This window comes from Sciurus vulgaris, assembly GCF_902686455.1.
Source record: "Sciurus vulgaris genome assembly, chromosome: 6".
NCBI lineage: Eukaryota > Metazoa > Chordata > Mammalia > Rodentia > Sciuridae > Sciurus > Sciurus vulgaris.
Genome location: NC_136466.1, coordinates 25,882,008 through 26,026,186, shown reverse-complemented (window position 1 = coordinate 26,026,186; position 144,179 = coordinate 25,882,008).

Sequence of the window (144,179 nt, the reverse complement as noted above, 5' to 3'; positions counted from 1 at the left end):
AGGCAGGTTATACTCAGCACTCCGACCCCATAGACATGACTTCCTGTTGCTCCAATCTTACTGTGAAAAGACGGGTGCAGAGAGATCTCTGCTGTTCAGGACTCATAGGACTCATTTTATACCTGTTGAGACAATCGTGCAATCTCACAAAATTCTGGACCCCTCCTAGGTAAGGCAGCCAAAGGACTGAGCGGAAGGCCACTCTATGACACAAGCCTGTGGCTTGCGTTTTTCCAAGAACATGTAGACCTTTCTCCTCCAGGTATCTGTGTCCACACTTAGCCTCCTCTATCTTTAAAAATGCAGTATTAAAGCCAGGAACATGTTCCCAGTCATTGGTTCTTGATTCAGCCTCAAAGTATAAACCCCTCTTCCAAGGACATCTGAAGCTAATTTCCACCTCCTCCTATGCTTTACCCCTCAAGTTAAATATCTCCATGGGTATCAATAAGTCATTGTGTGACATGGTTTTCCTTGTTTCTCAAGGTCATGTCTGGGTGTGTATAAACTGCAGTGCTGATATACTAGTTGTAAGACAGCACTAGAGCTATAGCTATTCCCATAGTTTTGGTTCCTCCTCTGCATTCCAGGGATGCCCCAGCTTGTCACTGAACCCTAGAAGTGTAGCCTCCAACACTCCAATATCACTGACTCTCTGATTTTCCAAATGAGGAGAGCAGCTCACATTTAATGAACACAGTTTTAAGCATCTTGTCTTACCATAACATTTAATCTTCACAAGAATCCTGTGCCATAAAAAGATAGTGATTGTCTTCATATTATAAATGAGGAAACTGAGACCCAAAGAAAATGAGTAACTCAACCAAGGTTCAAAATTATAAAGTGCAGAGTCACACTTCGACTCTAAATTTGTGTGACTCCAGAGGCTGACCATCTAACGTGAGGCTAGACAGAGGTTTTCAGAGGTTATCCAATGTCAGAGGCCATGCATGGTCTGTCCTGTTCTGTTCTATTCATTCATTAGGAGTTGAAGACTTTGAGGAAAGTTTCTGTCCTTAAATGGGAAGAGGTTAGGAAGTGGCATAGGGAATCATGGCTGCAGAGTACCTCTGTCATTGTCACCCTCAATGGCCAGAGCTCATACTGGACAGAGTGCAAAGGGAGCCTTGTATCTGCACATGGCCTGGATGTTTTGTTTTGGGAGTGGTAACTTATGGACAGTGAAGATGTGAAGACCTGACTCCACTCTGCTTAGTCACAGGTCCTCCCTGAGGTCACTGATGAAGTCGATCCTGGCAAGAACAGGTCACAAAAGTCTTGGAAATGAGAGCTGGAGAAGGACTGCATGATAGCCAAGAGTGGGGACTATGGTGTCCTGAATTCAGATCCCTGCAGGCAGATGACAGAGTGCAGTTAATCAGTCCCTCTAGGCTTCTGCTATGCATGTACAGCACAGGAACAACCATACCTACCAAGGAGGGTCAACTAAATGACCACGTGACATCCTTGGCACAATGCCTGGCATGCTCTAGACCTCAGATCTATTGACCAATTATTAGGACAAAGGAAGAGTTAAGAGTTCTGGTGCTCAAAAAGCTATTTTATTTTGAGTTAGAAAGACAAATGTTTCCCAAACTTTTCAAAATTTTGCTTTTTCTTAGTGGGCTCCCATAAAAAAAATAAAAATAAACTACCTATCTTTTGTTTTGTCCAAGTCCTTGTTTCACAAATAAGGAACTGAGTCCCAAGAAAGAGCAGGATGCGTCCAATGTGACAGAACAAGGTGGGTGGCAGCGAGTCTGGAATTCCTACATCCTTTCCTGACATTTATTTCTAAGACCCAAGATCCTGGAAGGGAAGTAGGAGGAGAAGGGGAGTGAATCTGTCACCATGCAACAGTTGCCACCACGTGACAGTTGAGGCAGTTTGGGCTGGTGACACAGGCTGCTCCCGTGAATGACCAAGGACTGTCCACAGAGGTCAACACTTACGTGGATAGCAGGTTCAGAGGGCTGAAACTGTCCTCTTTCCTCTTCCTCTTTTCTCTGAAACTTAGACAGGCATCAAGGGAAAGTAACATCAAGCCCCCAAAAGGGTGAAAATATTCTTGCTTAAAATCAAAACCTAAAATGAGTGATTTTGTGGGTGCATTCATGACTAAAATTCAGACTTCCTACATATCCAATCAAGGGACTTGCCACCCTGGATGGCTGTTCTCATTTTTATTGCTGCATCCACACTTAGTGACTGTCACCCCTCAATGGCCAGACTCACACAGGACAGAGTGCTGGAGGGAGCCAATGTGGACAGGGCACTGCAGGGATGGCTCTTCTCTATTCCACGATGTCGGGGATCTCAGAGGGAAGACAGGAGGTTGAAATCTTCTAAGTGACTCCTTGACCTGTCTATTTGCTCCCTGACCTGCCTGTGGCCTCTCCCTGTGACTTGGCCTTCCCCACCTGCAGCTCCCAGGTAGCCAAGGACATTCAAGTTCCATGCACACGTGTTCCCAGGAGTAAGTCAGTCTTTTTGTGACTCACTCTCAGATGAGTGGCATCACCTGACACATGGCATCTCTTTCACCATACTTTATTGGTCAAAGCACTCACATGCTCACCTGGGTTCAAAGGGAGGGGACATAGAGTCCACATCTCAACAGGAAGAATGTCAAAGAATTTGTCATTTTTAAAAATGACATGACTGCCTCTTGTTTAGCTCACCAGATTAAAAATGCCCTTAAACTTCATAAGATGAGGGCCAAAGGTTACACCTCCCTCAACCCTAAGCACGAACCAGGAGCCCTCTACTTACTAACGCTTGTATGCAAGTCCTTGTCAACAGGGTTGGCAGGGTTCTGATCAGGGTGGTCGCTTAGTTCTGTGACATTTCTTATTCCTCTTTATTTTCCCCCAATCTCCTCATCTACTCCATTGTTAAGACCTGTGATCTCTACTTTGAAGACTATTTAGAGTCACCACCGTCTCATCTCCAGTGATGACGGTCGTGCCAGAGCACATCCCTCCTCTCCAAAAATACCCTTCATTGACATCTGCTTTTCTTCAAGTAAAATCTACATTTGAACTTGCAGGATGGCTAGTCTGCAGTCCCTGGCTCGGCCTACTCTCAGAAATCACTGGCCTCACTCTGTCCTTCTCCACTGAACTCCAGCCTCACCAACCTTTCTCCTGCTCCAATGTAGGAAGCATCTCCCATCTCCAGGTCTTTGCAGGAGCATCTCCTCCTGGAACAGTCTTCCCGTGGTCATTTGCACACCTGCTCATCCTCAGGGATCAGCTTGGCATCTCCTCAGAGGGCCTCCCTGAAACCCTCCCTCCAGACACTGTTGTTCCTTTCATGCCAGTCATACAATCGGTAATGACTGCGATTATTTTGTCTTTGTGTTGGTTTTCTCATGAATACTGAGACCTCATTTCTCTTGTTTACTAATCTGCCCTCTGCACCTAAAATCCTCTCTGGCCCAGAGCCTGTCCTCTATAAGTATCTGTAAAATGAATGAACCAGATGCAATGCTGCATAGCTTCTAGGAGCAGAAGAAATTGAGTTCATGACTTTTTTTACCCTTAAAAAGCAAATTACTGCAGTGTGCTGTACTTGTTGGTGATTTGCTGGTCGACACAGACTGCACTTTATAAAATAGAATAGAAAGAATAATACTGTTTTGATAGGGCCCTCAGAGATCATTTAATTTCTCATTTTGTAAGTGAGAAAACTGGAACCCAGAGAGGCCATGGGATTTTATCCAAGATCATATCCATTCCTTCATAACACGATATTTCTTAATGTTTAATTTCTTTAATTAAACAAGAAATTGTCCACTAAAAAAATTAAAATTATATAAAATATGTCTCCTAAAGATTGGAGCTCTTCTGTTTCCACTCTCTTCTCCAAGAGAGACCACTGTTCCTTTCTGTCCCCCTTGTGTGCACTTATGAACACATATGTGCAACATTTGCACATCCCTAAGCTTCACCATAACACTTCACTAGCCTGGAAATTTGTTTAGACTTAGAAATAAAAGACTTTTTAGAATAACCCTGATCAAAGAAGAAGGATTCCATTCTGTGCTACCCAGGGATAGAGAGAAGACACATCTCTACTTGACTAGTCGAAAGACCTCTGGGGAACTGACCAGCCAGGATCCACAGGGGACACGTGAATTTTGTGCACTTCAACCACTCAACCTACTGACCTGGGTGCAAAGTGAAATTCTAACCCTTCCTGATAAGCAAGTGCTGACTTATTTATAGACAATGATTAGAACAGCTAAATAACCTCCTGTGCCTTTCACTGCGGCCAGTGGAAAATAGAAAAAGGAAAATTTTCATAAGGAAAGTAGTGAAGAAGGATAAAAAGGGAGAAAGAAGAGTTTAACATTGAGTGGCAGGACCAGAGTCAGACAGTTTAGGTTCAAATCTTGGGGCCTCACCAGCCTTCATTTCCTCATCTGTAGAGTGGGGATAACAGGGCTATTAATGGCATGGGACCCAATACATACACACTAGCCAAGCTTAGAAGTTTGAACAAATATATAAATAAATAAATATTTTTGTGATGTTGAGGATTGAATTCAGGGGTGCTCTTCCAATGTACTATAGCTCTAGTTCCTCCACTCAATTTTTTTGAGACATGTCTTGTTAAGTTGTTCAGGCTGACTTCAGACTTTTGATCTTCTCTCTCAGCTTCATGCAGGTGTGCGCTGCTACACTCAGCTAGTAGTTATCTTTAAATAGATGTTATGACTGTGTTTCTCTCTCTCTCTCTCTCTCTCTCCCTCTCTCTCTCTCTCTCTCTCTCTCTCTCTCTCTCTCTCTCTCTCTCTCCCTCCCTCTCTCTCTCTCTCTCTCCACACACACCAATCATATGGGCGACATTTTATCTAGTCATGAGTCATAATGGTACAAGGTGCTGAGACCAGGAAGTGGTAAAACAGAACTTGCATTCTTGTTCTCCATAGCAAAAAGAGTGTGGAGAAACCCTACAACCAGCCTCTCTGAGTCCAAGATGGCCCATTATGGATAATAATTCTTGTCCTATCTCCAAGGACCAAGCAGGGTGTGGGATGGTATGGTGTGCTAATATCAACACAGAGCAGGTTTTGCTGAACATGGACTATGTGAGAGAATGACTAATAAAAGGATGAATGGAAAGGCATGGGGTATGGAAAGAATGGTTCAGGCTCAGTCATGAATTAACCAAATGACCTTGTAAGTCACTCTCTCATACCCTAAGTTTTCTCATCTATTATTGGAAGATGCTGAATCTCATGAATTCTAAGTCACACATTTTTTACTTTTAGCATCTCTGATAGGGATTGCAGGTAAGGTAAATTCAATCCAGGTCAACATGTCCATTAGGCACAAAGAACCTAAGGCCTACAATAATATTCAGAGTCACAAAGGTTCTTAAAATATTATCTTTTAAAATAATAAGGAAAAAAATATTTAGGTCAAATAAAATGTTTTAACTTAATATTGACATATTTGTCTGTATACCAGTCAATACTGTCATAAAGTATAATTTTTAGTATTTCCTAATGAAGAAGTCATAATACCACCCTGGCTTAGCACTTCTAGTCCAAGGCTATGTCCCTAGAGACCCCTGTGACAACCTTGAACTCCACAGCACATGACCTCAGAACCACTACACTTTTCTAAGGTGGTTATATTACAGAAGGAATGGGCTTGTTTTGAATTTCCTCAATGAAAAGAGCACAAAGAAACTAGTCAAGATACTGTAGAGAAACTCCTCGCATCCCCTTCCATTGCCAAAGATTCATGGTTCTCAATAGTCGTTGAATTTTTTCTAACTTCCAAACACAGATATGTGTTTTTTCTAACTACATGAAAAGAGATGAAAAAAGAGATGAGAGGAAGCCCAAAAAATATTGAAGTATTCTGAGAAAACTCCCCTGAGCCTTACTTATAATTAAGGGCAATTGAATTATGAAGCCCTTCTACCTATGAAATTCTGGGATCCAAACAAAAAATAGAGAAAAGAAATGAACTATATTAAAATGTCAAAATACATGTTTACATTTAATAAGTTTATTACACTTAAGAAATCAATAAAAATGTTATGCTACTTTCTTAATTTTTAGATTTTTTTAAACAAACAATAGACTGCAAGTTGTTTATCAAAATCCATGTTCTCTTTTTCCTAGGCATACACCTAAACTACATGTCCCAGCATACCTTGCATGTAGCCAAGATATGGCCATGTGACTGAATTCAGCCAATAAATGATTGCCCCATAATTTTTTTTTACCCCCATGTACAAACCCTGCCCATTAAAAACAAAAACAAAAACATGCACAGTACTTATTGCTTTTTTTTTCAAGGTACTGTTTCACTTTGTTACTGGCATTGAACTCATGTGTTCAAGTGATCCTCTTGGCTCAGTCTCCTGAGTAGCTGGGACTAAAGACATGAGCCAGCATGCCCTGCAGCTCTTTTTCTCATACAGTTAATGACTGGATAACCACAAGGAACCACCACCTCACAACATCCTCAACCATCAAAACTTCTCTTGACAGTTACATGAACCAGAAATCAACTTATATTTTGTTGAACCACTATGTGTTTGGATTTACTTGTAACTATGAACTGCTCTAATTATGCAACAATAGACACATCATTGAGTCAGAAGATCAGCAAAGACACATCAGAGTTGAACCATACTATTGAAACTGGAGTTCTCCACTCCTGCAGGCAGGTGGGGTCTGCCCAGACTGCAGACCCCTGCTGCCAAGAAGTGTGGTGCAGCTAATAGCAGGCTGTGCCCTCCAGTTGGCAGCAGATCCAGCAACTCATCGCCAACTTCTTTCTGGGTTCTTCTCTGGCAAATCTGTAGAATGAAACCCATGGAAAATGGAAGGCACAAGTGAAAAGAGTTAAGTTTTATTCAATAAAGAAAACTTCATAGGGATGCGGGGGACCAATAGTAGTTACCCTGAGTATGCTAATCTAGGGGTTTATAAAGCACTTGGGTCAGTACTATCCATCCAAACTCATGCTAATCAGGGTTTGAAAGGGTACCAACACTATTGGTCCAAAATTATGCTAATTAAGGTTTGGAAAAATACTAATGCTATTGATTACCTCTTGAGTCTGCTCAGGTCAACCCCACTTCCATTTTCTCAATGTTCATCTCAATCCCAGCTTCCCAGAAAGTCAAGGTCAGCGTGGGTTCAGAGCTGCAGTGCTGCGTGGAGATTCAGTGCTGCAGCGCTGAACTTGCCTGGGTTGGGTTGCCCTAGGATGATGAGACAGTGTGCCCTGGCTTCCCTTGGTGCTGACCTGTGGCACCTCAGACCTGCACTGGCTTGGTGGGCTCCACCACTGGATATACAGCAGCAGGTAGTCCATGATGTGGCTGGGCCCAGATGAGCTCTAGCCCACCCAGGTCACAGTTCAACCACCACTTCTTTAATTCTCAGCTCTGCTGCTGCTTCTCAGCAGGGACCAGTGGGCTGGCTACATGATTTGGCAGCCAGGGAACCATGTCACTATAAAGTAAATGGACCTAAAAAATATTTACATATCAATCCATCCAACTGCAACAGAATATGCAATCTTCACATCAGCACATGGAATATTCTCCAGGATAGACCAAAAATCAAGTCTCAATAAATTTTGAAGAATTGAAATTATATATCTTTTTAGGCACAGTGAATAAAACTAGAAATCAACAAGAAATAGTCAAAATATATAAATACATGGAAATTGAACAACATGCCATCAAACAACCAATGAGTGATTGAAGAAATGAAAAGACAAATAAAAATTGAAACACATAAAAATAAAAACAACATATCAAAATCTGTGAGCTACTGCAAAAGCATTATTAAGAGGGAAATTAAGCCAGGCACAGTGGCCCATGCCTGTAATCCCAGTGGCTTGGGAGGATAAAGCAGGAGGATTGCAAACTAAAAGCCATCTCAGCAATTTAGCAAGAAAGACCCTGAGCAACTTAGAGAGACATTGACTCAAAACATAAAAAGGAATGGGAATGTGGCTCAGTGGTTAAGCACCCCTGGGTTCAATCCCTGTACCAGAAAAAAGAAAAATAGGGAAATTATTAATAATAAATGCATACACCAAAAAATAAAAAGGCTTCTATAAACATCCTAATGGTGTACTTCATGTACTTAAGAAAAAGCAATAACATGCCTTGCTCAAAATTAGTATTAAGAAAGAATTAAAATCAAAGCAGAAATAAATAAAACAAAAAATAAATACAAAGATCAATGAAACAAAGCATTCATTTTAAAAAATACAGAATAACAAACATTTAGCAAGGCTAGCAAGAAAAAAAATAAAAGAGAGCAGATCCAAATAAATAAATTAGAGATAAAAAAAAAATGAGTCTTTACAACTGATACCACAGACATGCAAAGGATCATAAGAATGACTATAAACAATTATATGACAAACAATTGGAAAATCAGGGGGCCGAACAGATTCCTGAACATATACACCTATTCCTTCAAGATATAGTACAAAATCTGAACAGATCAATAATGAGTAATGAGACTGAAGCAGTAATTAAGTCTCCTATACAAAGCAAATCCAGAATCCAATGGCCTTATAGCTGAATTCTATAAAAACATTTAAGGAAGAGTGAATTCCAATTCTTCTCAAACTATTCCAAAAATACGTAAAGGAAGGATCTGTCAAACTCTTTTAATGAGGCCAGTATGCCCTTGCACCAAAAATCAACAACTCAATGAAAAAGAAACCTACAAATCAAAGCCCTAATTAGAATAGATGCAAAAACTCTAAATAAAATGTTAGCAAACCAAATTTAAGAGCATAGAAAAAGATCATACACCATAATCAGTAGGACTCATAGCAGGGATCAAGTATCTTTTTCATTCACAAGTCAATAAATGTGATACATCACATCAACAGAATGGAGAACAAAACTCGTATGATCTCAAAAGATTCCAAAAAATAGCAATGATACTACTTAATGTCCTTTCAAGATAAAAATTTCAACAAATAAGGCATTGAAAGAACATATCCTAAAATACTAAAGGCTGTGTATGAAAAATCTTCAGCCAGTATCATACCGAATGCAGAAAAGAAAAAATCATTTTTCCTAAGATCTGGAACAAGACAAGGATGTCACTTTCTCCACTTTTATGCTTATTATAGTATTGGGAGTCTTAGAAAGAGCAATTAGGCAAGATAAAGAAATAAAGGGAATCCTAGCTGAAAAGAAAGAAAGAAAATTATCATGAATACCACTGATAGGATTTTATACATAAAAAAACTAAACACTCCATCAAAAATTGTTAGAACTGATGAAATGAATTCAATAAAGTTTCAAGAAACAAAATTAGCACATAAAAATAATAGCATTTGTATACACTGATAACTTTCAGAAAAAGAAATCAAAAATGCAATCCAATTCACAATAAATTTAACCAAGTAGATGAAAGATCTCTATAATGAATATTATAAAATACTGATGAACAAAATTATAGAGGACACAAGAAAATGGAAAGATATTCTGTGTTCATTGGATCATAAGAATTAATATTATTAAAATGACCATACTAGGCAAAGCAATCTACGGATTTAGTGCAATTTCATCAAAATGCCAGTGACTATTTTCAGAGAAATAGAGAAAAGGTACTCTAAAAATCGCATAGAACAAAAAGATCCAGAAATAGCCAAAGCAAGAGAGAACAAGAGGGGAAAAATCCCAGAGCATCAGATCACCTGTCTTTAAAGCATACTACAAAACCTATAGTAACTGACACACAGACCAATGAAATGGAATAGAGAACGTGAAAATAAATTCACGTACATACAACCACCTGATTTTTAACAAAGGCACCAAGAACATGCACTGGAAAAAGGAGAGTCTCTTCAATAAACGGTGCTGGCAAAATTGAATGTACATGTATGGAGGAGTAACTAGATCCCTATCTCTCACTATACAGAAAATAAAATCAAAATGAACAAAAAAACCTAAGTATAGAGCCAAAACTGGAAATACTACAAGAAAACACAGGGGAAACACTTGGAGACATTGGTGTAGGCAAAGATTTTTTTTTGGATAGAAACTAAAAGCATAGGCAACAAAGGCAAAAACAGACAAATGGGATTTTATCAAGCTAAAAGCCTGATAAAGAGTTAGGAGACAACCTACAGAATGGGAGGAAATAACCATTCATCCAATGAGAAATTAATATTGAGAATATATACAGAACTCAACTCAAAAAAATTCACACCAAAATATAACAATATTAATAATAATGCAGTTTTTTAATTAATTTTTTAATTTGTTCTAATTAGTTGTACATGACATAGAATGCATTTATACATTTTGTTAAATCATACATAAATGAAGTGTAATTTCTCATTTTTCTGATTATACATATTGTAGGATCACATGGGTCATGCAGTCATATATGTACATGAGGTACTGATGTCTATTTCACTCTACTATCCTTCCTAACCCCATACCCCTTTCCAGTTTTTAAATGGGCTAAATACCTAAATAGACATTCTCAAAGAAGGCATACGAGTGGCCAATAAGTAGAAGCCATTATACTTATTATCACTAGACCATCAGGGAACTGTAAATCAAAACCACCATATCATCTCACCTCATTAAGAATGCCACCTTCAAAAAGACAAAAAATAACAAATTTTGGCAATGACGTAATAAAGAGGAACTCATATACACGTTGGTGGGAACTAAGTTACTACTGCCATTATGAGAAATGGTATGGAGAGTATCAAAAACTAAAAATAGAACTACAGATGATCCAGCAATCCCACTGGAATAGGAGAAGGAAATGAAATCCTTGTATCAAAGAGCGACCTGCACTCCCATGTTTATTGCAGCAGAAATGTGGCATATATACTTAATGGATTGTTATTTGACTGTAAAAAAGAATGAAGTGCTGTCATTCGCAGCAAAATGGACAGAGCTGGAAGTCATCACATTAAATGAAATAAGCCAGACACAGAAAGACAAATACCGCATTTTCACTCATTTGTGCAAACTAAAAGCTCCAGCACAAAGGAGAACTGAGCAGAATAGTAATCTCTAGAGGCTGGAGAGGGCAGGAGAAGGGGGCATAGAAAGAAACAGCGGTAAGAGGCTCCAAAACAGAGTAAGATAGGAGGAACTGGTCCTGATGGTCTATGGCACAGTAAGGTAACCACCGATTATCCATGATATATTTCAAAGTAACTAAAAACTGAAAGTCCCCAACACTTAGGAATAATTAATTTTGAGGAGATGGAAGTATTTATTACTCTAATTGATCATTACACATTGTATGCATTTATCCACACTACTACTCCATAAAAATGACAAATATTAAGTCTCCAGTAAACATAGACAGAATATGTGTGTATTTGCAAGACAAATGCATTAAATAATGACCCAACTATCCACCAAAGTGAAACTTCTTGCATAAGATAAATAGAACTTCAACTTTGACATGATCACTACAATTTTTTTCCTACCTTCTCTTTGATACTTCCAAAGAGCTTCTTATCTGTGTTTTATGAAACTGCTTCTAAAGAAATAAAAAAACACAGTGAACCCCATCTAGGCCATGATTAATGTTTCCCTTGTCTGATTCCCAACACCACTGTATCACCCTTATGGAATATTTCCATGTTAGTGTATCATCTAGTTATTTTGTGCCTACTTATCTTCCATGAATGCTGATCTGCAGATATCAATCATTGTCTGTCTATTCCCACTCTGGACAAAGAGAATCCGTCCTGCCCAAAGTCTGATACCAAAGAAGCTCAGCCCAACCCATGCTATCAGCAACCCCCTGTAGCATCTCATCAAGAGAGGGATTGGACAAACTTTGTCTGTGTCTCAGGAACAGGGAAAGGGAAAGTGAAAAGAAAGAGGGAATTGGCCAGGTATGCGGTGCACACCTTTATTCTCAGAGACTCAGGAGGCTGAGACAGGAGGAACTCAAGTACAAGACCAGCCTCAGTAATTTGCCTTGAGCAAATTAACAAGACCCTGTGTCAAATGAAATAAAAAGGACTGATGATTTAACTAGTGGCAAAACCCCTCTGGGTTCAATTCCCAGTACAAAATAAACAAATAAATAAGGAAGGAGACAATTGTGAGCAGAACAAGATGGTGAAAGGAAGCATCGGAGCTGAATTAGGGCAGTGACACATCCAAACCAGGTCTCAGCAGAATTTATCAGGAAATTGCAAGAGCACAGAGGTGAGGAAGGATGGCCCTTGGGGAGACAAAGAAAGAAGCAGATGCACATGATGATGCAAAGACTCAATCAGAGTAAAAGTGAGCACACAAGTTGGTTTAGGAAGCCCAGTCTTAGACCCTGAACTATTCTCACTGTAAACTACATCCCTGTTCCTTCTCCCAGTACAAACCGTTTTAGCACAGAGGTAATTTGAGAGATTTTGTCAGATTAACTCGATGGCTCATCCCTGTTTGCTGGCAGTTTCTAGCAAACTGCCCAGCCCATGTAGTGCTACTAATGATTTTCAAATGAAAAGTCTTCCTTGGATATGAATTGACTTGTTTACTTACATTGTTTACTTACTTGTTTACTTCATTCACTTGTTTACTTACCCATCAATAAATAGTTGAATTTGTTGAGCGCCTAATGCGTACCAATTGGGATATAGTTATAAGCAGATAGCCAAGACCTATGCCTCTATGGAATATGCATTCTGGTAAGTATTAGCAAATTAATAGGTAAGTCAACAAACAAGCAAAAAATGTAGCAGCTTTTCTGAAAGAAATGCTCAGGATCACTTGAGACTTGGTGAAGGGAAATGAAGAGGATTTCTAGTTGGGTGGTCAGGGGAACCCCTGTTGTAGGAATGTTGTAGGAACAGGGAGCTCACTGATGAGAAGGAACAGAGTTACCTGTGTTGGAGGGAAAGGACAGCAGATGTTCTGAGGCTAGAGCTGGTTGGAGGGACTGAGGAACAGAACAGAGGTCTAAAGAATTCTAAGTAAGACAGAAGAAGGTCAGAGAATAAGTACTGGTAGAGAGAGTACCTTAGAACAGTATGGAGGCGTAAGAAAGGAATAAGGTAAAGTGGGAGAGAACTAGCAGGAAATCCATTGAGCAGTCTCCTCATTGGCTATTTCTACCTCCTGTGCACACAGCAGAGTCAATTTACTGGTGTTCACAATAGTGTAGCCAGAGGCCATTCTTAAGGGTCTGTGTATAGGCCACACCAGACTTTAAGTAGCTTTGAGCATCAACCTTACACCAGAACCAACTATTGATAAGCATAGAATTATATACCAGGTGCAGGGGAAGGAAGTAGAGAGGTATCCCTTCTCCTCTGCAGTTCACAATCAAGATAGGTAATAGAGACATAAATGAACTTCTCAGTGATGACACAGCAGAGCCCTTCTTATATCAGCAATAGAGAGTAATATACTTTAAAAATAAGGGGAAAGATACTGGGGGGCTGAGAAAGGAATCTTGGCAGAGGTGACCCCTGAACTGATACTTGAAGCTGTCATGGAATGATATGGTGAAGGAGGGTGATTCACATGACCTGCAGAGGGAAAAGCCTCCGTATAAATACAGACACTGTGCATCAGGGTCTAGTGAGAAGCAGTGATATTTGGGATCAAAGAAATGGCAGGAAGGGCCCAGAAATGGACTGTGCGTGGAGAGACAAGATCAGGGGCCTATGAGTGTCTGCCTCAATTTCCACTTTCTTCCATTTGGCAGCAGCAAACATTTGAGAAGGCACAGCACCATGAATAGGTCAGGGCTTTGAATCTCTGTTCCTTCTCTTTGCATCTGTTGCAAGTGGGAAAACTTTCATCTGAGTCACTGTTTCCTTGTCTATAAAATGGACAAAAATAACAAACTGCAAGGCATTTGACAATGAGATGAGGTAACAAATAACAATGCCTCGTATACAGTAAGTGCTCAATAAATACTGTTATGAAGATGTCTGAGGAGAAAAGTACTAATGATCAGTTTTGGAAGTTACTAGTTAAAGCTGTAAGGAGGTTGATCTGGAGGAAAGAAAGAAATAAACAGCAGGAAGATCATGTTATAAGGGAAGGTACTCCTAAGTGCCATTTAGTTTTAATACTCTCGTTTTACAGTTAAGAAAGTAAAATTCAAGAGGTGGGGTGATTTGGTAGAACCCAGGTGCTCGAGTCTCAGTTCAGAGCTCTTGTCTCACATACCGACTCCCTGACCTTTTCTACACCCATTAGTCAGCTAACGACCTGGGTCCAACAAAATGAAATTTATAATGCAAACTGTTTTCATTGACTTGAGACTTGGAATTAAGCGAAACTAGAACAGAATGTCATTTTATTGACTCAAATTAGGATGGCTAGCCATTACATGCCATCTTTGCCACTGTCAAGGCAACATTTTGAACCTCAAATCCCGTGATTCATTCATATCTGCATCTGAGTCTTCCAGGGGACAGGGATGAGAACAGCCCCTGGACCTGTGACAGCTCATCCCTGTTTGATGCTAATTGCATGTGATGCTTGAATTAAGAAGACATCATTAAAGTACATTAAGTTTATTATGCCAGCAGCAGCAGGCAGGGAGAGGTTACAGCTTAATGCAGAATGCATAATTAGATAAGACCTAATCCATTAGATTCTTATTTGTTAAGGAAATGTGTCTCATCTGTAAGTGTCACCACAAGTAGTGGCTGGGAATGCTCCCGGATGAGGGCATCTCCACCACCCATGCCGTCCTCGTGGTACATCTGATACTCTGGTACTCGGTGCTACCCACTTCTCCAAGAGAGCCATCAATGAGGGCAGCCTTCAGGGCAGAGGGCCCAGTTTCCATCTGCCCCTTGGTAATATGACAGGAATCCTAGACTCTGTTTCCACCTGAATCACTTCCTTAGCTGTGTGATATTTGGGCAAGTTCTTTAACTACTACATGCCTTGGTTTCCTCATCTATAAAATAAGGTTAATTATTTAATCACTGTAACTATCTCATAGAGTTGATGTGAGCATTTAAATGAGAAAATCTATGCAAAATGCTTATAACCACCCGGAATGCACTGTGTACCCAGTAAGGCAATTGAGTCTGCTGTCATCGTCAGCATTGTCCCTGCCCTCACCACCACTGTGAGAGGAAATCGTTTCTCCTTTTGGAGCCTCTCCCCCATCTTTTATAGAATAAAATGACCATGCCTAGTCATCTCAAGGGTATGTCTTCTTTGTTTTGTTTGTTCTGTTTTTGCTGGGAAGGTCTCCACTTTTGGTCATCTCAATAGGGTCTTTGACATGTTAAGAACAAAGGTGCATCTTAGGCTTGGGGATCATGGATTCCTTTGAGACAGTGACTGAAGACTGTGAGCCCCCATCCCAGGAAAAATGCACATGTATACACTTGCAAACACACAAACACACACACATACACATACAGCTGAACATTCAGTTTTAAGAAGATCATGGAATCTGCCTGAAATCTGCTTATTGTCCCCACGGGTGACTATGAACCCCAGGGTAAAAAGCTGTGCTGTAAAGTTCCCTGTTGAGCTGCCTACCTCTGTGAGCTTCAGGCCTCCATCTCCTGTCTGTGAGATGGGTCTAATGCAGATGGCATAGCACAACAATGAAGGCCCTGCAGTCAGACTGGACTCAAACCCCAGCTCTTCCTCCTGTGAGCTGTGTACACACAGGCAATGTACTTGAACATCTCTGTCTCAGTTTCTTCTGATTGTTGGAAAGATTAGATGAGATTGCAAATGACAAAGAGAGCACAGCACATAGTAAATTCTTGAGAAATTTTTCCATTTCATTACTACTCTTTCTAAAAACCTTGGAAGATCTATAATCCAACTTCCTCATGTTAGAGATGGTAAACATGAGACGCAAAGAAACCTTCAGAGGACAAAAGTTCAGCACCAGCTACAATGAAAAGACCTTCAATAAATTACAAAAAAAAAAAAAAAAAAAACAAAAAAAAACTCCCTCTGTATATGTGGAAATTCAAACAGAGAGAGAGAGAATTGGACCTTCAGCAGGATGCCAGAGCCCAGGGCAAACTGACAGTAGCTCTTGCCAATGCCAGTCAGATTGCTCAGAAAATGTAAAGGAAGTCACTGAAGAACATTGCCTGGGAGCACGGTCTATGTCGAGGTCACAGCTGAGCAGGACCTTCCACAGGGATGGGTTGACTGCTTGGGTTTGTTCACAGCTGTCTCCCTAACCGGCATCCTCTCCTCACACCTTCCATAGCAACCTATCCCTATCCCAAAAGACCAGGCAGGAAAAGTGTGCTTTCCATGTTAAAGCCCATTGGATAAAGGATCTGAACCACCTCAAAGAACTATTACAAAAGTCAAAGCATGGGATGCTTTTTGTAAAATGCCTCTCTAAGAGCCAGCGATGAGGAGGATTGGCAAGGACCCCTGGAGTTTCCTGATGAATGAACCCACATTGGGACCTTCTGAGGTTCTGCAAGAGGCAACGAAAGCAGCCAGGTCAGCACGGACGAAGTGAGCCTGGGTGTGATGCCTCAGGTAAATGTTGCAGGGTTTCTAGCATGAACTTGGGGCCAGAAAGACTGAGTTCAAACTCAAGTCCTTCTACATGTGCAAACTCTACAACCATTTTAAGTCTCAAATGGCTCATGTATGAAGTGGGGGGTAATGGTAAAACCTACTTCCAAGATGGATCATGCTCTTAAAAGCACAGGATTTGGCACAAACTACTACATAAATAATTGCTGTGTTTATTAAAAGAAGTCAGATCCCATTGTTTTAGGCAGCTTCCCATCTTCAAGTTCCCAGAATTCATTCTCAGAGTGCCAGAAGATTACATTCTGATGACCAGAGATTCTCTTCTTAAGGAAACTAGAATCCAAAGCCTTAAGCTTCTGTCCACTTGTTCTGGCTCCCACAAGTACTACAGATTTTTTTCTCTTTGGAGGCACTTTCTCTTCCTGGCTTTCAGGGATGTTTCTCACTTGTCTCGGTTATATAAAACATCCCAATTCTTATTATGCAGTGTCTAAGAATCATTGTTACCAACAGGTACATTTGCAGGGAGAATCGAGTAGTTCTTGCTAAAGGAGGTCTCTGAAGAATATGCTTAAAAGAAGTTCTGATAGACAAATGAAATGTTTCTTTACTGTAGGATCTCCCAGGGGGCCTTTATAAGGTTTATGTGTAGGATATACGCAGGAGAATGGTGTTTCCCGATTGACTGATACCTCCTATTCTCTTTGAGACTCTTCCTCTATCTTCCTATTACGTTGAAGGTCCTGTGTATCTACATACTCTCTCTCTGGGTGATCACAACAATCCCATGACTTTAAATACCACTGTCAGATGGCAACCCTCAAAGTTCTACCTCCAGCACTGGAGCTGTAGCTTCCCAATTTGATTTTGAAACAACGAGACCACTTTGATGTCTTATTTATAGCCATCTCACATCTTACCATTCCTAAAACAGGACTTCCAGCCTCACCTTCCATTACAATTCAGTTTTTCCCTAGTCTTTCCCAATCCCAGTAAATGGTACCTACCATCTAACGGATTTTTAAGAAACAACCTGAAAGCCATTCCCTTTTTTCTTTAATACCTACCTCTAGGATTTGGAATGCAAAAAAAAAAAAAAAAAAAATGCAGAATTTTTTGTCTCCAAAGCAGATCTCAGTATGTCACTCCTCTGTGTCATCACTGCCACCATCTAATGCACACCATCATCCCCTCCCCAAACCACTATGATAGCCTCTCATGGGCCTTCCAGATCCCTACTACTCTCGCTCCCTTCCAATCCATTCTTTACGCAGCACTGGAGTGATGAACCAAGAATAAAAGCCCAATCTTTGTTTAAAACCTGCACAACCTTCCCAGTATTCTCAAGATGGGGGTCCAAGCACTTTATTATTCCTTATGAGGTCCTTGATGAGCTGTGTCCTGCTCACCTGTCCAATGCCCTTATCAATGTTTGGTGGGATCTCTTATCAAATCCCACCAAAACACTAAGTTTCATGCATGTTTAAATCATCCATCCTTTGTGATAAACCCAGTTCAAATGGATTGGGTTCCCACAGCTTTTAGCATTTTTTATAGTCAGAGTTCTTTTTATACCAGGTTATAGTTCCTGGGGTATTTTTTCTTCTTTACCAAACCACATAGGTTTGCAGGACCAGAACCATATTGTTTTCATATTTGTATTCTCATTGTCTTGAACAATACATGGAGTGGATGTTCCTTAGGTGCTATAAAGAAAAGAAAGAAGAGAGGGAAGTAAAACTCTCCAGGTAGGAGAGAGAACGAAGCAAAGTTTAGGGATACAGTCGAGAGCACCATGAGAGTGAAGCTAATGTTCACACTCTGAGGGATGAGATGGTGTTATCTATATAGAAAAAGGCCAGAATCAGAGATCCACGGATACCAAGCCCTAGGAGCAATAACACCATTGTACATAGACCAAAGCATGTTTAACAAGATGAGATTAAAGGAAGGTTTGGCTAGGCTTCCAAAAACAGATTTGTGTTCTTACTCTTCTCTTAATTAGCTGGGTGACCATGACGTCAATTTTCTCACTTGTAAACAGACTTTAGATTAAGGTTCTTTATTTTTTTCTTTTTTATTGTTCTTTTTAGACATACATGGCAGTAGAGTGTAGTTTGACATATTATACACACGTGCCATATACTTATTCTAATTAGGATTCCATTTTTGTGGTTTGCACATGATGTGAAGTTTCGCTGGTGATGTTTCACATATGAATATAGGAAAGTTATGTCTGATTCCTCATTCATGCCTCATTTCACTTAGCATGAAAAGTTTCCAGATCCATCCATTTACTGGCAAAAGTCATAAAGTCATCATTTTATGACTGAGAAATATTCCAATATGTATATACACCACATTTTCTTTATCCATTATCTGTTGAGGGCACCTAGGTTGGTTCCATAGCGTTGGCAATTGAGAAATATTGATGTGAATTGAGAAATATTGATGTGGCTGCAACACTGTAGTATGCTGATTTTAAGTCCTTTGGGTATATTCCAAAGAATGGGATAGCTGGGTCAAATGGCGGTTCTATTACTAGTTTTCTGAAGAATGTACATACTGCTTTCTTCTCTTAAATGTTCCTTTACCAACTTACATTCTAGGTCAGAGGGGCCTATTTGCCAACCATTTTTCATACCTCTGACTTAGTTTATGCTTTTCTTCTTACATATCCTTGGTTTGGCTTCCTGGTAAACCTTCTGCATTTGTCATGACCTGGTTAACTATCTTTTCTCAGAAACCATCTTCTCATTTATCACTAAACCTGAGGGAATCCATCCTATACTTTATACTATTGAAGCCAGAAGTTGGGGGACAGGCATTAGTGTAGAAATAGGGAACGGGTCAGATCAAGGAAATGGAGTCATGAAAGCCATCTGCCCTCTGGAAGTTGGAGACTGCCATGGGACAATGGAATGTCAAGGACCTGCAGAACCCATTGATAACCAAATTTACCTGCCCTTGTCAAGACTACAGGCAGGAAGATGCTGATTAATTGCCCCCTGGCTCTTACCTGCCTGTAATCACTTTGGCCACCCCTGCCCCATCTGCTTTTCACTTTTTACATCTCACCTGCAAAACCAGGCCTAATTCCATAGGCAGGAAAGGAAAGAGATAAGGGGGGAGAGAATGGGAGAATAAAACCATAAAAAGGACAGGATTTGCTCAACCCATGGATTCCGGCCTGTGGTCCCCTTCTTCCCACCCGGGAGAAGTCTGCTTTTACTTTTCTTTAATAAAGCTGCATTTCCACTCTACATTTGCCTCGGCGTGCTTCTCCGGCGTTATACTTCAACACCTGAGGAAGCAGGACTCGTCACCGGTGAAGAGCGGTATCAAAATCACACAAATGTTCGCATGCCTTCATTAGCACTTGCCACACCTGGACTCTTTTATAATGTCATTGTCTCCATGATACTTTGTACATATAAAAATAATGGCCAGGAACTTCTGAATTCTAATAAAAACAGAGGAACTTGTGTGAGACTAAACCACACCCCCCTCCAAATGATCACAATTATAAACTCTAAGGAAATATTTTTAAACAACTGCAAACAAAAGCAATGAGAAGAGGAAGGAGACTGAAACCTTGAAAGATGTCACCCTGCTCGGTGGAAAGCCACAATTATTTGCACGTCACCCTGAGGGCATTTGCTAGTCTTTGTGGTAAGCTGCTTGGCAGACAAAGTACAAGCCAGAAATTTCCAGGCTTATGGGCCTGAGGGGTTGGAAGAGAGAGTTATGTAAAATAACAGCTAAAAAGCTGACAGACATACAAGAAACTGCCACCTCTTTCAAGAGAAAAAAGGGTTAGAAATTCAAATTCCACAAAGTTGTAGGGCTTGGCAAAGATCTCAGAATTATCATTGAAATGCTAGAAGACCTATGCCTTAGAAGAAAACCATCCAAAGACTATGGTTCCCTTCTAAGACAAAGAGTGAATCCAAATAGATCAACCAAACAGAGCACTAATGAAGTCCTGAAAAGGCCAATGTGCTCCATCGTAATTTAAACTTCCATTAGCCAAATTCTCTTCAGAAAAAAATAACACAATACAGAGTCTCAAAAAACATATTATCCCAAATATGTAAGATACAATAAGAAAACTATTAGACCAAAGAGAGAATATGACATTTGGCCAAGAAAAAAAAAAAAAATCAGTCAATAGAAAGAGTCCACAAATGACCCCTGGAGTGATCAGGGTTCTACAGAGAAACAGAACCAATAGGAGATAGATGTAAAGATTTATTAGAGGGTATTGACTCACGTGATTATGAAGACTGGCAAGTCCCCAAAATCTACAGGGTGAGTCAGCAGGCTGAGACTCAGGAAACCTAAGGATGTCATTCCTGTCTGAGCCCAAGGGAGAGCCAATAGTGTAGTTGAACCTGAGGGGCAGCAGAGTCAGAAGAGCCAATGTAAAAGTGTAAGACCCCCAAAAAGGAGACCCTAACTCTGTCCACAGATCGATGACAACCCCAATCAACGTCAAGAGGTGTCACTTGATGCAAACTGCAAGAAGCTTTTATTCCAGCGCACTGGGACCCAACTCGTGACTCATGCAGGAGTTGAGGAGTTGAGTCCCAAGCAGAAAATCTTACAAGTTTATGAGGGCAGAAACCACACATCGGGAGGGGTCGCACACGGAAGGGGAAAAGGGGAACAAAGCCGCCAGGAAATTTCAAAGGGTGTCTGGGTTTGCTGATAACATACATGTTTCACAATGTTTTACAACAGGGCGTAGATTCTGGTCAACAGTTTCTGGTAATCTTATATCCTGGAACAGCTTTAAGGGCTTTGTTCCCATCACTGGGAGGGAGACCTTAGAGAGTTGAGATAAAACAGACAGCTTAAAAAAATGTCCATTCTTCCAAAATTTGAGTGCAAGAGAAGAAAAGGCTGATGTTCCAGCTTGAAGTCCATCAAACAGGGAGCATTCTCTCTTGCTCAGGGAAGGATCAGCCTTACTGTTCTACTCAGGCCTCAACTGATTGGATAAGGCCCAAACACAACAGGGAGGTCAATCTGCTATACTCAGTATGCCTATTTGCATATTACTCTCATCCAAAACACCCTAACAGAAACATCCAGAAAATATTTAACGATACACTGAGTACTCCATGCCCAGTCGAGATGATACATAAAATTAACTATCACAGACCCAGAAAAATGAATATAGCATATAAAGAGAGATGTTTTTTAAAAATTGTGATAAAGTTTTTTTATAGGACATTATCAATTAAGGAGTGAATAGTTGAAGAATTTCCAAGAGATATATAAGTAAATTCTAAACAAAGTAAAGAAAAAAATATTTACAACGGTAAAACATAATATCAGAAACAGAGGATTTAGAGTGAGGTTCCACAGTAGAACAGTGGCCTAGTATGTGTTAAGGACCTCCTTTCAGGCCCAACACCACAGAAAAGGAGGAGGAGGAGGAGGAGGAAGAAGGAGGAGAAATTTATTTGCATGAGCCTAATGGCAGATTAGTCAATAAAATAGAAGGCTCAATAAATTTGAAATAGGGCAATAGAAATCATCCAAACTGAAGCATAGAGAGAAAATGCACTGAAAGAAAACATGATACTATTTGATTATCTGTGAAACACTATCAAATGGTGTAATGAGAACCTAAGAGGAGACTAGAGAAAATGAAGCAGAAAAAAAATCTGATAGTAGTTGAAATTTTCCCAAAATTAATTTAAATAAATTCCACATACCCAGGAGGCAGCAAAACCCAATGAAGAAAAGAGAAATAATCTTGAAGAAAGCTAGACAAAATGTACAAAAAACACCCATAAGGAAATAATAATAAAAATGAAAGCTGACTTCTCATAGAAATATGGAGACTGGAACACATTGGAAAGACACCACTGAAGTATTAGGGGAAAAAACACTTTCAGCTCAGAATTTATATAACACAAAACAAAATCTTTCAAAAATGAAAGCAAAAGACCCAACATTTTTTGATAAATAACTGAGACAATATAAAGTCATCAATTTGGACTTAAAGAAATGCAAAGAGAAGTTATTCACACTAAAAGCTCACCTGATATCAGATGGAAATACCTAGCTACAGAAAATGACAAAGAGGAATAGAAGCTGTAAATATATAAGCAACTTTAAAAGATTATTTTTATTTCTTTCCTGAAACATTTTTAAAACCTTTGACTTTTTTAAAACATGAATAATGACAATATATTATGGAGTTTATAACATGCATATGAGTAAAATATATGACAGAACAAAAGATGGAAGTGAATGTAAATAAATGTATACTTTTGTCAAGTTCTTATACTGACTACAAAGTGGTGTATCAATTTAAACTGCACCATGATACATTTTTAAAAGATGTAATCCCTTTATCAAACACTAAAAATATAATACAGATCTAAACCTTTAAAAAACAGAGGAGATAGATCATACTAGCATAATTAAATACTCAATACGAAGAAAATGGGCAAAGAAAAACATTGAACAAGACAAATAAAAAAATAATGTCACAGCAGATTAAAGTGTATCAATGTCAATAGTTATACCAAATATAATTGAACACTCCAATTAAATTGCAGAAATTGTCATACTTCATAAAGAAAGATCATTTTATACTCATTTTAAATATAAGACATAGGGTAGAAATAAAAGGAGGAAAAATGATCTTAAATGTGTATTCACCTAATAACAAACTTCCAATGTCTGTGAAACAAAAATTGAAAGCAATAAAAGGAATTAGGCAATTTCCCAATCATAGTACAAGGTATTACCTCCCACTCTCAGGAACTGATAGAGCAAGTAGACCAAAACATCAGTGAAGATATGGTATATTTGAACAACACAGGCAACCAATTTAGACTGATTATATTTAAAGCATTGCACCCAGCAACTGTGAACACACATTTTTCTCAAGTGCACACAAAACAATCACCAAGATAGAACACGTTCTGGGCCATAAAGCAAGTGCAAATAAATTTTAGAGGATAAAAATTATACAAAGTATGTTCTCTAACTACAATAGAATTAACTTAGAAATCATTATAAAATACCTAGAAAACTCCTCCTAAATTATTCATGGACTGAAGAAGAAAAAACAAAAATAATTTTAAAGTATAGCAAAAGTAATTGAAATCACAGCATATCAAAGTCTGTGGAATGTATGTAAAGATGAATTTGTGATTTTTTTAATGCTGATGTTAGAAAAGAAGAAATGTCTAAAATCAACAACAAAAGGTTCCAACTTACAGAGTTGTAGATGGGGGGAGGGGGACAGCAAAATAAATTCAAAGTAGATGGAATGCAATAACATATAAGAATAGAAATCAACATAATTTGTTAAAAGACAGAATAGAGAACTAACAGAGAAGCCAAAAGCTGATTTTTCTGAAAAACAAAACTGACAAACATCTAGCTAGAATAATTAAGCAAAAGACAGAACACAAAGGATCTCTAACCGGTCTTATCACCACAGACCCTATAGACATTAAAGGGATAAGAGGAGACTCTTATGGATAATGTTTTGTCAATAAACTTGACAACTTGATGAAATGATAAATTCCTTCAAATGTGTAATTTATCAAAACGAATGCAAGAAGGAAAAAATAGCTCTCCATTTATTCAAGCAGTTAAATTATTGATTAAATACCATTCCCCAAAGAAAAGTCAGACCCAGATAGATTAGTAAATTCAATCAAATGCACCAGGAAGAAATAATATTAATTTTACAAAAAACCCTTTAATAAAATAAAGAAGATCATCCTTTCCAGCTAATTTTATAAGGCCACAGTAACTTTGACACCAAAACCTGACAACACTGCAAAGAGAAAATGACAGATGATACCCTCCATGAATACAGAAAAAATCCTCAACAAAATAGCAACAAACTGACTCCATAAACATATATGTAAAGGGTAACATAATATGGCCAAGAGAATTTCCGAACAATACAAAGTTGGTTCATCATCCAAAAATTAATTCAATATAATTCCCACACTAAAAACTAAAAGAGGAACCATTTATCATCTGAATCAGGCAGAAAAGCATTTGACAAAAATTAAGACCCATTAAGAATAAAACTCCCCAGAAACTAGAAAGAGAATTGAGGTCACCTTGAAAACAACACACACACACACACACACACACACACACACACACACACACACTACATTTAGTACATTTAATAATAATAAATACTACATTTAATATCATGGTGAAATGGTAAAATACTGGTACTTTCAACTACTTAGTGATACTTTGTAGTACTCTATGAGCAAATATTGAGTAGTCAGCCCTCTCAATCTGTGGGTTCTGCATCCTAGGATTCAAGCAACATCAGATCACAGATATTCAGAAAAAAAAAAAATAATGTATCTGTAACCAACATGTACAGAATTATTTTTTCTTGTCATTAATCCCTGCATGATGCAGTATAACAACACTTCACATAGCATTTACATCGTATTGGGTATTATAAGTCATATAGAGATTATTTAAAGTATACAAGAGAATATGCATAGGTTATATGAAGTACTGTGTCATTTTATGTGAGCGTCATTGGTACTGGTCCTAGAACCAATCCTCCACAGACACCCAAGATGACAGTACTTCAACCTAAGACTGAGAATAAGGAATGGATGTTTGTTCTTGGCCAAACCTATACAAGACTTTACTAATGTTCCTAGTCAGGGAAATAGGAAGAAAAAAGTAAAGAAATAAAAGGCATAAAAATTGGGTGATAAAAAGTAAGCTGTCTTTACTCACAATTTGATTACCTAAAGACTCTCAAAGAATCTAAAAAATCCTAATTGAACTAGTCGGTAAATCTAGTAATGTCACAGAATACAAAGATGATATGCAAAAATTCAACTGTTTTTATATATTACATCAAAACCAAATGATAAAAGTAAATACCATTTACAATACTGTCAAAGCCTGTACTGCATAGGAATAAATTTGATAGAAAGACACTGCACACTGAAAACTATAAAATATTGCTGGATAAAATAGAGACCTAAGTTAAACTATGTTCATAGTTTGGAAGGCAATACTGTTAAAATGTCTATTTTCCCCAAAAAAATAAAAAGGACTGGTGATGTGGCTCAGTGATTAATTGCCACTGAGTTTAATCTCCTGTAACAAAAAATATATATATATTAAATGAAATCTGAATCAAAATCCCAAAGGCTTTTTAAAAAGAAATCGACAAGATGATTCTAAAATTTTGAATGGAAGTATGAAGAATCTAGATCAGCTACAATGATCTGAAAAACATTAAAATGTTGTAAGATTTACACTCTCTGACTTGAAGGAAGGCTTATTTACCAAAGCTAAAGGAATCAAGATAATAGTAAAGGGGTAAGGGTTTTTAGAAACAGTTTTGGCAACATACAGATTCAATGCAAACCCCATCGAAATACCAATGACATTCTTCACAGAACTAGAAAAAAAAACAGTCCTAAAATTTATTTGGAAGAATAAAAGATCCAGAATAACCAAAGCAATTGAAAGACAAAAAAAAAAAAAAAAAAAAAAAAAAAAAGAAGAAGAAGAAAGAAAGAAAGAAATGTTGGAGGTATCACAATTCCTGACTTTAAAATATATGACAGAGCTCTAGAAACAAAAACTGTATGGCACTGACATACAAACAGACACATAGAATAGAAGACTCAGAAATAAACCCACACAGATATGGTCATCTGATCCTTGACAAAGTTGCCAAAGACAGAATGTTTAACAAATGATGCTGGGACAACTGGTTGTCCAGAGGTAGAAGAATGAAAATAGACCTTTATCTCTGACCCTGCACCAAAAAACAACTCAAAATAGATGAAAGACCTCAGTATTAGATCAGAAACTAGGGAAACTATGCAACTCTTAGAAGAAAATGTGGAGTCAACACTCTAGCTTTTAGGCACAGGCAAGAACGTTCTCAATAGGACCCCTAAAGCTCAGGAAATTATGCCAAGAGTTAATAAATGGGATAGTATCAAATTAAAACACTTTTGCATAACAAAGGAAATAATTAGAAATGTGAAGTCAGAACCCAAAGAGCAGGAGAAAATCTTTGCTAGCTACTCTTCTGAGAGAGGATTAATATCTAGAATATATAAAGAGCTCAAAAAAAAAGCACACCAAACAATCAAATAACCCAATTAACAAATGGGCAAATGAGTTAAACAGACACTCTTAAAGACACAGTACAAATGGTTAACAAATACATGAAAAAAAAATGTTCAACATCATTAGCAATTAGGGAAATTTAAATCAAAACTACACTGAGATTTCATCTTACGCCAGTCCGAATGGCAATCATTCCAGTAGCTTGGGAGCCTGAGGCAGGAGGATCAGGAGTTCAAAGCCAACCTCAGCAACTTAGCAAGACCCTAAGCAACTTAGCAAGACCTTATCTCAAAAAATAAATTTTTTTAAGGGCTAAAGATGTGACTTTGTGGTTAAGCAACACTGGGTTCAATTCACAATACCAAAAAAATATAAAAAATAAAAATAAAAAGGACTGGCAATGTGGCTCAGTGATTAATTGCCACTGGGTTTAATCTCCTGTAACAAAAAAAAAAAAAAATAGAAAGAAGGTAGGGTCCAGGAAAACACTTAAACATATGAGACCAGCTGATTTTTTTTTTAAAGGCTAAGATAATTCCATGTGTAGAAAATAGTCTTTTCAACAAATAGTGAAAACTGGATATCCATATTTTTAAAAATGAATCTTTACTCTCTTTTTCACATCATATTTCAAAGTTAACTCACCATAAAGACATAAACTAACACTATACAGTTTCTAGAAAAGAGAATGTTTTCACGAGTTGGAGGTAGGTAAACACAAATAGCATGATTAAAAAGAAATGATGACCTGAATTTATCAACTTGTGCAATTTATCACATAAATACTCAGTAAGCAAACCAAAAGATGCTTAACATCATTAGTCATCAGAGAAATGTAAATTATATCCCTAGCAAAGTTCCATTTCATACTCATTAGATAAGCTAAGAAGAAAAACGTCTGATAATACCAAGTGTTGAAAAGAATAGAAAAATAAAACTCATATATATTGCTGGGGGGAATGTCAAATGATACAACTACTTTAGAAAATAGCTTTTTTTTGTATATAGCTACTTTTAATATACCTACTCTGTGACCCAGAAATTCAATTCTATAATAAGCAGCCTTTAAACTGACCCCCTATAATCTCTATTTCCTGTTATTTATAGTCTTTTATAATCCCCTGCTTGGATTTTAACAATATAGTCTTTCATAATTACCTGCTTAGAAGACATCATTTATTCTCCAATTATTTTAGTCTCTAGTTTTAGATAAGGGTTAATATGTCCCATAAAACACTAGAAATAAGTAAGTTGTCAATTTAACTGAGATCAATTCTTGAGTAACTTACTTCTAACAATAACTACAGAAGCATTGAGGGGAGGATTCCTCCAAGATTAGATTACAAAGGATGTCACTTTCTGTCTTGCTAATAGGTTCTCTATTGCCTTCTCAGCTTGAGTGTTTTGATAAATCAGGTTGACATTTTGGAGAGGGCCATATGGCAAGGAACGGAGCATGGCATTCAGCCAACAGCCAGCTAGGAACCAAGGCCTGCAGTTCAACAGCCTGAGAGCTAAATCCTGCCAATAGCCATGTGGAATTAGAAGAAGATCTTCCCCAGTTGAACCCTCAGATGAAACCCAGCCTTACCTGACACCTTGATTGCAGCTTTGCAAAAGACATGAAAGAAGGGGACCAGATGAGTAGTACCCAGATTTCTAATCCACAGAAACTGTGAAATAATAAATGTCTGTTTTTTTAAGTCACTAATTTTGTGGTAGTTTTCAACTAATATAAACTCATGGGTACTTCCTAAGAAAAATGAAAACATAAGTCCACAAAGGCGATTTACACAATAATTCCTACAGCACCATTATCCATAATCACCGAAAATTGAAATGTTAATCAAAAGGTAAATGGATAAACAAATTATATTCGTGTAATACAATGCTACTCCACTATGATAATAGTAATAGTAAGTTTGTTACTTAAAGTGGTTTGGTTGCTGAAAGGATGCTCAAAATTTAATTGTTACTCAGGGAACAACTTTGATATAGACAAAGGATACAGAAATGCAACAACAGACTTTTTTATTCTTTCATGACTATGTTAGGTTGCCCAGAACATGTGTCATCTTCACCTCTCACACCATCACTGACACACATGCAAAGAACTGTGGAATCAGAGAACCAAAGGTCTGCTTCTGGAGGAAGAATCTTATGTGAATTGGTCAGATAGGCAACATATAGCTACCTGTCCAACCTCTACTGTAAATGGACCCCCAATTCCAAAACCAAGTGCAAACCACAATTTAATTATCATTCCTGGTAAACAAGACTGGCAAGGCCCTGCATCCTGCTTCATAACCACTCACCTACACCTACTTGGAAAACAACATTTATCTCCAATTATTATATCATCTAGCTTTTGATAAGGGTTAATATATCCCAGACAACACTAGAAATAAGGAAGTGATCAATTCAGCTTAGATTAATCCGTGCCATGTACAAGAAATTCAAAGAAACAGGCTACTGATGTATATACAAGGATAGGTCTCAAAACCATTATGTGGGCAAAGAAGCCAGATGTAAGAGTGCATACTGTATGGTTCAATTCACAGGAAATTCTAGAGTAGGCAAAACTAAATCATGGTGATAGAAAACAGGAAGTAGTTCTGTCTTTTGGAGAACCAGAAGTGTTGTGAGGAATGGGGAAGGAATTGAAGAGAAGAGCATACCAGGGAACATTCTGAGATTACAAAAAAGTTCTTTATCCTGATGGTGTATATATATTCATTTTTCATACATATATGTGGAGCTCTCTCTTCTGTCTTCTTCCATAGTGACCACAGAGTCCATTCGTCTGTGGCCCTGAGTGACTGTGTCAAACAGTTTGCCACTGACCCATGTTTGATGAGCAGCAATAAATTACATATTCGGTCCATGATATTTTGTAATTGTAACTTCATCATAACATAGTTTCTCCTACCTAACATACTCTTTTTCTCTGAATTCCCCAGGCACCCCATATACTTTCCTGAAGCAATAGTTTCTCCATGGAGACATATTGAATAAAAATAATCTAGAGAAAAGAATTGTCAACTTGGGACAGGGAAAATGGAAGAATCTAATGGAAAAGCTTTAAAATCTTCATCAAGTCCATCATGTTTTCCAAGTAAAATGGAAGGTTATACAGTATAAATGAATAAAAGACCAGACCAGTGGTATTCTGTTGTGGCTGAGTTCAAGCCCCAGCATCTCTATTTAGTACCAATGTGTCCCAGAAAAATTAGGTAACCTTCCTGTTGACTCAGTTTCCTTGTCTATAAATAGGGATAATTATTAGATAAGAAAATGTATAAAGTACTTTCTTTAACAATGCTTGGCACATAGCAGGTGTATTATGTCAACTTTCACTGAGGACTGAATTGTATACCCCCAATATTGTATGTTGCGTCTCTAACCCCCAACATGGCTGTCTGTGGAAATAGGACCCTCAAGGAGGTAATTAAGGTTAAATGAAGTCAGAAGATTAAGCCCCTATTCTGATAGAACTGGTGTCCTTACAGGAAATAGTAAGAGATACAAGGCACAAGTTTTCTCTCTCTCTCTCTCTCTCTCTCTCTCTCTCTCTCTCTCTCTCTCTCTCTCTCTCTCTCCCCCCCCCCCCCCCGACTTTGTCCTGAACACCGAGGAAAGATCTACAGAAGACATAGAAAGAAGGTGCCATCTGCACATTGAAGAGAGAGGTCTCACTAGAAACCAGCCCTGCTCACATCTTATTCTTAGACTTTCTGCCTCAAAACTGCCAGAAAACAAATTTATGTTTTTCAAGCCATTCACTCTGTAGTATTCTGTTATGGCAGCCCAGAATATTTATGCAGTTTCTGATAGCATCATTGACTAGCCTCAATACATGTTTTTAGCTAGAAAACAAATGTGCCTACTATGTATCTGACACACTGTAGGGCACTGGGGCTTAAAGAATGAGGGAGGCAAAGTCACCACCCTCAGGGAGGTTACATTCTATTAAGAGATCCAAAGCTGCATAAATAATTAGCATATAACATCAGGTAGTGATAAAAGCTATAAAGAAAACCAAGGCAGCAGGAGGTGACAGGGAGTGAGAGGAACTGATTTCATACTGAAGGGTTAGTTCAGGCACTACAGTGAATGATAAGGAGACCTGTGAACGGAGACTTGAATGAAGCCAAGGAGACGGTTCTGAGAGTTTATGGGACTGGAGGACAGCCAGGCAGAAGAAGAGCCCGAGCAAAGGTTCTGGCTTGTCCCATCCAAGGAATGGCAAAGAGGACAATGTGGCTGAAGCTGAGGGAGCAAAAGGGATGAGGGAGGAAACTTATAAGAAAGTGATAGCAGGAAATCCAATCTCATGAGCCTCGCAGGCTTCAGGAAGAACTCTGGCTTTCCTTCTGGAAGATGGAGAACTGTTAGAGGATCTCACAAACAGTATAACTTGATTTGATTTATATTTCAAACAGTCACTCTTGATTGCTGGGCTGCTGATTAGAGAATGGATTGAGAGCTGGGATTCAAGGAAAGGTCAAAACTGCAAGACGAGTTTGCAGCTGATAGTGACAGTCGGTGCCAGAGAGAATGGTGGGCTGGCTGAGGGCAGTCCAGGTGAGATGGTGAGAAGAGGTCAGGTTCTAGCTACATCCCCCAAGAGGATGGGCTGCTAGATTGAATGTAGAATATAAGGTTTAAAAAAGGAGACAGGAATGACATCGGGGATGTGAATGAAGCAGAAAGGGCTCATGTAAAGACACAAGGAAATCTGTGTTTTGTTCCTTTGCCCTGCTTCTAACCTGCCTGTGAACCCACACCCCTCTCTGTGTTGTATGATAAATCTTTAAGGTGGGATTAACCACACCTGCCAGGTCTTTAAGAACCATGTGAAGCCCAACTCAAACTCAAAGGGCTTTGAAAAAGAAGCAGCACAAATCACCAAAAGGTTATCCTTTATTCATCCCCAAACACAGAACCTCCATGAACTGTGGTTGATGCCTCACCGCTCACCTGGTCTCCTCCCAGGGATGCAGTGATTCTGTAAGTCATAAATAATATGGCACAGAAACCATTACTATCTCTGGCAGTGGACAGCATGTGGCACACCGTGAGTGATGACAGCCAGGACATGAGGTTCAGGTGGCTAGGCACAGCATGGCACTCACGTTCCTATCATAGGCACCCCTGAAAATGGTCAAGGGGTGGGCTTAGGGGCTTTCTGAGGACATCACCTCCTCCTCAGAAAGGGGCTCCTTGTCAAGGGGCTGCAGCACAACATGTTGAGTTCCCTCATTGTTCTGTACTCCTGAACTTCAGAGCAAGGAGGCTTGGTCCTCATGGGGAAAATTTAGTTTCAAGTAAAGCAGAAACAGTCTTCCATATCCCCCATCCCTGCTTTGTGTCTCTGCATACACCTCTCACCATTGGACATGAAGTCTTTTCTGTTAATTGTCTATCATCTTCACCTGTAAAACACAAGCTACTTTCAGGCGTGAACTTCTGCCTGCTCTGCCAACTGCTCCATCCTAAATGCCCAGAAGAGGGCCTGACACACAGCAGAGCACAGGGAATCTTTGTTGGATTCCCTGAGGGATAGCCTTTTTGAAAAGTCCTCCCATTTTGGGAGAGCACATTAAAGAGTTTCTTTCTTTTATTTAAAAAAAAAAAAGAAATGTGTTTAGATAGTCAAAGAATTCTAGCATATAAATTCAGGAAAATTACAGAAATCTTGAAATACACTCCATGTATCAATCCCCTCAATTAAAAATCCAAAGGAGAGATTCAAGATGGTGGATTAGAGTTACTCCATGGCTCGAGATTCAAGCAGCAGGAATACTGCTCCTCAGTGAGTTGGGCACAAAAGGGATTTCACTAAATTCAATATTGGACAATCAGAGCATCATAGAGTCTCAAAAATTTGGGTACATTTAACAAAGGAAGAGCACACTGGAGGCAAGCTTGTTATGGTTGTAGTGCTGGTTCACCACAGAGGGAGGGAGAACACAGAGAGAAACACAATAGGTAACTTTGGTACAGAAAAACCTGAGATCAGAAAAGCAGCATGAACTTGGACAATCTAGAGGCAGCATTGTGAGTTGGTGTTTGAAAGGTGCTCTCTTTCCTAACTGGCCCCAGAGAGCTGAGGCGGAGCCATCTTGAGGCGGCCATACTGCTACAGCAGGTATGGAGCCGGGATCTAAGCCAACACTGCTACACTGTCCTGGCAAGTGCCTATCACGGGGCCAAGGGTGTACCTAGCAGAATGTGAGTGAAACAGGCACAGAAAAGACTGTGCCCAGGAGGATTCAAGTTGGAAAAATGAAGGGGAGCCCAACTCACTTTCCCTTTGAGTCTGGTGACTCATGTGACCAGTTGAAGTGAGTCTGAAAATCTGAAAAGGCTGAGGTGAATACACTCAAGGACTGACCCTGGGAAGCCTGTGTTCATGGGCAGCAAAGTGTGTGGAGAACTGGTTCCCCTACCCCATGAGTAGAATTCTTGAGAGGCTCCTGAGATCCAGATTAGATTACTGACAGAGATGGGCAATAGCTGGGCCCTAGGGTGGGCATTGATCTAACCTCTCTAGAGCAGATGCCATCCAGCTAAGCTCCCAACCAGCCTCATCTCAGGACACTTTGGGAAACTTCTTTGCGGCAACTTTCCTACTGCCACTGTTAGGGTGACTGCAATCTTGTGTTGAATGCAACAAAACCTAAGGACACCCAAATATCCGGAATGATCTCACCTCCTGATCCTTAACTTGAACATGTCTGCAAAGGCTCTCTTTTGTGTTTATGTTGTCCCAAGAAAGATAACATTTACGAGTTATAGGAATTAGAACATGGACACACCTTTGTGGGTCATTTTTCAGCCTACCATGCTTACATTCAGAGATGTTCACCCAGAATCACTGTCCTAGTCAATTACACTATCCCTGCGGTTACCTGGGTCAGACACATCCTTTTTAATTATTCTCCTTGCATGTAATTTCAGGATGTTACTGAAATACTAGTATTATTATTGTTTTGGAAAGGCAGGGAGTAAGAGAAGTGAATGAAGAGAGGCCCCTCCCTTCCTGTTGTCAGAGGAATAAATCCTCAATGCTGGTTGGGCTGGATTATTAGAAGTCAAATCTACTGAGTCAAGAGGGCAGACAAAGTGGGTAAATTACAGTTAAAATAAAGTTAGTAAACAGAACATGGCAAAAGAGGCAGACACCATTGCCTCCTAGTTCAAGGTAAGAGGCTCAAGTACTCATTGGGTCAAACCAGAAATAGGACGATAACAAAAGCCTTTAGACCTAACTTCTTAGAGAATTCCAGTGACTTTGAATGGTGTGCCCAGTTTTGCATTATCAATCTCTCTTTGCATAAAGGGACCCTAATCTCAGGCCAGTCTTCCCTGGTAGACACCTGGGAAGGCCAATAAGGAACATCTTCCCTTCCTCACCCAGGCCCAGCTCAGTGCCTTCTGGCAGGAAGGCACCAAACTGCCCAACACTTGCCTCTCAGGAAAGAATGCAGGTAGAAGCCCCAGAGAAGATGCCTAACAATCTGCCTTGACACCACTATTATGTCCCTGCTAAGTGAGAACCATGAAAAGGAAATTGCAAATGAAACAAGAAAATCTTCAAAGCCAAAAGATGCCCCAGATTTGTGGATCTAGCATTAAATGCACTATATTTGCCAAGCAGGCTCCTATAATTGACTAAGAAATCACACAGCTGGGGCTTTTGCTCAGCTCAAGGAGATGGAAATGACTTGTAGACTTCACTAACAGAGGTTTCTCATGTCTCTCCCCAGAGTAACCTGAATATTTGCTGCCACACAGAGCATATTACCGCCCCAATTTGTTCTCTTTCCATTCCTCAAGAGACAGGCACCACTGGAAAATATTCCTCTCTTACAGATGCCATCTGTGTCCTCCTACTGGCCTCCTGCAAAGACTGCATGCCACGTTCTCACTTCGGCTGTGCTCCTTCCCCAGCAGTCCTCAGTGCCCACAGCCAAGAACCCCCACATTACTTTATCCCTGGGTAACTGAAATAATCTTCTCATGACTCTCCCTCACCACCCCCCACTCCACAAGCCTACAGCTTGTGTGTCCATTTTATCATGTCACATCCCTGCAAAGGACTCCCCCAGGCCAGCCACCACAGATCTGTGGGTCGTGGACAGCAGCTGTTAGGTTGAGCACTTACCTGAAAAATACCTTGGCTATTAAAAATGGCAAACTACATTACTTTTATATATTACACCAAATTCAAAAGTCTATTTATTATAAAGTCACTGTCATCAACTCTTCCTAAGTATCCTTTCTCAAATTAGGGAAAATGGGTGCTATTTTAGCCAGCAAAGTAGTAATTGTTTTTGTTTTGTTGGTTCGTTTGGAACTGGGGATTGAACCTAGCGGCACTTAACGACTGAGTCACATCCCCAGCCCTTTCTTTTATTTTGAGACAGGGCCTTGCTAAGTTACTGAGGCTGGTTTCAAATCTGTGATCCTCCTGCCTCAGCCTCCTAAGCCACTGGAATTACAGTTGTGCACCACTGTGCCTGGTAATTGAAGTGGTAATTTCTTATGATTGGATGGCCTATTACCTGTAGTCTCCATTTTGTGATAATTATGGATTATTGAAATAGTATACATTGATTTTACAGTGGTCTTCATTTTTTTGGAGTTTTACAAATATTAAGGTCACATATCTTTACTTATTCACTAATATTGATTCATAATATAGTAATATTATATATTAAGCTGTAATAACAGCTTGAAGGAATTTCACCTAAATAGGAAGTTTGGGATAGTAAGTATGGGAAATAAGGGCAATCAAGACAACTTAAATAAAAGTTCATTTTCTCACTGAATGGTCAGGAGTTCATGCCATCCACACAAAGCTGCCAGTGACAGAAAATCCACTCTGGCTTCAAATCAAGAGTCACAAGAGCAGGCGTAGACATAGCTGAGCTGCTTCCTATGTCAGCAACTCTACACAGCAAGCTCAATACAGGTTGTGTGCTTTTTTCCATAACAAATCTTCCAAACACAGAGCAGGCAGCTAATTTTTCATAAGGAAAACCTCAGAGAAAAATGAGAGGAGAGTGAGCAGTTTATCTCCGTCTCCATTTCACAGAGATAACAATACTGGAAGAAACATCCGTAGTATCAGCAACACTATTATTACATCCAAAGCAAAGCAATAACAGAAGTAAAATCTGCAATAACATATGCATACAAATGATGTGCTAAAACTGGCCAGTTCTATAGCTTTCATTATTTAACAACATAATTTATTTATGCCTATTCTTTCATAGAACATTCTTGCTTTTAGAATGTTTAGAATGGACATCTAAGGGGAAAAAAAAAACAGGACTTATTTTCTAAAATGAAATGCAATTGTGGAAAGATTAAATTAGTCCATTTATATATTTTCCTTATAAATGGTCTGTTTTAAGAAAATTAAGTGATTCATTTTCTTGCTAGCAGCCTGTTAAATTATTTTGTGAATACCAGAACAAAAAAAAATATGGCACCAATTGCTTAATTCCCCTAAAAATGTGTTTTGTGTACATTGGCAGATGATTCGGGAGATATATATATATTTTTTTTTTCCTTTTAACTAACCAAAAAACCAGTAGAGAACCATTAGTTGGTTTTTACTGCATAACACATCTCAGTCACTCTTCCAGTTTTAACATCCACATTCACCAATAGTTCCATGTCCCCAGACAGGCCTTGTTCCACACCTCTCTGGCTTTGTACCCGTTTCTCCTGAACCTGGTAAGCTCTTCCTGCTCCCCTTCATACCTAGCTCAGGTCCTCCCTCCTTCATGAAGCTGCCCCTGGAGCCCGGCAGTTCTCACACTCGGGTGTACCACAAGAAGAGGTTGGAGGAGAATGCAGTTAAAATGCTGAGGCATTTCACTGAGATTCTGCTCCAGTAGGTCTTGAAGCCCAAGAATCTTCATCTTGCAACCCCACTGAGTCTGAACAGGCACAGGTGGTCCAAAAACTCTTTTAAGAATCACAGCACAGGAAGCACATGATTATAGTCCCAGCTACTAGGAGGCCAAGGCAGAATTGCTAGAGTCTGGGAATTTAAGGTGAGTCTGAACATCAGTGAGACCTGTATTGAAAAAGAAAAAGCAACTGATCTGGAGACTTAGCATTAGCATACTACAGTGACGCAGTCACATCAGTATTTATAGCAGCGCAATTTATAATAGCTAAGCTATGGAACCAACCTAGGTGCCCTTCAACAGATGAATGGATAAAGAAAATGTGGTCCATATACACAATGGAATATTAATCACCATAAAGAGGAATTAAATTATAGCATTTTCCAATAAATGGATGGAGCCGGAGACCATCATGCTAAGTGAAATAAGCCAATCTCAAAAAAAACAAAGGCCGAATGTTCTAATTACGCATATGCTAATACATAATGCCAAGGTAAGGGCGGGACAGAAGTCCTTTGGATTAGACAAAGGAGAATGAAGGGAAGGGAGGGAGAATAGGAATTGGAAAGATAGTAGAATGAATCGAATGTTACTTTCCTATGTGCACATGTGATTACATGACCAATGTAATTCTACAGCATGTACACCCAGAAGAATGGGAAGTTCATATACTCCATATATGTATAATGTGTCAAAATACACTCTACTGTCATGTATATATAATAAGCACAAATAAAAAATAAAATGAAATAACCATCAATAAGTAAATAAATGAAAATAAAAAGAAAGTTACTGCAGTCACCTGACTGTAGTGATCTTGCTCTCTGATTAACATGTGCAAACATTCCTCAATGAAGCTTCTTTAAATCCAGTCCTGTTTTGCAACCCCTCTAGACTTCTCCCTTTGTGTCCACCAGCAGGTCCGACATCCACAATGAATGGAAGAGGATGCAGGTGGGTACTCCGTGTGCTGCTGATGTACCAAGTTTGATAGAGAACTTCAGGGTCTGAACTGCCCTCTCCCAACACATGGCATCCTCCCTCCCTCCCTCATGGTCTGGTTCATTCCCTACTGCAGATCATCACAGCAAGGCTGCTGGTAATGTAGAAAAGAGACGGACTGCCCTGCTGGGGAAGGCTGGGCGTAGATTTAATGATGATGGCACTCTGGTGGCTGAAGGATAATGTCTAGCTGATTTCCCTAAAGGTGGAACACACACACACACACACACACACACACACACACACACACACAGTACTACATTTTCCAAAAAAGGTGATTTAGATTAAACATATCAAATGCATACCCAACTAGAATGTTCATTGGCCTGAGCGGGATATGGAGGCCTAATCTCTCTGGAGAATCAGACACTATTAGAGCTGCAAGGAAACAGGCAGACTATCCATGCTCACAAACACAGTCCTCTTGCTGCAGGGGAAACTCTGGGTCTCTTGCCTTCTAAACTAGCTTTTCCCCAGGTGCCCTGGATCCATGCCTATCTGATTTCTGGGACGTTGGCCAGCAATAAGACCCTTGTTTATGCTTCAAAACTTGAGTGGCTTTTCTTATAACACTAAAAATACAGTCTCTTTTCTGCTAGACATGAGCCAGGAGCCTTCTTCCAGCTCCCAAAAGCAAGGAGAGGGACAGCCTGCTCATGAAGGGAGTCTGGGGAAGTTGAGACAGCAAACACTGCACTTTCTAGTTAAAATGAACCAATGAACTCTCCTTTGAAAAAGCACAAATTCACTGCTCAAATATCAGGGGAAAGGTACAAAGATAAAAAAAAAATTAGACTACATTTTTTCAAGTAATTTTTAAGCGGGTGTGTGTGTTACAAAAATAATATTCTATAAAAAGCCTCACAAAGCATGATCATTTCAAATTTTGGCAATCATGAATATTTTCTCATTGATATACGTCCTCTACGAATTGATTAATAAACTCATAACCTTCCAGTAGTCGATGGCCATCATTTAATCCTGCATTGTTGACTTTAACCTTGTTTCATGTTTTTCACTATTCTAAAGTACTTTTTGTTTGTTCATGGACAGCATCTCTGAATGTTTCCTTAGATCAAATTCCTAAAGGCAACACTGCAGGGTTAAAGAAAGTGCCTTTTTTAAATTTTTTTTTTTTTATTTTTACAGACTGCATTTTGATTCATTGTACACAAATGGGGTGCATCTTTTCATTTCTATGGTTGTGCATGATGTAAATTCATACCATTCACATAATCATACATGCACACAGGATAATGATTTATGTTTGTCTCATTCCACCATCTTTCACCATCCCCCTCATTTCCCTCTACATGATCTAAAGTTCCTCCATTCTTCTCTCAAAAGGCTATTGGTGTACCCTTCTCTGTTTCCTCTCAGCGTCCCATAGGCTACACTTTTTCCGTAACACTTGTTTTGAAAGGCCAATGTGTTGCAATATGATTGGTAAATTAGGGTATAATTGAAACACAATACAGAGCTCACATTTTCTTATGCATCATTTCAGCAAGAAACACTAGGTGAATGGGAAAACTGGCGCCTGGTTCAATGGAGCCCCCTGGGAGTACATGAAGCGTACACATGAACTCACCTCAAAAATCCACATGAGCTGTAACACTTTGGGTGCCTTCTGCTGAAAGCAAAACTCGAAATCTGTTGCAAGATAAAATGACATATTCGCTGAAGTTTTATGTCCTTTTTAACCATATAACATGTACAGAACTGCTACCATTTTTGTAAGATTATTATCTCTTTAGTATGTCACTGTTGGATTTTCAAACGTTGTACCCTAACTCCATTTTTTTCCCTTAACACTGTGAATTTTGTCACATGATTTTGTGTGGCAATGATTTTCAAGAAGACCTATGTCACCATGATAGCAGAATTCGCTGTGCCTGGAACTTAGTATTTGATACGACCTTGATCCATAATTGTCCCATCACTTCTTTCTTTTCCTTATCATATCAGAAAATCTTAACACATACTCCACTACCCAGCTAGAAACCCAGGAAGCACTCTTCTGTGTCATGATCGGCAGTAGAAACAACCAGTTCTTGTCACTATGTGCTCGCAGTGACAGAGTGCAGAGTGTTATTCTCCTTGATTTGTCATCAAATTGATTCTATTACCGAAAGATTCCTTGGCTTCTTTTCATGTTTTCTATTCCCGCTTCCTCCATTCTGGCAGACTTTCACCCTCACTGCACAGACGATTGGAATACCCACCACCAGGCACCAAATTCTCTTTGCTCTGATGCTTCCATTATGCTACTTCCTCTGCATGAGAAGTTCCTTTTGCATATATATATATATATATGTGTGTGTGTATATATATATATACACACACACGATCAATATTTGCTGAGTCCTGAAGCAGAAACTCAAAAGGAAGCACCTCTGAAATTTTTTCTTCAGGCAGCTGGCTGCTGCTTCTCTTGGTCCTCACAGCACCGTTTTCCTCAAAATTACTTATGTAAAATATATTTCAAATGCATAGTCAGCTTTTATTTATATGGCCAATTATTTAATTGGTTCTTCTTAATCATGCAAGCAGTACACATGACTCCCCAGCTTTCAATAAGGGCTGAGATTTTGAGGAAACCTTCGTCTCACCACTTGGACTGCACCTCCTCCCTCCCTCCCTCCCACTCCATGTGACCATTATCCTGAATTTTACCAACAGCCTTCCCTTGCTTTCCCTTTATTGTTTTATTGCATCTGTATGCATTCCCTAAAATTATTCATTTTTATTTTAACTGTATTTAGTATCATAAAAAGTATCATGCTGCATGTGATTTTATCTTGAGTATCCCTTATCCAGAATGATTGAAACCAGAAGTGTTTCACGTGGTGGAGTTCAGGAATATTTGTGTAGACTTTACCATTGAACATCCCTAATGCAAAAATCTAAATACAAAATGCTCCAAAATCTTGAGTATTATTTACCTCATGTTGTATTTTAAGGGTTGTCCACACTGTTTATGTCACGATAATTCATTTATTTTGTCTATTACATACGCCCAGCATTAATGGGTCATTCACATCTTTCGTTCCTTTGATTAACTGTATGATTCAGACCTGCTATTCCTTTTCTGATACTTTTGCCTCCTTATCAATAATCAAGAGAGAGGGAGATTGAAATATCCCATGATAATGGTGTATTTATCAATTTCTCTTTAAAGTTGGACCAATGTTGCATCAAATTATTTGAGACAATTGCATTATACTTAAATTTTTATACCTTTTGGTGAATTGGCACTTTCATAATTAGGTAGTGACTTTCTCTGATAAATCTTTGTTTTGTGTTATTTGCAAACTATTATATAACAAAAATCTGTTATTATTTGAAGTCTAACATGAATATAACTCACCAGCATTTTTTGCTAGTCTGTATGTGTTTTTAATTTTAACACATATTAATTGTACATTCTAAGGAGATTCAGAATATTTACAAATGTGCATATAGGGAGTGTGCATAGGACAAATCCAATTTCCCATTTTCTGCCCTTCCCGCCTCCCCCATATACACACCTTTCCCAATCTCTAGAAATCACCATTTCATTTTCAGGTAGGCATTTTTTAGCTTCCACATAAGAAAAAGAACATACAGTACTGTCTTCCTGTGCCTGGCTTAGTTCATTTAAAGTAATGTTCTCCAGTTCCATTCATTTTGCTGCAAATATTTATTCCCATTCTTTGTGACTGTCTAATACCACATTTTTCTTTATTCACTCATCTGTTGATGCACATCTAGGATGATTCAATGTTTTTGCTATTGTGAATACAGCCAAAATAAATGGGAGTGCAAATTTCTCTTTGGTATGCTGAGTTAATTTCACTTGGATATATACCCAGATGTGGGATAGCTAAGTTATATGGGAGATCTATTTTTACTTTTTTGAGGAACCTCTAGACTGTTGTCCATAGTAGCATAGCTGATAGCTGTGCTGACACATATTCCTGCCAAGGATGTGTAAGTTTCCTTTGCTCCATCATTTGTTACTTTTGGGATTTTGATACTAGCCATTCTAACTGGGTTAAGATGGCATTTCACAGTGGTATTGATTTGCCTCCCCTGATACTAACGCTATTGAGCATTTTTTTATGTTTGTTGGCATTCTATATTTTTTCTTTTAAACTATCTATTCAGATCATTTGATCTTTTGTTAATTGGATTGTTTATTTTTGAGTGTGTATATGTAAGTTTTTGAGTCCCCTATATACTCTGGATTTTAATTAATGAGTACTTGGCAAATATTTCCTCCATTCTGCAGGGTAACCATTTACTCCATTGTATCCTTTGTGGGGCAGAAGCTTTTACTTTTTCTTTTTATTGTAAACAAATGGGATACATGTTGTCTCTCTGTTTGTACATGGCGTAAAGGCATACCATTTGTGTAATCATAAATTTACATAGGGCAATGTTGTTTGATTCGTTCTGTTATTTTTCCCTTCCCCCCACCTCTCCCACCCCTCTTTTCCCTCTATACAGTCCTTCCTTCCTCCATTCTTTCCCCCTTCCCTAACCCTAACTCTAACCCTAACACTAAACTCTCCCGCCCCCCATTATGTGTCCTCATCCGCTTATTAGCGATATCATTCGTCCTTTGGTTTTTTGAGATTGGCTTATCTCACTTAGCATGATAGTCTCCAATTTCATCCATTTGCCTGCAAATGCCATAATTTTATCATTCTTTATGGCTGAGTAATATTCCATTGTATATATATATACCACAGTTTCTTTATCCATTCATCGATTGAAGGACATCTAGTTTGGTTCCACAATCTGACTATTGTGAATTGAGCAGCTATGAACATTGATGTGCCTGTATCTCTGTAGTATGCTGATTTTAAGTCCTTTGGGTATAGGCCAAGGAGTGGGATAGCTGGCTCAAATGGTGGGTCCATTCCAAGTTTTCTAAGGAATCTCCATACTGCTTTCCAGAGTGGCTGCACTAATTTGCAGCCCCACCAGCAATGTATGAGTGTACCTTTCTCCCCACATCCTCGCCAACACCGGTTGTTGCTTGTATTCTTGATAATTGCCATTTTAATTGGGGTGAGATGGAATCTTAGGGTGGTTTTGATTTGCATTTCTCTTATTACTACAGATGTTGAACATTTTTCCATATGTTTGTTGATTGCTTGTAGATCTTCTTCTGTGAAGTGTCTATTCATTTCCTTAGCCCATTTGTCGATTGGATTATGTGCATTCTTGGTGTAGAGTTTTTTGAGTTCTTTATATATTCTGGAGATTAGTGCTCTATCAGAAGTATGATTGGCAAAGATTTTCTCCCACTCTGTAGGCTCTTTCTTCACATTGCTGATAGTTTCCTTTGCTGAGAGAAAGCTTTTTAGTTTGAATCTATCCCAGTTATTGATTCTTGCTTTTATTTCTTGTGCTATGGGAGTCCTGTTGAGGAAGTAGAGTTGAAGATCTGGTATTGCAATACCCCCTGTTTCACTCTTCCTGCTAAGGATTGCTTTAGCTATTCTGGGTTTCTTATTCTTCCAGATGAATTTCATAATTGCTTGCTCTATTTCTGTAAGGTACATCATTGGGATTTTAATTGGAATTGCATTGAATCTGTATAGCACTTTAGGTAGTATGGCCATTTTGACAATATTAATTCTTCCTATCCAAGAACATGGGAGATCTTTCCATCTTCTAAGGTGTTCTTTAATTTCTTTCTTTAGTGTTGTATAGTTCTCATTGTAGAGGTCTTTCACCTCTTTTGTGAGGTTGATTCCCAAGTATTTTATTTTTTTCGAGGCTATTGTGAATGGGGTAGTTTTCCTAATTTCTCTTTCTGAAGATTCATCACTTTTGTATAAAAATGCATTGGATTTATGTGCATTGATCTTATATCCCGCTACTTTACTGAATTCACTTATGAGTTCTAAAAGTTTTCTGGTGGAATTTCCTCATTCCTCTAAGTATATAATCATATCATCAGCAAATAGGGATAGTTTGAGTTCTTCTTTTCCTATTCGTATCCCTTTAATTTCTTTGCTCTGTCTAATTGCTCTGGCTAGAGTTTCAAGGACAATATTGAATAGAAGTGGTGAAAGAGGGCATCCCTGCCTTGTTCCAATTTTTAAGGGGAATGCTTTCAGTTTTTCACCATTTAGAATGATATTAGCCATGGGCTTAGCATAAGTGGCCTTTACAATGTTAAGGAATGTTCCCACTATCCCTATTTTTTCTAGTGTTTTGAGCATGAAGGGGTGCTGTATTTTATCAAATGCTTTTTCTGCATCTATTGAAATAATCATGTGATTCTTGACTTTAAGTCTATTTATATGGTGAATTACATTTATTGATTTCCTGATGTTGAACCAACCTTGCATCCCTGGGATGAAACCCACTTGATCATGGTGCACTATCTTTTTAATATGTTTTTGTATGCGATTTGCTAAAATTTTGTTGAGAATTTTTGCATCCATGTTCATTAAGGATATTGGTCTGAAATTTTCTTTCCTCAATGTGTCTCTGTCTGGTTTAGGTATCAGTGTGATATTGGCTTCATAGAATGAGTTTGGGAGGGTTCCCTCTTCTTCTATTTTATGGAACACTTTGAGAAGTATTGGAATGAGCTCTTCCTTAAAAGTTTTGTAGAACTTGGCTGAGAACCCATCTGGTCCCGAACTTTTCTTTGTTGGTAGGCTTTTGATGACCTCTTCTATTTCATTACTTGAAATTGGTCTATTTAAATTGTTTATGTCCTCCTCGTTCAGTTTAGGCAATTCATATGTCTCTAGAAACCTGTTGATGTCTTCGAAATTTTCTATTTTGTTGGAGTATAGATTTTCAAAATAGCTTCTAATTATGTTTTGTATTTCAATTGTGTCTGTTGTGATATTTCCTTGTTCATTCCCAATTTTAGTGATTTGGGTTTTCTCTCGTCTTCTCTTTGTTAGTGTGGCTAAAGGTATATCAATTTTGTTTATTTTTTCAAAGAACCAACTATTTATTTTGTCAATTTTTTGTATTGTTTCTTTTGTTTCAATTTCATTGATTTCAGCTCTGAGTTTAACTATTTCCTGTCTTCTACTACTTTTGGTGCTGGTCTGTTCTTCTTTTTCTAGGGCTTTGAGCTGTAGTGTTAGGTCGTTTATTTGTTGAGTTTTACTTCTTTTATTAAATGCGCTCCATGAAATAAATTTCCCTGTAAGTACTGCTTTCATAGTGTCCCAGAGATTTTGATATATTTCTTTGTTCTCATTTACCTCTAAGAATTTTTTAATTTCCTTCCTAATATCTTCTGTTATCCATTCATCATATAATAGCATATTGTTTAATCTCCAGGTGTTGGAATAGTTTCTGTTTTTTACTCTTTCATTTATTTCTAACTTCAATCCATTATGATCTGATAGAATACAAGGTAGTGTCTCTATCTTCTTGTATTTGTTAACATTAGCTTTGTGGCATAATATATGGTCTATTTTAGAGAAGGATCCATGTGCTGCTGAGAAGAAAGTGTATTCGCTCTTGGTTGGATGGTATATTCTATAAATGTCCGTTAAGTCTAAATTATTGATTGTGTTATTGAGATCTATGGTCTCTTTGTTCAATTTTTGTTTGGAAGATCTGTCCAGTGGTGAGAGAGGTGTATTAAAATCACCTAGTATTACTGTGTTATGGTCTATTTTGTTTCTGAAATTGAGAAGGATTTGTTTGACATACATGGATGAGCCACTGTTTGGGGCATAGATGTTTATGATTGTTATATCTTGCTGATTTATGCTTCCCTTAAGCAGTATGAAATGTCCTTCTTTATCCCTTCTGACTAACTTTGGCTTGAAGTTCACATTATCTGAAATGAGGATGGATACTCCAGCTTTTTTGCTGAGTCCATGTGCATGGTATGTTTTTTCCCATCCTTTCACCTTTAGTCTATGGATACCTTTTTCTATGAGGTGAGTCTCTTGCAGGCAACATATTGTTGGATCTTTCTTTTTAATCCAATCTGCCAGTCTATGTCTTTTGATTGATGAATTCAGGCCATTAACATTCAGGGTTATTATTGAGATATGATTTGGTTTCCTGGTCATTTGGTTCATTTTTTAAATTTATTTTATTTATTTATTTATTTATTTATTTATTTGACACAACTTGGTTCCTCCTTTATTTGACAAATCCTTTAGGATAATTCCACCCTTTGCTGATTTGCTTCTTTGTTTTTCATCTCTTCCTCATGGAATATGTTGCTGAGAATGTTCTGTAATGCTGGCTTTCTTTTTGTAAATTCTTTTAGCTTTTGTTTTTCATGGAAGGATTTTATTTCATTGTCAAATTTGAAGGTAAGTTTTGCTGGGTATAAGATTCTTGGTTGGCATCCATTTTCTTTCAGAGTTTGAAAAATATTGTTCAAGGCCCTTCCAGCTTTTAGGGTCTGGATTGAAAAATCTGCTGATATCTGTATTGGTTTCCCCCTAAATGTAATTTGGTTCTTTTCTCTCACAGCCTTTAAAATTCTGTCTTTATTTTGTATGTTAGGTATTTTCATTATAATGTGCCTTGGTGTAGGTCTGTGGTAATTTTGTGTATTTGGAGTCCTATAAGCCTCTTGAACTTGATTTTCCATTTCATTCTTCAGATTTGGGAAATTTTCTGATATTATTTCATTGAATAGATTGTTCATTCCTTTGGTTTGTTTCTCTAAGCCTTCCTCAATCCCAATAGTTCTTAAATTTGGCCTTTTCATGATATCCCATAGTTCTTGTAGATTCTGTTCATGATTTCTTACCATCTTCTCTGTTTGTTCAACTTTGTTTTCAAGGTTAAATATTTTGTCTTCAATGTCTGAGGTTCTGTCTTCCAGGTGTTCTATCATATTGGATATGCTTTCTATGGAGTTCTTAATTTGGTTCATTGTTTCCTTCATTTCAAGGATTTCTGTTTGTTTGTTTTTCAATATCTCTAACTCTTTATTGAAATGATCTTTTGCTTCCTGTATTTGCTCTTTTAACTGTCGATTGGTGCAATCATTCAATGCCTGCATTTGCTCTTTCATCTCATCATTCAGTGCGTGCATTTGCTCTTTCATCTCATCATTTGCTTCCCTGATCATTTTAACTATGTACATTCTGAACTCCTTTTCTGTCATTTCTTCTGCAATGCTGTCATTGGGTTTTATTGATGTAACATCTAGATTTGTTTGGGGCATTTTCTTCCCTTGTTTTCTCATATTGTTCAGGTATCAGTGGACCACTGAGATATTACAGATTTCCTCTATTGACTTATAATGTCCCTGAAGATTTCTAGTATATCCCCTCTTAGCCTTCAGTAGGCTGAAGTCTTGGAGGCAGTTGATAGCGCAGTGCTCCACAAGGAAGCTGCCTCTCTAGGGGTGGTGGCCTTCAGGTGGGGTATATTCCCTGCTAGTGGGCAGAGGTGCCTCCACTTGTTGACCAATGGTCATCTAAAGGGGAACTAGGCTGCAGGCTGAGGCAAGGCCTGTTTGGGCCTGTGTCTCTAGTTTTACCGTCCTTGTGGGAAAACCTCACCCAGCAGGGAAGACTCACCTGGTGGGGAGGTCTTGCTGGTCTGTTCCCCTCCTAGAGGTTCCCCTCAATCTACAGCTACCACCTGGGCTGGGCTGCCTTCCTCTGCAACGTTCCCAGGGGCCCAGTCCTACCTCCTGGGCCTGGGAGCCTCACCCTTTGCAGACGAGTCTCCTTAGGCTGCCCCTCCTCAGAGAATCTGCCCACAGTCCTGGAACCTTCGCTCCATCCCTAAGCCTGCCTCTGTGCGGCTCTTCCACCAAGAAGCCTCCTAGGTCCTGGGACCCTGCTCTGCACCTAATCACCTGGCTATGCGGCCCCTCCTCTGAACAGCCACCTGGAGCCCCATACAATTGCTCCGAGTCCCAGAGACCCGCCACTTGCCTCTTCCTCCAGACAGCCGCCCAGTATTCCGATGCGGTCACTAGGAGTCCAAGAAACTCACTGCGTGCCTCCTCCTCCCGCCAACCGCGTGTAGCCCTGGGCAGTCACTCTGAGTCCAAGTGACCCACCTCATTCCTCCTCCTCCTCCAGGCAGCCCCCCGGTGTTTAGGAACAGTCGCTTTGAGTCCAAACAACTCACCACTCCCCTTCTCCTCTGAGCAGCCGCCTGGAGCTCCAACGCAGTCACTGCGAGTCCAAGCGACCCGCCGCACTCCTCCTCCTCCTCCTCCTCCTCCTCTTCCTCCTCCGGGGAGGCCCCGGTGTTCAGGAACTGTCGCTTTGAGTCCAGACAGCTTGCCATGCAGCTCCTCCTCTGGCAACCGCCCGTAGCTCTGGTATAGTCACTCTGAATCCAAGCGGCCACGCTCCTCCTCTTCTTCCTCCTACTCCTCCGGGCAGCCCCGGTGTTCAGGAATGGTCGCTCTGAGTCCAAACAGCTCGCTGAGCAGCTCCTCCTCTGGCAACTGCTCTGGTGCAGTTGCTCGGAGTCCAAGCGGCCGCGCTCCTCCTCCTCCTCCTCCTCCTCCGGGCAGCCCCGGTGTTCAGGAGTGGTCTCTCTGTGTCCAAACAGCTCTCCTCGCCGCTTCTCTTCTGGGCAGCCGCCCGGAGCCCCAGTGGTTGCTCCGAGTCCCAGCGCTGTGCTGAGCGGCCTCCTCTACGACGCTCCCAGTTGTCCGAGTTCACTGCTCCAGCGGGGGGAGGGGCATCTCGCCGGCAGCTCTACTTCACAAAGTTCCCTGCGTTCCGGGACTACTGCCCCATCCGGGACGCCTCCCCAACGGGAGAGAGTCACCCGGCTGCTTTGAGTTGGTCCCAAGTCTCTCAATATCTTCTCTTTTGAATCCTGAGTCCTGGAGCAACATGAAATGCAGCCACCCTCTAGTCTGCCATCTTGAAAATCCTTTTACTTTTAATTTTATTTTTTGTCCTATTTAGTTATACATGACAGCAGAATGCATTTCAATTCATTTTACACAAATGTAGTACAACTTTTCATTTCTCTGGTTGTACAAGATGTAGATTCATACCATTTATGTAATCATACATGCACATAGGGTAATGATGTCTGTCTCATTCCATCATCTTTCCTACCCCTTTCCCCCCTCTATCCCCTTATTCCCCTCTGCACAATCCGATGTTCCTCCATTCTTCCCTTACCACACACCACCCCCATTATGTATCAGCATCCACTTATCAGAGAAAACATTCAGCCTATGGGGTTTTTTTGTGATTGACTTATTTCACTTAGCAAGATATTCTCCAACTCCATGCATTTACCTGCAAATGCCATAATTTTATCCTTCTTTAAGGCTGACTAGTATTCCATTGTGTATAAATACCAGTTTCTTTATCCATTCATCTGAATGGCATCTAGGTGGGTTCCACAATTTAGTTATTGTGAATTGAGATGCTATAAATATTGATATGGTTGTGTCACTGTAGTGTGCTGACTTTAACTTCTTTGGGTATAAGTCAAGGAATGGGATAATTGGGTCAAATGGTTGTTCCATTCCAAGTTTTTTAAGGAATCGCCAAACTGCTTTCCATAATGGTTGCACTAATTTGCAATTCCACCAGCAATGTATGAATGTACCTTTTTCCCCACATCCTCAGCAACATTTATTGTTGCTTGTATTCTTGATAATAGCCATTCTGACTGGAGTGAGATGAAATCTTAGGGAGGTTTTGATTTGTATTTCTCTAATTACTAGAGATGTTGAACATTTTTTCATATATTTGTTAATCAATTGTATATCTTCTGTGAAGTGTCTGCTCAGTTCCTTCACCCATTTATTGATTGGGTTCTTTGTATTTTTGGTATTAAATTTTTTGAGGTTTTTTTTTTTTTTTTTTTTTTTTTTTTTTTTTAATTGTAAACAAATGGGATACATGTTGTTTCTCTGTTTGTACATGGCGTAAAGGCATACCATTTGTGTAATCATAAATTTACATAGAGCAATGTTGTTTGATTCATTCTGTTATTTTTTTCCCTTCCCCCCACCCCTCCCACCCCTCTTTACCCTCTATACAGTAGTTCCTTCCTCTATACTTGCCCCCCTCCCTAACCCTAACTCTAACCCTTCCCTCCCCCCCATTATGTGTCAACCTCCACTTATTAGCGATATCATTCGTCCTTTGGCTTTTTGAGATTGGCTTATCTCACTTAGCATGATATTCTCCAATTTCATCCATTTGCCTGCAAATGTCATAATTTTATCATTCTTTATGGCTGAGTAATATTCCATAGTATATATATACCACAGTTTCTTTATCCACTCATCAATTGAAGGGCATCTAGGTTGGTTCCACAGTCTGGCTATTGTGAATTGAGCAGCTATGAACATTGATGTGGCTGTATTTCTGTAGTATGCAGATTTTAAGTCCTTTGGGTATAGGCCAAGGAGTGGGATAGCTGGGTCAAATGGTGGTTCCATTCCAAGTTTTCTAAGGAATCTCCACACTGCTTTCCATAGCGGCTGCACTAATTTGCAGCCCCACCAGCAGTGTATGAGTGTACCTTTCTCCCCACATCCTCGCCAACACCTGTTGTTGCTCGTATTCTTGATAATCGCCATTCTAATTGGGGTGAGATGGAACCTTAGGGTGGTTTTGATTTGCATTTCTCTTATTACTAGAGATGTTGAACATTTTTCCATATGTTTGTTGATTGCTTGTAGATCTTCTTCTGTGAAGTGTCTATTCATTTCCTTAGCCCATTTGTTGACTGGACTGTTTGAATTCTTGGAGTAGAGTTTTTTGAGTTCTTTATAGATTCTGGAGATTAGTGCTCTATCTGAAGTATGATTGGCAAAGATATTCTCCCACTCTGTAGGCTCTTTCTTCGCATTGCTGATAGTTTCCTTTGCTGAGAGAAAGCTTTTTAGTTTGAATCTATCCCAGTGGTTGATTCTAGCTTTTATTTCTTGTGCTATGGGAGTCCTGTTAAGGAAGTCTGGTCCTAGACCAACAAGATGAAGATTTGGACCTACTTTTTCTTCTATAATCTGCAGGGTCTCTGGTCTGATTCCGAGGTCCTTAATCCATTTTGAGTTTAGTTTCGTGCATGGTGAGAGATATGGGTTTAGTTTCATTCTGTTGCATATGGATTTCCAATTCTCCCAGCACCATTTGTTGAAGAGGCTATCTTTTCTCCATTGCATATTTTTGGCCCCTTTGTCTAGTATGAGAAAATTGTATTTATTTGGGTTTGTGTCCGTGTCCTCTATTCTGTACCATTGATCTACCTTTCTATTTTGGTACCAATACCATGCCGTTTTTGTTACTATTGCTTTGTAGTAGAGTTGAAGATCTGGTATTGCAATACCCCCTGTTTCACTCTTCCTGCTAAGGATTGCTTTAGCTATTCTGGGTTTCTTATTCTTCCAGATGAATTTCATAATTGCCTGCTCTATTTCTGTAAGGTACGTCATTGGGATTTTAATTGGAATTGCATTGAATTTGTATAGCACTTTAGGTAGTATGGCCATTTTGACAATATTAATTCTTCCTATCCAAGAACATGGAAGATCTTTCCATCTTCTAAGGTGTTCTTTAATTTCTTTCTTTAGTGTTGTATAGTTCTCATTGTAGAGGTCTTTCACCTCTTTTGTGAGATTGATTCCCAAGTATTTTATTTTTTTCGAGGCTATTGTGAATGGGGTAGTTTTCCTAATTTCTCTTTCTGAAGATTCATCACTTATGTATAAAAATGCATTGGATTTATGGGCATTGATCTTGTAACCTGCTACTTTACTGAAATCACTTATGAGTTCTAAGAGTTTTCTGGTGGAATTTCCAGGTTCCTCTAAATATATAATCATGTCATCAGCGAACAGGGATAGTTTGAGTTCTCCTTTTCCAATTCGTATCCCTTTAATTTCTTTGGTTTGTCTAATTGCTCTGGCCAGAGTCTCAAGAACGATGTTGAATAGAAGTGGTGAAAGAGGGCATCCCTGCCTTGTTCCAGTTTTTAGGGGGAATGCTTTCAGCTTTTCACCATTTAGAATGATATTAGCCATGGGCTTAGCATAAATGGCCTTTACAATATTAAGGAATGTTCCCACTATCCCTATTTGTTCTAGTGTTTTGAGCATGAAGGGGTGCTGTATTTTATCAAATGCTTTTTCTGCGTCTATTGAAATAATCATGTGATTCTTGACTTTAAGTCTATTAATATGGTGAATTACGTTTATTGATTTCCTGATGTTGAACCAACCTTGCATCCCTGGGATGAAACCCACTTGATCATGGTGCACTATCTTTTTAATATGTTTTTGTATGCGATTTGCTAAAATTTTGTTGAGAATTTTTGCGTCGATGTTCATTAAGGATATTGGTCTGAAATTTTCTTTCCTTGATGAGTCTCTGTCTGGTTTAGGTATCAGTGTGATATTGGCTTCATAGAATGAGTTTGGGAGGGTTCCCTCCTCTTCTATTTTATGGAATACTTTGAGAAGTATTGGAATGAGCTCTTCCTTAAAGGTTTTGTAGAACTCGGCTGAGAACCCATCTGGTCCCGGACTTTTCTTTGTTGGTAGGCTTTTGATGACTTCTTCTATTTCAGTACTTGAAATTGGTCTATTTAAATTGTTTATGTCCTCCTCATTCAGTTTAGGCAATTCATATGTCTCTAGAAACCTGTTGATGTCTTCGAAATTTTCTATTTTGTTGGAGTATAGATTTTCAAAATAGCTTCTAATTATGTTTTGTATTTCCATCCTGTCTGTAGTGATATTTCCTTGTTCATTCCGAATTTTAGTGATTTGGGTTTTCTCTCGTCTTCTCTTTGTTAGTGTGGCTAAAGGTTTATCAATTTTGTTTATTTTTTCGAAGAACCAACTATTTATTTTGTCAATTTTTTGTATTGTTTCTTTTGTTTCAATTTCATTGATTTCAGCTCTGAGTTTAACAATTTCCTGTCTTCTACTACTTTTGGTGCTGTTCTGTTCTTCTTTTTCTAAGGCTTTGAGCTGTAGTGTTAGGTTGTTTATTTGTTGAGTTTTACTTCTTTTATTAAATGCGCTCCATGAAATAAATTTCCCTCTAAGTACTGCTTTCATAGTGTCCCAGAGGTTTTGATATGATGTTTCTTTGTTCTCATTTACCTCTAAGAATTTTTTAATTTCCTTCTTAATATCTTCTGTTATCCATTCATCATATAATAGCATATTGTTTAACCTCCAGATGTTGGAATAGTTTCTGTGTTTTACTCTTTCATTTATTTCTAACTTCAATCCATTATGATCTGATAGAATACATGCTAGTGTCTCTATCTTCTTGTATTTGCTAACATTAGCTTTGTGGCATAATATATGGTCTATTTTAGAGAAGGATCCATGTGCTGCTGAGAAGAAAGTGTATTCACTCTTGGTTGGATGGAATATTCTATAAATGTCCGTTAAGTCTAAATTATTGATTGTGTTGTTGAGATCTATGGTTTCTTTGCTCAATTTTTGTCTGGAAGATCTGTCCAGTGGTGAGAGCGGCGTGTTAAAATCACCTAGTATTATTGTGTTGTGGTCTATTTGGTTTCTGAAATTGAGAAGGATTTGTTTGACATACATAGATGAGCCACTGTTTGGGGCATAGATGTTTATGATTGTTATATCTTGCTGATTTATGCTTCCCTTAAGCAGTATGAAATAACCTTCTTTATCCCTTCTGACTAACTTTGGCTTGAAGTCCACATTATCGGAAATGAGGATGGATACTCCAGCTTTTTTGCTGAGTCCATGTGCATGGTATGTTTTTCCCCATCCTTTCACCTTTAATCTATGGGTATCTTTTTCTATGAGGTGAGTCTCTTGCAGGCAACATATTGTTGGATCTTTCTTTTTAATCCAGTCTGCCAGTCTATGTCTTTTGATTGATGAATTCAGGCCATTAACGTTCAGGGTTATTATAGAGAAATGATTTGGTTTCCCGGTCATTTGGTTCATTTTTAAAATTTTGTTTATTTATTTGTTTGACACAACTTGTTTCCTCCTTTATTTGACAATTCCTTTAGGATAATTCCTCCCTTTGCTGATTTGCTTCTTTGTTTTTCATCTCTTCCTCATGGAATATTTTGTTGAGAATGTTCTGTAATGCTGGCTTTCTTTTTGTAAATTCTTTTAGCTTTGTTTATCATGGAAGGATTTTATTTCATCGTCAAATTTGAAGGTAAGTTTTGCTGGGTATAAGATTCTTGGTTGGCATCCATTTTCTTTCAGGGCTTGAAAAATGTTGTTCCAGGACCTTCTAGCTTTTAGGGTCTGGATTGAAAAATCTGCTGATATGCGTATTGGTTTCCCCCTGAATGTAATTTGGTTCTTTTCTCTCACAGCCTTTAAAATTCTGTCTTTATTTTGTATGTTAGGTATTTTCATTATAATGTGCCTTGGTGTGGGTCTGTTGTAATTTTGTGTATTTGGAGTCCTGTAAGCCTCTTGAACTTGATTTTCCATTTCATTCTTCAGATTTGGGAAATTTTCTGATATTATTTCATTGAATAGGTTGTTCATTCCTTTGGCTTGTTTCTCTAGGCCTTCCTCAATCCCAATAATTCTTAAATTTGGCCTTTTCATGATATCCCATAGTTCTTGTAGATTCTGTTCATGATTTCTTACCATCTTCTCTGTTTGTTCAGCTTTGTTTTCAAGGTTAAATATTTTGTCTTCAATGTCTGAGGTTCTGTCTTCCAGGTGTTCTATCCTATTGGATATGCTTTCTATGGAGTTCTTAATTTGGTTTATTGTTTCCTTCATGTCAAGGATTTCTGTTTGGTTTTTTTTCAATATCTCTAACTCTTTATTGAAATGATCTTTTGCTTCCTGTATTTGCTCTTTTAACTGTCGATTGGTGCGATCAATCAATGCTTGCATTTGCTCTTTCATCTCATCATTCAATGCTTGCATTTGCTCTTTCATCTCCTCGTTTGCTTCTCTGATCATTTTAATTATGTACATTCTGAACTCCTTTTCTGTCATTTCTTCTGCCATGCTGTCATTGGGTTTTATTGATGTAACATCTAGATTTGTTTGCAGCATTTTCTTTCCTTGTTTTCTCATGTTGTTCAGATATCAGTGGACCGCTGAGATATTGCAGATTTCCTCTGTTGATTTACAATGACCCTGAAGATTTCTATATATATCCCCTCCTAGCCTTCAGTAGGCTGAAGTCTTGGAGGAGGTTGATAATGCGGTGCTCCACAAGGAAGCTGCCTCTCTAGGAGTGGTGGCCTTCAGGTGGGGTATATTCCCTGCTAGTGGGCAGAGGTGCCTCCACTTGTTGACCAATGGTCATCCAAAGGGGACCTAGGCTGTGGGCTGAGGCAAGGCCTGTTTGGGCCTGAGCCTCTGGTTTTACTGTCCTTGTGGGAAACCTCACCCAGCAGGGAAGACTCACCCGGTGGGGAGGTCTCGCTGGTCAGTTTCCTCCTAGAGGTTCCCCTCAATTTACATCTACTGCCTGGGCTGGGCTGCCTTCCTCTGCAAAGTTTCCAGGGGCCCGGCCCTACCTCCTGGGCCTGGGAGCCTCACCCTTCGCAGATGAATCTCCTTAGGCTGCCCCTCCTCAGAGAATTTGCCCATAGGCCTGGAACCTTCGCTCCGCCCTAAGCCTGTCTCTGTGCGGCTCTTCCACCCAGAAGCCTCCTAGATCCTGGGACCCTGTTCTGCACCTAATCGCCTGGCTGCGTGGCCCCTCCTCTGAGCAGCCACCTGTGGCCCCGAACAATCGCTCTGAGTCCCAGAGACCCGCCACAGGCCTCTTCCTCCAGACAGCTGCCCAGTATGCCGGTGCGGTCACTAGGAGTCCAAGAAACTCACTTCGTGCCTCCTCCTCCCACCAACCACCCGTAGCCCGGGGCAATCAATCACTCCGAGTCGAAGTGACCCTGCCCGTTCCTCCTCCTTCTCCAGATAACCCCCCGGGTGTTCAGGAGCAGTCCCTCTGAGTGGCTCTGAATCCACGTGACCCGCTGCACGGGTCCTCTGGGCCACCGCCCGGAGCTCTGGTGTGGTCCTTCAAGACCAAGCGTCCCACCACGCTTCTCCTCCAGGCAGCCCCCCTGTGTTCAGGAGCTGTCACTTTAAGACCAAATAACTCACCACTCGCCTTCTCCTCTGAGCAGCCGCCTGGAGCGCTAATGCAGTCACTGCGAGTCCAAAGGACCCGCCGCGCTCCTTCTCCTCCTTCTCCTACTCCTCCGGGCAGGCCCCGGGGTTCAGAAGTGGTCAGGGTCCAAACAGCTCGCCACGCAGCCCCTTCTCTGGCAACCGCCTGTAGTTCCCGTATAGTCGCCCGAATCCAAGCGGCCGCTCCTCTTCCTCCTCGTCCTCAGGGCAGGCCCCGGGGTTCAGAAGCGTCGTTCTGATTCCAAACAGCTCGCCGCGCGGCTTCTCCTCTGGCAACCGCCTGCAGCTCTGGCGCAGTCTCTCCGAATCCAAGTGGCCACGCTCCTCTCCTCCTCCTCAGGGCAGGCCCTGGTGTCCTGAGTCCACACAGTTCTCCCCGCCTCTCCTCCCCCGGGCAGCCGCCGGAGCCCCAGTGGCTGCTCCGAGTCCCCGCGCTGTGCCGACCGGCCTCCTCTATGGCGCTCCAGCGGGGGGAGGGGCGTCTCGCCGGCAGTTCTACTTCACAAAGTTTCCTGCGTTCCGGGACCCCCGTCCCATCCGGGATGCCCCCCCAGGGGGTGAGAGTCACCCGGCTACTTTGAGTTGGTCCCAAGCGTCTCAATATCTCCTCTCTTGAATCCTGAGTTCTGGAGCAACACGTAATGCAGCCACCCTCTAGGCCGCCATCTTCGAGGTTTTTTTTTATTTTTTTATTTTTTATTTTTTACAGAGTGCATTTTGATTCATTGTACACAAATGGGGTACATCATTTTGTTTCTATGGTTGTACACAATGTAGATTCATACCATTAGTGAGTTCTTCATAAATTCTGGAGATTAGTGCTGTATCTGAAGTGTGTGGGGTAAAGATTCTCTCCCACTCTGTAGACCCTCTCTTCCTGTTATTCATTTTTCCTTAGCTGAAAAAAAAGTTTTTCCGTTTGAATCCATCCCATTTTTTGATTCTTGCTTTTATTTCTTGTGCTTTGGGGGTCTTGTTAAGGACTAAGCCAATATGATGAAGATTCAGGCCTACTTTTTCTTCTATTTGGTGAGGAGTCTCAGGTCAAATTCCTACACCTTGAACCATTTTGAGTTGAGTTTTGTGCAAGGTAGAGATAGGGGATTAATTTCATTTTACTGCATATGGATTTCCAGTTTTCCCAGCACCACTTGTTGAAAATACCTTTTTTCCATTGCATGTTTTTGGCATCTTTGTCCAGTGTGAGATAACTGTACTTATGTGAGTTTGTCTCTGTGTCTTCTATTCTGTATTGGTCTACCTGTCTATTTTGGTGCCAATACCATGCTGTTTTGTTACTATTGCTCTGTAGTATAGTTTAAGTTCTGGTATTGCGATGCCTCCTGCTTCACTCTTTCTGCTCAGGATTGCTTTGGCTATTCTGGATCTCTTATTCTTCCAAATTAATTTCATGATTGCTTTCTCTATTTCTATGAGGAACATCATTGGGATTGGAATTGGAATTGCATTGAATCTGTATGGCACCTTTGGTATAATGGCCATTTGGCAATATTAATTTTGCCTGTCCAAGAACATGGGAGATCTTCCCATTTTCTAAGGTTTTCTTTGATGAAACCCCATTTGTTAATTTTTTCTAAGTATTTTTCATGTTTTTATTAGTGCTTTATAGCCATACATAATAGTGAGGTTCATTTAGACATAATCATACATGCATGAAATGTAATTTTCTCCATTGTTATTTTTTTATTTTGTTTTCTATGCTTTAGGAGTCCTATCCAGAAAAATAAAATGGCCATACTACCAAAAGTGCTATACAGATTCAATGCAATTCCAATTAAAATCCCAATGACGTACCTCACAGAAATAGAGCAAGCAATCATGAAATTCATCTGGAAGAATAAGAAACCCAGAATAGCTAAAGCAATCCTTAGCAGGAAGAATGAAACAGGGGGTATCGCAATACCAGAACTTCAACTACACTACAAAGCAATAGTAACAAAAACGGCATGGTATTGGCACCAAAATAGACAGGTAGATCAATGGTACAGAATAGAGGACACGGACACAAACCCAAATAAATACAATTTTCTAATACTAGACAAAGGGGCCAAAAATATGCAATGGAGAAAAGATAGCCTCTTCAACAAATGGTGCTGGGAAAACCAGAAATCCATATGAAACATGAAACTAAACCCCTATCTCTCACCCTGCACAAAACTCAACTCACAATGGATCAAGGACCTTGAAATCAGACCAGAGACCCTGCATCTTATAGAAGAAAAAGTAGGTCCAAATCTTCACCTTGTTGGCTTAGGATCAGACTTCCATTTTCTTTCCCTATATTTCATTTCCCCTGTGTTTTCTTCTACTAGTTTCCGAGTTTCAGGTCTTATACTCTGCCATTTTGTTGATTTGTGTAATAAGGGTCACGTTTCAATCTTCTGCATGTAGATATCCAGTTTCTCTAGCACCATTTACTGATGAGGCTGCCCTTTCTCTGATGTATGTTTTTGGTGTCTTTATCAAGAATTGACTGACTCTAGGTGTGTAGGTTTATTCCTGGGATCCCTATGCTATCCATTGGTCACTGTGTCTGCTTTCATGTCAACAGTATGCTGTTTTGGTTACTATGACTCTTTAGTTTGTCTTGAAATCAGATATTATGATGCCTCTAATTTTTTGTTTTGTTTTGTTTTGTTACGTCTTGATGGATTTTTTCTTTTCTATTTTTTAATTTTTTCTCAAGATCATTTTGACCATTCAGGCTCTATTTGGATTTCATATGAATTTTAGAACTGATTGTTCCAGTTCTGTAGAGGATGCCATCATCATTTTCATGAGTATCTCCTTGATTCTTTAGATAGTTTTGGATAGTATGTGCATTTCAACATTAATACTTTCAATCCATGCACACGGGAGGCTCTTACATTTATGTGTGCCCTCTTCAAATTTCTTCCATCAATTTTTCTAATTTTCATTGTAGAGATCTTTTACTTTCTTGGTTAAGTTTATTTCTAAGCAGTTTACTTAATTTTGTTGTAGCTGTTGTGAATGGAATTGTTTTCATGATTTCTGTCTAAGCGAATCTGTTATTTGCGTATATTCATTATTGGAAATTTATGTATGTTGATTTTGAATCCTGCTACTTTATTGATTTCCTTTATCAATACTAATAGTCTTTTGACAGAGTATTTAGTTTTTTCTGTATAGAGAACCATCACTATCAATCTTCCTTACCTCACAAAACAACTCTTCACACCTGGGCTTTAACTGCTACCCCACCCCAGAAAATAACAGTATTAGATCAGAACACTCTTGATATTATTAATCACCCATCCTAAGACTAGAGAAGGAGATAGGAAAGCAATTGCCATTGGATCAGTCACCACCAATTTTTCTCAACTTCTCACAGGCACAGAGCTTCTGTTGTGCCCTGGTTTATTCCTGAGGATGCTTGGACCTGAGGCTTGAGCCACTGCAAATATGGTGACAGTCCTGTTAGCCCCAAAGTAACAGGTAGCAGAAAGAGCAGAACATCAGCATTTGGGGTTGAACTCTAACAGGACAATTTATTCAATATCATCAAGTTTTAGGCATTGTGGGAACAAGGAGGTGGGCATTTTTTTTTAATTTGCCTAGTCTATATGCATTATATTTAGCAGGATGAATAACATGAAGTTCTAGTTGTTATAAAATGTAAGACTTCACCCTACAGGAAAGTGAACCTAATTCCCCAGATAGGGCAACCCTCATTTACTGTTCAGAGTGTCAGAGAGAAGGCAAGGAGAGAAAGAACTTTGATGCTGAAGTTTTCTTAGATCCACAAGTACAGTGAGACATGACAAGGATCTTAGATCCACAAGTACAGTGAGACATGACAAGGATCTTAGAGAAACATAATACCCACTCTCCATGTTTCTTCCTCATCCAGTCTCATACCTACAGGTGATAGCACTGAATTCAGCAGAGATCAGGGACTCTAGCGCCAAATGCAATGAAGAAACCAAAGACTTTTCTAAAGTGTTAACATAAGTGCGTTCCTAGCTGTTCCTTTTCCTGCCATTTCTGATCAACATCTGGAGAATGGGCTCTCCCTCTGAGAATAGCTCTCTATACTTCTTCAAACTAAATTCTACATCCTTCAAAAAAAAAAACCCAGGGATAGCAATTAGTAATTTAGAATTTGGAAAGAATTACAGAAAGATTATATTGAGTAATACATTGAATTAAACATGTACATGAATAAATTCTTCACAATAATCCTAGTAGGAAGGTATTATTATCACCATTTTTAAGTGAAGCTTAGAAGCGTAGGTAACGTGCTAAAGTTATTAAGTAATGGAGCTGGGATCCTAATTCTGAAAGGTCACAACAGAGTTTGACTTCTGAAAGTCAAGTTCTTCCTATCTTCCCTGAACATGCAACGAAAGTGTGTTGCCACATATTTTAATGTTTATGTTTAACATTGTGCTTGATCTATTCATTCCTATTGTACTAAAATAATCTCAAGCCTCTGATCTTAGCTTCTCTAGTGAGATTATTAGATTCGTAGAAAATAGAAATGGAGCTATTTACATTTATTCGTGCGTTTCCCCTGGAGAACCAGACAATTATTAGTTGTTGTATGCATATTTATTAAAATTGAGTCAAATAAAATCAAAATTATATTATGCAAATCAGACCAGTAACGTTGTAGCATGAGCTGAGAAACTGCCTGCCAGTTAACACATGTGTCTCTGGAATACCACAGGGCTTCCTTCTGAACTTCCCCACCCTTATCTCCTTTGTAATAAAAAGAACATTATTAAATAGTTCAAACAATAAGTGAAACTCACATGTACAATCAGAATGTCAGGATTCAGAGAAGTGCTTGGCCAAGTTCATGTATATAAAAATTAGCTTTTTAGTATGAAAATAATAGAGGAGAGATTTGGAACCCAAAAGAGCTGACCAATGTACTGCCTATTTAGGTTTTCAAGACCCTTGCAAAAGAGACTTGAGTTCCAAGTTCAATTTCCACATCTTTAAAACAGAAATACACATTCTATTAATTGGACTTTTATAAAGCAGAGATAATAAATGGCCAAGCACCTAATAGGGCCTCAATACATAGCAACTATTATGATAAAGATATAGTGAGTATGGTAGATAAGAACCTAGTCTTGCAAGTCAGAAAGATCTAGGTTTAAATCCTAACTCTGCCATCTACAAGCTGTTTGATTTTGGGAAATTTACAAAACTTCTCTAAACTTTTATTTCTTCAATTAGAACTGAAATAAAGACTTCCAAACCCTACCATAATAAAGCAATTTCCACTGAACTAGCCCTCCTGCTAAACATAACATAAAAATTGCTCTAAATATGTTAAAAAATGTCAGAAGCTGTCGTAGAGCAAGTAATGAAAGCAGAATAGGAGGAGCTACGATTTTGAAGAGATTCTAGCAAGCAGCTATCTTAGTATTGCTGCTGTTACAAAATACCCTGGACTGGGTAATTTACAAACAATAGAAATTTATTTCTCATGGTTGTGGAGGTTGGGAATTCTGAGAGTAAGATGCCAGCATGATTGGTGGGTGTTTTGTGACAGTTGCTCTCTACTTTCAAGATGAGACCTTGCAACCAGGTGTGGTGGTACACACCTGTAATCCCAGTGGCACAGGAAGCTGATCAGTAGTTCAAAGCCACTTGATAAGGCCCTAAGCAATTTAGTGAAACCCTGTCTCAAAATAGAAAATAAAGGGGGTTGGGAATGTGGCTCAGTGGTTGAGCACCCACGGGTTCAATTCCTGGTATAAATAAATAAATAAATAAATAAATAGATAAATAAATAAATAAATAAATAAATAAATAAATAAATAAATAAATAAATAAATAATTTTCAAAAGAGGATGGGACCTTGCTGTCAAATCCTCCTAAAAAAGGAACACTGTGTCCTCAGGGATAGTTCCCTCTGGCCCTTTTGTAAGACATTAATTCATCCATGAAGCAGATCCTTTGCTATGGTTCTGAAATGAAGTGTCCCCACAAAACCCTGTGTTTCTTCAGACGTATTTAGAGGTAGAATGCTTGAACTGTAACCTGATTAGTCCATTCTAGTCTGAATGGATTGGGTGGTAACAGATGGCCTGTGGCTAGAGGAGGTAGGTCACTAGGGGTGTTCCCTGGAATGGTACATCTTCCCTGTGACCTCTCCCTCCCTCCATCCCCCTCTCCCTCTTTGCTTCCCGGCCTCTCCATGAGCAGAGCAGCTTTTCTCCACTGGTCCCTTTCCCTCATCACTAGGACCCATAGCAATGGAGTCAGTCGTCTCTGGATTGAGACCTCTGAAACCATGATCCCAAATAAGCTTTACCTCCTCTAGGTTGTTCTCATCAGGTTTTTTGGAGTTAGCCACACAAAAGCTGACTAAAACAGAAAACAATAATCAAATCCCCGCCTCTTAACATCAGCACAATGATTAGATGTCAACATTTTGAAGGAGATACATACAAACTGTAGCAATGGCTGTTTATAGTGCATGTAAATTGAGCCTGAGAAGAAAGGGTAGTCTCACTGGACTGAAAAGACAGAAGTTGGCACTCAGGATTGACAAAACAGGAAGGACTTGAGGGTGAAGTCCCAGAGAAAATAGAGTCTGGGCACTGGGCTCATATTCCTTTGAGTTTTTTAATTACATTCTAAACTCTGAGGCAGAGAAAGACATCAAGACAACCAGTAGAAAAACAGCAAGCGGAAGCCTAAAAATTTGAACATATATTTAAGCCATCAGATGGTACTAAAAAGACAGAACTTGGACTTCTAGCCTCATGAAGACGGACAGGATGTTTCAAAGAACCTGAAGGGACCTTTAGGTCATTAAGAATAAGAGATGCATCTGAGGAAAAAGGGCAAAACTCAATTATAAGAACACCTATGACCAGATCATATGATTTATCTGTGCTGTATATGCTTGCTAGGAGAAAATCAATCTCTTTGAAGAAAGACAACTTCACTGAGAACTTCTGTAACTTTTGATCCACAATATTCATCATAAAAAGAATGTACAATGGTTAGAGGTATATAGTTCAGTGCTTCAGTACTTGCCTAGCATGTATGAATTCCTGCGTTTGATCCTCGGTACCACATGCACACACGAAAAGCCATGCTATAAAAAACAGAACCAAATTCTTATTTAATAATTAATATTTTAAAATTAAGATAGAATATAAACAAATTACTAAAATTTAAAAGCATCAGTAAAAACAGATCATCAACATAGTAAAGGTACACAGGAACTCTAAGTAACTATGATTTACATATTGAAAACAGTAAGTAAAAACAGATATTCACCCAATTGCTGAAATTCATTAAATAATCTCATATAGAAAATTTAGAACTTAAAAATAGTATAATTGATGTGAAGAATTTCAAGTAAGAGATTAATAGAAGATTAGAAAAAAAACAGGATTAGTGGGTTGTTTGTGGGTCTAAAGTATGTGTAGTTTAAAATAAATAACAAGATGTATTATAAATATGGCTTATTAAATCCCATTATTATGTATTATCATATGTACCAATAAAAAAGAAAAATTATATATGTATATATAAGCATGTGTGTGGGTGTATATATATATATATATATATATATATATATATATATATAAAACAAGAATAGCACAAAAAGTAAGAAGAGAAAATGGAGTTAAATTACTGTCCTGCATCCTTGGGAAGTGATGCAAAATACTTTTTATAAGGGATCTACAGCAACAGTGAGGTGCTAAGTAACTCAGTAAGACCCTGTCTCTAAATAAAATACAAAAAATGGCTGGAGATTTGGCTCAGTGGTTGAGTGCCCCTGAGTTCAATCCTCTGTACACCCCCACAAAACAAAACAAAAAGAAAAAAGGTCTACTAAATTCAGGAATTATAATTTCCAATGAAACCACCAAAGGAATAATAAAACAACATCTAATTAAAGAACTAATAGAAGAAACTAATAATAAAAATAATTGATTGAAAAGGAAGAAACAAAGAAAAATAAATAGAAAACAAATAAGATGATATAATTAAATCCAAATATCTTGGTAATTAAATATAAATCGATCCAATACTCCAGTTATATGACATTGATTGTCAGACTGAATAAAGAAGCAAATTCTAATTACACAGCATTTATAGGACACAGACTTTGCATACAAGGGCTTAAAGTGTTTATTGTAAAGGGAGCATAAAACTTCAAAAGAGATAAAGCAAGATCTGACAAACTAAGAAAGAGAAAACTCGACAAACATAGTTGGAAATTTCAGCAGATCTTTCTTGACAACTAACAAAACTTAGCCATGAAAATCAATAAGGATAGAGAAGTCAACAATGTGACTGTCATAATTAACATATATAGAATGTTCTTTGCAATAACCCAATAACTGCAAAACTATACACTATTTTTGTTTACCACAATAGATCAAATAACCTATGGAAATGGTGACTGAGACCCAGGTTTGTCTACACAATCACATGTACACACATAGTTTCAACAACTTCTCTGCTAAGATGTTCCAAGACCATGGTCTTTTTATCACATTCTCTTATTCTCTCAACTGATTGACAGCAGCAGGCTCTTAGCTGGCTTCCCTGACTCCCTTTTCCTTCTGTTCAGTCCATTTTCCACGTGCCTGATCATAGCACATCTATGTTTAAAGATGAAGAACAAAATATTTGTTTGATCTTAAAAGATTCTCTTCCAGCCAGGTGCAGTGGTGCATGCCTGTAATCCCAGCAGCTCAGGAGGCTGAGGCAGGAGGATCGCAAGTTCAAAGTCAGCCTCAGCAACATAGTGAGGCCCTAAGCAACTTAATGAGACCCTGTCTCAAAATAAAACATTACAAAAGGACTGGGGATGTGGCTCAATGTGGCATCCTGGGAATGACACTGCACCACCTGTGGACTATTCCATCGAGAAATGCATAGTCTGGTTCTATGAGGCTCTTCATGAGAGAACATCAGACAAACCCAAAATAACAAACATTCGATTAGAGAGGGGGAGTGGATTTATTCTTCAACAAAGCCAATATTGCCAAAGATAAATAGAAGTTGAGGAACTGTTTCCAGATTAAAGACTAAGGAAACATCATGATCAAATAGAATACTTGATCAGAGAATGGAATCTGTACTGGAGGGCAAAACATTGAGACATTGTCATTATATTGGTTTATGGTTACCTGTCAGTTGACAAAATTGGAATATGAGCTACAGATAAATAAACTTTAGATTAATGATAAATTTACCAAAGTTAATAACTGTACTGTAGTTATTATAACAGAATAACCATACTCTTAAGAAATACACAGTGGAATATAGAAATAAGGGTGCCTGATATATATAACTTACTCTCAAAGAGTTCAGGGTAAAGTGTGTAGGTATGGGTGTGTATGCAGAGAGAGGTGATGGGGTAAGGGAGAGAGAGAAAATGATAAAGCAAAGAAGGAAATGTCAGTAATAAGCAAATGAGAATATCACAGAAAGTCTTTGTATTATTTTTCATTCTTTCTAAAAATTTATTTTTGCAAATAAAAGATTTTACAAAATGAAAGGAAAAAACTTATTTGTTCTTTATAGTTTAGCTGTGCTTTTTTAAACTGAGGCAGGCTTGAGAATAATCTGGACACTTGGAAAAATGCAGATCCCTGGTTCATCCCGCACCATCAGCCCCAAAGTTTCTGATTCCATGAGTCAGTTTAACTTTATAGCTCCAGGTAGCTCTAAAGTTGGAGGCATATTAGCCTAGCCTGTGACCTGAGAATGGGATACTAGGGACTTAAGAAAGTCCACTTTAGGGACATTCATTCACACCAGGAGAAAGTTATTTTCTTTGCAATATTTCTTCTGCTCTTTATACTAATTTCAAGAAGAATCCGAGGTTGTCAGCTTTTTGTCACTGTGAACAAAATACCTGACTTAGAGGAAAAGTTCATTTGGTTCATGGTTTCAAAGGTTCAGTCCATGCTGGGTTGATTCCGCCACTTTGGACCCAAGGTGAAGTGGAGTATCATGACTGAAGGCAAGGTGGAGGAAATCTGCTCAGTTCAATTTCCAACAGTCAAGAACATGGCAGGGCAGGGGGAGGTAAAGGGAAAATGAATACTTCCAGGGCATGCCCCAGTGACCAACCTCCCCCAGCTACAACCCACCTACCTACAGTTGCCCCCTGGTCAATCCATTCAAACTAGGATGGATTGATTAGGTTTCAGCTCTCATCATGTAATATTCCACCTCTGAATATTCCTGCATTAAAACAGAAGCCTTTGGGGACACCTCATATCCAATGATAACAGTCCCTATTTGGAGTTGGTGTGCCCTTAACACCTCTTACTAAATGTTCATCTTTCCATAACAAAGAAAGAACAGGGTGCAGGTTATAGCAGGTAACAAGACTGAATTAGAATTCAATAAAGCTGCTGTTATAAATATGATAATTTTGACTTACAATAATAGTTACTGGTGATTTTCTATTAGCCCTACTGATAAAGAGTTTCTGTTAAAAATGAACTAACTAATTTAATAGAGTTGACTAAAAAAATTATAATAATGCAGGTAGAATACAGATATGACAAAAATTATAATAATGGTACAGCAAATGACTGATGTTTAAAAAACACAACCCAAAAGGGAAATTTCAAGCTTAAATTGACTCAAATCTCCTTTCCAACTTCATTTCTCACTACACCACATATTCTCATGCATGATTTCCAGATCCCTGAACAAGCCCAGCACTACCGGTGCCTGGAAAAGTTCTCCTGATCCCTCTTCTTACTTCCTGCTCTCCTCCCCATCCTGACCTCAACTGGTTCTGTTCTGTGAAATGATTTCATCAATATAGACAGGATATAAAGGTCTGGCCCTTTAAGAAAGCTAGGGGGGAAATAGAACATTATTCCCTTGGGCAAAATATCCCTGAGTCAGTGAGATAAGAATAGCTAAAATGGTAATTTTACTTCTAGGAATGTATTCTTGGGTAATAATCAGAGAGGCACACAAATTATTTTGCACACTGACATTTCTTATTGTATAAATTTATAACAGCAAGGTGAAGACCTCAATGTCCAACAAGAAAAGACTAGTTAAATAATGGTCCATAATACAGAGGTATCATGGTTTATTTTGCCAATGAAAACTATACATTTAAAGAAATGTTTTATGCTATGAGAAGTATTCAAGGGTGTAGAAGAAACATTAATTTTCTCTTCACCTTCTAGTTCATCCTTCCTATTTTACATGGTATTATGCTTTAGATAATAAATGTCCCCCAAAGGTCTCTCTCTCTCTCTCTCTCTCTCTCTCTCTCTCTCTCTCTCTCTCTCTCTCTCTCTCTCTCTCTCTCTCCCCGCTTCCTCTCTCTTCCTGGCAGTCATGATGTGAGCAGGTTTGCTCCACCAGGAAGAAGCTCCCTGCCATGATATTCTGCCTCATCACAGGCCCAGAGTAATAGGGCAAAATGACCACATACTGAAACCATGAGCCAAAATAAGTCTATAGTGATGGAAAGGAAAGCTGACTAACATAATGACCACAAAATATTTGGGGAGAATGAACTCATCTCCCTTTTCGAAGCCAGTGGATCTCAAAGTGTGGTCTCTGGACCAATCAACAATATTAGCATCACTTTCAAACTTATTATAAATGAACATTCTTGTGCTCCATCAATCTGCTGAGTCAAAAACATTAGAGGTAGAGGCAAAAACATCTGCTTTTCACAACAAAGGAAATAATCAAGAACATAAAGAGAGAGCCTACAGAATGGGAAAAAAATCTTTGCTACCTGCACCTCAGATAGAGCATTAATCACCAGGATATAAAGAACTCAAAAACTCTTAACACCAAAAAAAATAATAATAATCAATAAATAAGCAAAAGAACTGAACGGGCACATCACAAAAGAAATATGATCAATCAATAAATATATGAAAAAGTGTTCAACATCACTAGCAATTAGAAAAATGCAAATTAAAATTACATGGAGATTCCATCTCACTGAAGTCAGAATGGCTACTATCAAGAATACAAGCAACAATAAATGTTGGCAAGGATGTGGGGGAAAAGGTACACTTATGCATTGCTGATGGGACTGCAAATTGGTGCAATCACTCTGGAAAACAGTACAAAGATTCCTCAGAAAATGGTGGTCAATGGAACCACCATTTGACCCAGCTATCCCATTCCTTGGTATATACCCAAAGTACTCAAAATCAGCATACCACAGTGATGTAGCCACATCAATGTTTATAGCAGCTCGATTCACAGTAGCTAAGCTATGCAACCAACCTAGGTGCCCTTCAATAGATGCATGGGTAAAGAAAATGTGGTGTACATACACATTTGCCAGTAAATGGATGGAACTGAAGACTATCGTGCTAGGTAAAATAAGTCAATCCCAAAAAAACCAAAGACTGAATGTTCTCTTTGATGTGCAGATGCTAACACATAATAAAGCCAGGTGGAAGGGTAAGAATAGAAATTCACTAGGTGAGGCAAAGAAGAACGAAGGAAAGGGATGGAGGATGAGCACAGGAAAGAGAGTAAAATGAATCAAACGTAACTTTCCTATGGTCATATATGAATACATGACCAGTGAAACTCCACATTATGCACAACTACAATAATGGGATCCTAATTAGAATAAGTTATACTCCATGTATGTATAATATGTCAAAATACGTTTTACTGTCATGTATATCTAAAAAGAAAAATTTTTTTAAAAGCAAATGTACAAAAAAATCTATGTTTTAACAAGTCCTAGAAGGAATTCTGATACCTGCTCAAATTTTAAAACTAGCCAATCATAGGAAAAAAACCTTCCATTAGAGTAGCCTGATTCAGAAATGGGCATATTACTCAATTGACACCAATGAGATGTGAAATAAGGTTGCTAGGAGTTTCTATGAAAGACTTCCCACACTTAAGGAAGTCTGTAGAAAGAAGCTTTCTTCTCCTAGCTCTGCGTGTGTTTATGGATGTGATACCTGGGATTGCTAAAGCCACATTGCTTTATCAATTGAAGCAAAATACAATAGAGTTGAGGGAGACAAAATGGAGACAGTTAATCCTCAAGTCTACTCTACCTCCAGATTTACAGTGATGTAAGCTAATCTATTTCTTCATTTACTTGCCAGTTAGAGTTGGTTATCTTATTATTTGTAGCTTAAAATGCTCATCTGATACTCAGAATCATTCTTAGTATAAAATGCACGCTTAGTCTCAGGGAAAAAAGGCTGGAAGAAACATTTAACATATAAATCTTCATTTCATCTTAGTGGAAGGGTTATAGAAGAAGTTAATTTTCCCTGCATTTCCCCAATTGCAAATAATACAAATTACTTCTGTAATCAGAAAAATATGTTTTAAAAAATAGTAGTTGGGGGCGATTACTTCCAACATGTGCCTTTTAAAAGAGAGTCAAGAACCACTCAAACAACAGAAGAGATAATGAAGACAAGTGGTATGGGACCCTGGGCAGATGGTAAACAAAGGGAACTAAGAACACAGGGTGCTCAGAATTAGTAGCAGTGAGGTGTTAAGGAGACAATTAACACTTATATTCTAAATAGCAGCTGAATATAAATGAGAACAGATGGGGCTCAATAGCTATGAAAAGACCTAGGGCAGCACAAAGACGAAAGTAAAGATAAACAAGCAAATATTTAGAGAAAAGAGACTTATAATTAGTAGCACTATGCTTGGTTTGTACCAGGAGTTTCATTTCCTTTAACCTTTGCTCCAACTCATTTATTCCAGGATTCATGACAAGAAGCTACATGAATTTCTGGTATATATAGCTTGCTAATACCTAATAGGTACCGCATGTACCAAACACTGAATATACAATGTCTTATTTAATCATCTTTGAGGTAGGTACTGTTATTACCCCTATTATACAAATCAGGCTGCTGGAGCTGAGTGTGGCTAGGACCTTGTTCAGATTTATATCGGTATAGGATAGAGCTGACTCCAGAACACACAGGTCTACCTCTGTGCTACCACGCAGCCCACAGATATCTGTGGAATACTAAATGTCATTGTGCACATTGCCTTGTTTTATGTGCTGCTGTCAAAATAAACACTTTAAACCCTTCTCATTCTTTGTTACCCCTGATATCCAAGCACCGTTGGTCAGAGACAAATGCAATTACTGAGTCGGCTTCCCTGATGAAAAGCAATTCAGAGCCTCTCAGAGGACAGGAGAAAGAAAGAATACCTGGGGCTTGGAGCTCTGGACAGATAATAAGTTAGATAAATACATTTTCAGGGTTCAGAGTTAGTGAGTTTCAATGAGGGATCACCTATCACTTAATGGACATGAGAAGAATTGCCTAGAAATGATTTAAAGAATCTCAGCCTACAACTCAAGCCCTATTTATTGATGAGTATAACTGAAGGACTAAATTGAGCTGGACTGAGAAGCTGGGGGAAAAAAAGGAGTGTTTTCTAACTAAGAAAGCAATTTAAGAAACAGTGAATGGGGGTAGATAGACACATAAACTTATTCTCTGTCTGGATGCAGTTGTGCCCATTAGTAGCTCCTTCCCAAGAGAATAGATTTTGAATGAGCTCAGGATAAAACATGAGCCATCCAGAAGGGGAAAAAACAGTGAAGCATTATGGTGACCACAGCAAGCCCAAAAGGAACTAGGACATTCTGGGCCCACCTCTTCATTTTTAATGAGGCTATCCTCTTCAAACATCCCTCCGGCCTGGGGACCAGCACCAGGGAAGAAAGCCCGGCCAGAGAAGCCTTCATCTTCCCATTGAAGCTGCTCTCAGAAGCAGAATGGATGACTCAGAAATGCCAGATCCCCCGGCTCCAGCAAAGACAGGGCTTGGAACCACATCCACTCTAATTGTCACTGGAAGCTTCTGGGAGACAGAGCGTGCCCTTGGCTGAGACATGCAGAGAAGGAACAGGGCGGAGAAAAACCTCATTTGTAGGCAAATAGAAAGGTGGAATAAAGGCCCCTGGGAGCCAGCTGGCTTTTAAACAATGAAGCTCACTTGGGAAAACAGAAGTTATACCTTATGAAGCTTTCTATCATGACAGTTCTCACTGGGATCTGCTGGCCTTCCATTTGGCACTGGATTTGACTCTAATGAATAGTGTGTCAGAAGACATTTTACACCATTTAGGAGGTTTGGTGATCAAGAACTCTGTGAAATCACAGGGAAGCAGATTGACAACTCTTCCTTCCTACTGAATTTTAAAGTGAGGAAGTACAAGCGAGTGGGTGTGTTTTCCTCACCTATAGATATACTCACCTCTGGGCCTGACACAGTGTAGATGATGAATGAATTAATGCATGGATGCATGTTAGCCTTCTAGAAATGCCTCAGAATCTCAAGGTGGAAAGGAATCTGAGAAAACATCTATCTCTGCCTCCATAAAATTCAGGACCTCCCTTAACAACAAAGAGTTCCATGTCAACCAGGGCATTATTCCCCTAATTCACTCCAGGAAACCTATTTCATTTTTAGATAGCTATGCTTTTTTTTTTTTTTTCTCACCCTTAACTTCAACAAGAACCTTTCATCTTTCCTGAAAATTGGAGCCACTGGTCTTCATCCTACTATTTGAATTGCCAAAAATAAGTCAAGATGCAAACAGTAAGTCAGACATTTTAACACGATGGTCCTTTGCATATCTAATTCTGCCCTGACTCTACTCCAGGGTCAATAAGCCTGTTCCTTTAACGACAGTTGATCATTGTCCCAGTCCCCTGGCCAACCAATTGCCAGCGTTCCTTAGGTCTAACATGTAGCCTAAGAAATATTAAAGTGTCATCCTACCAGTGCAGAATTGAGCAAGACCTTCTGACCCCTGGCGTGAAGAGTCAATTGACAAGATTCCAACCCACAATGAGACAGCCTTCAATCAGTTCAAAAGACTTCATAGTAAGTATCCATAAATGAGCCCCATGAAGCTGAAACATTTATTCCTTCATTTAGCAACCTCTTACTAAATACCTAAAATATGCCAAACACTGTGCCAGTTGAAGGGTACATAAAAATCATTCCACCCTTACACAACTTAGAGTGTACACCGGGAAGCCAGTAGAAGACTAAAAATTAGATGAAAATCATTCCATCATTCTCCAATTCCTTTCCCATGAAATTACCAATACACCTAGGATCCTCTTGGCTGTCCATCTCATTTTTATGATCTTTAATTCTCTGACCCAGGAACCCTAATTTAGGGCACAGTGGTTGAGGAAGCATTATCCTGATGTCAAAACTTGATTCTAGTTGCTTTGCCACTCATTTTCTTGACAACTTTAGTTTTGTCTATTCTTTATTGACTCATCTGTCCACTAAGAAATGTGGTAGGATGTCTTTAAGACCTCTTCTAGCACATTCTATGAGTTCATCCAGAGTAGCCTGTGCCTTTAAGCACCTTCAGGAGAAAACTGCAATCTGTCCTAGGAATAGGACGCTCCCATGTTCATTGATTATCAGCTTAGCTGACCCACAGTTATCTCTGAAGTCATGCTTTAGAACCTCAGGGATAGAATAGGGACATTCTTCACCCTCTGCCCAATTCATCAGTTTTATATTTCTCCCTGCAAACACATAACTGAAATCCATCCTCTTGGCTATAACCTAAGTTCTGCGCTAACTCCTCAATGGTCCCCTCCTTATCCCCTTTCCACCCTGAAATGCATCCGCCACACATAAGCAGAGTGCCCCTTTAAAATTTACACGCCAAACTCCATGAGAATCCTCCAGTGGCTTCCCACTGCCGCTAGAATAAAATCCAAACTCCTTTCCTTGGTTTACAGCATTTCAGAGCTGGCCCACCCTAACATCCTGCACCTGCTCCCCTCTGTCCGAATGCTCCAGCCTTGGAGGACTCTTTCCATCCACTTAGCACACCGAATTCTTCCCACCCTATGTCTCTCTACTTCCTCCACTGCCAATGCTCTTCCCCCGCTCCTTTGCATGGAATGCTGCCTGCAGTGGTTTTTACCTTAGATGACCACCCCCCACCCAGGTTCATGTGCTAAAGGCCTGGTTGCCAGCCTATGGCCCTACTGGGAGGGGGTGGCACCTTTAGGAGGTAGGGACTAATGGAAGGAAGTTAGGTCACTGGGGCTGCACCCTTGAAGGAGATGTTAGGACCCCGGTTCCTCCTCTTCCCCTCTTGCTTCCAAGGTACCTGAGGTAAATAACCCCCCTGCCATGCACCCCCACCATGATATACTGTGCCACCACAAGTCCAAAGCAACAAGGCCTGGCAACCACTGACTAAAACCTTTCAAATCATGAGCCAAACCAACCCTTCCTCTTTTTAAGTTCATTATTGAGGGTATTTTTTTCACACTGCTTTCTTTTTTAGATTCGGCTCAAAAATTATCTCCCCAAGAAGCCTTTCCTGACCACTCCATCTAAAGAAAAATTAATCATTCCAATCTGGCTTTCTTCCTCTCTGTCTCACACACACAAACACACACACACACACGTACACACACACACACACAATATGCATACATACACATACATGCAATGTTCTCAAGACTATTTCTCCTTATTAATTTCTACCTATCAAAGTACTTGGTATCCTACAATTATCTTACTGGATTATTTGTCATTTGTCTGCTCCACTGTAAAAAAAGTTTTCCAAGAACAGGAAGCTAGTCTGTCACTCTGTTCCCAGGGCTTTGAAGACTGTCCAACAGAGAACAGGCACTTAAACATTTGTTGACCGAGTGGTGGGTAAGTGAAGGAATGGATGGATTCACCACTGCCACTCCTGTTCCCAAGCTTCAATACTTGTATGGGGGCGGGGCCAGAGGAGAAAAGAGTGCAAATGGAGCAGCCTAAGCACATTGAAGAGTGACGGTAAGAGTTGAAGAAGTGATCAGCTCTCAAAGTTGCATCAACATTGTACTTGACATAAAGAAGGAAGTTCTAAATTTCTACTAGGCAGGATGTCCAACCGAGAAATGGACTGCCTTATAAGTAAGATGGTCCCACCGCATGTGCAAAAGATGCTGCATGGCCACTGCCAGGACTATTGCACAGGGGATTTACACTTCCTAAGAGAGATTGGATTGGGTGTCTTTAAACAATGGCCTCCTGGCTGGAGTGGTCCCAAGCCAGGGACCAGTGGAGCACTAAAACCCCGGTGAGGAGCTTCCACCTCCAGTAAATACATAACCTATGTTCAATTAGTTTCTCTGCTCCAGAAGAATTGTCTCTCAGTGCCCTCAGCAATGAGCTTCTGCTAATTGGAAACACTTCTCTCTATCTGCTTGAGAAGACTGGACTAAAGTAGGCTACTGAAATGTAGTGCATGCCTAAATGGGGCAGGGGAGCCACAGCACAGCAGAGACCCAGGCCTTCTGGGGTGCAGGTGACAAGGCATGTATTTCATTCCAGGCACTACTTCAGAAAGGCTAAAACTCCCAGTCCTTGGAAAATGCATTTATCAGAACGTGGGTTCTTCATCCAGGTTAGGGGTAACATTTTCCCCCTTCACCTTGGAATGGTTCATTTGAGCAAAGGAGCAATTATAAAAATAGGACCTCTCCAGGCCCCTGAACCTGCTTGGAAGTAGATTAGACTTTGATCCAGCAATCTTCCTTCTGAAAGAAGCATCCATTGGTATGTGAACTGCGGTTGGGAATTCGGAGGCCTGGACCAGGGAAGAGGCGCCCACGTCAGAATTGGAGGCGGCAGCAACACAGCACCCTAGGCCAGTCTCTGTGCTACCTTCTCTGCGGCACTTTCTCCTTCTTTTTTTAAATTGATTCTTTTTAGTTATACATGACAATAGAACCCACTTTGACATAATTATAAAAGTATGGCATATATCATGTTCTATTTCAGTCGCCAGTACCTTCCCTTCCGCTCCCCTCCTCCAACCCCCTGCTCCCTGCCACCTACTCTACTGATCTTTCTGCCAGTTACCTATAGTTATTTTTTTAAATTAATTTCTTGTGGATGTGCATGATTCACTATGGTATAGTCATATATGTACATAGGGATGTTATATCAGATTTATTCCACTGTCTTTCCTTATCCCAACCCTCCTCCCTTCCCTTCATTCCCCTTTGTCTACTCCACCGAACTTCTTTCTTTAATCACCCTCCTTATTATGATTTAGCTTCCACAGATAGGGGAAAACATTCTACCTTTGGTTTGGGGGGATTGGCTTATTTCACTTAGCATGATATTCTCCAGCTCCAACCATTTACCAACAAATGTCATAATTTTATTATTCTTTATAGCTGAGTAATATTCCATTGTGTATATGTACCACATTTTCTTTATCCATATCCATTCGTCTGTTAAAGGGCACTTAGGTTGGTTCCACAGTTTAGCCATTGTGAATTGTGCTGCCATACACTTTGATGTGACTGTGTCACTGTAGTATGCTGATTTTAAATTCTTTGGATGTATACTGAGGAATGGGATAACTGGGTCAAATGGTGGTTCCATTTCCAGTGTTTTGAAGAATGTCTGTACTGCTTTCCAGAGTGATTGCACCAATTTTCAGTTCCACGAAAAATATATATTTTTCTCTCCTAAATTAACAATTCCATGAATAAGAACCATTATAATGCCACATTTTATATTAGGAAACTGAGGTGCTACAGTTAAGGAGGTCTGCCTAGGGTCACAAAGCTAATGAGAAGGATCAGCCCCTGCTCTGCTTCCAGAGCACGGGCTCAACTGAAATGTGCTCACAAATCACCCACAAACTAGTGAAAGTACAGATTTAAAGGCAGCAGATCTGAGGCCTGAGATAATGCCCATGTGCTGGTCCATGGCCACACTTCAAGTAACAAGAGTGCAGGAACCAAATGAAAGAGGACACCTCAGTGTACCCAGACATTGTCTTAATCTACCACTAAGACACTCAGATCTTAAAGAAAGAAAATAAAATCTGGTTCATTTTGTTTCAGTCCTCTGCCTTGAAACATTAGATTTTGAAGGCTGTAACCTCCCGCTTACCTTAGCCCAGAAAAGCTCTGTCACATTGTTCTCCAACCCTGCCCCCTTTTCCTCTTAAAAAGAGACCAGCAGTTGGCAATACATAAGGAGAAAAACACAATTAAACCCCAAAGAAAAAAAGCCCACAGCCCTTCCATTTCAATTAGAATCAGTGACTGTTGGAAACGGGCAAATTTAGAGCTGTAATACCAATGGAAACAGTGAATTCTCAATTGTGATCAAAGGCTTCATTTAGCAGGCTGAAAAGCAAGCATGAGCTTAATTGAACAAGAGAGAGATCGCCTCCAAAGCAGCCAGGCATAATCAAATAGCATTGAATAATATAATGCATCTGATGGAGAAAAATTAGCCCTAGGCTGAAAATACCCTCACTTGACCTATAGATCCCCCAGCATCAGGGGAGAGAGATCCTCAGAGGTCACCTGATTCAAATCCCCATTCCATACAGGAATCCACTTTAGGACAGGCTTTTGAAATCTTTGGATGTGATGCACAGTTGGAGATACATTTTACATCTGACTTGGTGTGCACGCCCTACCTATACATGTGTACATGTAAGTAAAAGCTTCACAAAATAACAGGTACCATTTCCATATGGTACATAAGGAAATAGTCCGATACTTTTTTCTTTTATGTGTTTTTAAATGTCAAGAACCCCAAAATTGATTTCAAGACCCGCTAATGGATCATGATCCACAATTGTTTGATAAACACTACTCCAGGGCATCCCAGTTAAGGGAGCAACCAGCCTCCTCATAAACAGGCGGAAGAGGTAAACATTAACTAATGCATAATTAATATTATGAATTGAGGTGGGTGTGAAAAAGGAAGAACAAAGGGTGATCATGTTGGGGGGACCTATTTTGGACCAGAGGGATGGCTGAGATGAGCAAGGCAAAGCCTCTCCTGAAAGGATCTTTCATCTGTGACTAACAGAGGGGTAGAAAGTAGCTAGACAAAGAGATAGTGTCTACTCAAACACCTCTTAGGCTGGGAAATGCACTGTTATCTATGGCAAAATGAAGTGGTAATAATAACAGCAGCAACCATAGCACCTGCCAAGCTAGGTTCATCAAGTTTCACCAGTTATCAGACTCAGGGCCAAGTGTTCCTCAGTGCTACTAGAGCTGAAGGGAATTGACTGCCTGGTTTAAACCCCAGTTCCACCTCTTACAAGCTATGTGACTTGGGGCAGGTTTGTTCAATTTTCTCATCTGCAAAGAAGGGATTATTCCTGGTGACTGCCTCCTCACATTGCTGCAGGGATTAAATGAGTTTACACAAATTAAGGGGCTTAGAATAAGTGCATGGAAGTACAAAGTAAATTGCTAAATTAAGGGATGTGGATGTGGATGTAAAATCTTCAACAACTAGCTTCGGGCAAGCACCACCTGTCCGTGGGCACATGAAAAGAAACCCATTTGTCATCCCTGAATTAGCTGATTTCCAAGAGGTGCTTTAAGAATTTTTTTTTTTTTTTTTTTTTACATTTTAATAACCAAAATCCAGTGGGGCAGAGGGCTGAAGTCTTCAACTCTACAGGGTCCTACAGACGAAGGAGATCAGGAGAAAGAAAATGTTTCTGACGTCTTACCCCTAATTGCCATCCCAAGGCCTGCATTCGCCATCACTTTCTCTCATGGCTAATGAATTTTCCAGTTTAGCCCCAAGGGTACAGTTGATTTCTCCAGAGAACTATCATAATGGAATTACAGTATATTGATGCAGAAAACCTCTGGATAGATTGTATTAGCGGCCTTGCAATGTTGAAAAATCTTAGCGCTTTCAAGAGGCCTAAACAGTTCCAAAATAACAGATTCAATTCACATCAATAATTAAAATTAAATTATTGTGCTGAACTGAAAGTCATCTCCAATATGCCATTTTTTTTTAAATAGCTCTCCAAAGATGAACTTGATCTTGGCTTCAGAAAGGCATCTATCATAAACCCACAGAATCACAGACAAAAAAGCAAGCTGTTTCCATTGTGCAAAGGCTGCCACTAATTCCCCAGGATGATGAGAACGGGGAGGCGTGGCTGGGCACTCAGAAACATCCGTTGCTAGGAGGAGGTATTGAAAATGAAGAGGACTGATCTTTCACATCCATCTTCTCAATTTGCCCTCTCACTATCTCTGCAAGGTAGTCAGACCAGGCATCCGGGTGAGGAAACTGAGACTTACAGTCGTGCTGTGACTGGAATCAAGAAATATGGCCAGTGAAGTGCCCAGATAGGATGAATGTTGATCCTAAAGTAGGAGAAAGATGGGGATAACAGAAAGGAAGTAGGAAAAAGGAAAATGGCAAGCCTGTCATAATAGTGGAAACATGAAATAAAATTTTTAAAAGCAAAAGACATGTTTGGGACAACTCTGAACAAGGAGTGGCTGTTAAAATTATGCTTGCTCCTGTGCACTCTTAGAAGATAACATTATTATACTGTTATTGGCATAAAAATACCACTAGCCAATAATTTACTATTGGCCAAGGGCTTGTCAAACACTTCACATAAATCATAACCCCCATCTTATCTTCACACTACTTTATAGGAAAGAAGCCAGCATTTTACAGTTGACAAACTAATGTTCAGAAAAGTAGATTATTTGCTGAAGCTCACACAGCTGTAAGTCTGGGTCTGATTGTCAAATTCAACTCCTAATATTTCAATATGCTGCCTCCCTAGACAGTCAGTGGAAACAGGTGAGCACTAATTGGATCTAACTGTAGGAAGCTGGTGAATTCAAACCAACCAAGGGTTACACTGAATGCTATGCAGTGCCCGTGTGCCCAGCAGGCAGCCTTATTTAGCTAATGAAATTCTAACTGCTATTATTCACTTGACAAATATTTATTAAGCACCAACTCTGTGCCCATTACTGTGTGGACACTGGGAATATGGCAGAAAGTAAATAAATAAATGAACTCCCTCCCCTCCCAAATCTTTCATTCAGTGCAGAAACAGATCAAAATGAAATAAAACAGTAACATAAATATTGAGATAGCTGGTAGATAAAGAAACGAGGCTTATGACTTATTAAAGTAGCTTGTTTATGTGGCATGCTTAAGGTCTCTCAGTGAGTTAGTAGCAGATATGAATCTTAAATCTAGTAGGTTTTTATTCCACATCTGGTGCTCACATGCCCTGCGGTATCCACCTCCCATCCAACTACCTTACCTCTCTGACTTCTGCAGGCTCAGATGATATCTGTTTGACCATCTCAACCACATGTCCTGATTAGAAATACTGTTGATATGTGTTTGGTAACTAGCAGGCAGGTGGCAGAGCCCACACATCCCAGGGGATAGAATCCACAGCCGGCAAAGTCATCCAGCTCCACCCTCACAGCAGCACCAGCCTCTCCAAGGGTATGTAATGGGAAGAGAGGGCAGGGGTCTTAGAGCATCAACTGAATGTTTACTTCCCTGTGCCCAGAACAATATCAGATGTCATTTGGGACAAAGAAATGAAATTCTCTGTTGTCAAGGAGATTATAATCCAGTAGGAAAAGAAGACAGATTCTTGCAAGTGGGAAAGATGATAAAATGGAGTAGGAGATGGGGTGTCACATTGGAACAGTGTTGAAGGGTTCAGGGCTCACAGAGCTCAGAGAGGGTTTAGGAGATTAGCAAAGTCCTCAGGGAAGAGAATGAGAGGAGCTTGAGGAAAGAAGCTTCTGGGTGCTTTCTAGAGGCACCAAATTCCATAGTTTTCTGTGTGTTTATAACCATCTTAGGAAAGCCTTTAAACATTGTTTATAGTTTATGGGGATATCATAGCCATAGTGGGTTTATTTTTTCCTTTCCATAATTCTTAGTCCTTTGGAGATTCCCAGACATACTTGCTACCAGAAGAGAAATCTTATCATTAAGAAACTTAAGCTAAAAGAGGCTCCTTAAGAATTTTAAAATGTGCAAACAGTGAATCTTTCTTGTCCAAGGATCAGTAAGCTATGATCCACAGGCTGGCCTCTTGTTTTGTAAAATAGGGGTTTTTTTAAATTTTTTTAAGTTTTAGATGGACACAATACCTTTATTTTATTTATTTATTTTTATGTGGTGCTAAGGATCTAACCCAGTGCCTCACACATGCTAGGCAAACACTCTACCACTGAGCCACAACCACAGCCCTGTAAATAAAGTTTTGTTGGCACATAAGCACGCCCTTTTGTCAACATGTTATCTATGTTTGCTTATGTGCAACTACAGCAGAGCTGAGTCCCTGCACCAGAGAGCCTAAAATTATTCACTCTCTGACCCCTTAGGAAACACTTGCTGATCTCTGTTCTAGCCCAACTACCTCACTTTAGAGATGGGAAAACTTGGGCCTGGCAGGATGAGGAAATTGGCCAACAGTATGAGTTTGAGTATTGTACAGTCTGGAGTAGGGAAAGTCATGGGAGAGTTGTTCCATCTTTTGGTTGTTTACTCCATAATTTTTTTTTTTTTAAATTACGGAGTTAAATTTTTTCTTTTGACAAGAAATTAATATCCAGACTACAAAAAGAACTCAAAATGTTCACCATCAGAGAAACAAATGAGCCCATCAATAAATGGGCAAAAGAACTAAGCAGACATTTCTCACAAGAAGAAATACAAATGGCACACAAATATATGAAAAAAAAAAGTTTAACATTCTTAGAAACCAGGAAATGCAAATTAAAACTACACTGAGATCTTTTATCTCACCATGGTTAAAATGGCAATCATCTGGCATACAAATAACAATAAATGTTGATGAGGATGCAAGGAAAAACGTACTTTTATACATTGTTGGTAAGACTGCAAATTAGTACAGTCACTTTGAAAATCAGTGTGGAGATTCCTCCAAAGACTAGGAATGGAACCACCATATGACCCAGCTATCCCACTCCTTTGTATTTATCCAAAAGAACAAAATCAACATGCCTATTTCTTTAATTGGTCTATGTGGAGGATTGGGGTTTTGTTGTTGTTGTTTTGTTTTTCTTTTTGCTATTGAGTTGTGTGAAGTTATTAATAATAGTATTTCACACCACTGCCTCCCATCCAATGACACACCACACTTTCAAAGACTGAGGATGGGTCTCACCTTCCCTGGACCACAGGCAGCCCTCCCTCCTAAGTGAGAAGGTCAGCTCATTAATTAGTCAGTTGGTATCTTCCCTGCCTGGGTTTGAGTTCTGGCTCTCCCAATATGATCTCGCATAAGTAATTTACAAGTGTCTGAGCCTCCAGGAAATGGGAATAATTATACCTACTTCCTTGAACTGTTAGAAGAATTAAATAAGACAATTTGGGTAAAGAGACTAGCCTTTGTTCCTGGCACATGCTCACAACTTGATAGATATTATTAGTGAGAGATATGAAGATAAAACTTGTCCACTGGATCTCAATCCCTGTGTGCCAAAGACAGAAAGTTCTGGGCATTGTCAGGTTGTCAGATATTTAGGTAGAAAATCTAAATTCCAAGTGACCAGACCAAGGTTATGCAACAACTAAGAAGAAGAGCCACACAATAAGTCAGTCCTTCGGTGCCCACACAGCTGCTCACTGCATTTAACCAACAGAGTGCTCTCAGTTATACTTTGACCATTAACCTCCGAGCAAATACCAGTGCACTTTGAAAACAGGGGTGGGGAAAGGATAAAAGGAGTTCTTTGAATATCCCTGCAGGATTCAATTCAAAAGAATCCTTGTGAAGTACCTGCTATATATCCTGGGTACAAAGATGAATCATGCATACTCTCTGTACCCTTGAGGAATTCATGGGCTTATGGAGAAGACAGTTATGCAAATCTTAGGGGATACAAGTTTAAATAAAGGCATAGGAGGAAAGGATAATTAACTCTGCCCAGGGACACAGGGAAGGCTTTCAGAAAAAGGGGTACCTGAGCTGACTCCAAAAGATATTGAGGAAAACAGAAGGAGTTTGCTTTAGCTGAGCAGAAAGGTCAAGGGGCAAGCTAGGACTGGAAAGGTGGCCACAGCTCATGGAGGGTCCCAGAAGCCCTGAACCAAGGATCTTGGACCACATGAGCAAGATAGAAGCATTGATCAGGGAAAGAACCTTTCAGAGTGACAGCAAGATCACTTTGGTTGTATGGAAGAAAGACTTGAGGGGTCAGAGCCAGAAACAGAATGACCAATTTGGTGCTTTCATGGCAAGTCCAGGCAAAAAGCAACAAAGGCCTGGGGCTATGACAATGATGGAAATGAAATGTATTAGTCTGTTTCCTGTTACTATAACAAAATTCCTTAGACTGGGTACATGATTTTTAAAGAGTTTTCTTTACCTTGGGAAGTTCAAGAATAACTTCTGTTCAGCTCTGGTGAAGTCACTGTGGTGGATCGTATCACAATGGTGAAAACACATGCAAAAGACAGGAATCACATGCTAAAAGGAAACCAGAGAGCAAATCAGGGGCCAAACTCACTTTTACAACAATCCTCTCATGAGAACTGCCCAAGATTCCAGGAAAATTACATAAATTCCTTCTGAAGCCAGTGCCCTCAATGTCCTCTTTACTTCCCACTAGGCCCCACACTTTAAAGGTTCCACACCAACTGCCCACAGCAACACACCATACTCAGGATCCCAATATACGAACCCTTGCAAGAAAAACTACAGTCAAAGCATAACAAGAAAGAAATCAGGACATTGATTCTGAAGCTCCTAATGAGGAGAATGTGCACTATAAAATGACAGTGGGATGTGGGGTGAGAGAAGACAACTGCTGAGCTGGTGCTGCCTTTCACCAAGAAGGGAAATCCAGGGAAGGAACATGTGGGGAAAGGAAAAGGGAAGAGAGTTTGTCACCACAAAATGATGGAGCAGGCAATTTGCAACAGTGTTATTTCAACTCAGTAGGCGTGTCTTCTCAAACCTCTGTGACGTAAAACAGATTAATCAGAGATACACAGGTAAAAGGAAAAACAGACTTTTCTTCTCCTCATAGGCCCCAGAGAAGTGGGAGCCCTTTAGCTATTTGGCATCTTTGGGTCTTCAATCCATTGGGTTTTTGATCCAATGAAGTGGGAGACTGGATGCCTCAGACCAAGAGAATGGAATTTGAAAATCACTGCTAAGACTGCATGATCCTATACTTAGAATACCCCAAAAGATCCACCAGAAGACTTCTAGAGATGGTACATGACTTCAGCAAAGTAGCAGGATATGAAAAAAAAAAGTCCACATACAAAAATCAGTAGTTTTTCTATGCACCAACAATGAATCTTCTAAGAAGGAAATCAATTCCATTTATAATAACTTCAAAAATAATACAATACCTAGAAATAAATCTAACCCAGGAGGTAAAAGACCTCTTCAATGAAAATTATAGAGCAATGAAAAAGAAAAAATGAAGACACTGGAAGACAGAATGACCTCCCATGTTCATGGATAGGCAGGATTAATTTTACTAAAATGACCATATTATCAAAAATGATCCATAGATTCAATAAAATCCCCACCAAAATATTTCCTATGCTTATTTATGAATACACAATGAAACTCTACATCATGTACAACCACAAGAATGGGATCTAATTAGAATAAGTTGTGCTCCATGTATGTATGATATGACAAAATACACTCTACTCTCATGTATATCTAAAAAGAACAAATAATAAAATTAAATTAAATGTCAATGACATTCTTTTTTAATTTTTAAAAGTTCGTGCATTATAATTATATGTAATAGTGGGATTCATTATTATTTGTTTGTACATACACACAGTGTCACAATATAATTTGATCAGTTTTGTTCCCTAGTACTTCTTTTTTTCCTTCCCTCCTCCCTCATCCTGGTCCTCTTGCTTTATTCCTCTGGTCTTTCTTGTTTTTTCACAAAGTTCCTCCAACTTTGTTTGCCTATTTTCTCATCAGCCTCCACATATGAGAAAACATAAGACCCCTGACTTTTTGAGTTTGGCTCTTCCTGCTTAACATAATGCTCTTGAGTTTCATCCTTTTTCCTGCAAATTATACAATCTCATGACTTCATGACTGAGTAAAACTCCATTACATATATCACATCACATTTTCTTTCTCTGTTCATCTACTAATGGACACCTAGGCGGATTCCAAAGTTTGGCTTTTGTGAATTGTCCTCTTATAAACATGGGTATGAATGAATCACTACAGTAAATTGACTTTTTTTCTTTAAGATAAATACAAAGAAGTGATATTGCTGGTCATAAGGTGGTTCTACTCCTAGTTTTTGAGGATATTCCATATTGATTTCCAAAGTGGATCTACTAATATACAATCCCATCCCCAGAGTAAAAGAGTTCCTTTTTTCCCTGCATCTTCTCCATCATTTGTTATCATTGATATTCTTGCTGGCTGCCATTCTAAGTGGAGTGAGATGAAATCTTAGTGTAGTTTTTTTATGCTTTCATTGGTGCATTGTAGTTGCACATAATAGTGTAGTTTATTTTGACACGTTCATAAACTCATACAACATAATTTGCTCCAATTCAGTCCCCAATAGTTACCCTTTCCTTTTTTCTTCTCCCTCCCATATCTCCTTCCCTCTACTATGCTGACTTGCCTTCTATTTATTTATTTTCATTTATGCATTATAGCATTATAGTCATACACAAAAGTGAAACGCATTGTCATGTTCATACATACGCATAGTACCGTGCCTCCCCTTTCCCACCTCTCCTCCCCAATATGACCTCCTTTTTCCCTTGACTTGCATTTCCCTAATTGCTAAGGATGTTGAACATTTTTTAATATTTTTTGGCCATTTGTATTTCTTGTTTTGAGAAGTGTCTATTCAGTACATTTGCCCATTTATTGAATAGTGTTTGAGTTTTTTGAATACATATTATTTTGAATATGTAACATATATATATATACATATATATATTATCAATGCCCTGTCCACAGATAGTTGGCAAATATTTCCTCCTATTCTGTCAGTTATCTTTTTATCTGTTTTCTTTGCTGTGTAGAACTTTTTAAATTGGATGTCATCCCATGTATTGACTCTTTCTCTGATTTCCTGAGCTCTAGGGGTCCTATCCAGGAAGTCCTTGTCTGCACCTGTATGTGAAAGTGTTGACCCTATTTTTTCTTCTAACAGTTGCAAAGTTTCTGGTCTTATACTTAAGTCTTTTATCCACTTTGAGTTGACTTTCATACAGAGTAAGAACTAGAGATTTATATTCTTCTATATATGGTTATCCAGTTTTCCTGGCACTATATATAATATATAGATAAAAATATATAGGTAAAAATATATCTATATTTTTGGCACCTCTATTAATGGTCAGATGATGGTATCTATGTGTTTTCACCTGTGTCTTCTATTCTGTACCATTGCTCTATGTGTTTATTTCTGTGCAGTATCATGAAGTTTTTGTTACTGTATATCTACAGTATAATTTAAAGTCAGGTATTGTGATGCCTCCAGTATTGCTTTTTTTCCCCTTAGAATTGTTTGGCTATTTGGAGATCTTTATTCTCCCTAATGAATTTTAGGACTGATTTTTTCTAATTCTGTGAAGAATGTAATTGGTATTTTGATGGGGATTGTATTGAATCTGTATATTGCTTTTGGTAGTATGGCCACTTTAGCAATATTAAATCTGCCCATCCATGAACATGAAAGTTCTCTCCATCTTCTAGTGTTTTCTTCAATTTCTTTCTTTGGTGGTGTATAATTTTCATTGTAGAGATCTTTCATCTCCTTGGTTAGATTTATTCCTTTTTAAATCTATTCCTTTTTTTTTTTTTTTTTTTTTTTTTTTTTTTTTTTTTTTTTGAGGCTATCGTGAATGGGATTGTTTTTCTGACTTTGTTTTTAGCAAGTTAATTATTGGTATCTAGGAATACTATTTGATTTTGTATGCTGATTTTGTATCCTACTACTATGCTGTTTGTTTATGAGCTCTAGCAGTCTTCTGGTGAAGCTCTTCAGATCTTTTAAGTATAAAAATCATTTAATCTACAAACGATAGTTTGACTTATTTCTTTCCATCTGTATCACTCTGATTTTCTTCTCTCATCTAATTGCTCTGGCTAAAATTTCAAGTAATACATTGAATAGGAGTGGTAAGCGTAGACATCCTTGTCCACTCTTTCCAGATTTTTAAGAAAATGCTTTCAGTTTTTCCTCCTTCACTATGAGGTTGGCTTTGAGTTTGACATGTAGGCTTTATGATGTTGAGGTAACATCTTCTACCCCTAGTTCTTCAGTGTTTTTATCATGAATAAATGCTAAATTTGTCAAAGGTTTTCTCTGCATCCATTGAGATGAATACAAATGATATTCTTTAAAGAACTAAAAGAAAAATTCTAAAATTTATATGATATAGAAAAACAAAGACCCAGAATAGCAAAGCAATCTTAGTCAAAACGAGCAACACGGTAGGCAGTACAACAGCCAATTTCAAATTACTACTGAGCCACAGTAAAAAATCAGCATGATACGGGCATAAAAACAGACACAGAGAACAATGGAACAGAAGACACAGAAACAAACTCAGCTACAATCATCTGCTTCTTAACAAGGTGCCAAAAACATACATTGGAGAAAATAAAACCTCTTCATTGTTGTATTTTTTGTTTTTGTTTATTCATTTGTTTGTGTGTTTTTGGTCCTGGGAATTGAACCCAGGGTGCTTAACCACTGAGCCACACCCCCAGTCATTTTTTTTTTTTTTTTAATTTTGAGATGGGGTCCTCTAAATTGCTTAGGGTCTTGCTAAATTGCTGCAGCTGGCTTTGAACTTGTGATCCTCCTGCCTCAGCCTCCTGAAGTGCTGAGATTACAGGCATGTGCCACCACACCTGGCTAAAAGTAACCCAGGAAAACTGGATATCCATATAAAGAAGAATGTAAACCTCTAGTTCTTTCTCTGTATGAAAGTCAATTCAAAGTGGATCAAAGACTTAAGTATAAGACCAGAAACTTTGCAACTGTTAGAAGAAAAAATAGTGTCAACAAATCCACATACAGGTGCAGGCAACGACTTCCTGGATAGGACCCCTAGAGCTCAGGAAATATGACAAAGAATCAATACATGGGATGACATCCAATTTAAAAGGTTCTGCACAGCAAGGAAAGGAACAGAAAAGAGAAAACTGACAGGGTGAGATGGAATCTTAGAGTAGTTTTGATTTGCATTTCTCTAATTGCTAAAGTTGTTGAACATTTTTTCATACATTTGTTGATGGATTGTATTTCTTCTTCTGTGAAGTATCTGTTCAGTTCCTTAGCCCATTTATTGATTGGGTTATTTGTGTTTTTGTTTTTGTTTTTTTGATGTTAAGTTTTTTGGGTTCTTGGTATATCCTGGAGATTAATGCTGTATCTGAGATGCACGTGGTAAAGATTTACTCCCATTTTGTAGGCTCTCTCTTCATGTTATTATTTCCTTTGCTGAGAAGAAGCTTTTGTTTGAATCCATTCCCAAAGGACTTAAAATCAGCATACTACAGTGACACAGCCACATCAATGTTTACAGCAGCTCAATTCACAACAGCTGAACTATGGAACAACCTAGGTGTCCTTCAATAGATGAATAGATTTTTAAAAAGTTATATATATATATATCACATCTCATATATATATATGAGATGGAATATTACTCAGCCTTAAAGAAGAATGAAATTCTGGCATTTGCTGGTAAATAGATGGAGCTGGAGAATATCATGCTAAGCAAAATAAGCCAATCCCAAAAAACCAAAAGTTGAATGTGTTTCTGATATGTGAATGCTAATTCACATGGGGGGCAGGCTAGGGAAGAATAGAGTTACTTTAGATTAGGTAGAGGGGATTGAAGGGAGGGGAGGGGGTATGGAGGTAGGTAGGATAGGAGAATGAATCAGACATTATTACCCCGTGTACATATATAATTATATGACCAGTGGTATTCTACATCATGTATAAAAAGAAGAATGAGAAATTATACTCTATTATATATGATGTATCAAAGTGTGTTCTACTGTCATGTATAACTAATAAAACAAATTATTAAAAAAAAAAACAGACAACTGACAGAATGGGAGAAAATATTTGCTAACTACTCTTTGGACAGGACCTTGATATCCAAAATATATATATTAAAGAACTCAAAAGACTCAACATTAAACCTTGTCAATAAATGGGCAAATGAACTGAACAGAGACTTCTCAAAACGAGAAGTTCAACAACTGTCTGGAAAAAAAATGTTCAACGGTTCAACATCTTAAGCCATGAGAAATGCAGATCGAAATTATACTGAGATTCTTCTGACTCCAGTTAGAATGGCAAACATCAAGAACACAAGGATAAACGCTATTGCAGATGAGGGCAGCACTTATACCCCTAGCTGCTTCAGTGTTTATATCATGAATAAGTTGTAATACTCATGTGTCATTAACACCTATTAATCATTCGTATTATTATTATATCATGAATAAACTGTTATAATTTGCACAACCACTTGGGAAGTCAGTATAGAGGTTCCTCATGTAGCTAATACTATATCTACCAACTATACCACTCTTTGGTATTTATCCAAGAGAATTAAAGTCATCACCTTTTAGAGATACACGTAGTCCCGTGCCTGTTGGAGGGAAAATCACAATAGCCAAACTATGGAACCAGTCTAGGCATCTGTCAACAGACAGATGAATAAAGAAAGTGTGGTATATAGACACAATGGAGTCTTACTCAGTCTTAAAGAAGAATGAAATTATGTCATTTGCAGGAAAATAAGTGGAACTAGAGACAGAATTTCGAGAGAAATAAGCCAGGATAGGAGAGAAAAAATTCGTAAGTTTTCTCTCTTATGTGGGAGTAGATGGGGAAAAGGAGTACCGGGGCCACCTCTTCTACTCCTCCTCTTCCTTTAGAGTAGGAGGAGGAGGAGAAGGAGGAGGGGAAGGTGGGGGTTATTTAGAATTGAAATTGATCGCATTGTGCTTTTTATGTACGTGTGTATGAATGTCCCACCATGAAATTCACCATTCTATATAACTGAGATGCACCAATAGAAGAAGAAGAGAGAGAGGAGAGAGGAGGGAAGAGGGAAGGAAGAGAGGAAATAAACCACAGCTGTGGTACAGGGGCCAGCAGGAGGCCAGAAAGAAGAGATCCTGAATTGAAGGGCAGTTGCAGAAACCCCAGTATAGAAACAGGGCCTTGGTGTGCTTCCACCCTGCCCTACTCAGGAGCACATTGTGTGTCTGCTGTGTCTCCTCCCCAGACTGTAAAAGTGAGAAGATTCACATCTACCCTACAAAGCGGCTGGAGTCCAGATGCAGAGCCTTGGCTGGCTGGCTCAACCAGACGCTGCAATTTTTCTGTTCCTAAACAAGACAGAGCTGGCTCTCCACTTCTCCAACCCCATGCTCACCTTAACTGAAGGCACCCCAGGTCCCACATGGCCCAACACCTCCACTGGCCCAGCCTCCCACACACAGAGCCCCAACACCTCCACTGGCCCAGCCTCCCACACACAGAGCCCCAACACCTCCACTGGCCCAGCCTCCCACACACGGAGCCAGCACAGAGGCATTGCTATTTGCCCATTCCCTCTGCACTAGGCTGCCTTTCTATTTTCCCTGGGCCTGATTATTTTAAGCTGCCTCTGAGGCCCCACCGGGCTGGGTCCAGTGTTATCTCCTATGCACAGTCGCTGCCTTGTTAAAAGGCAATCAGAGGAGCTGACTTTAATAAATGTTAACACCCTCAGTGTGAAGTCTGGCAATTAAAACTCCTCCCCAGGACCTCTGAAACACGCCTGTGGAAAATCCCCCCATCTTAATAAGCTCCTGTCATCAGAGGACACAGAGAAAACAAGGAGGAGGAGGAGGCATTAACACTTCCAAAGGGGAGGGAGACTGACAGGAAAGGCCCTTTCCCCTGTGCTCATCCCTCCCTCTGAGAATCCCACACCAGGCCAATTTCATCCGATAGGCCCGAGATGCAAACATAGGCAGTCAGGACTGGAAGACCTTGGAAATCATCTAGCCCTGTGGCTTTCAGACTTTCAGGTACATTAGACTCACTTGGAGACTTGTTAAAACACAGGCTGCTGGGCTCCATCCCTAGCATTTTTGATTCATTGGGCTTGGGATGGGCCTGAGAATGCGCTTATCTGGCAAGTATCTGGGTATTGCTGCCCCTGCTGGTCCAGGGACCACGCTTTGAGAACCACCAACCTAGCCCAATACCTTTACGTTGCAGATGAGGAAACTGAGGCCCAGAGAGAGAGACAGAGATTTGCTCAAGTCTCACATCTAGTCAGTGTATCCCCATTTGAAAGGATCAAAATAAGCCTCTTGAGAGCAGTCCATAAATACATGTTTTAAATTCTCTTTTTGTCCATAGGTACATAGTGTTTATTAGTACTCATCTTCGTCATTGCCATTGTTATCCTGAAGTGAGATCTTTGAAAGTCAAAGGAAAAGAAAGAGATGCTGTCTGGCATGCTGAGTAATAGGACCTCCTGCCTCACCAATGCACAAAGAACCAAATTGGAAAGGAGCTCTCCTACATGAGTTCTTTGACAAGATTGCCTTTGTTTCTTCTTTCTTTAGATCAGATTAGAGGGAGAGATTTTCAGGGCCCTTAAACATTGCCTATTCTAATCCTTTTACTGAGACCCAGAAAAGGCAAGAGGTTTGCCCAGGGTCACACAGAAGGATGATTGGCAGGATAGTTTGCTAGTTCTCAGGCCAGTACTCCCTTAACTCCTTGGCCCATCAAGCAGCAGAATGCTCTAATCTCAAAGTAACTTGCCTTTTTAAAAATTTTTTAATTTTATTTGTTCTAATTAGTTGTACATGACAGTAGAATGCATTTATACATTTTGATAGGTCATACATAGAGTATAATCTCTCATTTTTCTGAATTTGCATATTGCAAGATCATATCAGTCATGCAGTCACACATGTACATAAGGTAATGATGTCTGTTTCACTCTACTATCATTCCTACCCCCATACACCTTCCTCTCCCTTAACTCCCCTCTACCTAATATAAAGTAACTCCGTTCTTTCCTATCCACCCCCTTATTGTGAATTAGCTTCCACACATCAGAGAAAACATTTGGCCTTTGGTTTTGGGGGTTTGGCTTATTTTACTTAGAATGATATTCTCTAACTATATTCATTTACCAGCAAATGCCAGAATTTCATTCTTCTTTAAAGCTTAATAATCTTCCATTGTGTATATGTGGCACATTTTCTTTATCCATTCATCTGTTGGAGGGCAACTAGGTTGGTTGCATAGTTTAGCTATTGTGAACTGAGCTGCTATAAATGTTGATGTGACTGTGTCACTGTAGTATGCTGACTTTAAGTCTTTTGGGTATAAACTGAGGAGTGGGATAACTGGGTCAAATGGTGGTTCCATTCCAAGTTTTCTAAGGAATCTCCACACTGCTTTCCAGAATGGCTGCACCAATTTGCATTCCCACCAGCAATGTATGAGTGTACTTGCCAAACTCAGGCCCTATTGAGAAGGAGTCAGGACCATATGCCTGCATCACCACCAGCTTCAGACTGGCTAAGGCAGTGAGCCTGCTTTTTGCTTCTACTATCAAAGCACTCTCCCCCGTCCCACCCCAGTCATAGCACCACAGGCTGACCTCCTGCCACCTGCACCTCTTGGTGTCACAAGGAGCTTCACAGGGTTTGTTGTTACTCCTTTTGTCTGCAACCAAGAAGTAAAATCCTCACAGCAATAAACACCTATGATTCTGGGAAACAAAAGGCAGTGCCATGGGACCTGGGCTTGTGTGTTAGATCCCTAGGGCTGTCCTAAGGGACTAGAGTCATGTGCCACATAACATTTCTGCCAATGATGGACCGCGTAATAAGGGCAAGCACAATATAGCCTAGGTTGTAGAAGGCTCTACCATCTAGCTTTGTGTGATATTCCCACAGTAACAAAATCACTAAAGGATGCATCCTTCGCTCAGAGCACATCCCCATGGTTAAGAGAAGTATGGCTGGACCAAAAACAGAGGCTTCACGGGAAAACGCCATTGTCTCACAGTTCTGGAGACTAGAAGTCTGAAATAGAGGTATAGGTAGGGCTGTTTCTCTCTAAGGGCCATGAGTGAAAATCTGTGGCAGGCCTCTTCCCTGACTGATGCCGCAGTCTCTGGCATCCCCCAGCTCATAGAAGCATGCACCCCATCTCTGCCTTCACCTTCATTTAATGTTGTGTGTGTGTACATGAGTGTTCCGATCTCCTCCTTCTGTAAGGATTCCACTCATGTTGATTACAGACTTCCTTATCCAATATGACTTCACTTTAACTTAACTAATTACCTTCACAATAACTTTATTTGAGAACAGGGACTGAGACTCAGAGGGGGAGAACTTCAACATATGCATTTGGGAGGGACATAATTTGATCCATCTCAGCTCGGATCACGCACGCTGTCACCTCTCTCAACTCCCAGTTATGAGTCCTGAGCAAGTCCTCACCCCTCTGAGCCTCATCTGCCTCCATTGCAAAACTGGATGATTGATAAAGAAGACACACGGTCAACAAATGACAGCTGCCATACCGAGTGGCAGACCTGAGGGGAGGATACAGATCACAGCCTGCGTTCCAACTCTACTGCTTGCTAGTGTTGTGGCCGTGGGCATTTTTATGTATCTTTAACATCAAAGTTCAGTTTTTCAGGTTTAAAAAATGGAGATAACAGCGATATGGATCTCACAGAGGAAAATGTGAAAAATTTCATGAGAGAAGTACTTTGAAAATTACCAACTGAGCCACTGATGCCATGGTGATCCCCAACAATGCTGTACAAACTCATGAAACCTATCAAGCAGGTGCCATGAGTAGGCAAACTTGTACAGAATGAATAATAATGGGAAACTCCAACTGTACATCAGCAGCCCCCAGGGCTTGACAGGGAGTGGGACAGGCAACCCCCACTGGCTCAGGAACTCTAGCAGTGACAGGCACTGGAAGAGGTTAATTCAACTCAGATCCTGAACTGGAAGTGCTGTGGATGATGAGGTGGCTCACCTCCTCTGTGATTGGAGAAGGAAGAGCAGGGTGTTTCAAGGTCAGGAGAATTAACTCTACCTCCCAGCCTTACCATCCATCCCCAGCAGTTTCCGCCAGTCTGGCTGTGTCTGTTAGCCAATTAAAGGAAAACAGAGGCCAAGAGCCAGTGTCAGATTGGCAGATGAACAAACCTGGATTACAATCCTGATGGAGCCATTCATTGGCTGTGTGACCTTGGGCAGCATACCTCTCTGAGTCTCAGCTTTCTTGTCTACAAATTTGGACAATTGCAATAACAATCTCATTTATAAGGGGTTAAAAGATGTTATGGATTGAAAGTCTATAACAGAGTACCCATTCTATAAAAAGTATGTTTTTAAAGGAAGGAAAGGACAAGAGAAAGAAATGAAAAATAAAATTTTGAATGGTAGAAAGTACTCTGGTCTAAGAATTAGGATTGAATCCCAGCTCTTGCCACCAACCTCCTATATGATCTTAGGGAAGTTACTCATGCTTTCCGGACCTCAGTTATCTTTTGTATAATGAAAGGAGGTACTTGCATGAATTTCCAGGTCTGACATCTGTAAATGTGATCCACAACTTACTTGTTCATTATGGAAGTATTTCAAAGTCATGGAGGAGAGAGGAATCCAAGAAGGCAGGAGAACAGAGAAGGAGTAGCTGTCTTCACCTTCCGGGGAGGGACAGACTCTGACCTGACAGTGCCAGGGCTGGGGTGATGCCTTGCTCTAGGAAGTGCCCAGGGTTTAGTATTCAGAATCTGAACATCAAAGAAAAACAGGTCAAGCTCAAACCCTACCATCAACTTAAGGGTTACAGCTGGGGCTTTGGGGTCAAACCAACATTTTTTGAGAGTCTCAAATTGCTGGGCACATTTTCAGACTCTGGATATGTACAAGGCAAAATCTGCAAACCAGAATTACTACCTTCATGAAGGTGACCTTCTACAGGAAGAGAGAGGCAATAAAAATGAGCTATATTTTAAAATGATATGTTGGTGGAGAAACTGAGGATTTCAGGAGAAATTGAGAATGTAGGTAGGTAGAATTCATTGAGAAGACTTGAAAGAAGACTTGAAAGAGATGAAGAAGTTATCCAAGGAAGCTATCTGAGCCAAAGGAAACAGCAAGACAAAAAGTTCTAGATAATAGAAAAAAAAAATCAATGAAAGCATAAGTTGGTTCCTTGAAAGGATCAACAAAGATGACTAAACTTTAGCTAGACTGACCGATGATAAAAGGGAGAAGACTCAAATTGTCAAAATCAGGAATAAATGGGGAGATATAACTAATGACTTTACAGAAATTAAAAAGGATAATAAGAGATGATAACCATATGCCATCAACTTAGATTTTTTTTAAAAAAATTCACTCCTAGAAAGACACAATCTACTCAAACTGACTCAAGAAAAAAGTGAATCTGAATAGACCTACAACAAACAAAATTGACCTATAAAGTTACAATGATGTCAACAACAAAAATGTCCAGATCTAGATGGTTTCACTAGAGAATTCTACAAAAAATATAAAGAACTAATACCAACTTTACAAAATCTGCTCCAAAAATAATAAGAGAGGAGAGAACATTTCCCATCTCATTTTATTAAACAACTGATGTCAACCAGGCCAAAAACAAATTTGTCTTTTTTTAGACACAGATCAACAACTCTTATCAATACAGATGTCAAAATTGTCAACAAAATATAAACAACATAAAAAGGATTATTCTCCACATCAAATGTGATTTATCCCAGGAATGCAAGGTTGGTTTAGCATCTGAAAGCCAATCAATAAAAACAATACATAAAAATCATAAATGTTGAAAACAACAGGATTATCTTTATAGATATAAAAGAAGGATTTAACAAAACTTCAACAATCTTTCATGATAAAGCATCCAGAAAACTTAGAAGGGAACTTCCTCAACCTGATAAAAAAAACACTGTTATCATAATTTGTGGAGAAAAACTAAATTATTTTCTCTATTAACAGGAACGAGTTGAGGATGCCACTCTCACTACTACTATTCAATAATTTACTGGAGCCTTAACCATTATAGTAAGACAAGAAAATGAAATAAAAGGCATCCAGACTAGAATGGAAGATGTAAAACCTTTATATGTCAATTGCAGATGATATGCTCATCAGGATATAGAAAGCCCTAGGGCATCTACCAAAAAGCTACTAGGACTAGTAAACAAGTTTAGCAATCTGACAGGATATAAGATCAATAAAAAATAAATAAAATGTATTTCTATCTATGAACAGTGCATTTGAAAATGAAATTAACAAAATGATCCAATTTCAAGTAGTAGCACAAAGAATAAAATACCTAGGAATAAATTTCACAAAGAAGTTCAAGACTGGCAGGGCACAGTGGCACATGCCTTTAATTCCAGGGGCTCAGGAGACTGAGACAGGAGGACTGAAAGTTCAAAGCCAGTCTCAGCAACTTAGCAAAGCCTTAAGCAACTTAGCAAGACCCTGTCTCAAATTTAAAAACAAATAAAAAGGGCTGGGAGTGTGGCTCAGTGGTTAAGCAGTGCCCCTGGTTCAATCCCTGGTACCAAAAATATAAAATAAAATAAAAGTACAAGACTTTATACAACAAAAACAATACATTGTTAAAAGAAATTTTAAAAGCTAAATAAATAGACAACTTCTCATTGATGAACCAGAAAACAACATTGTCAAGATAGCAATATTCCCAATGGGTCTACAGATTCAATGCAATCCCTATCATAATACCAGCAGGCTTTTTAATTTTGTTATTATTGTTACAGAATTTGACAAGATGATCCCAAAATTCATATGGAAATGCAAGAGATCCACAGTACCTAAACACTCTTGAAAAAGAAAAATAAAGCTGTAGGATATACATTTCCCAATTTCAAAACCTACTATAAAACTCTAGCAATTAGGACCATGTAGCATTGATATAAACATATGTAAAAATCAATCAGTAGGATAAAATTGAGAGGCTGAAAATTAAGATTCACATTTATAGTGAATTGATTTTCGATAAAAGTGTTGAAACTATTCAATTGGAGAAAATAGCATTTTCACAAATGAGGCTAAAACACTGATCCACATGCAAAGTAATAAATTTGGATACCTACCCCACACCATAAACAAAAATTAGCTCAAAGTGAATTATATACCGAAATGTAAGAGCTAAACTATAAAATATTTAAGGGAAAAAATATGAGTAATTCTTTGTGTTCTCACAAAGCATCTCATAGATTGTGGCTTCTTAGACATGGCATCTAAAGAAAAAGAAAAAGGAAAAAGTGGATAAGTTGGACTTCATCAAAATTTAAACTTTTATGTTCAAAGCACGCAGTCAAGACAGTGAAAATTAAAAGCACCAGCGGGAGAAAAATTTTTAAATTGTGTATCTGACAACGGATTTTTTTTTTTTTTCTGTACTAGGGATTGAACCCAGGGGCATTTAACCACTGAGCCACATCTCATCTACTTTATTTAGAGACAGGGTCTCACTGAGTTACTTAGGGCCTCGCTAAGTTGCTGAGGCTGGCTTTGAACTTGCAGTCCTCCTGCCTCAACCTCCTGAGCCCTGGGATCATAGACATGCACCACTACACCCTGCCTGATCAAGGATTTGTACCCAGAATATGTATAGGATTCTTAAAACTCAACAATAAAAAGAATATTTAAAAATTAACCAAACATTTAAATAGATATTTTTCCAAATAAAATATACAAAAGTCAAGCATGTAAAAAGATGCTCAACATTTTTAATCATTAGGGAAATGAAAATAAACACCACCAAGAGATATGACTTCATACACGCTGAGTTGGCTAAAACCAAAAAGAAAGACATTAATAAGTGTTCACAATCATGGGAAAAAAATCCTTTATACATTGCCTGGTGAGAGAAAAACTAATGCAGCCACTTTGGAAAACAGTTTAGCAATTCTTTAACATAGAATTACTTGACATAGAATTCCTTAAACATAGAATTACTTACCACTTCCATTCCAGCTATACACCCTATACCCAAGAGAACTGAGAACATATGTCCACATGAAACTTATATACATATGTTCATAGCCAAAATATGGAAATGACTTAATGTCTGTCAACCAATGGAAGACATATCTATACAACAGAATAGTATTTGGCATAGAAAAGAATGACCTGCTTCCAGAACAGCTCATGTAGGATCCAAGTTCTCCTGACTGAGGCCCAGCCTGTGCATGGTCCAAGGCTGATAGTGGTCCCCATTACACTGGGCTCTACACCTACATACATCCTCATCCTAATTATTGTGTTGATTTTATACCCAAACTACATGATTGCATCAGCAGGAAAAGTCACGTGAAAAAAAGCAATGATCAGAGAGAACTGTCTCCATGAAGCTCACAGAGTCAGTGAGTAAAGGAGCCAGTTCCAGAGACTGTGTCTCCTGAAACTAGTGTAGCCAGGTGATGGAGATGTCTGCTTTCAGACAGTTCTAAATGCTACCTATTCAATCTTTTTAAGAGCCATTACACGTTGAGCATCCCTTCTCCAAAATGCTTAGCTCAGAAGTGTTTTGGATTTCGGTTATTTTTGGATTTTGGAATATTCAGATATATATATAATGAGACATCTTGAAGATGGAACTCAAGTCTAAATGTGATATTCATTTATGTTTCATATCCACCTCATACACATAGCCCAAAGATAATTTCATGCAATATTTTCAGCATACCTGCATTTTGACTGTGACCCATCACATGAGGTCAGGTATAGAATTTATCACTTGTGGTGTCAGGTCAGTCCTCAAAAAGTTTCAGACTTTGGAGCATTTCGGCTTTCGAATTTTTGGATTAGGGATGTTCAATTCATACTGTAGATTTTGTTGCCAATACTGTATGAATGCTAAGGCAAAAAATGAACACAACCAACACCTCCCAGTCTGCCCAACTACATTCAGTTCCACAAGTGCCTGCAGAGGGCCTACAAATTGCAAGACATACAGGGGAGACGGTTTAAATTAGAGTTTGGGCATGGCTGTCACTAGTCAGTCCTAGAACCTTGGAAAAGTCACATCTATGCTCTAAAGCACGGTCCCACACCCAGTAAAGCACGCACACCCAGTTCCCACATACTCTCTACAAACACTCCAATATTCAAAGACTGAATGTCATAACTAAATGTAAATCAGACCATGTCACCTGGCAGGTGGATCTGCCCTTTGAGGCCCTGAGTTATTGGGGGTCTGCTGCTCTCAGCCTCATCTTGACCACTGTCCTGTCATCTTCTGTTCCTTAAACACAACAGAGCCCTTAGGTTCGCAGTTCTTCCTGCCTGGAACTTGCCTCCCCAGAATGACTCTTTTGCATCATCCGGGTCTCAGCTCAAAAGCCACCTCCTCAGGGCTGATCCCTGGTGACCCAAACAAAACACACGCCATCATTCTATTCCTCCCACTTACCCATCCCTAAAATTCATATTTGTTTTCTTGCTTTCCATCAATCTCCTCAAGTGAAACATAGTTTTCACAGAAGCATCAGCCTTCTTAAAATGGTGCCTAGAACTTACAGGTTTGCAATAATTATTTGTCGAAGGGATGAGTTTTCTTCACTGAGTGAGAACCATATTAGCTAAGGAAGGATTAATTTGATGAATTTATTAACACTTAGCAGGGAGCTGAGGCCTCAGGCCACAGACTGAGAAAGATGTGACCAGGTAAAAGGAAGGATGGTTACCCAGATCCCCAGATCCCCGGAAGCATCAAGGCAACTACAAGGACAAAGAGATTCTAAGAACCAGTCTTAGCCTCTGTCCTTGACCTCTGCACTACACAAACACACACACACACACACTGTTCCCACATACTCTCTCACAAACACTCTAAACTCTGCCTCCCAAGAAAAACAGCTTAGAAACTGAGCTGCCCAAATCACACCATAAAGATCCCAGGCAGGGGGAAAGATCATCCTTTATAATTACTGTGTAGAAGCTTCCATACGGCATCCTGCAGAGAGCAGGGAAGCAAGACGATCAGAACAGACGGCTTATTAAATTATCCAGTGCATCAACTCAATGAACACTCAAATGGCTCTATTTCTTTTCCTTCTTTCTTTCGTTCCTTTTTTTTTTTTTTTTTTTTTTTTTCTACCCATGGGGTTTTAATGTTTTGCTTTCTTCTCTTCACTATTTAGGACTCCCCTTAGGTGTTCAGATCACTGCTTTCCTTCTGCCAGCTGCTGTCTTTTATTATCCACCCTCCTGAACCATTCATGTAGTGTGGGGGATACAGCAAGGGTCATGTGACGCACTGGACCCTGCTTTTGAAGCTAGAAGACCCACATTCGAGTCTTGGTTCTGAATCTGTGTGATCTTCACAAGCCATGAACTTCTCTGAGCTGTAGTTTCCTCATAAGTGAAGTAAGGGTAATAGCAGTACTCACTTGCCACACAAGTTGGGAAGAGATTAGAGAAGATGGTGTGCATCAGCCTGCTTTGCACACTGCCAGAAGAGAGAACTGTGAGTCCTCAGGATCATGTCAGTGAAGTCTTTGCCCTTGCCTAAGACACCAAGGCCTTTGGCAAGTGCCAGGAAGAGGTCTTCTGCCTCTAGGTGGCGCTATCTAAATGCTCTACAGAAAATCTCTTCATTTTGACTGGTGGGTTTCCACCTTGAAAACAGTAAACAGATTGGAAAGAATGCTTTATCTAGCTGCCAGTCATTCTCACTTAAGCCGGAATCTGATTAGAAGCAGTGATTTCCTTAAAAGGGCTGAATGAGACTTGCCTGGATAAAAGAATTACTCTTCTGGTGTAATTTGGGCAGGTGGGAAGGAAATGTTAGAACCTGGGAATATTACAAAAAGAGAGTTTTGGAGCAGGAACAAATATCACCCCATAGAAACTGATTAACCCTAAGGAAAACTCAAATTCTCTAAGCCCCAGTTCCCTCATCTGTAAAATGAGGGTACTAGTACTAGCTCATCAAATCATCAGTCAGATCAATGAGATAAATGGAAAGAACCTGCTTAACACGGACATAGCACACACACACACACACACACACACACACACTCACATGCACAATCTTAGCAAAACTTAGCCAGTGTTACAATGACTAAGAATGATATTATTATTATATTTATTTTTATTTCTATTACTATTATTGGCTGTCAATAAGCATAGGGAATTCAGAACCATTTTTGGAAAAATATCCGTCTTTTAAAGTCTCTGATATCTTTAATCTACTGCTGATCCACAAAACACCCCAAATTTGGTGTTCTAAAACAACAGCAGTTGTTTATTTCGCTCACGAATCTATAATTTAAGCAGGATTTGTGAGGAATGGGTCCCCTCTGCCCCACGTGGCATCAACTGCAGTAGCCCATTTGGGGCCTACTGTCACAATGACTCACTCAGGTTGATAAAATATTGGAGGTGGCTGTTGGCTGGAGCTTATCCAAGAATGTGGGTCTCGATTCCCCTCCATGGATTGGTTGGGCTCCCTCAACATGGTAACTGTGTTGCAAGAGTGAATGTTTCAAGAGAATGAGGTAGCATGGCATTTTCATGACTCAGCCTTAGAAGTCACCTTGCATCACTTCCTCTGTACTGTCCAGGCAGTCATAAAGATCCTCCAAATTTCAAAAGGGGAAGGGGCATGGATGCCACCTCTCGATGCCAGAGTAAGATGCTTTTAAGATTCTGAAAAGCCAGGTGCGGTGACACACATCTGTAATACCAGTGACTCAGGAGGCTGAGGCAGGAGGATCACGAGTTCACAGCCAGCCTTGGCAACTTAGTGAGGCCGTAAGCAACTTAGCCAGACCCTGTCTTTAAATAAAAACTAAAAAAAAAAAAAAAAAGCTGGGGATGTGGCTCAGTAGTTAAGCATCCATGGGTTCAATTCCTGGTGCAAAAAACAAAAAGTTCTAGAAATGATTTTTTTAATTCTAGAAAACCATGTGGGATGGGTGATATTGTTGCAGGCTTCTTTGGAAAATGCCATCTGCTACACCTCTCAAACACCACAATTCAAGAGCATCTTCCCTAACTCTTCACCGCACCTCAGTACATGTCCACTCTGTGTCCAGCTTTCTTGTGGCACTCATATCATCCTGAACCTCTCAGCACTATTTTATGTTTAAAAAAAAAAATCCAAAACAAATGGCACAGAGATGGTGGTAGTAGATGCTACCACCATCTCTACAGGAGGGAGTAGAGATGCTTCACTATTTATTCCCGTTATCGCTGCCAGAACACAGACAGCTCTGGAAAATAACCTCATTCATTAGTACCTTTGGAACCCTCGTTGTTTTCATCTGTGAAACAAGGAGTAATAGCAAGAGCACCTTGACGAATTTTTAGAAGATGAAATTAACAAGTCAAACTTCATGGAGCATTGAGCATATATCAGTAAGTTGGCTTCTAAGTGTTCGCACAAAAATGGCAGCTATTCCAATGTCGCTAAGTTGGACTTAGCAACCATTCATACAGAAAAGAGATTTGTCTTACTGTAAGAATACTTTTGTGTTTTAACTAGTGAACAGTCAAGGTGGAGAAAATATCAAGGAGTGGTGTTAAGAGGAAAGGTGTTTTAAATATTTAGGGGACAAATCTTTAAACCTTACTCGTGAAGTAGATGAGGCTTATAGAGCATCTTCAAAGCTGAGTCTGGTTTCCAGGAGAAGGGGAACGGGCGCAGCAGGATATGAGTGAGTCCAGGAACATGTGCCTGTCTGAAGGACCTGAAGGGTCCTTGTAGGGAAGAGAGCGCCCTATGTTACAGCCACAGCTGACATTTTGGGGCCCTTCCAGCCTGGCAAGTCTCTACTCCTCTGTTAGCAAAGGTTCAACAGAATCTGACTTTGTCTGGCTTAAGTCACAAAGGAAACTTAATGGAAAGATACTAGAATATTCAGGAAGATGGGAGGCAGGCGGGCTCTGGGGGGCTGTACTGCATAAAGGGACACATGAGCCTTTTTACCAAAGTGCTGCCATTGTGGGGACTGAGCCCCAGGGACCACCAGGATCAGTCTTCCCATTCCAAGTGTTCAAGTCTCCATGTCTTGTCCTGGATTCATCAGCTATAGCAAGGGAAGCAGGGTCCCACAGTATTCAAGTGGTTGCTGTTTGCTTGTCCCCATAAATGGGACAACTATACAAGAAGGAAATAAGGCCAAGAGTGGCACTAGGCAGCAGTCAGTGGTCAGAGAACCCTGCCATAGAAAAGGCTCTCTCTATTGTTACAGAAATTGCTTTGCAAAGGCTGGGGACTCAGAGAAGAAATTAATCACCTACATACATTTGTTGCTAATCTACAATGTGTCAGATGTGTGTTTGGTGCTGCAGATACAGAAATGGCCCGTCATCTGTTCGACAGCAGTTCTATGCTTTAGAGCCCCAACTGGGAATGACAGAGACAAGGGCTGAAACTCCTATTTGACCTCTTATGTGCAGTAATAATTTCAAACTGCAGTGAAGTTTGGCTAATAACTGCCTGCCTTCCAGGTCATGGTAGGTCAATACAAGACTTAAACAAGAGAAGGTAAATCGAGCACTCATGCAGTGCTGTACAGGTGGGGAGCCCTGTGACCACATGGTTATGACTCGGACTAGAAGAGGACTGCCCTGTCACCTGCCAGGTAGCTGTCAGTGCTAGGAGACTTCAGAGATCACTACTCTAGGTCAGAGACTGATTTGAACCACAAACATCAAATTCACCTGGGAAACGTGAGAACAATGCAGACGAACACCCAGGTCACTTGATTCAGGTGATCAGGAGAAAGATCTGCAATCTACATTTTCAGCCGCCCCCCACAATCCAAGTGACTTTGATGAATAATTAATAAGAGTACCTGTGTTCTAAACCAGAAAACTTTCTTGTTCAAAGGCAAAGAAACTGACAACTATAAATAGAAAATAATTTGACTTAAGGTCTTAGGAGAATTACTGGGAATATGAGTTTTGAATTGCTGTGTAACAAATTCCTACAAACTTGGTGGCTTAAAACAACATAAATTTATTAATCCTGACCTAATCTCTGTGTGGGCATAACATGGCTCAGGGTCTCATAGGGCTGAAATCAAGGTGTTAGGTGAGCTCAGAATTCAGCTTCTCGTGGTTATAGGACTGAGGTCCCCATTTCTTGCTGGCTATTGACCAGGGGTCACCAAGTTCAGGGGCACTCTCTGGTCCTTGCCATGTGGCTCCCTTCATCTCTGAAGCCAGAAACAGAGACTCTTCCTCACACTGAATCCACCTTGTGCTTTAAATCACTTACTTCTTCCATCTTTAACTTCTAGATTCAGACTTAAAGAGCTGCTGTGGTTAGGTGAGGTCTACCCTTTAACTCAAAATCAATTAATCAGCACCCATGATTACATCTGGAAAATTCCTTTCATCACATGACATCACATAATTATAGGAGCGATAATCACGATACTCAAGTTTTACTCAAATACAAGAGGTGATTATGCCAGGGTGAGGGTCATTGGAGGATCATTTTAAAATGTCACCTATCACACTGGGATTATTATCTAAAACTGACAAAACATGAGTTTATCAAATCATGCTCAAGTCACCATCCCCTCAGATTACAGCAATCACTATCTCCTAAACCAACATCTGTGCCTCCAAACCAGATAGTATAAGGAAAGTACATCATCAATGTAAGATGCAGCTTATAATTCTTAATTCTAGGCATTCTAAGCAAGTAGGTTGTAAATTTTTTGAATTTTCTTTCCTTGGTACATCTACCTGAAAAATAGACAATCTAGCTCACTTACCGTCCCTGACAGGTGACCAGCAAACACAGCTGAAATGTACATTAAACTGATGATCCAAGGCAACCACTCACAAATTCAAACACTCAAACAATTAGGCGGGAAGACAAACCAACCTAACCTAGTACCCCTTACCTACAGAACACAATCACAAACTTTCTATCCCAGCCTAGACTGCTGGCCACAGGAGACTGCCATCTTGGATGCCCAGCCCAGTCAAACTTTCTGGCAACATGGAAGGCAACATTCCCAAATGACCCCAATGACCCCCACCTTGGCATTATATCCTGCACTGGGGCAAAATTTGAATATTGTGAGTTATCACTGCCATGACTATGTGATGTTATGTGACAACAGGAATTTTTCAGATAGAATGATCCCAATTAAGAGTCAAGAAAACCCTCATGAAATAGATACTATTCTCATTTTATGAAGAATTTGAGATTTTGCTTATGTAATTTGTTGATAAATAAACAAACAGCAGCAAGAGGCAGCACCAGAGTTCAAATGCAGGTCAGTCCAACTTCAAACCACATGGTCTATCCACAGACCCACTATCAATAAATACATTGCTTCTTTTCTCTGTGACTTCAGCCATACAATATATTTACATACACACACATACAACAGGGCAGTGTCCCTCATGCATCCTAAAATATAACAAATACTACATTTTGTTCTTGCCCTAAGTAAAACTAAATCTCTCCAACAGTGTCAGATGTATTACTAATTACACAATTACATTATGCAGTCATGCTGGTAATAAAATTCTTGGAGTGCTTTCAGCAAATTCAAGTTTGGAGAAAATAATGGCTTCCTTTAAAATTATTTACTAAATTAAGCAATTCTTTACTCAACATTGTTTTTAATAATTCAAGTACAGGATATTTTATTATGAACATTTCCCAAATACAAGTTTTTTAAAATACCATTATTAGTATGTACATGGTTGCCCCAGTAAGGTATTTTTTAAAAATACTTAATACTCCTGTTTTGCCAGAAAGCCAAGCATTATTCACCCTTTCCATGATTCTGTCAACTCAGATGCCTCTTCCTCCTGTCCCCAGGAGAGTTGGAATTGAAGGGGAAAGGCCACAATTTCATTTACTTCCCACAGCAGGTTACCACAGATGTTTGCAAATCCTTTAGAGGAAGAGAGTAAAAGATGCCATGTCAGAAGATCTTACCCCTTTCCAAAGACATCTGCAATATCTCCCATCCCACATGCTCTTCTGCAATGTGATTTTTGTCCCCCACCCTCTGCTGCTTTCCCAAGAAGTGAAGTCTATTTAATCTCCTTGAATCTTAGTGACTTACAACTGCACAGACCTGGAGAATAGGGCAGAGAAGAAGTTGTGTCCATTCTGGGTTCTTCCCTAAACTGGCCTGGCAGCTTCTGTTTCCTTCCATTAGGATCACTTACTCTTAATTTACTCCACCTGAGAACCCAAACAACATACTATAAGATGTACAAGCCAAGAGGAGACACTGTAAGGCCCCCAAAAAAGAAACCCCAACTCTGTCCCATGGATCGACGGCAACCCCAATCAACCGCAGGAGGCGTCACTTGATGCAAACCGAAAGAGGCGTTTATTCCAGCGTGCTGGGACCCAACTCGTGACTCACGCAGGAGTCGAGGAGCCGAGTCCCGAGCAAAAAGTCTTGTAGGTTTATAAAGGCAGAGACCACACATCGGGAGGGGTCGCACATGAAAGGGAAAAGGGGAACAAAGCTGCCGGGAAATTTCAAAGGGGGTCTGGGTTTGCCGATAACATACAACATGTTTCACAATGTTTTACAACAGGGCGTAGATTCTGGTGTCTTAACTGCCTGATTACTATCTGGCTCCAATTATTCTTTTACTCTCTGTTTGGGGCTGTTTCCTGGAACAACTTTAAGGGCTTTGTTCCCGTCACTGGGAGGGAGACCTTAGGGAGTTGAGATAAAATAGACAGCTTAAAAAAATGTCCATTCTTTCAACACCACATATAGTTATGCTGGTCGACTACCAACCTCAACTGCCATCCACAAGAGACTGCCATCTTGGCTGTCCAGGCCAGTCAAGTCTTCAGATACCTGCAGCCCCAGCTACCATCTGACTGCAAGCACATGAGCTATCCCCCAGGGAGAACCCCAAACTGAATCCTCTCAACCCACAGAAACATGAAAGATGATGAATTGTTGTTTTAAACCACTGAATTTAAAGAAATCTTTTACAGCAATAAATAACCAGATACCCCTCTTCCAATTAGTCATATATATGAACTAATATCAGACCTGACCACCACGTGAGTGACTGTCTCCATGAAAGATCAAGTCAAAGTTCCTGCTCTTCTTTGGGCATCCATTTTCCCATCTGTGGAACAACGTGATAGGACCAGGTCAGGATTCCAACCTAGAGGTCACCATGGGCTGTCACTGGTTAGGGACATCATTTCTAAAAACCAGATGGAAGCTGCACATTTCTATGTGAGGAGGCCACACTAGCTAACTGAAAACCAAGTTCCCTTGTTGTTGTCTGGAATCATATCAACTCAGTGCATCAACTCTGTTCCCGTCTGCTAGTCAGAAGCTGGTTAGCAGTCACATATGGCTGTGATAGCTAAAAATGAGATAAAGAATTAAATGTTGCTTAATTCATGCAGTTTGTTCAGCATAGAAAAAAATATTTTAAAATGTGAGCTTCTTAGCTGAGAAAGGAGTCCTCAAGGATGAAAAAGATGGTAATGACGAGGAAATGTGACCTATAATAATAGCAATACCTATCGCAGATTGAGCACTCACCATGGACCAGGTCACACACTGTGTTGAGTGTGTGCTAAGTTCATCTCATCCTCCAGATAACCATCCCCACTCGACAGAGTCAAGAAACCAAGGCACAGAAAGGCAAACTTCCTTGCAGAAAGACATACAAATCATAAATGTCAGAACCAGGATTCGAACCCTTCACATTTCAAAGCCCACAAAATACTGGCTCCCAAAATAATCTACATTTGTATGTAACTCAGACGTCTCCAAAGGTTGTTCCTTTCACCTCTCATTCTCTTAGACAATCTGGGTCAGGAAGACTGGTGGTGTTTGAAGAGACATACAGACCATTGTAGTGTCATGAGTAAGTGGGGTTTCATGGGTCTGAAAGCATCTCATGGGAATGAGCTCTTGCACACTGCTTTGTGGACACAAATTTGTACCAATCCTTTGGAGACTTCTCTTAACATTGAATGAGGTTGAAGATGTGACTACACCAATCCTATTCCAAGGTTATGTCCCAGAAAAACTCATGTACCTATAACGAAGATGTACTTGCATGGAAGTTTATCACAGTGTATTGATTTTAGCAAAAACATAGAAGCAACCTAAAAATCCATTGACAAAATAATGGAAAAGTGATTGCATATTATTGTCATTCAAATAATTTCCATCTAGTATTTTAAGGTGAATTATGTGTTTCGATATGAATAAGTGGCAGAAACAATAGCCCAAATCGCAAAGTATGATTCCATTTCTATAAAGTTGTACAAGATGTAAATTTTTATATGTGTAGGAAATATGTAGCATATGTAGTATATGTGTAGGAGATGTGTAGCATTATGGGAATATTAAACACTTACATCATGATTATGGTTAGCTCTGGGAATGAAGGAAAATGAAGAAAAATCACAGACAAGGCTTGTATATTATCAGCAATTTTTTTTTCTAAAATTTGGTGATAAATCCGTAGGCATTATTTATATCATTGGTTCATTTCGGATGCTTGAAAGATTTCACCTTTTTCTTTTTTTAATGGTTCAATCACTCAGATTTCATATCACATCCTGACTTTTGGTCTTAAGAATCCTCTGCTCAGCCCTTTCTCCCTTCCTTCAACCTGTTCTCTAAAGCCTCCCACACCCTAAGCTCCTAATCTGGGTCCCATGCTTTCTTTCAATCAAATGATGTCATTTACTTAGAGTTTAAAATGCAAACAGCCCTGGAATACTTTGCATTTTAAAAGAAGACTGAAGTAGGAAGAATTTTCAAGGCCTGCAGAAGTGACATTATTATGTGAAAGAATTTTCATCAGGTCCTGCTGGGCATCTACTCAAATCACATTCATCCATCCTGTAAATATTCACTGAGTACCTCCGAAGGTACTCAGGCTCGGCGGTTGCCATGCTACACACCTCTAAGAGAAGGAGGCGACCTCTGTGGGTGTGCTCTGCAGACCCTGGGCCCTAGGTTCTGCTTACGTAGGTGACCATTCCAAGTGGATGTGAGAATATTCAGTAATGGGTGATCTCTGTTGCCCAAATGCCTCATTTTACCAAATGGGGGTAACAGAGACATAGAGAAAGGACTGTAGTTGCCTAAAGTCACAGAGTGAAGCAGAGATGAAGACTCAGATCTCTGGGTCTCTAAACCAGTGCTTATTTCTCTGTCCTATATGGCTTGTTCTATACTCCATAGGCTATCCCTGAGTAAGCAGAAGCAGAAAACATGAGAAAAAAAAATTACCTATGCTCCTCTCCTTGAAGCAATGCCATTTCTCTCCCCACCTTTTGATTTCATCAGCCCCTGGCTTTCAAACAGCAGGTGCTAAAAGACTGTAATTGATTCCAATGCTTCTCCACCCTTGCTGGGGATCCATGTCACTTAATCACCCACTGCACAAAGCAAATGGTAGTACCCATTGCGGCAGGACTCAGGCTGGTGCACAGCTCTTCCAGAGGTGGGCTGGGGAGATGGACAGGCATGAAGAAGAGGGGAGAAAAGCCCAGACTGATACTTAGCCGGGAAGTTGCCTGTTTACTCCACCTCTGTAGTTCAAATGTGGGAGACTTGGACAAGCCTTTCCCTGGGCCCCCATTGATCATTAAGTCTGTGAATATCAGCATCCTAGCTTTTATGAATGACAAATGCATACACTATAAACTGATCCTCACAAGATGATCTGCCTTGAATTCAGACCCTAGAAAGCAGCAGACATGTGTGACTTGAGATGCACTCCATCCATTCTCCATTATCTGGGGCATGTACCCTGATTTCCCCTCTGAAAACCATCTGTCTACTGCTCTCAAACAAAAGACTTGGAGAAAATCCTACTCCTAACTTCAGGTATGGATCACAGAACCGAGCCAATTAGAACATTCTATTTCCCTTTGACATCGTGATTGGTCCAAGGAAAGAAAAGGCCTCTTGATGGAAATGCCAGAGTAGAAGTAGATGCTCTCCCTCCTGGGCACAAAACTGAGACGATGGAGGTTGAGTTCCTGCTCTCATCTTGGAGCCCAAAACCACGCTAAAGAGCAGAAAGGGGGCCAAGAAATGGACCAAAAGAAAGTGGTCCCAATGGCACATGTGAACCCCAGTATCAAACCAAACCTCACAGCAGCCTTATCCCAAAAAATTTCCATGTCCCCAGTCAGCAAAAATTCATTTCTCATTTACTCCACGTGGATTTTCTATCACTTATAATTGAAAGAATCCTGAATGACACACTGTCCCACACACCAGGAACAGTGAAAGGGGCATCAGGCCTCTCTTGGAATGCCTTCGGCAATAAAGACCACTTCGCCTCTTGGTGTCTCTTCCGATCTTTTTCTGTTCTTGCCTTTCTAGTCACTCCAAGGAAGGAATCCGGGGGCAACGAGAGAAGGGAGAGAAAATGACAGATGTGAAGAGCGAACCCATACACAGCTGCAGGGCTCGCTGACATTTATGGGAAGTGTTAAATCACTAGAGTCCTCCAGGTTGTTTAATATCATATATTGATTTGCTTTTGTTTCCCTGAAGGGAAGAAGGATTTGACTAACAGCCAATGTTCCCATGAGAGCAAGTGCCAGAAGGGTCTCACTGAACGCAGAAGGATGGAAAGCTAAAAGAGAAAAGAAAAGGGGAAGAAGAATGGTCTGTGAAATTGGAAAATAATATGTACTTCACTGGGCTGACATGGCCCTGAACAAGCCTGTGAAGAAGGTGAAATTTATCGGGGACATCTTGCCAGTTTCCTCTAATAGCATCCGTAACCTCTTTCCTGCTTCACTGCTCCTCTCCCCAAGGGGGCGCCATCTTAATAGGTTGAGAAAACAAGGGTAATTAGAGTTGCTCTTAAGCAGGTCTCACACATTGAGCACTTGGGCTACTCACATATTCTCTCATCTCTCATCTCACCTACTGGTTAGGTGTCTGTCATATGCCAGGATAAGCTTTCCTTCTTGTCGTGTTGTTTCTCTTAAGACAAAATTTGAATTTATAATTAAATTTGTAATTATAATTCAAATGGCTAATCCCTTGGATTTCTGTATACATGAAGCCTCTAGTCCTCAGAGAGTCACCATGCAGTGAGCACCCCAGAAACTGTTCTGCTGGACACCGAGGGAGAACCAGGAGGTCCCCTGTGGCTCCATACCTAGAGCAAGTGCCCAGCAGCGAGTGGGTTTCCAGTTAACAACTTACAAATGAATCACGCAAACATCCTATTCATAGAGTATGGATCGAGATGCGAAGGGGAGAAGAAAGCTGCCCCAGGGGAGGTGCGATGAATTAGAACTCTGAGTTTTTACCACTTCCTTAACCTGTGTGCTCTCTCAACCCACCCACGTGCCCAGCATTCCACTCTAATAAGCCACCAGCTGCAGTTGGACAGAGTCTCAAATACCGACACCCCAGGCCAGCCCAGCCCGAAGCCTCTCTCTCTCCTCCAACCCAGCCACAGAGGAAGCAGCCCACCTGAGAGAAGACAGGCATCAGCATCTCTAACAAATCCACCTCTTGTGAACACCACACCAAACAGGGAAATGACAGAGGGACTGATCATGGCAACTTGCTCCTGGGCCCACTGCCTGCTTTCCTTTTCACCTATTCAGATCTAATTTTCCAAATGCTATCGATGTCATCATCACGTCACTGCTGAGGTTTATTTGTGGCTTACCTATCAGGCACTGCCCCAAGCCATATCACGTGGATTACCTCATTTAACTCATCGGCCAACTTATGAGCATCTACCATCATTAATTTTGGTAACCGAGGCTCAGAGACAGATTCAAGGTCATGTACCTTACTAATCAGCAGTCTGGATCTGAATTTGAGTCTCTACAGTTCTCCCTCCCATCATGAGGCCCTCAACTAGGCAATAAACAACATCAAAAGACATCATCTTTTCAAATGCAGGCAGCCCTTGACTTCTCACCTGCTTCCTTTCTATTTCTTTGTAACAAATTGCTATGTGACTCTGGACAAGCCACATAGCCTTTCTGGACTTCAGTCTCTGCCTATAGAAGTCAAGAGTTGAACTAGAGCTAACTGACCTGGAAATGCCCCATTTTCAACTTTCTTCCTTTCTCTGACATGTAAGGTATGTTCACCAGATTCCACCAACTACTTTTCAGGAATGAGTAAATAATGTGGTAAAAATGAAGAATACACAGCTGGGGACATAGCTCTGGGGTAGAATCCTTGCTTTGCAGGCACAAGGCCCAGGTCTCAATCCATAGCACCAAAAAGAAAAGAAAACAAAAATACCTCATGTTCTCAGAAATCCTTAAGTGAGAGTCCTTAAGCATTTTGGTGTAGGAAATAACAGGATCCTGGAGAGTCAAGAGAATATTTTAGTTGTAAATTAATTAGAAAAATAATCCAATTACTATCACTTATTGAGGGGTCTACTCTGTGTCAGGCACTTTGCTGAGTATTCCATATATTATTCCACTGAATCTTCAAACAAGCCTATAAGGTCAGAGGTCATATCATCCACATTGTACAGAGAAAGAAACTGAGGCACAGAATAGTTAAGTCACCTTCATAAAGCACCACAGCTAGTTGGGTCAAAGATCAAATCATCTTTATTCTGAAAGCTCTCTCAGAGTCAAACCCAGAGCAGAAAATGTGTCTGAAAATTCCAACTAAAGGACTCTGCCAGAAGATCTGCAGTAGTGAAGAATTTCTAAAATGGGCAGAGTTTTAAAAATGAAAATCGCCAGGCATGGTGGTGCAAGCCTGTAATCCCAATGGCTCGGAAGGCTGAGGCAGTAGGATTGCAGGTACAAAACCAGCCTCGGCAACGTAACAAGGCTCTAAGCAACTCAGCGAGACCCTGTCGCAAAATAAAAAATAAAAAGGGCTGGGGATGTGGCTCAGTGGTTAAGTGCCCCTGGGAGAAGGAGAAGGAGAAGAAGAAGAAAGAAAATCAGAAATGTTCCACCAAACACAGGCTATGTTCTTCCTCTTCTCCTTCCTCGCAGTGTTGTCTCTGCTTATAGAAAAAAAGGTGGTTAAAAAATAATGATAATAAAGGAAGAACAACGTTTTTTTTTTTATTGTGAACAAATGGGATATGTACATGGCGTAAAGGCATACCATTTGTGTAATCATAAATTTACATAGGGTAATGTTGTTTAACTCATTCTGTTTTTTTCCCCTTCCCCCCACCCCTCCCACCCCTCTTTTCCCTCTATACAGTACTTCCTTCCTTCATTCTTGCCCCCCTCCCTAACCCTAACTCTAACCCTAACACTAACCCCTCCCTCCCCCCATTATGTGTCATCATCCGCTTATCAGCGAGATCATTCGTCCTTTAGTTTTTTGAGATTGGCTTATCTCACTTAGCATGATATTCTCCAGTTTCATCCATTTGCCTGCAAATGCCATAATTTTATCATTCTTTATGGCTGAGTAATATTCCATTGTATATATATACCACAGTTTCTTTATCCATTCATCAATTGAAGGACATCTAGGTTGGTTCCACAATCTGGCTATGGTGAATTGAGCAGCTATGAACATTGATGTGGCTGTATCTCTGTAGTATGCTGATTTTAAGTCCTTTGGGTATAGGCCAAGGAGTGGGATAGCTGGGTCAAATGGTAAGAACAACGTTTTGAATTCAGTCTTTCGTGCAGTGTCAATGTCCTTATCCAATCAGTGATAAGAAACCACCCCCGTTATTATCAGGATAGCCATGCATGGCCACTGCTGCCTCCGCACAGAGTGCCATTTCCTGACTCCAAGCAGAGATGGGCATGGTGGCCATGACACCCTGGCTGACACCAGGAGGACACCTCTGCAGACACTTAACCACAGCAGCTTTTGGAAGACTCTTACTTCAAAGATCAGGCTTGCAATTCTCTCCTGACTTTGAAAATATGTATATCACTAGCAATACAGCTCTCTCTTCTCTCCCCCCAGTCCTCTCAGGCCCGGCACCTTCCGGTCCCCACTATAAAGACTTCCCAGTCTCCCGGCTCCCAATAGCTTGACACATTGCTGAAATCTGATTCTCCTGCCGAATGGTTTTACCTCCTACACTAAAGAATGCTCGGTTCCAATTCTAGCGCAGTCCTACGATGTTGCCTGATCACTTTCCCTATTTGAACCTCAGTCCTTTGTCTATAACTTAGTGGTGGGATAAAGAATGAATGATCAGGGCTGGGGGTGTGGCTCAGTGGGAGAGTACTTGCCTTGCTTGCATAAGGGCCTGGTTTTGAAGCCCAAAACCAAAAAAAAAAAAAGAAAGAAAGAAAGAAAGAAAGAAATCTGTCTTGTCTCATGAGCCTTTTCCATTCATTTGGCAGTAGCTGAGAATACCTGAAAATGCAATGCTGAACAGGATTATGGAGCCAGCCCTGAACTCAGCACAAAACACTCTCAAGGGTGACAGATGATGCCTGCCTTGAGCATAAGAGGGATGAGAAAGAACCCTGTGTTATGTCATTACCATGCATGGACAAGATGGTATCGGAGGTTCTGAGACACTAATGGTATATAGCTTACTCCTCTTCTCTATATCTACAGTGTAAGAAGCACACTCAAACAAACTCAGAATCTTCCAGGAAAATATCCTAAGTAGCAAAGGAGACTTAACTAACGTGCTTCCAGGAAACAAATGGAATGGGGACATAGAAAGAAGCAGAAAGGAGCTTTCCAAGTCAGCCCCTGTGAAAGCAGCTCCATGGTCTTTCCCTCCTCTGCCTGCCTTCGAGATTGCCTGTCATATTTCTACAATAAACCTGCCTTAACTGAGCTGGACTGAGTCGATTGCCATTGTTCACAACCAAATTTACTCTGTTCTTACCAAGAGTCTTGTCACAGTCACCACTTACCAAGTACTTATGTGTACCAGGCCTTGTGCTAAGAGCTAGGCTTGATTTCATTTAGTCTCCATTATAATCCTGTGAAATAGGTTATTTGCCCCCATTCCATGCTGGCGAAATTGAGTTTCAGTGAGGCTAAGTCATTTGCTCAAGCCCGTATGTGCCAGAGCCAGGATCTGAGACAGTTTTTCCTAACCACAAGTTCCTAGTCTCTGTACTCTAGCAAGACAGCTCCCAAATTATATTCTTATTAATTTTAATCATTGAAAAGAAGTCAATGTATACCACAGTTTCTTTATCCATTCATTTATTGAAGGGCATCTAGATTGGTTCCACAATCTAGCTATTGTGAATCCAGCTGCTATAAACATTGATGTGGCTGTGTTACCTTTGGGTATAAGTAGATGATGATACATAATGGGGGTCGTGGGGTGGGGGTGAGAGAAGAATGGAGGAACTTTAGATTATGTAGAAGGAAATGAGAGGGAGGCGAGGTGTGAAAAATGGTGGAATGAGACAGACAGACAACATTACCTATGTACATGTATGATTACATGAATGGTATGAATCTACCTCATGCACAATCATAGAAACAAAATAATGTACCCCCATTTGTGTACAATGAATCAAAATGCAGTCTGTAAAAATTTAAAAAAAGAAACAGAAAGAAAAATAAATAAATAAATATTGTGCTACTGTTTTCTGAAAAAAAAAAAAAAAAAAAAAAAGAAGTCAAAGTCAAGACCAACTGGTGCCACAGGACGTGGCATGCCTTTCTGTGACCTCGCATGCCTCCTGAGGACATGTATGGGCCAGCAAGAGAAATAGGAAATGAAATAGGTCAATTAAAATTTCCTAATGACAGGTTATACTGACATCTTTTCAGGGAGCATTTTGGATGATTTTCCAAAATTGCCAGCTCCCCTAGGCTGATGACCTTGGTCACCTACTTGGTCTCAGAAGCCCAACTCTGGCTGTGGCAACATGACTGTAACTTGCTGCAAAGCAACTTCCTAATCCAGGTCCTCTGTTCCTGCCCTGGTTCTCAGAAAGCCTTTCATTTTCCAAAGGGACAGCCAAATGTATTTCATATGCTTATTTATTTGGGGATGATTTAGAAGTTTTAATATTTAATTCCTTCTTCCATTTTTAAATCAAGAGCTTGATTTTAAAACATCAAGTTGGTCAGCTGAGCAAGAATAACATGACTGAGAGTGGAAAAATAGTATGCTATTAACAAGGGGCTTCAAATTAATCTGAGGATATTTCCAATGTGGAAATGCACTTCCTAACACCCTTATCTTTTTGGACTCACACACCTGGCTGTGAAAGAGATTTACACTTGCAAATTCTAAGCTCTAACAGTAATATTTCTGCTCTGAGCTGTTCTTTAAAAGAAAGAAAGAAAGAATAGTCTTTTTCATCGAGATTTGTTCAGTACAGAGGTGGTATTTGCATGGATAAAGAGAAAGGAGTATTTAAGGACTGGCATTATAAAAAACTGGAAGAGCTGATGGTCCATGGGACTTTAGGACAGCCTTGGTGGAGGGAAAGTCATAGATATCAAAAAATTTAGCTCAAGTTTACTGTTTTTGTTTGGTAGAAATGAGCTTAGGTTTGACCAAAAAGGGTCTGCTTGTTCCCTCCAGGTTCAAGGAGGAAGCATAAGAACAATTGTTTATTAAACATGTTCCATATTCTGGGCACTGTGTTAAACTCGCCACTTCAGATCCTTTTGTTTAGCTTTAATTCCTTCAACAACCCCAGGAGGGAAGTTCTGTTATTTGCAAATGATGAAAATGAGTCAAGGCTCAAAAACTTGCTCAATGTCACATCAGTACTAAGTGGCAAAGTTGGGGTGCTCTGAGTCCCAGGGCTACATTCCTACTCACTTTATAATGCTGCCGCTATGCAATGGTCCTCCAAGCCCCAGAAGCTACCTGACCAAGATGATCGTGACTGAACAAGATCAGCTTCCCCAGCACTTTAAAGGCACCCCCTAGCTCCTGAATGAGGCTTGCCTTCTCTGTAGCATCTTCAACTGTCCCACAGACCTGCGATCCTTTACAGCAAAAAGAGAACTGAAGGATAATCAGCTTGTTTATCACGAGGTCACTGCGGCTCAGAAGGCAAAATAACCCACCCAAGGTCACAAACGAGCAGTGTCTCCAGGATCATCCTGTCCTCATTTCCTCATCTCTGCTGCTTACCCAGCACCCTCCCCCCTGGGACCGGAGTGTGTGGCTCATCTATATTCAACAGTGCTTCCCTTACACACACCTCCCTGATCAAGACTCGTCCTTACAGCATCCCAATACCAATTAACTTTTGCTACCTCACTCTCTTGTGTTGTGAAACCAAAAGAATCCTAGAATGTCAGGTAGGAAAGTCCCAAACATTTAACCCATCCATGCCCCTCACTGTAAAGATGGGGAAAAGTGGCCCAGAAAAGAGACCTGATAGAGAAGAGACCTGATAGGGTCCGTGAACCTCAAGGGTGTGCCAGGATTGGAGTACTGGAAGAAAACAGATCAGAACCTCTTTTTATATTAATTTGCATAGTAAAGTTGAGACATAAATTCAGCTTTAGTCTTACATAATACACACGCTGGAACTGGTTCCCTCAGGTTGATTCTTAGCTAAACAAGGTGATGGATCCTGTGGAATTACACAGCTCAGAGGTGAAAGTGGGCCTCTTGCTTGCTTGGTTTTAGAGTATTACAACATATTGGCATTTATGAGCTCCAGAATCTCACTAAGGTATTTAATTTATTAAAGAAAAGAACTGCTAAATAGTGAAATGTTTATAATACTATGTAATGAGGTAGGAAATAATCATGAAAGTTTTTGGTACCACACTGAGATTAGCTGATTAATTTATGGGAAAATAATACAGGCTTGTTGAAATTAAAGTTGAGTTAAGCTGCTCATCTTTTAATTAAAAAATTTAGAATCTTCCAAATTTGAAATTTTCTGGGATGACTATCAGTTTAGACCACCAAACAAATATTTTCAACATAATCCAAAAAATAAAAATAAATAAAAATCTACCTTTCAAGGTCAAGGTAAAATTTGAAAAATGTGTTTTAAAATTTTAGTTTTTTTTGTTGTTTTTTTTTAGTGAAAATTGCTACAGATGGGACTAAGGTTGTGGCTCAGTGGTAGAGCGCTTGCCTCGTATGTGTGAGGTACTGGGTTCGACCCTTAGCACCACATAAAAATAAAATAAAGGCACTCTGTCCATCTACAACTACAAAAAAAAAAAAAAATCTTTTAAAAGAAAGTTGCTACAGAGAAAGCATTTGGAAAGCAGCCATTATAAATGTTTTCCACTTATATATTTTCTGCATATTGTCATGTCCTAAATAAAAAATTCCACTTCCTAGCCTGTATTAAGAAAAAATATTCCAAATAAAAAATTTCAATAGTTTTAACCCAGTTTTAAACATAAACCAACAACTAATTGGTAACCAGTCAGACAGAAGCTTACTAACTTTTAACCAAAACCCTTACATAAATAGGCAGAGGGAATTTTAAAATGAACATCATGATTTACAAAGTACATCCAATTATACCCTCCTCCTAATTAGATCAACATATCTCTGTGCGGTAGCTTTTTGATTTGGATAGTCATTAAAAAGCAAGTATCAAAATAAACCAGACATGGACAAGAATGCATAAATATCAGTGTTAAACCAAGATTTAAAAAGTAATGAAGCATAGTTCAACCATATTGGTATCCCTAAAATATTAATAACATAGAACTACTTTACATTCTCTGTGAAAAATAATATGTAGCTGAGTCAAAAAATGATTGTATCTTAAAATGTTTTATTTTAGCTCTCATTCTTTCAAAAATTTCTATTTGCTGTTTTATAAAATACCAAGTATCTAGTATGGTAAAATTTTAATGTAATTTTAAATAAATATGCATATATTTTAGATGCATGTGTAACAACATTTTACTGAAAGAAGACTGATTTAGAAAGTTTGATGGTCTCTCGTCTAAAAGCTCACAGTTGGAGGTTTGAAAACCCAAGGCCCAGAAACATTCCTGGCCTGCAGTCATCTTGGCCAAAGTCATAACAGTTCAACCTCAGATGCCAAGTTCCTGTCGTGGCAGCAGGCAGATAAGAACAACTAAGCCATTTGGGTTCCCTGAATGCAGGGAAAACCCCAAGGGTCACCCTCCAGCCCTATCTCCAATTTAACAGGCTACAAGCTCATTGAAAAGCTTCACAGAGTTTGAAATTTTGTGCCAAGCTGGTATTCAGCCATATTAATCCTCTCCTTGAAAATCTTCAAAATTTTCCCCTTGGCCAAAGTTAACAGTTCATGGTCCTTTCCCCATTTTACACTGAGTTTCTCTTACCAAGTACAGAATAAATCTTAGAATATGTTTACGTTGCCCTTACATTGAAGACTTTGGAGTGCCTCAAGCCAACAGATAGTCATTAAAATAATGAAGTATTTATCTACTTATTGATATGATTTTGAATGATATTTATGATATAAAGCAAAAAAGCATATGTATAGGAGACATACAAAATATATGTACAGATATGGACTATCTCCCTGCAACACACACACACATGCACACACACACTTCTAGTTATAGTGTCTTTGATGAGATTAGGAGGGATTTTTGTCCTTACTATTCATCTGTAATTGTTTTCTATTATAAACCTGCATCACTTAGAGTGGGGCATGGAGGTTGTGTTCTTAATAGGTATTTAAATGGACATTTCCACTGGAGAGCCCCCAAAAGGTTTCACTTACAACAATAAAAACCACCTCTTACCATAGGATGACAACTTTGTTTAAAACCCTTTTTAGTCCATCATCCCCTTGTACCCACGCAACACAGCAATATTCTCAAAGCACCATCTGAAATTGTCTGTCCCCTGATCAAAATCCTTTCTAAAACTCTTCTGTCCACTAGGACAGAATAATATCCAAAATCAATTCTATGGCATTCAGACCTTTTATATTCTGCCCTTATCCTACTACTTAAGCTCCACTTCCTTGCTCTTCTCACTCCCACATATATTCTAGCCACCTTATACCTGAATTCATATTCTTCCCTTCTTGTTTTTATGCTTTTATCTTTAGAATGCCCTTTCTGTATGTTCTGCTTTATAAACTCCTGTCGATTCTTTAAAACCCAGATCAAATGCTTCTCTATTGAGAAATCATTACTCAAGCATTATATTTTCTCTAGCTCCACAGCCATTTCTTTCATTTTTCCTTTATGGCGCGCTTCCCTGAAAGGACAGAAACCCCTCAAGAATAAGGGCCCTGTTTATTCAATTCTGAATCAACATCGATAGCAACTGCTGGTACATAAGCAGTTGTGGCTGCCTTAAGGAAAAGAAAGGCACCGTTACACAAAACAGAGAGAAGAAAAATTTCAATTAAGGTAGCATTCCCAGGAGAAATGGCCAGACTTGATAAGGGAAATCTCAATACAGGTCAGCAATAAGTGACAAGACAGTTACTATGTTTGATCCATCCCACCCAATCAGGACACCTGAAGATCCCAACTTCTCAGAGGATCTGTACCTTCATATAACAAATGGGAAAGTGGCTCCTTTCATCTTTAGGTCTGGGACGCTAAGATTTGTTGGGAGCTTTCCGTGGTCCTGAAGCTGATGAGCTCCCATCCACCCCTTTCCATTCATTCATTCAATAAGAAACATCTGATGCCCAGTGTAATAAGTCTATTCTTAATAGATTAGAAATACAGTGATCAACGAGATAGATTATAGCGCTGTTGGAACTTACATTCTAGTTATTGACAAAGATAGAATGAAAGAAAGAAAGAACAACCTGATCCTGATTGATAAAGGGCATGCAGAGCATTAGAATAAGATGATGACATATTAGACTTTTTAAAAATCTACGTTAGACCAGTAGGTAAGGAAAGGTCTCTCTGAGAAGATAATATTTAAGATGGGGTCTAGAGATAAGAATCTGTCAGCCAAACCAAAAACATGCCAGGCAGATAAAACACTCTAAGTGGATAATGAGCTAATGTTCAAAGAACAGAAACAAAGACAGCATAAGTACAATATGGTAAGTGAAGGAAATAGGTTGAGGGTGAGGCTGGTGCATAATGTTTAATTGGATTTTTATGCTTGTATAGAGAATTTCAATTCTTTCCAAGTGTGATGAGATAACTTGCTAACAAGGATTTTCCAGGCAGAACTACAAATGGATTGAGGGTTTCCACCCTCCTCTGGACTAAGCCTGAACCTGAGTTCCTGGGACTAACCAACTTTGCAATTTCTCTGGTTATAAATTTAATCCCTAAAACCAAACTTCATCCCTAAAACTTAATGTAGAGTTTGACAATAGCCATAGAGAATGTAAGGTGAGGAGTATACAGAAGTAAGAGAGTAGGTAAGTTATGATTCTCCAAGAGAATAAAAAAAAAATAAAATCCAGTAAAGTCAATTAGGAAATTAGAATCAGATCACTGGAATGAATGAGAGCTTTGTGAACACAGGGAACCTATCTTATTTATTACTAGGTCTCCAGTGTCTATAATGGCCTCTGACACTAATTAATTATTCAACATATACCTACTGAATAAACAAGTGAAAATGAACAAAGATGATATGTGGTAGCCATGCAAATGTGCCTCACACAACTCTGATCACAAGGAACATAGTCCACCAAGAGCCACTGATAATTTCCACCGAGTTTCCCAAGGACTGCTCCCAACCAATGCCTGAATGTGGCAGGGATACTAGATCAGGTACACTCCTGGAGACCTGGGACAGCCTGAGAGTCTTGTTGAGCTTTCATTTGACTGCAGAAAGATCTGTACTGTTTTCACCAACTCTTCCCACCTTCTCTCCACCAGGAGTCTCACTTGTATTGCCATCTGCTAGCTCTTCCAGCCTCTCTTGCCTCCCTCCCCATTTTTCTCCCAGTTATTTCCCCTAACAATAATACCATCTTGGCCTCTGCTTCTTGGAACACCAAGACTAATGCAGAAGATTTAGAATACCTCCTACTGAGCTAGATGCTAATGAAATCACTTGCTCCTGTGAGTGTACTTTCTTCCAAGGCAAGAATTAAGCAAACTGGAAGCCAAAGGGAAGGATAGATAAAAAACAGTTCCTAAAATGGAAGAGAAATCAAAAGGGAGACATTGAAGGAAGATTCTAAAAAGGGTTTTTCCTTTTTTCTATTTCCTATTCTATAGGATCTACTTCATATAGCCAGTTTAAAGCCCTAATAAGTTCTATTTTAATGTCCTCAAAAATTGTGTTCACCATGCTATAATTTCCATAACTCAAAGTCTTGATCATGAACCAATTATAGTCATTTGAATTTTAATTGGTCAGTAAGGGAAGTGGTGATTGTGAATTGCAAAATATTTGTGCTGTACTCAGATATACAGATTTCTCACATATCCTTGATCAAAATTTATCTTCCCATCAGGCATGTGCATTAAGTGAAGCAAGAAATAGTCTCCCCACTCCACAGGGGAGAACATTTAAGAATGCAACATATTTCTTAATAATTTACATAATGTAGAGTGCCCAGACCCAGGTCTGACTTGAAGCACTTTATTCACATCATGCCACCTGTCATAGCTGGAGCTATGAAGTGAACACCTATTGTTTTTTTTCCTTCCATTATCCACTCTACTTTCTTCTAATAACAACATCACACTTTTGTTTTTAAATATTCTTTTACCTGTGGAACATATTCTACATCTCCAAAGATGAACATGTGACTCAAGAGAGGCCAACCATAGCACTAAATCCCCCATGGACAGGCACATAACCCAAGCAGGGATAATGGAAGCTACCTGAAATCCTTGATGAATCCACTAGGAGAGGATATTTTCACTGGTGTTCCTAAGTTAATAAGCTATAAACCATCATGCCCCATGTGGAAATTCCTGACCTAAGAATGAAGTAATGCAGTGAACACTGGCTGAGACACAGAGCAACATGAATACCCAGTGACTTCATTTGACCAGCTGAATCCTTCTATGTCTGACACTGTACATTTTACACTGTACAATTTTGAGAATCAGTAAATTCCCTTCTAAAATGTTAGATAGCTTGAGTTGTGTTTTAGCCAATTGTCAAATGTTTTTTAAAAAAAACAGTTTTACATAAAGTGATAGGACCAAAAGTGCCTCAGAAAGAAAAGAATAACCCCAGTGAATAATTTTTATGATTTAGATCCAGAATATCATGGGGTTTCATGCAAACTCATGGTGGTACCATTCGTTTTTATTTTTTCTTTCTATCAATGATCAGAGAACAGAACTGAAATCAAGAAACTTCAAAAGCATTTTTCCTTGAACTTCAAAAAGTCTGTTGGATAATGTTAATATCTGCACCAGAAAGAATAAAACACAGTGTCTTTAATTCCATAAGCTTTAGATTTGGGGAGGTAGGAAGGGATAGTTCATCACTGAACTAAAGAGATAAAAAGTGGGGATAAAACTGTCTCAGATGAAAAAGTTTCTCAGAGGAAAGAGAAAAGACTTTAGGTAAGACTGGAAAATGTCAGAATTTACAAGTAAAATCTCACCCCAGCACTGTCTATCCCTCTTCCTTTATTTTGGTCCATAGCACTTATTATCTAACCCAGAAAATATTCATTTTATTTATTCCCTACCTTGCCTACAGACTGCACATAGGCAATGGTTCCGTCTAGTTTGTTCATTGCTCTATCCCCAGCTTCTAGAAGGGTGCAGGCACATAACATGTACTAATAAATAACGGTTGAATATTTGTTGAAAATGTATTTGCACTTCTAAAACCTTTAACTTAAAATTACGTATCATGAAAAACATTTTAATATTAGAGCAATACCAACTGATGATTATGTTCAACTATTTAAGTAGAATTCTATATTCATACAAAAGGTAGAAATGTGTGCTATAAGCCCCTCTCCATTTACCACAGAAATTGGAACCACAGTTGATTGAATCATGAATCGTGCCAGCATCACTTTTGCAGCTAAAGTACCACAGTGAAAGCAAACAGGCTGAATTGCTGAGCTGTCTAAGGCACTTCTCACTAGCCACACGTGGGCCATCAGGCCTTCAAGTCTGAACAGAGATGTGTTTTAAGAATTTAAAAAAAGAAAACACAGGACTTCAAAGTCTTAGTGCAAAAATAAAACAATTTTAATTATCTCATTAGTAATTTTACCTTGATGACATATTGAAATAACTTTTTAATAGATTGAGTTAAATAAAATATATTTAATTAATTTCTCCCATTTTCTTTAATAGGACTACCAGAAAATTAAAACTCTGTGACTTGTAGGAAGTTTGTAGCTCACTTCCTACTCTTGTTGGACAGATCACTATAGAGTGCTAGTTTTACAAGTCCAAACCTGGAAAATTGAATGATAAACACTAATGTCCCTTTCTGGCCTCCAGCTTGATCATTCCAGGAATGATCAAGAGCCAATATTATAATAAAAACATTCTTTTGGCTATTCTCTTTTTCTCTTTAGCCAATTGTTTAAAGTCTTCATGAGGTGATGCATTTTCTTAGGCCAAGGATTTCCAGTAGTGGAATTCCTGACAAAGCAAATACCACAGAGAGTAAGACACAAAGTGCCCTAGGTACGTGAAATTTCTAGTTTTATATCTCCCATATCAAAGCAGCAACCTTGAACAGACTGGCTACTCAGTCCTTGCTCCCTTGCTACATGCAGTTCATAATGTTCTCCCTCCTTGGGATTTCTATTTCATTTCTCATCAATGTCAAATGTTTTCTCATCTAATCATATTAACAGAAACCCTTAAATTGTTGCTTAACTACTTTTGGTGTCTATTTCATTTCTCATCACCCAGAGTGGGATTAAATTAGGGCTCACATTGCCCTCTCTCCAACCCAGCCCCAGCCTTAGAGACAGGGCTTCTAATTCTTTCTTCAGTCCTCCATCTCAGGAGACAATCGTCAGGAAGAAAGAATAAACCCCCTAAACTCCAGGAATACTTTCTACATTGCTCAGCTGGTTTCTCAAAATGAAAAGAAACCCAGAGGAACTGCTCTAATTTCCTACAATTCGAGGTCTAGATGTCACACACGAACCCTTTCCTACTTTCTTATGTCAAGTCCACTGGTTAGACTTGCTTGAAAGGCATGCTGCTTTTTGTTCAAGGGCCAGGTGTGGTGGCACACTCCTGTAATCCCAGCAACTTGGGGGAGTGAGGCAAGAGGATCACAAGTTTGAGGCCAGCCTCAGCAACTTAATGAGACCCTGTCTCAAAATTTTAAAAAGAGGGGTTGGGGTGTAACTCAGTAGTAGAGTACCCCTGGGTTCAATCCCCAATACTACAAAAAATAAAAATAAAAATAAAAATAAATTTAAAAAAATAGGAGGTAGAGATACCAGATAGTGGAACTTCAGAATCACCTGGGATCTATTCAAATGTAACCCACTAGGTCCCATCTCATAACCACTTAATTGAAATTCCTTTTGGTAAGCCCGCATTTCAGCAAAATTCCCATTTACATACATTCTAGAGTTTGAGATCCAAAGGAAAATGAAAGAAAACCTATAGAAGGGAATATAGAGGGAGAAGATTAAGGAAGAGGCAGGGAAAAAGGCAGGCACGGTCTTCCAGAAGATGCTATTACCATAATTTATAAGATGAACCTCCATCTCCTTTACTACTGGGTAAACCATCTCAAGCATTTCTCTTTATAACACAGTGCACAACACTCATGAGACATTGTCTCCCAAAGACAACTGAAATGTTGTGACAATGTTTATGGAAGATAAATAAGGGTAGGCCATGTCTACAGAGAAGGTGTTATGAGCTCTTGTTAAAAGGAAAGGAGGAACTACTATAAGATTTCATCTGGCTCCAATCAGAATGGCAATTATCAAGAATACAAGCAACAATAAATGTTGGTGAGGATATGGGGGGAAAAGTGAACTCAAACATTGCTGGTGTGAATGCAAATTGGTGCAACCACTATGGAAAGCAGTATGGAGATTCCTCAGAAAACTTGGAATAGAACCACCATTTGACCCACTATCCCACTCCTTGATTTATACTCAAAGGACTTAAAATCAGCCTAATAAAGTGACACAACCACATCAATGTTTACAGTAGCTCAACTCACAATAGTTAAACTGTGGAACCAACCTAGGTGTCCTTCAACAGATGAATGGATAAAGAAAATGTGAGATATATATATATGTATATGTATATGTATATATATACATACATACATACACACACACACACACGCACAATGGAATATCACTCAGCTTTGAAGAAGAATGAAATTCTGGCATTTGTTGGTAAATGGAGTTAGAGAATATCATGCTAAGTGAAATAAATCACACTCAAAAATTCAAAGGCTGAATATTTTCTCTGATATGTGGATGCTAATTCACAGTAGGGGTGGGGTGCTAGGGAAGAATAGAGTCACTTTAGATTAAGTGAGGGGAGTGAAGGGAGGGGAAAGGGTATGGGGGTAGAAAGGATAGTAGGGTGAAACAGACATTATTACCTTATGTAATAATATGACTACATGACTGATGTGATCCTACAATATGAACAATCAGAAAAATTAGAAATTATACTATTTATGTATGATTTATCAAAATGAATAAATACATTCTACTGTCACATATAACTAATTAGAACAAATTTTAAAAAATAAATTTTAAAAAGGAAAGGAGGAAAATAACAAAAAAGAAACAGTAAGGACCAAGAATCATGACCTTGGGTATAAAGATACTTGGAAACAGCAATCAAGCTGAAACTCATGTACTATGAATCCAATGACAGGAGAGGGGAAAAGAAAAGAAAAAACAAATAACCTTTAGGGGAGAGGATGGAGACACACAATAAAGGGAAAAAGAAAAAAAATTGCTCATCTTACTTGGAAGAAATCTATCTGTATTTTGAGAACTAGAGAGGGAATGGCAGCTATGGCTGAGAATGTGGAGTCATCAACAAGTTTAATATTGGAGGAGCTAGTGCTTGGGTGGAAAGGTTCACTCTGAACCCTGCAAAGAAAGCAGCCATAACTCTTGCATGGTTGTCCCTTCCGGATGCGACCCAGGCGATTATTGAGATTGATAAATCACGTAGTAGAGAACTGGGAGAGTTGACAGTTGACCTCTAGTTCAAATCCAAAGAACTGCAACCCAGTAGAGATGGTGGTTTAGTTTTATTCTGAAAACCAATTGACTCATGACTCAGGGAGAACCAGTGTTTCAGTTCAAGCCCAAAGGCAGGAATAGACCTTTTCCCTGGCTCAGTCCAGCAGGAGTTCCCCCTCACTCTCCAAAGGGTCAGGTTTTTGCTCTATTCAAGTTTTTGACCCATTGGATGAGGCCAAACCACATCAGGGAAGGCAATCTGTTTTACTCTGTCTACCAATTTAAATGTTAATCTCCTCAAGAAACACCCTCACAGACAAACCTAGAATAATGTTTGACCAAATATCTGGGCATCCCTTAGCCTAACCAAGCTGACCCATGAAATAAACCAGGGACTCTCTCCCAACCTGTTGCACACATACCTCACCAAGACCTCTACCATAGCTCCAACGACAGACCTCAGAATAGATCTTTGATTCATCAGCCTCATTAGTACCTGCCCAAGAGAAACTGGTTTTTGTATAAATATAGCACAAACATTAATCAAGGTATCTAAACATCCCACTCATGTAAATCATAACTGGAGTTATTTGAAAAGTTAAATAAGGGTAATGCTGCTCCCACACAACCTGCACTGGGGCCTTACATTTCTTACATTGTCTTACATTGCAATATTACCTACAATTCATGGACAGATGTACATGTGGAAAGTCTGGTGCCCCCAACTGAACAAGCAGTGTGTCCATGGTGCGGGAGGTCTCTAAGAACATTCCAGGTTTGATCACAAGACCTCCACACAGTTTTACTCAACAGTATAATTTAGTAGAGTGAAAGGATTCAGATCAAATAAAAATTCTTTTTTTAAAAGGGAAAAGCTCATGAAGCAAAGTACAATAAAACCAGGAGCAAGCTTCCAAGGTCCTCACCCAGTGGAGTCACATGGAATGTGCCACCATCACACTGTGACAACACATGGCAGCATTGTCTACCAGAGATGCTTGCACTCAGCACCCAAGATTCTTGTTAGCGGCTGCCCACGTGGGTACCCTCTACTTGGCACATATCAAAATTCTAGACTCCCCACAGGAAAGCAAATATGCAGCATAAACCAGATAGGGAGAGCTGAGGCACAGTGAAGGAGTCAGTTTGGGAACCCTCCCATAAGCCACGGTCCCAGGCACCAACCAAAGGTCAATCTTGCAAGCAAGCCTTTCTTAAAATAGTAATCTCAAAACTCCTATGTTAACATTTTTCAGCACATGCAGGAGACTATTCCTTCCCCCAGTCACTGGATTTGATATGAGAATGAGAACGGAGGAAGGTACCCACTTCAGAGAGGCACCCGCTCAGTCACAAAAGTTTGGGCCAAGAACTGGACTTTCCTTTGTCAAAATACAAGGATCTGAAAGATATGTTGTCTTTACTAAAAGCACTGATCCTTCCCTTTGAGTCTACAGATGCCCAATGGGTAACCAAAACAAAGTAAAAGCTTGACATCTCTACCTTCGAATTGCATCTGTCTCCTTTTGCTACCTGAACCTCCAAGTCAGATTCCTACTCAACTCTGCACAGAGACATGTTAATCATTTAAGGAATATTCATTAAAAATCTGATAATAAATGGTTAATTAGTCCTTGGCTTTCCTAATCTCTCTCCTCATCTTTGGGTGCTGTTTGATTTACTGCATTTGCAAGAATCATGTCAACACTATTTATGCCAGCATGGAAATGCCTCTATTATAGTCCCCAGAAAAGACACATCAAACTACGTTTTCTTACTCTACCTGTGAAAATCTTTCACTCCAAAATTCCTACATCAGCCCCCATCAGCAGGAAAAAGTTACAGAAGAATCAACCTTTAGCCCTCCTCCCATAAAAATGGAACGGTGACGTGACAGTGGGGATTTGAAGGAGGGCCAAATCATTAACTTAACTAACTCCATCTTGCCCTTCCAATTTGTTCTTTCTCTGAGTCATTCTGTCCGACAGTCACCTTGGATTCCAGGAACAACAGGCCTGATCAATAAACATTTTATGACAAAAGTTGAAATTACCCTCCAGGCAGCAGAAACTTTCTTCTGACAAGCCCTCACATGATCAATTCTAAGATAATAGTCAACCAGACCACAGTCTAATCAATACTGCCAGCTATGCAAGTCCCAGACCCTCGCCTACATAACCCCAAAGCTCGTGTCGTCACCCCCAAACACAGGCTAAAGATATTGGTCTTCTGTTCCTTCCCAGATGGCCACACCAAATAAATTCCTTTTCTGCCTTCAATTCGCTCCACTCTTCATTTGGTCCCTTGCGACAAGTGATCAGACCTGATGTATTGGGCCTCCAACCTCTAGAGTCGGGCCTCTGGCCTAGAACTCAGGTAATATAACCAGCAGAAATACAAAATTCAGTATGCTCATATGGAGTGTCTGCAGTGGGTTGAGAAGAACTGAGCTTCACAACACAGATAAAGTAGAAGTGCAGAGGTTGCAGAGTCTTAGCAAAGAGAAGGAATACAACTACTGAACACTCAAAACTGAATGAACTGATCTCCAGGATGTTGCTATTTAATTATTCATTGCACACAATTCCTAACGATGCTAAATAAAGTAGAATTTACTGTTACTAGTGTTTCTTTGGTTGCAATACAATATTCTCTTTTTGTCATTCAGGAAACAAAATTAAAAACTCATCTCTGATTCAAGGAGGATTTGCAGAAATATTTTCACTTTGGTCATGAGGTTAACACTACAGATATGTATCAGAGCAGAGATTGCAGGAGAGGAAAAAAATTCTCTGGTGGTAGGCAACTGCTCTTGCCTTAGGATTGGGGTTATGTGTATTTAAAAAGATGATTGTTTTATTTTTAAAAGTGATTGCCTAAAAATTTCTTTGCCATCATCTGAGAATAACTTTAAGGTTATCTTAAGGAAAATCTAAATGCAAAACTGCCTTGGATAGTGGTTGGCAGCTCTTCATCAGACTGAGAAACTTGGCTATGCATAATTCACAGTGGTCTTTGCATTTTAACTAAAGGGACATTCTCTTTAACATGTAAACAGTTTTAACAATCGTAAGAATCCTCAGACACTGACCCCAGGGAAAGACTGAAAAGCAAGATGAGACCGTCTGTCAGCTTGATAGAAAAGATCCAGAGCATGGCAAAGCATAAACAATGTCTTAAGAGCATCTTTCTCCCCCTCTCTAATTCTATTATAGTGATAGTCATCTATTAGTAATTTACTTTTTAAAAGACTAAAATGTTGAGTGTCTAAAGTTTAGAGGAGCTTCCAAATTTGTTTGGGTTAGACAGGATCTAGGGAATTGGAAAGAAAACATGAAATTTCTACCTCCGTCTATGAATGATAAAGGAGTCTGTCCAGAGATATAATCGTCCAATAAATAGTGCTGTATCCTGCACTCACGGGAAGGATGATCTTAGGGCTATCGCCAGTGGGTGTGTCTTTCAGCTTCTTCCATCTTCCTTATCACTAACAAATGGTAGAAATCTTTGTATTTGATATTTACCTTTGGGGGAAAATCTTTTTATGCTAAAAAGTACTTGGTGATTCTATCTTTCACATATCTGAATGTAAAAACGCAAAACAGGAAGGAAGAAAACTAGACTGTGCTCTTGCTGAGCAGCAGTGGGTGGACACAGAGACACTGACCAAGTTATCTTCATCCTTCAGTCAGGTTGCCGCATGATGGTATTTCCCTCCTGGTTCCCAAAATGCATTAGATATCTTCCCAGATGTCTGTAATTTCTCTCCCACGCCCAATTTCTGAGTTGCATCAGAGATGAAATGGAGCAAGCCTAGCACACTCTCATGCTTTAGAATGATGAAATTGATTGGATTTCTTGTGAAAACAAAAAAATTCAGGGTCAGAGTTAGAATACAATTTGGGATAGTGTGGTGGTTATCCAATCAGATTCCTCTCTATCCTATAGTTCTGTGGAGGTACTCCAAAGGGGGTGAAAGGGAAAACACAATGGGGTACAGGTGGCCATTACCCTTACTTTGGTCAGAACTGCTTTATCCCTTTCTGTATGTGGGGCATACATGCATATGTATATGTAACCATGTGTACGCATGTGCTTAGGTATTCCTCATATGATCGATTAAAAAATAAGACTCTTGCAAAAAATAATTTTAAATTCTGGAAATGATGAAGTAGTAGGCCAAGAATCAAAAGATTAATTTCCTGTGTGACCTCAGGCAGTTAATGTCACCTCTTTTACCCTGATCAGCTAAATAAAGGGGGTAGTTTTTCTGATGTCCATAGCTATCTCTGGCTCTGGAAGTTCATGATGAGAAAGGGAGCAGACGGAAGGAGTCAAATGGTCACGATTGTAGAAAACTCTCCTCAGGTCATCGCCACCTTCAGAAGAGGTGAACCGCCTCTTCCTATATTGTGTCAAATGTAGTGCCCACACCCACACTCCCTCACACACATTGTTCTCTCCAGCGTTAGTCTACCATGAGCAAGGAAATCCAGCTTCCTTCTGGATCGTGTCAAAGGGACTACAGACTGAGATGTAAGAGTATTTGATAGCTAAGTCCCTGGAAAGGGTCAGACTATCAGGAAGCCATGAATGGAGCCAAAAGTATTTTCAGTCAATCCACCCACATTTTTTTAAACCTCTTTTCCTTGAACTTTTCAAGCATCAGGTTTCAGTTTGGCACTGTGTGAGGCTATGCTGGAAGCCAAGGTGACAGAGATGGGTAGGGTATGGTCTCCACTTTGAGGAGTCCCTGGCCTATGGGTAGGCAGAGGCTATCCACTATAATATACAGTGCTGACAACCATGAGAGGGGAAGACAGACATGTCTTTGGCATCATTCTCTAGTTAGTGTCTAGTAATACCTGGGACTTAGTAGGTGCTCAATAAAGGTTTGTAGAATGAATAAATGAACCTATGAAAATGTAGATGGGAAAGCAATTAGTTTTCACTGGGTTGTGAGTAGGAGAGAAAGCAATTGGAACTATACTACTAATTGATACTCTGATAAGTAAGGTGTGAAATGCCTGAGAGTCTCATTGCTGTTTTTTTAGGAACTTATTGATCCTACTAAAATGGAGAAAATGTTCAAAGAAATAATCTCTGATTTTAAAATAAAGATACAACCAAGTGAGGTTTATTAGAGTTGGTTGATTTGTTCTAGGTAGAAAGAGTAACAATGAGATGTTTGGCCACATGGATAATTATTATTTCCCTTTTTTCATTGCCCACACTCCTGCCTCCTAGGAATATGTACCAAGGCAATAAATAATTTATAATTTAATGCACTAAATAATTAATTAAGAAGTGCCCAAATGCTGGAACCTCAAAAAATACAATTAAAATATTTAAACTTACTTAAACCTTCCTCTCCACTTATAATTAATTGAAGACAAACAATGAATAATTTTTCAGTATAAGTATGTCCTTAACATTGCTAGAACATACATAACTAGAACAGACACCAGTTAAATCTGGCAATCCTAGTTGGAGAGAACACTTAAGGCAAACAAAGTAGAGAGCTATGTCCTTAGTAAAAGTCACCACTAAGAATGGGGATATAGCTCAGTGGTAGAGCACTTGACTAGAATGTTCAGTACCTGGGATCAATGATCTCCAGCATCACTGTATTAGGATTCTCTAGAGGAACAGAATCAACAGGAAGTATGATTATAAAAAGTGGATTTATTAGATAGGCTTACACGACCAAAAGTTGGATAGTCCACAATGGCCGTCTACAGCTGGAGAGCTGGAAGAACCAGCAGCTGCACAGTCCAAGACACAGAAGCCCCAGAACAAGAAGGATCAACAGTGCTATCCTAGTCCAAGACCAAGGCTTCTGGAAATACCTGGAGAATCACTGGCAGATTTTGTTTTGGAAGAGAGAAGAAGCGAGAGTCCAAAAACCTCAGAGGATTGAAGCAGCAATCAAGAACCCATTCAGGAAGAGTGAAGCTCACATCTGCTTCTGCTTCCTTGTTCTTCCAGCTTTTATTCCATCCTATTGGGCGGTGCTGCCCACACTTCCACATTCCAATCATTCCACATGCCAATCATTCCTAGACACGCCCTCATTGACACAACCAGAAGCCTCTTAATCATCAGCAGTTCTTAATCCAATCAAGTTGACAATTCAAATTAACCATTACAGTCACCAAAAAAAAAAAAAGTTGGCACTAATTCCAGAGCTCATGTATTAACATTTTTGCCCAACTCCCTTATTTCCTTATAGTAGTCCTGTCAACATGTACCTTCTTCTGGATATCCTTTGTGAAATCTTTGACCAAAATAAATGGAGCCCCTGACAGGACATTCTAAGGGTGAAAAGTCAATAGAGCTTGACTGACAAGGACAACTTGTTCCACCCCGTCCAAGGCCAGGCTGCTTATAGTAACAGTAGACACCTTCATGGTATCTGAAAAGCCCCCCACCACCCACAGTCCACCCTTCAACAACATGACCCTGCCTCCAAGTCACAGTTGGCTGGCCCTTTCAGTTGAGCCTAGAGGGTTCTCATTCAGTTCAGAACAGCCTCTTGGGTGGAGCAGATACTAATTCAAGAGCTATGACATGACTGCATTTTGGCATCCTCTGTCCAAGAAGAGAAAACTGGTCTTGGGGTAAATCAGAAATAATCAACAAGGCAGACATTCAAACAGGAAGAAACACAGAGACTGAAAAGTCTCTCCATCTTCATTCTAGTTCCTTGCTAGCACCCAGCTGCACCTCTGCCTGTGGTTTCCATGAAAACAAGCAATATCCTTATAAAAAGTTACCCCATTTACTCGATCTAATTCATGTCACCTTCTATTACTTACAGCTACAATCCCAGCTATTACTACAAATAATTCATTTTTTTTAATCTGCCTCTCTTCACAAGGGGTTTCAGGCACCCATGCATAAAGGATGAGAGACTGACTTCTTCCTCGAGTGCTGTCAAACCACCCACCCTTTCATATTAGTCCATTTATTCATTTTAAAATATATCACATACATTTTTAAATATATGACATATTTTAAAATATATAAATTAGGCATCTGCTCTATTTGGGGTCTGTTTTGGATGCTAGGATATGCAGTCCTTAAGGTAAGGCTTATGTCCTCCAAGAGCTGTTTGTGTGTACACACATACACGTGAGAATAATCCAAATCTAGATTCTGTTGAGAAAACAGAAGAAAGTTCAAATCCAAGATCTGTTTCAAAGGAAGAAACTGAACAAATTGCTGACCCATTAACATAAGGAATGCAGAGATGACTGTTATGTTCATTATTTGGGATGATGAAAGTACCACTTTAAAAAAAAAAAACTTAGAAATCAGAAATTTGATATATGCATGATCTTTCTTTATGCTTCATGCACAGCTTGATATTTTCTACCAATCTTTTTCTCTAAATCATCAGCCTTTCTCCTTCTTTCAACTAATCTATGTTCTAACAGGTAATTCAGAAACTACCACTCAGATTCTCTGATCAGACAATCAGAGAAAATAAAAGATTCATACAGATGAGAATTGATGGAGTTGACTATTTTTAAAAAGAACAATATATGGAAGTCATCAAAAAGATGAATATCTCAGTATAAACATTTTAAGGGAAAACTGGACCACACACAGATAAGAAAATACAAAATAGGTTATTGATTAGTTTCTAGATCTCTCCAATAAACAAACAAATGTAAATCAAATAAAAACAAAACATTTTCACCTGTCAGATTGGCAAGGTTGATAGAGAACAGTAACATCCTGCATTAGTAATGTAGATTGGAAACGCGGTGAGGGGTTGGAGTGAGGGGTCTTACCACTTTAAAGACAGCAGTTTGGTGATACATATCAAAACATTAAATACGTTTACTCTATGACTGGGCAATTCCACTTCTCTCATGTTTTCCTTAGGAAATAAGGGGACAATGGCATATAGTTTTAATTGTAATATATTCACTAGAGGTATGTTTAGAAGAAAATAGTGAAAATTTTCAACATAACAATTAATCTGGGGATTGAGCAAATAAACAAGATATAGCTGTATAGCAAATTACTATCCAAATAGTAAAGACAGCAATGAAGGCCTATATTACATTCATTGGCATAGAAAAGATAACTATTAATCTAACACATGAAATAAAAGTTAAAAACTTGTATGAAAAAGTGGATCCATTTTTCTTTTTTGGTCCCTATTTTACCCATAGATATATATGATGAGAAGAATTCTGAAAGTATATTCATTACAATATAAACAGTGTTTAATTCTAGATAATTGGATTATGCCTCATGTACTTTCTTTTTAAAAATGCATCTTACTTTGATTTTTTTTTTGAGAGAAATCTTATCAGAAAAAATAGATATTAAAGTAATATTATATTAAAAAATCTTACTCAAGGTTCTGGGTTCAATCCCTGCAAACACCCCCCCCACACACACACACACACACATAACTTAATAAAAATAAAGTACCATAATTCTAATGTAAATAATTGGTTAAGAGCTATTATTAAGCAATTCATAGAAGTTTAAATTCATATACAAACATGTGGAAGAATATTCAGATTTACAAGTATCAAAGACATGAAAACTAAAATATTTGTATTTTTCAATTTGGTGAAGATACTTCTTTTTAACCTAGAATATCCAGTACAGGTAAGGGGTAGCTAAACATGATTAAACACTGTTAATAGACATGTTAATAATAGACATCACATACTTTGATGGAAACAAATCTAAATACAGGTACACTGAGAAAATTCACATTTATTATAAATAAAAAAATGTTTAAACCAAATATCTGTCCATTAGGAAATGATTTAATATATCTTTAGAATATCATGAGACAGTAGATATTACATTTATGAAGAGTTCATGATAATGTAAAGCACTTTTTAAAAAATATGTAAATCTGAATATATATATATATATACTTTACATATATAGGTTATATATGTATATGTAAAAACTAAGTTAGGGAAAATACATTTTAAAAAGAAAAACTATAACAAATTCTTCAGACTATCTATGAATACTAGGACTAAGTAAATTTTTCCTCCTATACTTTTCTATATTTTCTAAATGTTAAACTGTGAATATAAATTATTTTTAGAATTGAATTTTCCCACCAATTTTCTCCTAATGTTTGGTAGATTTTCTACTCCATGAAGCTACAGCATTTAAATATTCAGTGTGGTATATATATAGTCTTGCTGAATAGTTCATTTCTGTTGTCCCATCCCCTTGACAAAACCTCCTCTAGTTCCCCTTTGCCTAGGACATCAAGGTCAAATGCCACATTGGCATGACTTCCAAGGACCCAGGAAGCTCCCCCGACCTCCTGACCCAGCCTCACCTCCTCTCCTACATGGTACCCATATGCTCACTCCTAACCATTGATTCATTCCTAGCTACAAGCTATTGTCCCACCCAATGACCTCTTGCTGCAAGCTTTGCCTCACCGCTAAGGACTATAACTCAGACAATTGCCACTCCTCCAAAAAGCTTTGTGTGGTTATTCTGGCTGTTCTGATCCCACCCTTCACCATTAACCACTCACTTTGACCCTTACCCTGCCCCATCCTCCCTAAGTAACAGGAACAATGTTTTTCAGGTGGATTGTCTATTGGCAAAACACACTCTGCACACTGACATCCACTGAAAAATTCTGCTAAAATTTAATCTGAAACACAAGCCAGGACAAAGTGACCCTTCAGAGAGATAGCCAATGTATCATCTCTCAGATGTGCCCCAAATTACCTAAGGGGTGGCACTTAATTGACCATGACCCTCTCCACCAAGGTAAGCACTTCCCTGATCTGAGAGGTAATTTTAGCTATAGTAGAGACCTTTGGTATAAGAGCCCCACATAACCATTCAGGAAAAATATACCTATGCCTCTAATGGTCCCAAGTGAAGGGATATTTCTAGACATTAAGCTCTCCTGGTCCTTGAAATAATTTTAGCATAAGTGATATCATGTTTTCTCCTGGGAGGAAGGGAAGTAGAGTCCATGCCGAGGAATTGCTGAGGAGCAAGACTCTTTCATGCACCCTAGGTAGACAGACCTTTCCCTTGACTGCTGGGTCATTTACAAGCATAGAAATTCAACCTCAGATGAGACCATAAGGGCAAGGAATTGGGACCTAATACTCATCACTTAATATCATCATCAGGATTGCTAACTCATCATCATATTAAGTATTACCCATTGAGTCCCTTAGTTAGCCAGAAACATGACATGCATTATCCAGTTCTCCTGACTATGCTGAGATGAGTATATCATCTCCACTGTTCAAACAGAGACACAGGGTCTCAAGGTCAGCATTTTATCAAAGGTTGCATGTCTCAAAAGTAGAGGAACAAGATATATAACCTGTGCCTTCCAAGTCTGTTCATCTTTCCACCACACCAGGGGCCATTCTGTAAACCCTTTACACCCACTGTAATGTGTTAATGACCCAGCCAATCAAGAAATCCTTCTTGATGTCTAACCTACTTCCTGCAAGCTGCAACTTTAAGCCCTTTCCTCCTGCTCTCTTCTTGGAGGAATTGGTCCCCAGGCTCGGAAACAATCGTTCTTCTGCCAGAATCGTTAAATCACCCCTTGGCCATCTTTCAGGATGAATCACTCCAGATCTTCACAGGCCTGATTTTTGGAACATTATTCACTTCCATTCTGTTCTCCCAAACGTTCTTCTCCTCTGTAGTTTTCTGACATACATCTCTCCATTTTGAAAAGTAGTTAAGACTTTCCAGGGCTGTTCGGGGCTTTTTGGTTTTTATTTTCTTTGAGTAGGTTAGGAAAGATTTAATTGTTGGGGGCAGGGAACCTTTCCATCTGTCCAAGTATAATGCCTTGTTTCTGAGGGAAGAGAGATTAGAAGAAAGCTCAGAGGGCAAGGGCCAGAGAAACAACTTAGAACAAAAATAGATGAGTTCAAATGAAGATGAATCAGAAACGTGGGATTAAGTTTCCCTGAGGCTTTCAATCTTACCAAGAAATGTGCTGCATAAACTGGATTTGGATCTGATTTATTAAATGCAAAATGATTTTTTTTCTTTTAAAAAAAATGGGTAAAATGCTGAGTATATTCCCAGCCCTCTCCCTAATAGAATTAAGTACCACCAAAGACCTGAGTAGGTCAAAACTAGGTGCCTGTCTGAGTACCCCTAGGGTGGTTATTTTCTGACAAAGAAGCCTCCAGCAGGGAAGCAGTTTGAGAAGTAAGAACAACAGGCTCTCTCACTCTTTCTCTCTCTCTCTCTCTCTCTCTCTCTCTCTCTCTCTCTGTCTCTTTCTCTCTCTCTCTCTCCTTCCCAGCTGCCATGAGTGTTATGGGGCGCAACTTAAGAACACACCGATCACCACTGAGAAGTTCAAATTTGAGAGTCTTTATTATGTCAGCCAGCTGACTATCTCACACAATACCCAAAAAAAATGGCAATTATGAGAACAGCCCCGACCATAGGGTTGTAGGGGTTCTTATACCAAAAATCATATCAATCATAAGTGTCTATTGCTATGATTTGAAATTACAAACTAACATCATGAGATCATCAACAGAGGGGGAAGTGGGTCAAAACTAGGTAAGGGTACCTAGGTACAAACTAAAGAATGGTTACTAACATCCACACAATCACCATTCATATGGTACATTGTTTAGGAGCAATAGGAATCAAAAAGAGCAGTTTTCATTACATAAGAATTGTCATTTTGTATTGCTAAACATGTCACGCTAAGTAACTGATGTTGGGTACAGAGGAGGGTTGTTCCCATGGGAGAAGCTTATTTCCTACATAACATGGAGTCTCAGAGCAAAATGGAGTCTGTTTAGTCATTTCCCTTAGAGTCTGGCCTATAACATTCTCATGGAGCCAGATCTGTCAGCCTATCACAATGAGGTGAGAAGCTTTCCAACACAGCCTTCCACCATGGTATTCTGCTCTGGAACAATGGAGCTGGCCAAACATGGACTGAGACATCTGAAACAATGAGCCCAAAATAAACTTGTCCTCCTCTGAAAATAACTTTTAAACTACCAGACTGAGCTGGACACAGTGGTACACACCTATAATCCCAGCAGCTCAGGAGGCTGAAGCAGGAGGATCACAAGTTCAAAGCCAGTCTTAGCAAAAGTGAGATGCTGAGTAACTCAGTGAGACCCTGTCTCCAAATAAAATATAAAATAGGGCTGGGGATGTGGCTCAGTAGTCAAGTTCCCCTGAGTTCAATCCCTGGTACCAAAGACAAAGAAAAAAAAAAAAAACACCAGACTGAAAATCAGAAGGCCTGGATTCCAGTCCTGGCTCTTACTGGATGGCCTTGGTAAATCCTTTTGCTTTCTTGGGGCTCAATGTCTCCAAATTTAATTGTATTTTTGTTGTTTTTGCAGTGCTGAGGATCAAACCCAGGACCTTGCCTATTCTAGGCAAGTGTTCTACCACTGAGTTATATCCCCAGCCCAAATTCCCCAAATTTAAGTCAAAAGGTTTCAGACTACACCATCTCAAATAGGACTCCTTTTCTAGGTCTCATAATTTCATAATTCTCCAATGAATATCACTTTCCAGAATGTCATCCACCAAACACTGATCCTACAAGATACTTACTGGTCTCAAACAATCTGTGAAGTGCCACATGTGTGAACCCTCCCCTTAAGTTTACAGTGGACATTTGCATATTAAAGATTCTATGAAGAGCTGCAAAAAATGAAGACATTTAAATTAAACCCAACATTCCCTTAATTTAATTCCATAGAATCATTTTATGATGATGATCATGATGACTATTACCATATAAAATTTATTTTCATAAACATTGGCAGTAAAGCCTATACCTCCTTTCTTCTTACCTCTGGGGTTTTATCATCCATTGTTTCTCCCTCTCTATTATGTCAGGACTTGGAGAGACCACCTCAGAGCTGGAGACACAGCACTCAGTGTGCTCAAAGGAACAAGTTGGACAATATTGCAGACTGACTCATGATGTCTGTTTGCACACAGAACCAAGAATAAAATGGCAGGGTAATTAGCTACCTAGCTAATGGTACTTTGTCCTTGGTGCTGAAGGTATGACACAGGTGTGTCCTCTCTGGACATCACCAGGAGAGGACCGCACAGTACTCTCCCTTTTGTACCCTTGGGCATTTCTAAACAAATAGAAGGAACAGCAAGGCCATCAGCAGACTCTTTCCTTGACTTCTGTTTTGGAAAAGTCTAACCTCACTGAGAGGCTATTGTAGGCTACTAGGTTGCCATAGCAAACTACCACAGCCCGGGAAACTTAAACAACAGATTATTTTCTCAGTTCTAAAAGCTCTAAGTCCAAGGTGAAGTGCCATCAGGGATGGTTTCTGCTGAGGCTTCTCTTTTTAACTCATAGATGAGTAACTTCTCAGCATGTCCTTACATGGCCTTTCCTCTGTGAAGAGAAAAAGAGAACTTTGGTGTTTCTTCCTCTAGTTATAAGGACACTAATTCTATCAGATTGGAGTTCCATCCTTATAACCTCATTTAACTTTAGTTACCTCCTCTAAGGCCATATTTTCACATATCGCCACTTTAGGGGGTTAAAGGCTTTGATATTGAAATTGGGGAGGAGGATAAAATTTAGCTCATAACAGGGAGAGTCCTCTAGATTATTATAAAGTGGTAAAAGGAGAGATGGGTTTGGGAGCTTAAGAAATAGACTCAGAGGAAGAAGCAACCCTCTAGGCATGAATGAAGGAGATGGTCTGGGGGCCATCTCCTGGGAAAATGATAGAACATCAAGGGGTTTGGCTCCTGGCACACCTTGAAAGGATGTGCCCTGGCCCCATTCGTGACTGCATGGTCCAGCTTGGCAGAGTCACCTGCCTTCAAGTCCATGCAGACTCCAACAAGGGGTTATCAGCAGAAACTTGTGTGAACACAAAATCCAAGCTGCTCACCAAGTACACAAAACTTAAGGACATTTCCCTGTGTTCTGGGACAAGGAAGAACCTCAGGGATGACAGAAAGTGATTTCTCCACTACCCAGAACAATAAAATCTTGTAGCAGATTAAATTTTAAAAAAAATATATAAGATATATATGACACATACAATGTTTTGAAGAAAATTTCACAGATATATATACACATATATTTCACTGATATAACTAGTCATAGACAAGGGTAGAATCCATGCTGAGCAGGTAAGTAAAACAAGGCCACTAAGACCTGACCCAGGTATATTAGTTTCCTGTGACTTCAAATTTCCACAAACTTAGTGGCAGGAAAAAGAACCAAAATTTATCATCTCGAAGATCTGCAGACAAGAAGTCCAAAATCAAGGCATCATCAGGGCCCCGCTACCCACAGAGGCTCTAGGGCAGAGTCTGCTTTTTGCTCCCCCACCAGGTTCTGATGACCACTGACATCCCTTGGCTTGTGACTGCTCAGTATAATCACAGTCTCTGTCTTCATGTGCCCCTCTTCTCTTCTGGGTGTCAGGTCTCAAAACCTCTGCCTCTCTCATATGTGACTGCATTTAGAATCTGTCCAGCTAATCCAAGAGAAACATCTCCTCTCAAAATCCTTAATCAATCTTTTGCAAAGTAAGGTGATATTCACAGGTTCTAAGGGTTTAACATGGATGTCTTTTTTTATTAATTTTTTATTTGTTCTAATTAGTTGTACATGACAGTAGAATGCCTTTGTACATTTTGATAGCTCATACATGAATGGAGTGTAATTTCTCACTTTTCTGATTGCACATATCATAGGATCACATCAGTCATGCAGTCATGTAGGTATATGAGGGGCTACTTTCAGCCTCTACAGGAGGGTGGGAGCCATAAGAAGCTTGGGCAAGTGCAACACGTTCCACCACTAGAAAAGCCCGCCACCAAAGCACCCAAGACAGGTGTGGACAGAGAGGGCACTGGATACTTGTCCAATGAAGTCTTTGTTGAATAAGGGCTGCTCTAGTCAGCTTTTTCACTGCTGTGACTAAAAGATCTTGCAAGAATGATTTTAGGGGAGGGAAAGTTTATTTGGAGGCTCATGGATTTAGAGGTCTCAATCCGTAGAAGGCTGGCTCCATTTCTTGGGGCTCAAAGTGAAACAGAACATCATGTCAGAAGAGTGTGACAGAAGGAAATGGCTCACATGATGATCAGAAAGCAGATATAAAATATAAACCCTAAAGGCATGCCCCCAGGGACCCACCTCCTCCAGCCACCTTCAATCACCACTCAGTTAATCCAGTCAGAGAATTAATTCACTGATTGGATTAAGGCTCTCATAACCCAATAATTTCTCCTCAAAGCATTCTTGCATTGTCTCACACCTGAGTTTTTTGGGGATACCTCATATCTAAATCATAATAAAGGCCATGGGCTGAGCTAACACTTGAGAAGCCTTAACCCAGTGAACCCTAATTTTTTATTATTTTTGACTAGATAAGCTTACAAAGAAACACAAAATGGGGTGAAGAAGACAGACATGCACAGAAAGGTATCAGCTGAACCCCCAGGTTTAAAATTGCCAAGAGAGGAAAGTAAAAGAAAATGTCATTTACTTTCACAATCATTCCATAAGAGAAAGAATATTTTAACACCAAAAGGAAGGTCATTCTTTCAGAATAAAGGACACTCTTTAAAATTAAATAAATCTAGCCTCGTTAAAAATTCATTTCACAATCCTTTTTCTCTTTTTCTCCCTCAGTTTGCCACAAATGAAAATTGCATCCTCGACCTATACCAGCTTGCTAGTGGGCATCTGGAAGAGACTGAAGAGAAAAACTGTTAGAAGGAAAAAACCACTTGATTCTAGGGACTGAGGGAATGAGCATCCACTGAGCTGAGAACCTCCCTCTCCCCACACAACCAAACTTGACTTCAGAACTCCCAAGTATTGTCTCATAACCCCTTCCCTGACCTTGATGCAGCCACTGAAGACTTCTGCCAGTGCCAGCTGAGAGGGAACAGGCAGGAGCCCCATTAGACTTGATATCAACCAGAATCCTTCCCTCCTGCCTCTGCCCTCCAGACTTCTTCCCTCTCAGGGACCAATTCAACCTCAACCCACTTCTGCCTCTCTCAAAACTGTCCCCTCCATGACCCTGACATGATGTCCCTGAGGTCTTTGCTATTTCAGTGTCTGTTAATCTTCACCTGCCAGCCTAAACTCATAGAGGCAATTTGCAGGGAAAGGGAGAAGCTGTTGATGGGAAGAGACAGAGGAGAGAAAAGACAGGGAAAGAAGAAAGATTTGTGGGAACGGTCCCCTAGGCCCCTCCCATCTTTCCACTCCACATTCACTTGCGCCACAAGCAGATGGTGGTCCTCAGGGGAATGGCAGCAGCGAGTCCCAAGGCACTCTACTCTAAATCCCAGTCCCCTCTTCACATTCTGGCAAACACCCTCTTGGCCAAGCCCAGCACAGAAACCGCAGCATAACCAAAAGCAAGGGACCTGGCACTTTTGGCAGGGAACCCACACAATGACACACACAAAGGACAAGACTTTCACTATTTCTAGGCTAGCTCTAGAGAGACACAGTGAACAGGGAGCCAAGTGGTAAGACAAGGTAGGTACACAGAACCAGGTAATATTTGATACAATGACCTAACCTTTCTTTAAATGCCTATATTTGTGGCATAAAATTCATACTTACCGTAGGTGCAAAATGGAAAAAATGGGTTAGAAAATGGCATTGCCTCTATTCTCCCAATTTTGTATTTTTAAAAAAATAGATGTACTTGTATGAATAGATATAGATCAAACACACACACACACACACACACACACACACACACACACACAGAGGTTAAGATGTATTGAGTGTTTTACAAGGTGCCAAATAGTATCTACCATAGACCTCACTCTGCAGACAGCCCCCTGAGGGTTTATCCTTATTTTGCAGATCAGCAAACTTGTCCAAGTGTGATACCTTCCACCACTAGAAAAGTCCCCCACCAAGGTAACCAAGTAGCATACTCAAGATTGTGCAACTCACAGGCATCAGAATAAGCTGTTCAACCAGGACTTCCCACTCTAGGGGACCCCTCACTTTCTACTACCCCCTCTGTCTGTCTCACCTAAGGAAGTACCACTCTGTGGAATAAGTACCTGAAAGCATGAAACTGACCTTGTTGGTGAAATTACAAGTAGTATTAATTTTTCTCTGTGTTCTAGCCCCTATTTTCCCATTATTTGTGAACAATTAGAGAAAAATCGATTGTCACTAGAACCACATGAAAAACTCTGTGTTCCCTGAGAGGCTCCCCAAGTTCAGAAGAACCCTGGGAAAAGTAAGTCCTCCTGCAGTCATTCCAACCCCAACTGGTTGAGGACCCACTGGCTGGCCAGGCTCTATCCCCTGGGGGCCAGGGCAGCTTCTCTGTCATGCCCAGATGAGGGAACAACATAGAAGTTAGCTGAGCAAAAAAACCTTCTCCCTCTCTGAACAGAGTCTAAAAGGGTGTACTAAAAAGAGTTCCCTGTGGGTGCTCTGTCTCCCTCACACTCCCAAGCTCTGGATCTGCTCACTCACTGTGTGGATAGGCTCCTGGGAGCTATCAGGCTGCAGAAGGGTGGGTTGTGTGGGAGTTGCCCTTCCAGACCCTATCCTGACCATCACATCAGGTCCCCAGTCAAGGAGACAGATGCCTTCCCAGATCAGAGCTGGAAAAAGCTGCTCAGACTGCTGAGTAAGACTGCCCAGGGCTCCTTGGAGAAGATGGGATAGAAATTTCTCTGATGGTCACAAGATGTGGTCAGAGCCTAGCAACTTCCCATCCCTTGGGATCCAGGTCAGCCTCGGGGCAGAGAAGCCTTGGAAATCTGAGCTACCCCACCCCATGTGGCCTTTGAGAGCTCTCCCCATGGCACACTGGTCCAGAGGCTTCTTCTCTATCCTGACTGGAGTATCTTTCTAACTTGTCTCAGAACTTTCTCTCTCCTCTTCCCAATGAGGATCTGCCTTGAGCACGCCATTCCTGGAGTTCCAAGAGCCTAGGAAGCCCCTTTCTGCCTCAGAAACTTTGCAATGGCTACACCCTCTGTCTGGAATACTGTTCATAAGACAAGCTGGGCCTTCTGGTCTCAGCTTAGGGTTATCTCTTCACAGCCACCTGACCACCCTAAATAAGGACCAGATCACTGAGCACAGCCTTCCCAGACCAAAGGTCAGAAACCCAAAAGATGATATTGGTCCAGGGTTGGTAGATGATGGTCATTGGCACTGGGCTTCTGGACTTGGAAAATGCTGATATTGCACAACTAGGGAAGCAAAGGGGAATGTATCAGACCAGAGAGTGGGTGTCCCAACCAAAGTGGGCAGACTGTGCAGCCCCAACAGGGTGTTGCCTTGCAGGAATATAAGCTGTTAGCTGAACGGTTAGTTTTCCAAGAGAAGTCAGAAACCTGGAATTCCATGAGACCCCTCCAGGTTATTTATATCTATTTCCACATGCTTCCATAGGCACCTTCAAAGATTGTTCCCCTGAGTCCCTGGGGCTAAGCACCACTATCCTCAGCCTGAGCTTCCCTTCTGGGCTCACATCTTTTGCCCCATGCCTTTAACCAGGTCTCACCTCCTCTCATGTCCTTACCCCCAGCATGTCCCTGGTATCCTGACTCTGCCCTCGCTAACCCCTCTGCCCAAGGGGCAAAGTGATGGCCCACCTCTAACCCAGCAGACAGAAGGAAAGAGTCTGGGGCCCCAGGAGGGTTTTTCAAAGGCTGCCAATCCCATATGAGTGCCCAGCAGCCTAC